Below are 127,259 nucleotides of genomic sequence, written 5' to 3' on the forward strand. Positions count from 1 at the left end.
TGGTTAGTCTGGAGCTGGCTGAGGATGAGGAGTGAAGTGCAGGGGGGGGTCCTGCCTCACTGCCCCCCAGGATGGACCTGGCTGAGGGGTCTGGTTTGCTGTACCTACAAGCTCTGTTTTAGACCCCGTTCCTGTCATCGAATAAACCTCTGTTTTACTGGCTGGCTGAGAGTTACGCCTGACTGCGAAGTGGGGGGGCAGGACCCGGTGGCTTCCCCAGGACCCCGCTGGGGCGGGCTCGCTGTGGGAAGCGCACGGAGGGGCAGAGGATGCTGAATGCTCCAAGGAGAGACCCAGGAGGTGAAGCCGTATGAGCTTCTTGCCCTGGAGACAGTCTGCTCCGAGGGAGAGGAGGCTCCCCAAGGTCCTGCCTGGCTTTGTGGGGAGCAGTTCCAGAGCATCGCCCAGGGACTCCGTGACACCCAGTACCCACCATAGGGGAGGTGAGTGGGCTTTCTGGACCTGAGAGAGTCCCTAGGAGCATGTGCAGTGACTGTGGTGCAGAGTGAGTGTGCTGCAGGGAGGGGGGAGAGGAAGGGGGAGAGGAGGGGTCCCTCCCCTGGAGCTAGCTGCTGCTGGTAACAGGGTGGTGGGGGGAGTCCTCTCTAGCCCTGGGGCAGCCTGTCTGCATCCCAAGTTCCTTATCCCCAGCCCTGTGCCCCCAGCACCCCAACCCTGAGCACCCTCCTGCACTGTGAACCCCTCATCCCCAGCCCCACCCCAGAGCCCTCACCTGAGGGGAAAAACGTGCAACTTAAATTTGGTGGTCAGTTTGGAGTATCATTGTGTTTAGCACAATACTTGATTATTTTACACCCCTTTAAAGTATATAACTAGTCGTATACAGGTGTTACAAAGTGGGAATGTTCTTCTCTGAATACTGTGTGGGTGCTTCAGTTTCCCCTATGCATTTCTCAAGGATCTAGATGGTGGGATAAGGGGGTGTGATTGTTGTAGAGCCCTAGAGGGCCAGTGTGATGCTGTCTGCACAGGGAATGGCCAAAACCCTGTCTCCAGGCAACTGATGGCCTGGGCCATTCTCCTGCAAGCTGCCAACTGAAGGTGTTGGAGAGCAAAGAGATCAGGTGGCCTCCTAATTCCTGGAAAAGAGTCAAAGGCCAGAGGAGGGAGTGTCCGTGCCTGTGCAGACTTCCGGGAAGCTCATGGTGTAGAAGGGGATGCTGGGATGCTTTGGAACTACTCCATACAAAGCCAGTCAGGACTCTGGAGGAGCCTCCTCTCTCTGACCAGATTGTCTTCAGGGCAAGAAGCTTATACCTTCCTGGGTCTGACCTTTGAGCATTCAGCATGCCCTTCCACACCATGCACTTTCCGCAGCGAGTGTGCCCAGGCAGGTCCTGGGGCAACCAGAGGTCCCTGCACCCCAACTCTGCAGTAAACCTGACTCTCAGCCAGCTGGTAAAACAGAAGGTTTATTAGATGACAGGATCACAGTCTAAAACAGAGCTTGTAGGTACAGAAAACAGGACCTCTCAGTCAGGTCCATCTTGGGGGGTGGGGAGCCCAGACCCAAGTTCTGGGCCTCTCCCGATTTCCCCAGCCAGCTCCAAACTGACACTCCCTCATCTGGCCTTTGTGTCTCTTCCGGACAAGGAGGCCACCTGATCTCTTTGTCCCCAACACCGTCAGTTGGCACCTTGCAGGGGAAACTGAGGCACCCACACAGTATTCAGAGAAAACATTAAGAACATTCCCACTTTGTCACAACAGGTGCAACAAAATTTAATACTGTATATTGAAGTAGGCAAGTGCTGCTTCTGACTTTCCACTTTTAATTGACCCTTGTAATCTTGTGGTGCCGATGCATTGTAGCTTCATTTTATATTGGCTTACAGGGTGAGAGCGGGGGGGGGGGGGGGGAGGGAACCACCCCCAAAAATTATACGAACCTGCTGCCTATGCCCCTGTCCCGATTTTTCACACTTGCTATCTGGTCACCCTAGCAGGGTGTACCATGGGGTGGGGAGTGAGCTGGGCCAGTGCTGGGCCACAGGGGTGGGGGAGGAGGGCTGTCTTGATGGTGCAGGAGGGAGAGATGACCTGGCCAGACGGGCTCCTGGCCACAGGGGAGGTGTGTGTGTGGGGGGCTCAGCCTGGGTGCAGGGACTGGGGGGTCAGGGGGGAACCTTGGGCCACAGGGAAGTGCAGGGAGGGGGGTGAGCTGGGCCGTGGGGAGGAGGCTGGGTGCAGGGCACGGGTGGGGGGGTGAGCTGGGCTGGGGGCAGGGCCGGGGCAGGTTTCTCCCAGCAGCCTCTCTGATGGGGGGGGGGGGGGGCTCAGTCCCTGGGTGCAGCCCCGCCCCCATCAGGGCCGAGCGGGGGTCGCGTTCTCTGGGACAGTCGAGCAGACTCTGGCCTCCGTCACCATGGCAACCTGAGAGTCCTCGCGGAGGGAGGGGAGGGCCTTGGGGCGGGGAGTAAGTTCACGGGGGCGAGGTTAAGGGCGGAGCTGTAAGTGTGATAGCCAGTCAAGGCACAGGGTTGACTATATTATCGGCTGACGACACCGTACCGGAATCCAATCAGCACTTGTGGGCGGGGTGCACGGGGTGGTGGGCGTGGGCCGGGATCCAATGGGGGCATAGAGGGCGGGGCCTCACCTGGTGAAAGGGCGGGGCCTCACCTACGTGCGGTTGAGCAGGGCCGGGTAGGGATCAGTCATTCACTCACTCAGTCGGTGGCGGGTATCGCTTCTCGCAGCTCCGTGGGCAGCTGGGTGCGCGGCGATGGCTGGGCCCGGGGCGTGGGGCCGGATCCACTTACTGCTCCTCAGTGTCAGCTCCTGTGAGTGCCGCGCCGGGGCGGGGAGTGGGGGCAATAGTAGGAGGGGGCTGGGCGGTAAGAGACCGAGGAGGGAGGGGACGTGAGGCGGCGGGCGGGATAGAAGAGGAGGGGTAGGGGCAGGGAGGCGGGCGGGCGGGGGAGGCTAGAGGAGGGGGTAGGGGCAGGGAGGCGGGCGGGCGGGGAGGCTAGAGGAGGGGTAGGGGCAGGGAGGCGGGCGGGCGGGGAGGCTAGAGGAGGGGGTAGGGGCAGGGAGGCGGGCGGGGAGGCTAGAGGAGGGGTAGGGGCAGGGAGGCGGGCGGGCGGGGAGGCTAGAGGAGGGGTAGGGGCAGGGAGGCGGGCGGGCGGGGAGGCTAGAGGAGGGGCAGGGAGGCGGGCGGGCGGGGAGGGAGGCTAGAGGAGGGGTAGGGGCAGTGAGGCGGGCGCGGGGAGGCTAGAGGAGGGGTAGGGGCAGTGAGGGAGGCGGGCGGGGGGGGAGGCTAGAGGAGGGGGTAGGGGCAGTGAGGGAGGCGGGCGGGGGGGAGGCTAGAGGAGGGGGTAGGGGCAGTGAGGCGGGCGGGCGGGCGGGCGGGGGAGGCTAGAGGAGGGGTTGGGGCAGTGGGGCGGGCGGGCGGGGAGGCTAGAGGAGGGGGTAGGGGCAGTGAGGCGGGCGGGCGGGGAGGCTAGAGGAGGGGTAGGGGCAGTGAGGCGGGGAGGCGGGCTAGAGGAGGGGTAGGGGCAGTGAGGGAGTCGGTCGGGGGGGGAGGGTAGAGGAGGGGGGGCAGTGAGGTGGCGGGGGGGAGGCTCGAGGAGGGGGTAGGGGTAGTGAGGCGCCGGGCGGGGGGGGGGCGGGATAGAAGAGGAGGGGGTAGGGGCATTACGGCGGGGGTGGGGAGGCTAGAGGAGGGGGTAGGGGCAGTGAGGTGGCGGGGGGAGGAGGTAGTTCAGGAGCTTCACTTTTCACCCCGCTGGGGGTGTCTGCATGGCCTGATCCTGCTGATGCTGTTACATGGGGCTCGCTGTCTGTGGGTGTCTCTCTCTGAGGTGTTGGGACCCCAGTACCCTGGGGCTGCCCAGGGCTCCTTTGCTCCCGGGTCTCGCTCTTTGCTTCGCAGATCGATCGTTTTGTTGCTGAGCCTCCTTTTCTCAGCGGAGTCCCCACTCTGCGTTGGCCCGTGTTGCCTTTGGGGTTTGAGGATTGTGTTAAACATTTGGTGCTTTGAGTTTGAACCTCTGTAAAGCCCTCGCCAGGGCCCTTCTGGGCAGATTAAAGGCCTGGGAGGGTGGAGGTGGGTTGTAGCGGTGCCTCATTCTGAATTTTCGCTTGGTCTGAATGGGGGAAGAAGTTTTTTTCCTTAAACACCGTTTGTCAGAAGCATGCAGAGCCGCTTGTGCAGACATACTGATTGCAGGAGGCTCTGTTTTCACCGTACTCACAGTTGGAGACCCAGTTAAATCACAAATTGTAGATGCTGCTAAACAAATCTCATTTCCTGTATTAACAAGAAAACTCAGGAAAATGGAAGCACTCTAGAAATCCAGTTCGGTTTTCACCATTGAGGTTATTCACCTCTTGTATTTAAACAATGAAAATTAGTTGTATTTTTTGGGTAGCCTTTCTGTCATTGTTCCAGTGTTTTCATGGACTTTGTATGTTTGGATTGCAAATAGTGCTGGGAAAGCTTTCTTTATTTAAAGCTGTTGTTCCCTTTGTGCTGCTTTTATGATGTATAAGAGCAGCCCGAATGTTGTAAAGTTTCATTTGCTTTCTGTAACTTTACAATTAGGCATATCAAGTCTTGTGGTCCCTGTGCTTGCTGGGGGATGAGAGAACTGGAGTCTTCTCAACCCAAAAGGGTGTCTGAATCTGGCACTGGCTGCTTGCAGCTAGCAGGAGCTGCCTGGGTATGGGGCCAGCAGAGCCCCCAGGAGCAGTGATTGTGGGGGGCAGGGTCCAGGAGCCCAGGCCAAAGTGAGTCAGTCCAGGCCGCTGTGGAGAGCTCCAGCCCTTCACCTACCCTGGGCATTATGTCCCAGCTAGTGGGGACACAGGCTGGGGGCTACTCTCAGGCCCTGCACTTGGCCTTAATTCTCCAATGCTGCTGGAGCTGGATGCCTGGCCAGCAGCCTCTGCTTTACCTTCAGAGCTGAGTGGCCGGAGAAGGGCAGCTGCGGGGGGTGGGCTGGGGTGGGGGAGAGGGTTAAGGCAAATTCTGGGGTGGCTATAGGCCCTGCAAGACACCTCCCCCCCTTCCTCTCCCTTCCCCCAAAGTGCTCCTCCTGGTCTAGGATGGAATTGGCAGAGAGGAATTCCAGCCAGGGATTGTAGATCATGTATTCAATGAGATTAGAGATAAAAGGGGGAGGGGTGGGCATTTTTAAGATGGGAGAGATGTTTGTATTGAGAGGAAAGAGCTGGAGAAGAGTAAGGAGGGAATGAGAGTGGGTGTGAGGCATGTGGGATGGAGTCAGTGTGGCAAGTGGAGGGGCTGGAGAAGGAAAGAAGAAACTTCTGTCTGTGATCAGGGAGAAGGAGGAGAGAGTTGTGAGGTGGAGGGGTAGGTAAAGAAAGGGCAAGCAGATGGGAGAGGGATGCAGGAGGAGAAGAATCTTTGGGGATTGAGTCAAAGGATAGGGCTACACTGCTGGGGGCGGGGGGAAGTGTATTCTTAATTCAGGTTCACTAATTTGGGTTTAAATAATTGAAGACACAGTAACCTGTCTTTTAGCTTGGGTTAGCAGTGCAAGCTCATCTTGCCCTATAGACTTTAACTCCAAATGCTAACACATGCTGTGTAGCTGTGTTTTCACTGCTATTTTATCCTGAGTTAGTTAACCTGAGTTAAGAATACACCTCTAGTTTGCAGTGTAGACATAACCAAAAGTGGTAAAGGCAGCTGGGATTGGAGGCATGGGATTCATTTAAGATGGAGTAGCAGCGTGGTTCATGTAGGAAGATGGTAGAAAAGGAGAGAATGAATTTGCAGGGCATGCAGTTAGCCTGGTCATAGCGGTTTTGCCAGGAAGATGGCACAATGCAAGAACAGGAGTGGAGGAAGCAGATGTTGGGGGTGAGCATGGGTGGGGGAGTGGGCTGGGAGAACCTTCAGATGGAAGGGGTGAAAAATGTCAAGGGTGGATAAGTGAAGAATGGAGGGAATCAACAACCATTCCAGAGAAGAGGGATGAGAAGTCACCAAGTTAATGAAAGGAAATGATTGTTTTCCATGACTTCCAGTTCAATAGCTCTGGTTGATGTCAAAATCCGGTTAATTCTCTAGTGAATCAGTGAGTTTGTTCAGCAAAAGCTCTAATCTCTCTCATGTAAAAAACAAGCAAAAATATAAAACCCATTATTAAAACACACATCAATTCAGGCCTTTTTTGTGCATTGTTTCTTCTTTACAATCAAACAAATATTTTCCCCTTTTGCTAGTCACTTAAACATTAAACCCTGCCCGTTTTCATTGAATTTCTAAAAATCAATGGAAATTTGTGATTTTTAGTTTCTAAAACTTAATTTTTAAAGAAAAACAAACCATTTGTGCTTGTTTAATTTCTGGATCAAAGCTGACCTGCCAGCATCCTTTTTAAGGTAGCCTCTGTCAAAGTTAGACTCAGGACTCAGTTTGTCAAGACCACTCTGTTTTATTAGCACAGCGCTCTGCTAATACATTCAGATAATGTGAGCACCATGCAAGACACAAACTGTCTATTTATACAGATAAAAGGGCGCGAACTTAACAAGGTAATTAACAAAGGAAGCAGAATCTGATAAGATATGCATGTGTAGCCCAGGTAAACTTATTTCCTTACTAACTATTACCCATCTTCTGTTAATGTTTCCCCATTAGCTTAAGTGGACTCATTGTTTATGCCTAATGTTTCTTTTCCTGACACCTGTATTTCAACATTCCTTATTTCTGCTTAAAGGTACCAACGTTTCTGTAATCCATTCTTATTTTTACAATATAATTCATTCTACTTTCACACCTCTTTCCATTAAAAAAAACCTTGCTTTTCAGTCTTATATAATGCATGTTACATGTATATAAATTTGACTTTGAATGCATGTGCAGCTCCTGCAATCAGGGTTTGGCTTTTGCCCCTGTTTTTTTACTTCCAGGTGGTATTCTTGATGAAGTCAGACAAATTGACCACTTCTGTGTTCCAAAACCTCTCAGTTCCTTTTAACCATCCATTTTGATTAAATCATGGGGGTTTGCTATCTCCTTTGCTCACGATGCTGGTTTAATGACATTCTTATGATGTATGAGCACTGGCTCCTCCTCTGCATTAATTACATGCTAGTGATAATGGGTTATTAATAAACCTGCATGTCTGCTTTTCCCATCGAGCTTTCTCCCATGTTTGCCCTTTACTTGTGAGAAGAAATCCTCATCAGAATTTGCAAAGACATCACCTTATTTCTTTTAAATCCATCCTTAGTCTTAGGCCTTGGCTACATTTGAGTTACAGCGCTGGTGGTGGCTTTACAGCGCTGTAACTCACTCCCCGTCCACATTGCAAGGCACATACAGCGCTGTATCTCCCTGGCTACAGTGCTGCTTGTACTCCACCTCCCCGAGAGGGATAGAGTGTAGCGCTGCTGCTGCAGTGCTGGGGTGCCAGTGTAAACAGGGAATAATCTTACTATGTTACTGACCTCTGGAACCTTCCCATAATCCTTTTAAGTAAAGATAACTCTTTTTTATGATGCCTCTGGTTGTTTTGTTGTGAACTCTGGGACCAGCTTATCAAAAAAACAAACACAGCTCCTGTTTGCTGTGAACAAGCAGAGGCAGGGAGCTCCCTTTGGAATGCCAACAGCTAGTGTTTGCTTGAAGAATCTGGTCTGTGAGAAAAAAACAAAGAGGGCTATTTGCTTTCAGTGAGTGAGAGAGGGGTGGGGGTGGGGGTCAGAACTTGCAAGGCAGCTGCTGACAGTGTTGGCTCTAAAAATCCACACTCTCCCCCACGCTCCCTGTCACACTCCACCCCATCCCCTCCCTTTGAAAAGCACGTTGCAGCCACTTGAGCACTGGGATAGCTGCCCATAATGTACCGCTCCCAGTGCTGCTGCAAATGTGGCCACGACAGTGCGCTTGTAGCTGTCAGTGTGGCCAGACTGCAGCGCTTTCCCTACTCAGCTGTACGAAGACAGGTTTAACTTCCAGTGCTGTACAGCTGCAAGTGTAGCCATACCCTTATCTTTGTGAAACTTGTCCATCACTACCATGTGATGATGGCTAGATTAGTGATCACTGGTGAGTACTAAGATCATTGTTACAACTAACCTAACATCCCTTCTTCCTCCTGTCTGTTCACAAGTCAAATCTTTTGTCTTAGACTGTGAGGATTCTCTGCAGCTTGAGGTCCTCAAACCACAATTTGAGGACTTCAGTAACTCAGACATAGGTTAGGGGTTTGTTACAGGAGTGGGTGAGTGAGATTCTGTGGCCTGCATTGTGCAGGAGGTCAGACTAGATGATCATATTGGTCCCTTCTGACCTTAGAGTCTGAGTCTTGAGTGAGTGTTTGTATCTTGCCTAGGACAATGGGTCCCTAATTCCTGATAGCGGTGCTTATAACAAATGGGGACTGCAGAAGGCTCCAGTCTGTCCCCACAAAGAATCAATACTAATGTAAAGTTGCCAGTGTGGACGCATCATGAGTTAGGGTGCCCGGGGCTGCTTTAATGCCCTCTAACTTGCAAGTCTAGCCAAGCCCTTAGTAAACAGCACCTCTTTACAAAGCAAGCAGGCTTGGCTGAAATGGCTGGGCAATTCTTTCTTGTGCACTGAGTGACTGGTACAAATGCTCCTGCACTAATTCATTGCAAAAAGATAGGTAATCAGTACCACTGGACAAGACTTGGAAGTTTTAAAACAGTGGGGGAGAAGCTTTCCCTTGTACTCCTATTGTAAGAGAAACTGGTTTCCCCGGCAGGTATGTATTTTGAAGAAGTAGTTATTTAAACTGTTGCTCTGACCATTTGTCCTCCATTTACTTCAATTGCTGCAATATGCATTTCCTTGTCACTCAATCACACTAGTTTCCCCACATCCCCAGAGTGCCAACCGTGCCCCATTTCTGCAGGGATGCAGGAAATGGCAGGGAGTGCTGAGACACTTAATAGGACGGAGACTGGGTCATGGATTTTTTTCTCCCCCACCAAGAAATTTTGGGAAATTTGGCTGGGATGTCTGGTCCTGATTTTGCACTTCAGAGATTGAGATCTTGAGCTGAAGTTACAAAGCCATCCCCTGCCATGTTGCTCCTAAGGAGAAGCTTTCCCTGCCCCATGGCAGAGGGAAGAGTGTATATTGAAGAATTAACAGCAGTGGAAAGGTAAAGCCTGCAAGGAAGGCTGACCAAAGAGGACATCTGTACAGGTGGGAGGGTCTTACTGGAAGTATCTAAAGCTGACACCATACCTCACAAAGTTGCTGGCTCATGGGCGATGCCTGAGCATTGCCACATAGACTAGGGTAAGGCTGTGGCAGCCTGCTGATCATGTTGTAGGATCCAGCTGCAGGAAGCTCAGCATCCTCCCCTGCTTCCTGTCCCCATAGCTCCTCAGCTGCGGGGGGAGGAGTCACTGTATGGGGAGCTGCTCCCCCATCTGCCCAACCCCTATGCATCTGGACCTCCCATACCCAGACACCACCACCATGTCTCACCCCGTACACCCCTAGCCCTCCATATCTGAACCCCACTGAACCTCAACCCCTGCATCTGGAGCCCCCTGTCTCCAGACCCCCATCCCTGCACCCAGACCACCTCCCACTGAGCTCCCTACACTCAGCCCCCCAACCCTGACAAATCTCACCCCCTGCACCACCCTAAGACCCTACATCCAGACCCCCATGCCACTGACCCCCAACTAGCTGCAGCCAGACCCCCACCCCACCAAGCCCCACTCACCCAGACCCCTCCACTGATACCCAACCACTTTCACCTGGAAGCCCCTGCAGAGTCCCATTGCACCTGGAAACCCCTCCCAATGAGCCTCTGTGCCTGGGCCCCCCCACACACACTGAGCAGCCTGCACCTTGATTGTCCCACCAGAATCCTCTCTTCCACCCCCACACCTGGATCCCCCCACACTGAGCCCCTCAACACATGGATACTGCCTGGTTGAGCCTGCCTGCCCCACACCCTGTGCAGATGGGCAGAGCCCCAGGGTGTGTCTGCAGTAGGCCCAGGCCTTGTGCTGGGTCAGGGTCAGGTGCAGCTAGGGTGACCAGATAGCAAATGTGAAAAATTGGGATGGGGTGGAGGATAATAGGAGCCTGTTTAAAAAAGCTCCAAATATCGGAACTGTCCCTATAAAATCGGGACATCTGGTCACCCTAGGTGTAGCCTCACCACTGAGTCTGTGTCCTGGGGGTGGCCGGTGGGGAGGCTGCAGGGTGATCTCCCACCTTTGTACAACCAGTGGCCTGTGCTCCCCACTGCCATGCTGGAGCCTTTGCATTTATTTATTGACAGATAAAGCTGGCAGAGCTTTAAAATATTGTGCACAGAATTTTTTATTTTTTTGGGTGCAGAATTTTTTATTTTGCCCTCAGGAGTAACAGGCAGATGCTCTTTAATGTAGCAGGCAAAGGCAGAATGCCAGATCTGAGGACTAGCAAGTGAAACTTGAAAAATTCAAACTGGAAACAAGGGGCACATTTTTAACAGTGAGGGGGCGTATCGCCCACTGGGACAGTGAACTGAGAAGTTTGGTGGGTTCTCCATCATGTGAAATCTTTAAATCATGATTGAGTGTCTTAAAATATATGCTCTAGCTCAGTTACAGGTTATTGGGCTTGAGGCAGGAATTGCTGGGTGACATTCTAAGGCCTGTGCTCTGCAGGAGAGCAGACTAGATGGCCACGGTGGTCCTTCCAGCACTTAAAAATCTGTGGTCCTGTGTCTTGTCTTTCAAAGAATAGAGTCCCTTATGCCAGATGGGTTGCTATTAATGTAGTAAGATATCTGCTTTTGTGATACTGGTCCTGGTTACAACATAGCTTTCTTGCATGGTTTACATTTGGTGGTATAGGCCAGATTTTGGCTGTTCCTGATGGGCTGTGTAAGAGCATTTCCCAGACAGGGCTGAATCCTCCCAAGACCTGTCTCTACGACAAAGCAGAGCCATGATTTAGCTTTCACCCCGGGGTGGTTGTGGAATCAGTGGGGGCTTTAGATGAACTTCTTGAGGAGGAACAGTGTCTTGTAAACCTCCCCCATGCTTATGACACTGTAGAAAGCCACCCCTTGTGAGAAGGGATTAAGTCTTAAGAATACTTACAGATGGGGGAAACTGAGGCACTTGTGTGAGCTGCCCAAGGCAGAGCCAAGACTAGCTCTTAGCAATCAGGCATCCAAGATGACTGCCACTATAGAAGTAGCCCATCCAGTTGAAGCACATGCTAAATGTGTCAAGCTCCAGACGCAGGCAAGATCACTAGCAAGTCTTTAATACTCATGCTGGTGTGGGGGTGGTAACTTGCCTGCCAGACATAGGCATCTGGAGGAAACAACCCCACAAGGAAATGTCAAACAAATGAGGCAGCAGGTACCATTTAAAAACCTGCCACACCTCTGGGGAGCCAGGACACCTGGCAAAGCAGCATGAGAAAGGAACTAAGAGTTCTTCTTCGAGTGATTGCTCATGTGCATTCCAATAGGTGTGCGTGCACACGCATGCCGCATGCACAGTCATCGGAAGGTATTTTCCCTAGCGATATCCATTGGGTCAGCTGTGGAGACCCCTGGAGTGGCACCTTTATGGCAGTGTATATAGGTCCCTGCCGACCCGCCGCCTGCTCAATTCCTTCTTACCGCCAGTGACGGTTGTTGGAGCAGCTCAGTCTCTTGCATTCGCAAGTGCCTACCTAGTGGTTCCCTTTCTTAGTTGTATATAGTTTGTAGTTTAGTTGGACTTACTTCGGGGGGGCTTCCCCCACTGCGGGCACCAGGGCATGCCTTGGTCGCAGGGATTTAAGGCGTGTAAGAGGTATGTGAAACCTATGCCCACAGGCAAATCTGCATGCTGCCTGCCTCAAGTGTTTAGGAGAAGGCCATCAGACAGATAAGTGCCCAATTTGCAGGAGCTTCAGACCCAGGACTAAGAGCGTGTTTGAAGCTCCTCCTGACAGTCAGCCCTCCGCCCATAGCTGGCACCGGAAGCGGCACTGGCATCATCAGTGCACAGTGCCCTAGCGCGGGATGTCCCGGCACTGAGGAAGGACTCCTCCAAGGAGCACCGGCGCTGCTCCCCAACCCATAAGGCCAGTGCCACCAGGCGGCACTAATCACAGTCCCTGGTGCCGCATAAGAAGGTGGACAGGGGGTCATTCCCCCGTCAAGAAACCTTGAGGGAACTCCAGTGTGGTGCGTCCTCCGCTGGGACACCCATGGTCTGGGCCTCAAGACCTGGCACCGTTGACTCTGGCCCCAACAGGAGGCCCCTTAAGTCCGGTGCTGATGGACTCACTGACTAAAGAGGAGGAAGAGATTGACCATCCCCTCCATGCCAGACACCTACGAAGGAGCACAAGACCTCATTGCCATGACGGCACAGTCCCCAGCCCTGCAAGCCTAGGCACCAGCAGCGGCACCGGCTACAACGTCTAGCCCGGCACCACATGTGGCTCTGGCACCAATGGTGGCACTGCCTCTGGTTCATCATCGTGGCAAGCCTATGATGTCACGGCACCACTCACCATCTCCCTGGTACCGCTCCCCAGCACCATCCGGCTCCGTGCCTCCCCGTCTCTCGTAGTCGGGCACAGACTCCTCATCCGAGTCAGATGCTGAGTCTTCTGTCTCTTGACGCAGCCACTACTGCTCCTGGTCCTGGCACCGCAGACCAGTGGAATCATCGGCACCAGCGGTCACCTGGCCACCCCAGTGGCAGGGCCTAGTCCAGTGGCCCTTTTGGACCCCTTGGGCCTACCACCAGGGTCAGGGCTCCAGGCCGGCATCGATGGCATCTGCACTCCGTGGGCCCCCCAGCAACGTTGCTGGCTTGCTACACCCCCAGGGCTCTTGAGGACCCCATATGAGACAGGGACCTTGGGCTGTCATGCTCAGGTGCAGCACCCGATCCAGCGCCATCAGTGACACTAGAGCCATCTCCAGTCACAGGAGGCTCCGAGGTACCTGACCTGACCTCCAGAGAGTCAGAAAGGCAGGAAGACTCTGTCCCTATGGGCCACCGCCTCCTCACCCAACAAGGCAGGGGTGGGCACCACCACCCTACCAGCGATGGACACCAAGAGTCACCAGGACCTCCTTAGGAGGGTGGCCCTAAACTTAATCTCCAGGCAGAGGTGGTCATGGAGGGAGCCTGACCCAATGGTGGACATCCTTGCCCCTGAGGGTCCTTCTAGGGTGGCCTTGCCCCTCATAAGAACAATCCAAAATACCACAAAGGTGCTTTGGCAGACTCCGGCCTCTCTATCACCCACCCCTAAAGGGGTGGAAAGACAATATTTTGTGCTGCAGAAAGGGTACGAACACCTTTTCAGCCACCCCATCCAGGGACCCTGGTGGTCAATGCGGCAAACCACAAAGAGCGGCAAGGACAGCTGGGTCCTGTGCCTAAATCATGGGACACTAAGAAGCTGGACCTTTCTGGCCGGAAAGTCTAGTTGACTGTGGGGTCTCCAGCTTCAAGTGGCCAACCAGCAAGTGGTACTCAGTCGCTATGCTTTCAACTCCTGGAGTTTGTTGGCAAAATTCCAGGCATTATTCCTGGCTGATTCGCACAAGGAGTTTAGCGCGCTCCTTGAGGAGTGCAGGGTTGTCTCCAGAACCTCCCTCCAGGCCGCATTAATGCGGTGGACTCGGCGGCTTGGACCATCGCCACCACTATCACAATGAGGCGCAGTGCGTGGCTCCAGGTCTCAGGGATACCATCTGAGGTCCAGAACACAATACAGGACCTCCCCTTTGACTGTGCAGACCTCTTTGCCCAAAATACGGACTCACCTGCACAGCCTTAAGGACTCGCATGCAACTTTGAAGTATTTGGGGAGCCACATCCCTGCACCTCAAAGAAAGCCTTTTAAGCCTCAGCCCCCGTCCCGCTTCTACTCTGGGCCTCGTAGATGAGACTCGTCAAGGAGACGGGGCAGAAATAATAGGAGGCACACGCCACAGTCCTCCTGAGGCTAAGGCCAGGGTTCAGCCAAACAGCCCCCTGGCCTGAAGCCAAACTTTTGAAGATGTGCCCAAGGACGGAGCATCAGTTTCAGTCTCTTTGATCCTCTTTCTCCCCACCCCCCCCTTGTGAATCGACTCTCCCGCTTTTACTGCGCTTGGTCCCAGATCACATCAGATCATTGGGGTCCTCAGCATGGTAGGGGTGGGATATTCTGTCCAATTCTGTTCCCTCCCATCCCTGTCCCTTTTCAGGGACCCTTCTCACGAGCACTCCTCTTGCAGGAGGTGCAGTCACTCCTTGATCTTGGGGCAGTAGAGGAGGTTCCTCAGGAGTTCAGGGGCAAGGGGTTCTACTCCCGCTATTTCCTCATCTTCTCCCCCCCGCCCCCCCGCCAAGGCCAAGGGTGGGCTCTGGCCTATCCTGGACCTGTGAGATCTCAACACATTCATAAGGAAGGTGAAGTTTCGCATGATCTCTCTGGCCACCATCATTTCTTCCCTGGATCCGGGGGACTGGTACGCCGCCCTCAACTTGAAAGATGCGTACTTCCATATATCTATTATCCCGGCCCACAGACGATTCATGGTCAGTGGCCACTGCTAGCAGTTCAGGGTGCTCCCGTTCGGGCTCTCGGCAGCCCCCCGGGTATTCACCAAGTGAATGGCAGCCATGGCAGCCTTCCTCTGCAAATGTCAGGTGCAGGTATTCTGTACCTAGACGACTGGTTCCTCAAGGCAGAGTCCCAAACACAGGCCGCAGAGCATGTGTCCCTGCCCCAAGCCACATTCCACAGGCTGGGCCTCATATTGAATGTGCCCAAATCCACACTGGCCCCGACTTGGAGAATAGAATTCATAGGGGCTCTCTTGGACTCCATGCAGGTAAGGGCATTCCTGCCGGAGCTACGCTTCCAAGCATTCATGGACATCATCGAAAACCTTCACCGTTTGCCTACAACCACAGCCAGAAATTGCATGAAACTATTGGGGCATATGGCAGCCTGCACATACGTGGTCCAGCACTCCAGGTTACGCCTTTGGCCTCTCCAGGCATGGTTGGCGCAGGTGCACAGGCCAGGCAGAGACCCACTGGACATGATAGTTACCCTCCCCCCTCTCATCCTTGAATCTCTCCACTCGTGGCTGCGACCACACGTTGCTTGTGCGGGAGTACCCTTTGCCAAACCCCATCCTATGCTATCCCTAGTCACGGACGCCTCAGCGCTCGGTTGGGGAGTGCATCTGGGCAATATCGGAACCCAAGACCTATGGTCCCACACAGAATTATCGCTGCATATCAATGTAAGGGAGCCGAAGGCGGTTCGTCTGGCATGCCAAGCATTCTAGGCCCACCTGCAGGGCGCATGTGTGTTGGTGCTGACGGACAACACTGCAGCGATATTTCTATAGAAACAAACAGGGTGGTGCTTGCGCCTCTCCCCTATGCCAGGAAGCCCTCAACTATGGGAGTTTTGCATCGCCTATTCGATACACCTAGAGGCATCACACCTTCCAGGAGCACAAAACAAGCTAGCCAACCACCTCAGCCACTGGTTTCACGGTCATGAATGGTCCCTCAGACTGGACATTGCATACTTGATTTTCCAGAGGGGGGGGCGGCTCTCCCCACATAGAGACGTGGAGCAACAGGAAGTGCCAGCGGTTCTGCTAGGAATAACGTAGCTGAAGTCGACGTACTTAGATCTACTCACCATGGTGTCTTCACTGCGGTGAGTCGACTGCTGCCACTCCCCCGTCGACTCTGCATGTGCCTCTCATGCTGGTGGAGTACAGGAGTTGATGGGAGAGCGCTCGAGGGTCGATTTTATCGCATCTGTGCCCTTGGCCTCTCCAGGCTGGAGGGCTGGAAGGAGCTCAGTGTAGGACTGCTCTTGAATTTCACCCAAAACTTCAGTTGGGGAACACGCTGCTGCCCAGAACTACGTTCAGAGCAGTGCACCAAGTTCCTTTTGGGGCACAGGTACAATTCAGGGTATTGGTGAGAATCTTTAAACTTCTGAATTGTCAGGGACCCAGCTCCCGGAAAGATTCCCCTGTCATAGCCATGTGCAATCACTTGTGTTCTGGCCTAGAACCAGCATGGAGTTTTTCCAGTGGAGGTCCCCATCCCATTTGGAACTTGCTGGTCATCGGCGCCAGAACCTCAGGGCTCTCGGAGTGTAATATAAAATTATCTGTGTTTGGTGATGGTCCTGGCAAGACTAGGGCATTGTGGCTTCCAGCTCCGGTGGCAATTTATAGATCTAAGTTTGCACTCATGTCAAGGGCAATAGGTGCTATAAAAGTTCTGTAACAGTGCTAGAAACTGTGATTGCATAAGCAAAAATGACTGATATGATGCCAGAGTGCAAGGCTGTCTGGGGAAGAGGGAACCAGCCTGTGCACACTTCAGTCAGTTTGGGGTCTTTCTCGGTGGGTCAGACATAAGCTGAGTGGTTTTGTGTGGGGAGGAGGAGTGCTGCTGAGACTGAGGAGGTGGTGTTGTGGGGGGCAATTGTTTAAAGAGGAAGCGGGGAAGAAATCTGTATTTGTCTTTAGATTGTAAGCGCTTTGGGGCAGGGACTGTTCTGTGCATGTGCAGTGTGTAGCCTAGTGATCCTTGTTCAGTGTCGTAAGGCCTTACTGACTACAAACATTTAACTTTGTCTTAACAAAAAACAACCAGAAAGCAAAGCTTGAAGCAGTCTGACTAGAACCCCTTTCCCATAATGGGGTGCAGACCCTTGGAGAACTCGTGGACTTACAGAAGACCAAGAAAATGAGGTAGAAAAGAATGTTCTTAGGTGTTGATCTTTCATAGGAGAGCTGCATCTCTGTGGGGTTGAGCTTGGCTGTTCTGCTGGCTCCGGGATCACTTGGGTTCTGTGGTTTGTAAACAAACATCTATCCTAATCATATTTGTTTTTTCTCCTTCCCTTAGGGTCCTTGATATCAGCCCAGGTGGTGGACACACAAACCATTCAAGTGCCTGAGAATGACCGTAAGTGCAGAGTGCTAAATTATATATTCAAAGGCCGGAAGGGCCACTGTGATCTAGTCAGACCTCCTTGATAACACAGGCCATAGGTCTTCCCTGAATTAATTCCTGTTTGAACTAGATCAGATCTTCTGAAAAAACAAGTTGAGTTTTAAAAGTGCCAGTGATGGAGAAGTTGTTGATTGCTGTCCTGTGCAGTCAAGGTGTAGTTTCACCCACTTGCCTTTCCCAGCTGGGGAATGATCTCTGGCTGAGGGCTGGTCTACACTGTAAACTTACATCGGCATAGCAACATCTCTCAGGGGTATGAAAAATCCACCCCCCTGAGAGACAGCTGTGCCAACCTAAGCCCCGGTGTAGAGAGCACTAAATGAATGAACAATTATTCCGTTGACCTAGCTACTGCCTCTCAAGGAGGTGGGTTAACTACAGTGACACAAGAATCCCTCCCTTGCTGTAGTGTCTGCGCTTAAGCACTCACCCTGACAAACTGCTACTGTGGCCCTGCTTCCTTCCAACAGGGGGTTGGTTCCTGCCAGCTGGTTTGATTCAGTTGTTTTCAGCTTTGTGAAATGGGCCGTTGTAAAGCGTGTGTGTGTACACACACACACACACACACACACACACACACACACACACAAATTTTACTGGTTTAGATTCTGTGTGCACGTATTGAATGTGATCTAGTCATGACCACTTGTTCCTAAGATGCTGTAAGGTCAGCTCTTCTTCGACTTGGTGTCCTTGTGGATTCCACTGCAGCTGCATGTGCGTCTCATGGGCATGAGGTCGGTTTCTTTTGAATAGCTGAGCTTGTTGGAGCCGCTTATCTTCTCCCCGCCCCCTTCGTGCCCCTGTTTGAGGGCATAAAAGGCAGAGCAGATGCAATCCTTCCTCACTTCCCTTTGATGTCCATGGCAGCAAGACGGGACCGAGCGAGCGTCTGACTCACTGTTCCCCTAACTGAACACATTGGTTTTTTTTTTAAATCAGATTTGTGGAAAACAATCTTCATCTTCACACTCCTTTCATGTGGACATTTAAAAAAAAAAAAGTGAGGGAGTGTCGTCCTCTTCCCACCCCCACCCCCCAAACACACACACACAATGCAAGCTGCCACATCTCAAGACAGACTTGCAAATCTGCCTATCTTGTGATGGATTCATGCCTCTCAAGGATGGACGCAGTCAAGGCAGCTTCTGCCTGTGGGAGAGCATCTCCCGGATTGGTGCTCTGTTGGCAAATCCTTTTCATCCAGGACCTGCAAATCCAGGGACACACTGCTCACGCTGCATATTTTGGAGCAATCCACCTGGGTCACTTAAGACACAAGTGACAGCCATTACCAATGTCAGGCTAGTTAAGCTGGTATCTGCCAGTGCTCTCTTGCGCATAGGTCATGCTCTAGTATTGAGTGCTGGACAAAAGGTGAAGAGAATATTGGCAGAGCTGGCACAAGTGACTGATGCCAACCATTTCAATATTGGCGAAAGCCTCTGCACCGAAAGCCGCAGTACTGACGCTGTTGGCACAGACGACCCTGGTGTCCGCATCGGTCACTCTGGCGCTGGCTTCCCAGGCAGTAAAGCTGGCATCCGTGCTCGTACATAAAGATGAGATGCACTCATGGGACTGGACAGAGCCCATATCTAGCACCAAACATGAAGGAAGGTCCCAGAAGGAGGAAACAAAACATCTGTTCAAAAGACAGAGCATCTGAATTCTCTACATAGGCTGTGAATGGCACAGGGAATGAGGGACCCAGCACCAGTCTTGGCACAGGTGTCTGCCCTGGAATAATCTGGATCACCTCCAGACATGTTCCCTGTGCTGAAGAGACTAATGGAAGTGGCCCCAATGGCACATCACCTGACGACATTGCTGTTCGAAGAGATACTCCTCCTCACCTAACCCATGTACTCCTCCTTGCTCAAATTGAGTAGAGATTTCCCCCTCCTCTTCCTTTGGAGTGAGACGCTGTGACCAGAGTCCCAGGGGAGCCAGCTGAGGTCACTCAATTAGGGTGAACTGCAGAGAATGGGACAGCCAACCCCCAAAGCTGGTGGATATTCCAATACCTAGATTTACCAAAACAGCACAAAACAGCTTCTATAACACACTGGTTACCCAGAAGCCAGCAACACCATTCCCTTAAAGCAACCCAGCCTTAGGCCTCCCCCCAGACACGCAAGTCAAATATGATGAGGATTACTGAAAATCTTATTCATCATACCAATTCTACCAATCCCAAAAGATTGGACACACTACCTCCCAGGTTAATGAATATTTCAGATCTTACCCAAATACATGCTTACAGCCAATTCTTTTTAAAAAAAGAAGAGTGTATTGGTTAAAAGATCAGTAGCCATACAGTCATGAGTACAGTTCTTGAGATTCAGATTCATAGCAGAGATGGTGAGCTTTGTAGTTGCAAAGAGTTTTCAGAATTTGTGCATAGGTTACAGTCCAGTGTTTATATTCAGGGTGGTCCAGTCAGGACTGGGGTCTCGGTCTTGGGCTTAAGCTTCCCCTGCATGAAGCATCAAGCAGATCTGAGATAAAGGATTGGGACCCAAGGCATCCTTAGGTGAACAATAGGCACCTAACAGTGGACCATTTCCTAAGCATTACAGGTAATTAGCTACACAGATTTACATAAGGCAGTTTATCCATTATGCAGTCTATCACAAACTTTAAAGTGACATTATTTCACCCAAGACTCATCTAAATGTTAATATCCCCTTTTGATCTCTGAATCAATAGCTATAGCAGGGGTTGACAACCTTTCAGAAGTGCTGTGCTGAGTCTTCATTTATTCACTCTCCTTTAAGGTTTCGCGTGCCAGTAATACATTTTAACATTTTTAGAAGGTCTCTTTCTGTAAGTCTAATACATAACTAAACCATTGTTATGTAAAGTAAATGTTTTTAAAATGTTTAAGAAGCTTCATTTAAAATTAAATTAAAATGCAGAGCCCCCCAGACCAGTGACCAGGAGCCGAGCAGTGTGAGTGCCACTGAAAATCAGCACACAAGCCATAGGTTGCCTACCCCGAGCTATAGTGACAGATAGCAACTGACTTGTTTAATGTTAGCCATGTAAACAGATATAAGTAAACATAAAATTAGTATCACCTTTAATTTCTAACAACATAGATAGGCTAGAACTTTGAAATGCAAATCTACCATGGAATGGCCCTAATTGCCATTCACATACTCTAACGTCTCTAAAGGTTGGCTTTGGGTTATATAGCCTGCAAGCTGCTTAACCCTTTCTGGCCATGTGTCATACTTTGTATAAGATTTGCTGCAGTTATATAACACTGGTAGCAACAATGGTTTGCATGGTCCTATTTTAATCAGATAATGTCACAGACCCCAAGGAGGTTGCTGGGGAGCTTAATACCCATATGATGTCACCTTATCCTTACTGGGGACCATGAGCTTTTGTATCTGGGAGCAAGATCCCTCTCTCATGTTTCCAGAAAGGAGGCGATCCCGTTCCCCAGTGGCATCATTAACCAGGCCACCCACACCAGAACCAGACATGGGCCCACAAGAGCAGGAAAGCAAGGGAGGGATCACAATGACCCCCATCTCCACTCAAGGACAAGGCAGTGACACCAGCCCTGGCCCCAGCAATTGGTTTTAAAGCTTTTCAAGACCTCCTTTTCTGCATGCAGAGATCTTGGATACTGGGACTACATTTATACAAGAGAAGTCTTTATTTTGAGCACCATGATGCTGGCCAGAATCGCCCTTCCTATTAACAAGAGGCTCCTGGAACAAAGGACTGTGGCAAATGCCAGGCCCTTTTCCTCCCTCTTTGAAAAGGGTGGAGAACACACTTATGTCCATCCAAATGCAGAGTTCTTGGCTGTTGCGGCAGCACAAGAGAAATCAGTCCACGAAAGGCATGCCTAATGACAAAGACCCCAAAAGTTGGATCTCCATGAACACAAGGCATACTCATCAGCCTCCCTCCATCTGGGAAATTACCAGGCCCTGTTCACCAAATACATTTGGGAGAGGGTCACTCCCTTCCTACCAAGATCCTCAAGATAACAAGGAAGAGTTGAAAGAACTACTCAAGGAGGGCCAGACGGTCATGAGAGCATCCCTACAGGCGGCCAAGAACGCATCTGGTATGGCCACGGTAGTCACTGAGACAGCCTCCTGGGTACAGGCCACAATAGACGGCCTGCTCTTTAATGGGATTGAGCTCTTCAGCCAGAAAACAAGCAAAGTATTCCAGTCCCTCAAGGAAAACTCTGATTCTTAGGGATTTACACACCTAAAGGAACCCTTACAAGTAGCAGCCTAAGCAGAGGCAGAGGACACCATCCTCCTAGTGGGATTGACAGCCAGAGTACCCACAAGGAGAATCCCATATATTCTTGGGGGCACCCATCTTCCATCACCTCAGCGCACCAGACTCCCTCTGAGGCAGCAGATTTGACAGGAGCATTGGGAGTTGCATTGGAGTCAGTGTGGAGCCTGCATCCACCTTCAGGAACTGCCTTTCCACTGGGCCTGGGCAGCCATCAGAGCCAATAAATGGACAGTAGAAATTGCCCGTGGTTCCCCTATCCATTTCCATGCATTATCCCCTTTCCTGTCCTTCAGGGATCCTCATCATGAGAACCTGTTACAAACAGAAGTGTACTAATTTCTTCATCTCTTCTATGGCATGTAGGTACCTATGGAGTACTGGGGAAGAGGATTATATTCCTGTTGTATCTTCTGAAGAAAAGAGTTTTAATCCTATCCAGGCTTCATCCTAGACCTGAGAAGATTGGACATATACATACACTGCATCCGATTCAGGATGGTGACGTTTGCCTCCATCTCATCTCTTCAGGCTCAAGGCTGGTTGGTGGCTTTCTGCTGACATGACACGTCCTTCCACATCGCCATCCATCCGGCTCACAGGAAGCACGTAGGGCTCACAGTGGGGGCCCCATCATTATCAGTGCAACGTTCTGCCCTTTGGACTCTGTGGCACTGAGTCTTCACAAAGTGCCTCGCGGTAGCAACAGCCCATTCACGTGTACCCTCAGCTCGACGGCTGGGTGATCGGGGGCAGATCCCAGGAGGAAATGGCAGAAAGCCTGGACTACACACTATCCCTATTCACTCAGGAGGGCCCCCTGGTGAGCTAGGAAAATAAATCTCTTATCACACCACAGGCAATAGTTCCCAGGAGCCTCGACTGACTCTGGATCGGTCAGAGCGAGCCTTCCTGGAGACAGGTGTAGTCTTTAGTACTTGGGATAGAATCAAACCAGACTGTGACAATGCAGATGTGCCTGGGGCTATGGGGCCGTATGTTGATGTACACATACATGACATCGCTTGCCAGGTTTCACCTGCGGCTGCTCCAGCTCAGGCTCAAGTTGGTCTTTCTTGCCCAGTAAAACACCTGATAAACAAGAAGGCTGTGGTTCCACCACAAGACATAACAGAACTGAGACGATGATAGGAACCCAAGTGCTCTTCTCTGCTCCCTCTCTGGTATCAGGAACATGTTGGGGAGCCACCTAAACCATCTACAGATGCAAGGAACTTGGTACCGAGGAAACTCGGGGCTCCACATCAGTGCCATGGAGCTCAGGGCCATCAGGCTACCCTGCACAACCTTCTTACGTGTTCTCCCGAATTCCACAGTGCACATCCCGACTGACAACACCTGCGACACGCTACATCAACAAGCAAAGAGGTGCACATGTGTCTCCCCTATTGGGATGCCTTGAAGCTCTGGACACTGCCGCTGACACAGGATTATCCCAATGGCTCTCCATCTCCCAGGAGTTGGCAATGACCTGTTGGACTTGCTGAGCAGACAATCCATGGCTAATCGGGAGTGGTCCCTGGAGAGATCCATGAAAGCGTCAAGATTCCACCATTGGGGAGCTCCTGTGGTAGACCTGTTTGTCACCCAGGATAACACCAGGAGTCAGCATTTCTGTTCCAAAGGGGGTGGGTAGCTTGGCATTATTTCCCAGCACTGTACTTCTGCAATGGAGTCCAGGTATTCTGTTTGCCTTTCCTCTGATATCCCTGGTCCCAGCATGATTTCCAAAATCAAGAGACAAAGCCACAATCATTCATGTAGCTCCCAACTGGCCCAGGCAGTTTTGGCCAATGGACCTTTTTGCCAGTGTCCATTCAGCCACCAATCCTGTCCGGACCTGATCTCCCAGCATCCAGGCCAGATACTCTATCCAGACCTGAAGTTCTGCACCTGACTGCCTGGATGTTGGCTGAGTGACACAGAAGGACTGTCTTAGACAAGTCTAGGCGAGCCTTATACAGAACACTGGCTTTTGTCAAGAATTACGCATTGGACTTAGCTCCCAGGGCAGATGTAAAGTTTGGGAGAGCAGTATTGCAATCCCTATTCGACTGATGCAGTTGGCTCTTCGTTTCCAGAGGGGACACTGATGGCCAGTCACCTACAGTGGAATCGACAGATACTTTTAGAAAACAGACTGATTCTTTACCCTGCAGTAACTGTGGTTCTTTGAGATGTTGCAGTCAGGGCGGATCCCATGAGCCACCTTCCATCACCAGTTTCGGAGTCATCAGCTGATGCGGGTTGTGAGGGAGCTGAAGGACATGTGTGGCCCTTGTTAAATGATGTCGAAGGCTGAAATGTCGTTGCCTTGGTAACGTTCTTCAGGCTGCTCAGTGCTTCTGTCCTTGGAGCTTCAGTGTTATCAGTACTAACAGCAGATAATGCAGCCTGCTCATTCAGTGGACCTCGATGTTCTAAAGAATGTCACCATACCATGTCAGTGGTCAAAGGCACTCGGCCAGGTTTATTGCCTTCAGGGCACAGTCCTAGTGCCCTAGCTCTGTGGTTACAGGTACACTAACACATGAGTGCCTGGTCAGCAGCAGGAGTCTCTGCTGTCCCTGAGGCCACGCAAAGGGTTAAGGCAAAGTACCCTGACACTTGTAGGCTGAGATAAATAACTTACATACCACCTTATATGCTCCATGACGTCTGTTTTTTTTACCTCCTCTTGTTCCTGATGTTTTGGACAAAACATCCCTATTCATTTTTCTGTCAAACCATCTGACGTTGTACTAGATTGGGGTGTATCTGTACTAGCTGGAATATACTTGCATAAATATCTAGTGCCTAGTGCACTAGCAACAACTTTGACAAATTCATGTACTGAATAGTGAACTTACAAGCATCTGCTTTAATACACAGCCTGACTTTGGCTCACAGCCTCTGGTTCAGGACACAGCTCTTGCACCAGGCTGAGTGCTGCAGGCTCTCTGTCTACTACAGCCCTGAACAGATACTGCTATTCAAAATATCTGAACTCGTGCACATGAGACATGTGCATCTTCTGTGGGATCCACACTGACTACGTCTCGAAGAATCACAGCTACTGTAGGGTAAGAAACTGTTCTCTCAAGTAAATACACTTAGAGTCTTTCTGCACTCAAAGCAATACTATGGTAGTTTTGGTGAGTACTGAATCTTTGAAATTCAAGTACTTCTTGTTCTAGAGATTCCAGTGTCCATGTCTCAGATGAAATGTAGATGGAAGTTTGGGGCTTAATAGCTGTTGTACTGGAGCATAATGACGTTCAAGGTGGAGATATTGACTGAGCCCTAACAAGATGATGGAATTAGTACAGACTCTGGAATGGCCTCTGGCAAGTTGAGCTACTAAATCTAGGGTAAAACTTCCAAAAAGTTTGTGGCCAGATTGCCAAATGTATTTAGGTGGTTATTGATGCAGGTCAGTGCCTAGTGGGTGTTCAAAAGCACCTAGGTGGGCTAGAAATATAACTCCCATCGGTTTCACTTTTACAAATCCCAATAGATGCCTCCCTGCATCTTTAGGTACCTAAATACCTTTGAAAATCTGGCCCCAAGTGACTTGAAAATGTTACCCCTAGTGTTTGTGGGTTGTTTTTTTTTTTTTTTTTTTTTTTTTGAAATGTCAGTTGCCAGTGAACTCAATCTCTAGTTTCCCAGGCATTCAAGAAGGAGCGGAACGTAGCTCCACTCTGCTTCGGGCTGTCAATATGATGTCCGTTTTCTAACTTATTGTTAATTTTGGATTCACACTTGCTGATTTGTAATCTAGTAAATCTGAGTTCCCAGTAGATTCAGATACAATACTTGTCCCTGCTAGTTTCTGCAGCTTCACAATCAATTTCCTGTTTAGTTTTCATAAGTGAATTTCTGCCCTTTTGCTGATTGAAAGACCCACATAAACTGACCAGACAAGGCAGCATTGAAACAGACTATACCCAAAGTGCTGCCAAATGCACAAAGTGAACAGAAAAGCTCGTTAATGTTTTTGTTCCAGTGATTTTAGTATTGCATGTCAGCAGTAGGCTGCATTTTCAGACCCATGTGACTTTAAGATGGTGGCCCTCAAGAAATGATAGATTTTTAAGGCTGGAAGGGACCATTAGATGACCTCCTGTATCACACAGACCAGAAAATATCACCCACTTACCCCTATATTGAGCCCAATCACTTGTTTGGCTAAAGCATCTCTTCCAGCAAGGCAGCCAGGCCGGATTTGAAGGCATCAAGAGTTGAAGAATCCATCGCTTCCCTGGATGGTTCCAATGGTTAATCGCTCTTTTAAAAAAAAAAACAACAATATTGTGAATGGGTCTGGCTTTTTCCAGCTACTGGTGGTTCTTCTGCCTTTCTGTACCCAAGAGCCCTTTAGTATCTGGTATTTTCCCCCCTGAGAATGTACTTGTACACCATAATCCTTTTTTTTCAATGAACTAAACAGTTCTTTAAGCCTATCACTGTTAAGCATTTATTCCATTCTACGCTGTAATTGGTCCTGGGTATAAATGAAAATCTGGCTCCCAGTCCATTTTAAAACCAATATGTTCGTGGCTTAGCTCTGCCAAGTGTTTACAAATAGGATCTTATTACATGACATTACCTCTGGGGTGCAGTGCAAATGCTGACTTATTGCTGTTTCGTTCCAGCAATTGAAATACCCTGTGCTGCGTACACATCGCAAAGCGGAACAGCCAGGGTCGAGTGGAAGTTTGAAAAGGGCTTTTCAATAGCACTGGTCTATTATGATGCGAAAGTCACAGGTACGTGAGTCCATTGTACAGAATGTCTGAGAGCCCCTTTACGGTCTCTGGGCCAGGTGTTGGATAAGCACAGGTTATACCAGCTGGTTGCAGCATCTGAGGCAGGGTGGATTGCTTTAAATCAGAGCGCTTTAAATGATCCATTTTTATCTTGTTTTGCATTTGTGGTGGCTTTAACATGGGTTGATGGGTTCACTTGCACCCACAGATATCATGAAACCAAGGGCGCAAAAACAGAAATACATTGTTTCCCAGCCCGATGTGAATGGGACTCCCCAGTGAAGGGAAGGGAGAAATATGTTTCAGAGTGAGCCCGCCCTGCACCCTTCTGCCTCCTTGCTCTGGGTGTTGCGACCTGGTGCATGGGGTAGCTTTACCACTCACGTTTTGCCTTGTCTAATGGAGGGGCCAAACCTGAGTAGTGCTACAGCCCCATGCACCAGGTCACAATGCCTGGAGCAGGAAGCCAGGCCCAGCCTTGCAAGACATGAGCCAGTGACTTCCACCAGTTCAGTGATTTGACCTTCTTTAAAACTTCTGTAGTGAACATACTGTTCTCTTACAAATGTAATTTAAATGATTTTAATAGACTGCAGTAAATTTGGCCTTAATACAGGTTGTAATTTGAAATTTATTTTTAAATAGGTTTATTTTTGAAAATAATTCTATATCCAATTTAAATTAAATTCTTTTTTTAAAATCATTGATTTTATCCGCCCTGATCTGAAGTGAGGTCTTTAGCTTGAGTCCTTCTGAACCAGTTCAGTCTGTAAACTTCCCAGTACGGGCAGGAGGCCCCAGGCATGGGCAGCAGTTACCTCGATTCAGCTACTTTCCCACAATGCAGTGCTTCACATCTGGAAACTAGCCAGAAATGCCTTCCCCTAGTAACAGAGCTGGCCCCTATGGGATAGGTGTTTCAGGAATCCCAGCATGCACTGGTGCTACCATGGCTGAGCTGTGGTGTACAGATGTGCTGAGGTGTTACGAAGACAGGCGAGAACCAACCAGCCATTTTGTATCCTCTGTCCTAGTGATGGCTTCCTCGCCTTCTGCAGACCCCTTTTTGTCGCTCAGCCATGTCAGCTGAACAGTTTGAGAACAATTTTTTAATGTGATTGGTGTAACCACACGTGGCGTTGTTGTAGATTGCTTTGTCTGGAATCAGCTTTACCACTGCTAACTAATTTCTTAAAAAGCACCGAGCACTCGTGGGAAGAGCTGTGAGGAAAGAAATGGGGTGGAATGACCTCCTCACTAACTAGTTCATATCTGCCAGCAGCATAGCATAACAGAACCCATCCCTTAGACCCTGCAACAAACCTCTCCGTCCCCCAGCCAGCTGTGATTGGGCTGGGTTGACTATTGGACATAAGGGCATGTAGCTTCCTTCTGCAACGGGGAGACCTCTTGTTGTATTTGAACTGAACTTAATCAGCTCTTCTTACCCTGCCCTCTGCTCTCAGGCTGGTTCTTGGGGCTGCCCTTCCTCCCCTTCTCCACACCAGCAGCCTGTTCTGGCTCTCACTAGTATTTCTCCACCTCTGAGTGCTCTCAGCCTCTCGCTGTCTCCCCTTTCTCTGCAGACCCCTACAAAGACCGTGTTCAGTACACACCCACGGGACTTCGTTTCAGTTCGGTGACTCAGAAGGATACAGGGAAGTACGTCTGCGAGGTCCTCCTCTGGACTGGGAGCGGGGACACTAGCCAACTAAGCAAGTCAGAAGTTGACCTCATTGTCCAAGGTATTAATGCCGTTCTGTAATTACAGCTTGGGACCGGTTGCCATGGCTAAAAGTTCCATGGTTTCTAGTCTTGGAGAGAGGGGGCCCCTGGGGGCATGTTGCCAACTGTGGGCAAGGAGTGTGTTTTCATAGAGTTGAAGATCAGAAGGGAGCACTATGAACTCGTAACCTGCGTGGCACAGACTGGAGAACCTCACCACTGACTCCTGCTGCAAGGAGGGTGGTATTTTTCCCTACTAAGAGCCCAATGGCTTATTTGAACAATGTTGCTCTCCCACTGATGATGCCATTGTGTGCGATCGCAAACTAGCCTGAGGTCCCTGAAACAAGACTCTTTCCACATTGGACTTAGACTCTAGGGAAGCCTCAATCGTCTGAACCTGGTTATCTGAAATTCTCCCCCATGTCCCTTCACCATGGACCTGCAGGGCCACAGCGGTGCATGAATGGAGCTTTAGGGTCTTCCTGAGAGCAGCGTCAGTCCTGCTGGAATAGAGCCATGGAATAAGGCTGCTTTGGGCAGTGGCAATTATCCTGTAATCTAATCAAATCAGGCTAGCCAGGTTTGAAGGGGTGCCCTGGGGAAAGCCTAGTGCCCGGATTATCCAATGGTTTCAAAAGACTCCAGTTCTGTTGGCTCCGCATCTTCAGAACTGTTGAACACAACTGGTTCTCGAGGAATGCCTCGCACGGGTCAATGCTGTGGCAATGAAGAAACAATCCTAGCTACACGGGGGCACCGTTATTTCTGTTACACATGCTCAGGAAGTCTGACACTGTAACTGTTCCCCCTGCTGACGTGGGCACGTCCATGCTTATGTTGCATTACATGCTAATGCCATTTAAGCAGAGATCCCCTTCATACAGATGTGCTGTCAGTCCACTTCTTCACACGTTGAAGACTCACTTTCAGCACCAATCTGAACCCTGGGTGTATTGTCTGTAGAGATCAATGGAGGCTGACCAGTCCTCACCCCAGAAATGGTCCTTTCATGGCTGGGCTGAGGTCCCTGGGAAAAGCTTAGGGGGGAAGATTGCATTACTTTTACAGTGCCTGCTCTGTGGCCGTACCCAGAGCCTCACTCACAAATGCTGTCAGTCTAGCACCTTTCACCACCGCTGTGAAATCAGTCACCGAATGGGAGCCCAGTGTTGGACTAAACCGTTTCCTTCCTTCAGTATCGCAGCAGTTTTGGTCAAACATTTTGTATTGACAAGTTGCTCTATCAAAGTGGGATGGACACTGGCTTCACCCACACAGCGTCACACCTTTCACCTGTCAGCAGGGTGGCTACTGCCAGTGGCCGGGCTCGTAGTCAAAGCGTTAATTTCTGGTCAGTGACATTTCTCCCCACGCGCACTTGCCGTTTTATGTTGAACGCCGGGCACCTGATTCTGTCTCCCTGCTCCTCGTACAGTCGTTTGCACCAGAACCCCGAGAGCTGCTCTGGTTTAGTTGCATTCCACACCCATTTTGCAGTGGTGTAAATGGCTTCCCAGGGAGCAGGGCAATGGAAGATCCAGCCCAGTGAGTGCCATTAATCCGCTATTGAATTAAAGTGCAGCTAGTTCAGAACCCACCCAAGGAACTGCTGCTCTCAGTGGAATGTGTCCCAGGAGATCCAGACAATAGTGTGGCTGGATTTTAAAGAAAAGTCCACTTCTACTTGAAGTTGTGCTGACATGAGTATAATCAAGCTTCAGGGCAGCACAGGATCTCTGCGTGGGTCAGGAAGGAATCGCTTTTCACTCCTTCCCCATCGCAATTAAAGGTGCGTTATCGGGGAATGACAGTTACACTGGCCTGAGCTCTGGAATGTCACTGATCAGCCCTGGAGCAGTGCTGAGAAAGCCCTGCCAATGGAAGAGGGCCCAGCCACTGACTTAGTTCACGAATCAACCGACTATCAAGCTAGACATGGATGTTGCTCACCATTTACTTCCCTTAAAATGAGCTGGACATTTGTTTGCCTTAATGTCACTTAGCCAGTCCTCTATTAACCCATGACTGACTGGATTAGACTAAATGCAACTTAACAAATGCAAATGACTGCATCTTGGGTGTGTTTGGGGCAGGGGGTCACAGCGGTGGGTTCAGAGGTCCTCTGTAACATGTGCCTCTTTGCCTTGTGCTGACGTGCACAGAACCAGATGGCTCTCCACCTCCCACCTGCCAATGCTACAGGGACAACGTCCTTATGACCTCCAACGCCAAGATCAACAAGAAATTCAGGAACTCCTGCTCCACGATTGACACCAAGACAGGCGTGCTGGTATGCACGGGGCAGAGGGCTGCTTGACTCGTGGGGAGTTTACACCTCTGTCCATTCCTCTGTCTCTGCCTCCCTCACGCCTTCTTTCCCACTCCAGATGAATGAGCCCGTAACCAGCGTTGACATGCGGGATTATTTTTGTGAGGCTCAGAACAACGTTGGGACCTCTCAGAAATCTGAAGCCATCCACTTGGAAGCCAGTAAGGAAATTGGGACTTGCAGAGCCTGCATGTGGGTGGGTGGTTGTGTGCGCACATCTGCACTGGGCTCTTTGGAAGTCACTTGCAAGCTTACAATAGCCAGTGCTGTCACTGCCCCTTCCCCGGCCTCCTGCAGCTACTCCCTGTACCGGCTGAGATAAAGCAAAGGTTGGACAGTGCCCAAGCGTCTTGATGGGAAAACAGGCATGTGCTTTGCTGCAAGGGCTGGGGAGAGCCTGGAACCAGAAGCCCAGTGCGCGGCTCTGCTAAAAGAGCAACCTTCCCGGAGAACGGAGTCTCCTGAGAGCCGACAAGTGGTTCTTGGCATGTCCAGTCTCCTACATGATCTCCGGAGCTGGGCCTCGGTACAGACAGACCCAGAGGAGGTGCACCCTGGGATTGGGAGTCACTGAGGTTGGGGATAGGTGTTTGCTGGGCCCAGCTCCGGTGACAAGCATTCCAACCGTCCCCTCATCTGAAAAGCTACTGTGCCATCAGCCCCCTTACATTTGCACTCAGCTCCTCCCGTGACCTTAGATACTGAACTGGTTGGGTTAAAGCTGAAGCTGTAACTCAACATATTGAAACTGAGCTGAAGGCTTTAGACTGTCTACATTGGTGCTAAATGGGGTTTTCGGTTGGGTTAAACTCAGGGGGAAAAAATGTTTTCCCTAGTATCTACACAGTGTCCGTCCTGGTATAACTGCTGTGAGGCAGTGGGGGTGTGGTGATTATTTTTACAGATGTGGATGCAGTTATACTTGTATGAGGGTGCCTCATACTGGGATGACTTATTCCCTTTCCTGTACTGACGTCGTTAAGCTGGGACAACTCGTGGGTGTAGACCGAGCCCCTTGGCTAGACAAGGTCTGCACTACAGCCCGACCTGCTGATGTGACTGTGGAGGTGGTAAGCTGCATCCACACTGGGTGGGGTTTCACATGGGTTGAGCTACCCCTGTGCCTTTTTTAAACCTTCCCCCTCGTCTAGAGAAAGCTGCAGGTGCTGGAGCAATACTGGGAGATCTCCCCGCAATAACCCTCGGTGCTGGACGAGGCCATGTCTACAGGCCCATGGCCAGCTGTGGGGAAAATTCACCCCCACGCTCTGTATCCAGGCCCATCTCTAGCACCTCTCTCTGCCCTTGGATACAGCCCGCAGCACTCAGAGGGGTTGCACCCAACTTTACGGTGTGTGAACAAGAGCAGAATTTGGTGCACCCCCCACCCCTCCGGTGACTTGCACAGCTCCAGCATGTCAGGAGCAAATGAATCCTGTGTCTGGAAAATCAATGGTTAAAGGAACAACCTGGCTCTGCTGTTGCCTTGTAGGGGCCAGATTTTGCCCACGAGTGACTCCTACTAAAGCCTGATTCTTGTCACAGGTCAGGGCACCGGCACCTCACTAGCCTGGCAAGGGCGCCTGCTCCGACTTCCAGCTCCCCCGGTTATCATCTCCCTTGGGTGGAGACATGAGTGTCTCTCCTTGCTGGCTGGGGTCTCTCCAGGCTGCTGCAGCTCCCTCCCTTCCCTGTGTTAGTCTGCCGAAGCAGGCCTGCTGGCTTTCCCCTTGGAGACTAATAACAGTGGAATTGCTACAATTATAAGTTACCGCATGGTTCTTCAGTGCTTAATTGGTAATGAAAGCAGTGCTGGGGCTCATAGACGCTGATTCAGTGGGTGAGCATCCATGGTAGAAAAACTAGCGGGTGGTTAGCACCCACCGGCAGCCAAGCTCTCCTTACCTCCTCCCCTGAGTGCGCTGTGTCCCTGTTCCTCCACCTACCTCCCAACGCTTCCTGCTGCCTAACAGCTGTTTGGCAGTGCTTTGGACTTTCCAGGAGGGAGTGGGAGGAGCGGGGATGGTTGGTGCTCAGGGGAGGAAGTGGAGAAAAGGTGGGGTGGGGACTTGGGGGAAGGGGGTGGGGTGAAAGTGGTGTAGAGGTGGGAAGGGGCGGGGCCAGGACAGGGAGGGGTCAAACACCCACCTGGCAAAGGGGAAGTCAGCTCAAGCAATTTTTTATTTTCATAACTAATGTGCCAGGCCCGGAGGTGCCGGGGCTCTGAACTGCTAAGCCCTGGCACTAATTAGGCACTGCAGTTCTTCCTACATGAGCCTATTAATTTTTAAGGCAAAAGCATTGCAGAGAACATATGAAAAAAATAATTAAATCTAAACGCCTGCTAATAAGCTTCCCAGAGATCACCCCCTCCAATGTAGGCTCTGATAGGAGCAGCCCTTCCCAGCCCCGCCCAGGGGTTTCCCTGCGGTGTCAAGTTAATCCTGCTCTTTGCTCAGAAGAGAACACTGAGAGTCACTCCTTTATCCAGTTGGGTTCTTTGAAATGACCTTGGACAGATAATCCACCAGACAACATGATCTCTGCTCCAAGTGCAGCTTCTAAAGCAGTGGTTCCCAAACTGGGGTTTGCAAACCCCTGGGGCTTCGTGAAATGTTATAGGGAGTTCTTGGGGGGGGGGAGGAGAATTCCCTAATGGCAGACAGAGCTGTCCCTAGGGATCCTGGGCAGCACAGGGCCAGTAGCCTGGAGCCTCTGGACTTCCAAGAGCTAAGCAGCTCAAAGCAAGCATCTCTCACACTGAGGAGATTTAAATGTCAAGACTCCTTATAAGAAATGGAAAGGAAGGCAATGTTTTTTGCTTTTTTTAAATTAAATAGGCAGCTAGTATTTTTTTTAAATTATGAGGAACAAGTTTAAGCTTTGTTGTAACGTACATTGTTTGCCTGGACTGCTCAAGCCCTGAATGCTTGTGTAGGAGGAACTCTTTGAGTTGGCTTAAATACCTTCCTGCTGTTTCACATCTGATACTCCTTGATGAAACATAGGAGCCTTGTCTTACAACAGGCTTATTCAAAGTGATACAAGCTTTGAGAGTGAGATCTTGGAAGAGTGTTGCTGTTTTCATAATGTAATAAACATACTGTAATGATAAATAATAGTGTGTAATAAGCATGTCATAAAAACAAATTTTATATTTCCAGGATCACTGCTTTTATAATTTATACTCTGGTAAAGGAGACAATCCCTCAAAATAATTGATTTTTAGGAGGGGGTTTGCGAGACTTGACATTTTAGTGAAAGGGGTTCACAGGTTGTTAAAGTTTGGGAATCACCGTTCTAAAGGGTAGATGGAGGTGGGTCGTTTGCATTTCCCTCAGCCTCAAAGTATCCCCTGGGAAATCCACTTCCCATGTATTGCCCCAAAATGTCCCCATAAGTTTCTAATATTGTCCAGAAATTGTATTAGTCAAGGCCATCCTCCCAGAGAAGTGCTGTACAATCCCTGGACTCCCAAAATACTCACTCTAAACTGACCAATTTAAGTTTAATTCCAGTTTTGCCCAAGAGATTGTGTAAATCAGAATTCTGACAGATATGACACAGGCCCTTTTATACGGCACTGGCCCTGGTGGTGTAAAGGGGTGTAAAGTTGAGTTTCTCAGTGAGAGCCGTGTACAGGGCCTCAGTGCAGCTAGGAATCATCTCGCACGGGGAGTAGACTAAACCATCAGAGGAGCTGCAAGGGCTGATCTGCAGCCTGTGCATGATCCCCCCCCAACTCTCTGTCCCTGTGATGCGGGGAGCAGAGGGGTTTGCCCCAGGCTGATTGGGGAGGAGGCTTGCGAGGGGAGCGGAAGAAATAACGGCTGGTTTTTGCTTTCCACAAAGAAAACGTCATTTCCTACAAGGACATGAAAGTGCTGGTCGACAGCGGGAATGCTCGGATTATCGACGTGCGGTTGCCGGAGGAGGTGGCGAACGGCCGTATCGCCAACTCGGTCAATATTCCAGGTGAGGGGTTGCTGTGGGTGCCAGCAACCAGGGCTTCGATTGCATGTAGACCAGGGCATGAGCGGTCAGGCCTAGCGATCAGAGTCAGCCAAGGGTCAAAGCTGGAGTCAGGAACCGAGCAGGGCTGGAAACAAGGTGGGTACAGGAGTGATCACTGCTGCAGGCAGAAGCATGGAGGAGTCAGCGACCTGTTGCTGAATTGGAATGCAGATCCGTAGTCTCCTTGCAGCCAGTGGAAGAGCCTCAGGTCAGCAGCAAGGACTCATGTATCAGGAATGATGGGCCTAGCACTAGAGCCCTGGAGAAAATGGAGTCAGTAACTCAGCAGGGGGCGCTCTTTCCTCCCTGCTCTCCAGTGTGCCGGAGGTGCTGTGCTGGGGAAGTGACATGAGACCAAAGCTGGATCATTAGAGACCCTACGTGTGCACAAGCAGATGGGTGTGCAGAGGGCTTTCCCTTCACCCCTTCCCGTGGTTCTTGTCACACAGACAGAAAGCAGGAGACCACAAGTCCGACGTGCAGGCAATGCCGTGTTTGTTTGGGGTTAGTTTTAAGGCAGCATGTCAGTAACTGACACTGCAGAGCCTTGTTTCCCAGTGTTCCGTGCTCTCCCTGCTTCAGCAGGCAGAATTATCCCTGAAATGCAGGTGTGGGGCCCCACCCCTTACAGTTGAGGGTCATGTTCCGTTTTGGGGGTCAGGAGTCTGGGGGTTTTGTCCCACCTCTTTTGTATCCCATGGGAGGGGTGAGGAGTGAGGTTGTGCTATGGTCAGGAACAGGGGCTGCTTTTTTTTGGCCTTTTTGTTTTTTATATCTCCCCCTCCTCCCCCCCCCCCCCCCCCGCAATCCCCTCTTGCCCCTCCCGACCGGTTGTTTGATTTTCCTTTAAGATGGAGGTTGAGGCAGTGTTAACATGTGCGCTCCTATATTATACTCTCATTACCCCCAGTAACACTTGAACTGTTCTTATCTGTTCCCGTTACATTTATTAGTATATCTGGCTATGCAGAAGCAACATGCCCAGTGTCCTTTGTTTACACATATTAGTAAGAATATAAATGTATCAAAAAATTAAATGAGCAAACAAACCTAAAATTCTATCTCAGGCAAAAATACAGGCCTGAATTGTGCATTATTACTAGCACTCCTAACAGGGTGTAACCTGGCCAAATTCCAGCTCAGCAAATTCTCTTCTTCCTTAAACTACCTTGGTGGTTTTAAATGGATGCAGGTGTCTACTTTACTTCCTGTCCTAAATGGACGTGCAGAGTTTCCATGTCTTGCTCATTTGCTGTGTTTCACCACAGAGGGTGCTGCATTTCAGGAGTGGGAAAAGCAGTGGCTTGTGTCCCTTTGTAAAGCACGTGGGACTTGCATACATAAATACAGGCGAGGATGCTCTTATGTTTATGGAGCAGTGTAGCAATCACCCACAATCAGCAGCAGCAGCAGGGTTTAGCACCGCAACTTCAGCATCAAGATACAGACCTTTACCACTTGAGCTAAAGGAGTAACTTCATTAGCTAGTAGCAGCAGTAGGCTTTTATCCTCTAGTGGACTAGCTAGTGTCACATCCCCATCTAGTGGAGAGGTGACACACCCTTTCCCAGGGTGATACACCAGCACTGCTGATTGTGATCATCTCTCTCTTTCCCCCAACCAGTGGCAGAAGTCGAGGAAGCGCTGAAGATGGACCCTGAGACGTTTAAGATGAAATATGGCATTGACAAGCCACGGATGGATGACGAGAACTTGATCTTCTACTGCCAGAGGGGCAGAAGAGCGGCTGAGGCCACAAAGATCGCCATAACCCTTGGCTACACCAAGTGAGCCTGCTCCTCCCCCCGGGCTCTTGTACCATGGGGCACCAGACCCTCAGGGAGATTGTGAACATACCACGGGCTCTGTGGGTTTGGAGGCAAGGGATGTAGGTGCTTAATGCCCTGGGTCCTATGGACTTCAGCCCTTCTGAGCACCCCCCTAAGCTCTCATGTATAGGGTTATTAATGGAGAAATCTTTGGGTCTGGTGCAGGAGAGGGCTCAGATATCCCTCAGCACCGATCTTGCTTATAGCGGTGTATTTTGGAGTAAACCCATTGGAGGAGATGGTGGTACTCCAGATTCTCACCAGGGCCACAGAGACAAAGTCTTGGTTAGCTACTGAGAGAGAGGACAGAGCAATTCCTAGCTAACCCCAGAGGGGACGTTCCCGCAGCTACCTTGATTCCTTAGCAACCCTTTGAATTCATCCGTATGACCCTGTGCTGGGGGCAGGTTATTTCTCAAAGTTCTGGGCATAGCTCCGCCTCTGATGTTTTGGTCCCACTTGGGTTTCTGGCCCCTGGGCAGTCACAGCTGGGCTGGGTCGTCTCTTCCACTCCACAGCTGGACAGACCCACTGCCTCTGGATAGTCCCTCCCATTTCCCATTCTGAAGCCACATGTCACTTCCTGTCTCTGCAGGGCCCGTAACTATGCAGGCAGCTACAAGGAATGGTCTGAGAAGGAGGGGAACTGAAGTGGGAACGACTCTGCGAGGGCTGTTGTCTGTCCCTCCACGCCCAGCAGCTGGCTTGGCCCTGAGGACTTTCTTCGCTTCCTTGCTGCAACATCGTCCCGTTGCTGCTGACGCCCGGTGCTGGGATGGCAACGCACTGGGCCCTGATGGGCTCTTGGCTAATGCACCTCTGCTTTCTGCCTCACTTTCTAGCCCAGTGTCTCACCTGCTCCATATGTAGTCACCCCCCCCTGCCCCCGACAGCAGCTGGGAGGGTTCAGATATCTACATCCCCCCCCCCCCCATGGAATCTGGGACCCAATCCATATGCTTCCCATGGGGTAAGTCCTTTGCTCTTAAGGAGGTAGATTTGATGGTCATTTTCCTACCCCACCTCATTCTCCAGCTGAATCTGCTGCTTCCAGCTGTAGCCTGTTTCTAGAACATGCTGGGTGCCCCTCAGCCACCTCTGCCCAGGGGATTTTCTCTGCAGCCACGCCTGGAAAAGAGAGCTCTCTAGCATTTCCTCTGATGTAGTACCTGGCTCTGGTAAGGGGTGGGACATGTGTGAAGGAAGGAAGAATCCCAGGCACTGCTACAGGCTGGGGACTGACTGGCTAAGCAACAGTTGCCCAGAAAAGGACCTGGGGATTACAGTGGACCAGAAGCTGGATATGAGTCAGCAGTGTGCCCTTGTTGCCAAGAAGGCTAATGGCATAGTGGGCTGCATTAGTAGAAGCATTGCCAGCAGATCGAGGGAAGTGATTATTCAGCACAGGTGAGGCCATATCTACATAAGAATGGCCGTACTGGGTCAGACCAAAGGTCCATCTAGCCCAGTATCTGTCTACTGACAGTGGCCAATGCCAGGTGCCCCAGAGGGAGTGAACCTAACAGGCAATGATCAAGTGATCTCTCTCCTGCCATCCATCTCCATGCTCTGACAGAGTCTAGGGACACCATTCCTTACCCATCCTGGCTAATAGCCATTTATGGACTTAGCCACCATGAATTTATCCAGTTCCCCTTTAAACATTGTTATAGTCCTAGCCTTCACAACCTGCTCAGGTAAGGAGTTCCACAAGTTGACTGTGCGCTGCGTGAAGAAGAACTTCCTTTTATTTGTTTTAAAGCTGCTGCCCATTTCATTTGGTGACCCTTAGTTCTTGTATTATGGGAATAAGTAAATAACTTTTCCTTATCCACTTTCTCAACATCGCTCATGATTTTATATACCTCTATCATGTCCCCCCTTAGTCCTCTCTTTTCCAAGCTGAAGAGTCCTAGCCTCTTTAATCTTTCCTCGTATCGGATCCTCTCCAAACCCCTAATAATTTTAGTTGCCCTTTTCTGAACCTTTTCTAGTGTTATATCTTTTTTTGAGGTGAGGAGACCACATCTGTACACAGTATTCGAGATGTGGGCATATTATAGATTTATATAAGGGCAATACTATATTCTCAGTCTTATTCTCTATCCCCTTTTTAATGATTTCTAACATCCTGTTTGCTTTTTTGACCGCCTCTGCACACTGCGTGGACGTCTTCAGAGAACTATCCATGATGACACCAAGATATTTTTCCTGACTCGTTGTAGCTAAAGTAGCCCCCATCATATTGTATGTATAGTTGGAGTTATTTTTTCCAATGTGCATTACTTTACATTTATCTACATTAAATTTAATTTGCCATTTTGTTGCCCAATCACTTAGTTTTGTGAGATCTTTTTGAAGTTCTTCACAATCTGCTTTGGTCTTAACTATCTTGAGCTAAAGTAAATAATTGGAGATATACCAATCTCCTAGAAGTGGAAGGGACCTTGAAAGGTCATCGAGTCCAGCCCCCTGCCTTCACTAGCAGGACCAAGTACTGATTTTGCCCCAGATCCCTAAGTGGCCTCCTCAAGGATTGAACTCACAACCCTGGGTTTAGCCGGCCAATGCTCAAACCCTCCCCAGTTTAGTATCATCTGCAAACTTTGCCACCTCACTGTTTACCCCTTTCTCCAGATCATTTATGAATAAGTTGAATAGGATTGGTCCTAGGACTGACCTTTGGGGAACACCACTAGTTACCCCTCTCCATTCTGAAAATTTACAATTAATTCCTATCCTTTGTTCCTTGTTTTTTAACCAGTTCTCAGTCCATGAAAGGACCTTCCCTTTTATCCCGACAGCTTAATTTACGTAAGAGCCTGTGGTGAGGGACCTTGTCAAAGGCTTTCTGGAAATCTAAGTACACTATGTCCACCAGATCCTCCTTGTCCACATGTTTGTTGACCCCTTTAAAGAACTCTAATAGTTAAATCACTGCAGCCCTCTCTGTGGACGCTTCTATTTCAGTTTAAGTTCAACTTATTTTGCTTTAGCTTAAGTCAGGTTTAAGTTAAGTGCAAAAAGACACTTAAACAGAACTAAGGCCTAGTCTACACAGTAAAGTTATAATGGCAGGGGTGTGACACCCCCCCAGCAACATAGTGACGTTGACAAAAACCCTGGTGTAACACCCTAGCCTGGTCTACACTAGAAAGTGAGGTTGATGTAAGCCACCATGCACCAACCTCGCTGTGTGTGTCTAGGCTCGAATTGTCTCCTGCTTACATGAAGTGCCCCATTAAGGCAATACTGGAAAACCACCTCCCCTACTGGCATTGCACCCTGGGTGACCTCCAGCAGTCAATGCAGTAGGAGAGCTGACCCTTCCAGTCCTCCAGCAGCTCTCCCACAATGCCCAACAGTGGCTGCTCTGGTCACAACTGTGAACTCTGTTACCCAGCCCACAGAGACTGGGAACAACTTCCCCTCCCCCCATATTTTTGAAATGGCTTTTCCTGATTGCCCAGCCGAGCATGCTGGCTACATGCTCCAAACACACTCTGGGCTAGAGCAGCCTGGAGCTGTTGGAGCTCCTGGGCCTGGGGGGAGAAGCGGCTGTGGATCTCTATGAACATTGCCGGGGGGATGCATCCAGAGGGGTACAATGGGGATCGGTAGCAGTGCCGGAGGGAAGGGAAGAACCGCAGTGGGCAGGCCCTGCAGCCAGGGAGCCCAACAATCGACCTGGTGCTGAGCCGCAGACCTGCAGCTCTTACAGTGAGCTGCCTGCTCTATGTGCAACCACCATAAATACCTCAGAGGAGCCCGAGACAGACCCCTGCTGTGGGAGGAAGACGGGGAGACCCAGCGGCCAGGCACCTTTGTGTGAGCCGGCACCTGTTTGAGATGCTGCCACAGTCTAGCCCAGGGGTTTTCAATTGGGGTTGGGACCTTTCCGGTGGTCGTGAGGTTATTACACGGGGGGTCGCAAGCTGTCAGGCTCCAGCCCAAACCCTGCTTTGCCTCCAGCATTTATAATGGTGTTAAATATTTTTTTTAATGTTTTTAATTTATAAGGGGGGTCGCATTCAGAGGCTTGCCATGTGAAAGGGGGTAGCAGTACAAAGGTTTGAGAACCACTGGTCTAGCCGGTCCCACCAGGCAAGCACGGACGAGCCTGCTGAAGGGGAAGGACATGGCGTAAGTGCACGCAGGCATTTTCCCTGGCAATGTGTCCACCCGCAGGTATCAACTTTTCATCATTTTACGTCTAGGAGAAGAGGAAGAGGTACAAGACCCAGAGAGAGCTGGCATCAGCCTTTCCTTCTGCTGGGTAAGGGGAGGCAGGGGAGGGGTTGTTAATGTACACGGGGACGTCCCATGTAGCCTCCTGAGAGATCTCGATGAAGCTTTCACGGAGATACTCTGTGATCCTCTCCCACAGGTTTCTAGGGCAGCAGCCTTATTTCATCCTCCGCAGCAGAACACTTTCCCATGCCACTTGGCCATGAATTCAGCCGGCACCATTGCAGTAACAGGCTAGTGACACGCAAACCTGGGCAGTTTTGGGACACCAGCAACAACTGTGCTCTGCACCTTTGTTACCCTTGTGAGCGAGCTGGCAGCTAAAATTACCACTGCCTGTGGAAACCTGTGCCAGCATTCAGCGCAGAAATAGGGACCAAAATGATATTGTTTCATACAGCCAAAAATCTTACTCCCCTCTTCCTTTTCCCTGCAGCCCGGCCCCCGGCAGGCTGCACTCGCCATGGCAGGGACTGGAGCGAGGCACTCCAAAGCTAATCATCACAATCAGGGTAATGTCTTAGTACAACATTTTGTGGGAATAAGGGAGGGGAGTTTTGAAACTTGCACTTTCTGCTGTGATTGTAACTACCGTAGCAGAAAGAGAGCCTGAAGCACGGGCCTAGTGCAAGACCTGAGGCCTGAACCAAAATCAGCAAATGTTACGCTATGAGCAAAAGTCAGGCCCCGTCAAAAGCAGATTCTTGTCTGCAAATCAGTGTCTGACAGCACAGAGAGAGGACACCTGTGCAGCCAACAACCGACAATAACTACAATGGTACTTCTGTCTGTTTTATCTGTAGCTGCTGCTGTTGCAGCCTTGAGGGGTGTCTCCTCCACACCTGCAACATGCTGCAGCCTGATGCAGAGGAGAAAAAAAGAGGACTAGGGAGAACATGCTGAGCGGGATCCTGCAAGCTAGTGCTGCATTGGACCATGAACAAAGGGCCTGGTGGGAGCAGGATAGAAAGGACAGAAGAAAATGGAGAAAGAGGCATGAATCCCAGCAGGAGAAGCAGATGCACCAGGACAGAATGGGGCATCTCAGGGCAGCAAACACAAATGCTGTGGTCTCTAGCTGACCTAGTGCAGCAGTCACAGGTTCACCTCCCTTTGCAGTCCTGCACCTGCCCCCTCCCAACAATCCAGTTTTCACCAGGGCCACATCCCTACCCCTACCGCTCCAGGCCAGCGCACAGGAAGGACAACCACAGCTTCGCATATGCCAGCCGTGCCTCTCATAGGTTCGTATATGTGTAGCCAAAATGGACTTCAGTTGTGCCCTGAAATGGACAGAATTGTTTGCTGCCTTTCTAAATTTTAAGTTCCATTTGGTTAATTTATATTAGGGGTGTGTATTGTACAGTAGAACCTCAGAGATACAAACACCCCGAGAAGGGAGGTTGTTCGTAACTCTGAAATATTTGTAACTGAACAAAACGTCAGGGCGCTATAACCTGCATTATGACGTGATCCCACCAGTCAGGGCTTGTTTCTCGGGCCCAGAAGCAGTGTTCCACCATTGCAGCTGCGCCATAAATGCCACCAACAACCTTGAAATGTTTTTCGCTATGTCCCTCAACAAACTGTCTTTGAAGAAACTGTTTGGTTCTTCTTGCAGCTCTGATAGTTCCGGAGGATTGTGTGTCCTGTATTTGCGACGTTCATGAGACTAGTGCATAGCTGTGCAGGCTCCAAGTTTCCCCCCAGAGATGGCGGACACAAAAGAGGGCGGGCTGGGCTTGTAGGATTTAAAAAAAAAAACGATGCAACAATTAAGGGATAAGAATGGCATTATGGGATGGAGGAAGGTGCATGCTGGGAACTTGAACCCTAGTTCCCAGAGATCCCTGGGTGAGTTATTTCTATGCAACAACAACTAGTGAAATCTTCCCAGAAGACATTGTGCCAGATGATGGCGCGTGGCCTACTGGGATACCTACCCGTGGTGCACCACACTGTGCATGGACACAAGCACTACTGGTGAGTACGCTGAGCACCGATGGAAGCAGGCAAGTATGCGTATGCCTGAGTGATACACTAATGGCAACGGCTATACAACAATGTAACTTGCATTGACCAAAGTTTGTAATGTAGACATGACCCTACAGAAAATGCCTAGTGTAGGCTGTGTCTACGTTAGCAGACAATGCTGGCATAACTATGCTGGTATAGCCTCCGTAGTGTAGACACACTCCAAGGCCTTGTCTCCGCTACACAGTTTTGTCGATGAGTCTGCTTTTGTCAACAAAACAGTGGAAGTGAACATACTGAAATGCTCCTCCCGCTGATGTAACTCCCCTGCTATGCTGACATCATAAACCCACCACAACAAGAGACAGAGCTAATGTTGGTGTAGTCAGGGTGATGCCTAAGGCCTGGTCTACACTTAAAGATTAAAATCGACCTAGCTATGTTGCTCAGGGCTTTGAAAAATGTCACCCCCTGACCACCGTAGTTAGACGTGTAGATGTGGGTAGGTCAACGAAAGAATACTTGTCTCTTGGAGAGAGGGATTAACTACGTCAACGGAGGAAGTGTCCTCACTACAGAAACACAGCTGTGGCGCTGTAGTGTGGACACAGCCTTCTACGGACCCTATGCCAACATAGCCCCCTAGTGTAGACACAGCATATGTGGAGAGAAGGAGGAGTTTTGCCAGTGTAAGAATACCCCCTTCCCAAATGACATTGGCTGGGCCGACAGAAGCTTGACTCTTCTGTCACATAGCTGTGGTTAAACTGGGGGTTTTGTGGACAGAGCTAGGTTGCTAAAGGGTATGTTTTTTCATAGCCCTGACCAACATAGCTATTTTAGTATACGTTATAAGTGTAGACTAAACCAAAGCTTTAAACACCAGCTCGTGGCTTTAACATTTTTCATTTGTGGGGCAGAGTGGAGGCTCCGGCTTTGTCTACACTAGAAAATTACATCAGTATGGGGTGTGAAAAATCCACACTCCTGAGCGGTATTGTTAAGCCAACCTAAGTCTCCATGTAGACAGTGCTAGGTTGACAGAAGAATTTTTTCCTGCCTCTCGGGGAGGTGGATTCACTATGCTGACGAGAGAACCCCTCACAGCCCTGATCTTGGCTGGAAACTTCAGGTGCTAATGATAATGTGTGGTTTTGCCACATACTTTGAGTGATCTTGGGTAAATTAACTAATCTGTCTGTGCCTCCTGTAAAATGGGGGTGATAGTAATAATTATCTACCCCACGGGAGAGTTGTGAAGATCAGAGATCCATGGATACAAGTCTCTATCGAAGGGGAAAGTATTCAGAATTTTTTAACTTGTCTGTCTAGCCGTGGCCATCAGAGGTCAGCATGCCCTCAAGGATCAATTTGCTGTACGTCCATAATCCCCTTCATTTTCAGTTTAAACTCATTTTTACTGAAAATTTCCCAGGTTTTACAAAAAGCATGATTCTTTTTTTTTATTTTCACCCTACTTTTGTATCATTCAAATATATAAAAAAATAACTTGTTTTATTAGGAAAATACAATATACGGCATGAGATACATGCATGACACTAGTATATTGGTCTTCATGTATATGCAAAGCTGCCTCGTGAAGTAAGGCTATGTATTAGTCTAGAACAGGGGTTCTCAGACTGGGGGTTGGGACCCCTCAAGGGGTCACAAGGTTATTACATGGGGGGGGTTGCGAGCTCCCAGCCTCCACCCCAAACCCCGCTTTGCCTCCAGCATTTATAATGGTGTTAAATATATAAAGAAGTATTTTTAATGTATATGGAGGAGTCACACTCAGAGGCTTGCTGTGTGAAAGGTGTCACCAGTACAAAAGTTTGAGAACCACTGGTCTAGAAGATACATACAATAAACAAACAGGCACGCACGCAAACTCTGAAGTGTGTGCGCATCTGAATGTACTGATGACTCTCACGCCCACCACGTACACATTTCTAAACCGTTATCTGCTAACAGCTTAAGATTTGACACACTAAAATGGGAAGAAGATGAACATCTGTATGAGAATACGTTTCAGAACACAAGGAAGTATTTGAAAGTTTAAAAAAAAAAAACAGGAGAAAAGGATGAAGTTTAGTGAATGTGCTGTGAATTATGTGGCCCAATTATTGAATGTACAGTAAAAACGGTGTTATCTGGCCCTGTACTAACTGGAAAGCTCTATAAACTGGCATTTCTAATTTTCATAGAAAGTCTGGTTTATGCTTTAGTTGATAAAGAGCCAGCAGGCTCCCTACCTCGCTCCGCACGGCTCCCTGGAAGCAGCCACCTGTCCCTGCTGCTCCTAGGCAGAGGCGTGGCTAGGCGGCTCTGCGCGCTGCCTCTGCCCGCAGGCACCGCCCCTGCAACTCCCATTGGCTGGGAACTGCAGCCAATGGGAGCTGCGGAGCCAGCGCTCAAGCTGTGGCTGGGGCAGCGTGCAGACCTGCTTGCCGCATGTCCGCCTAGGAGCAGCAAGGACAGGTCACCGCTTGCAGGGAGCCACCCAAGGTGCTCGCCCCCCAGATCCGGCACCCCAAAACCCCTCCCATGCCCCTAGCCCCCTCCTGCACCCAAACTCCCTCCCAGATCCCGCATCCTGCACCCCCCACATCCCAACCCGCAGCCCTGTGCCCCCTCCCACACCCAAACTCCCTCCCAGAGCCCGCATCTTGCACCCCCTCCTGCATCACAACCCCCAGCTGTGCCCCCCTGCACCCAAACTCCCTCCCAGAGTCTGCGTCCCACACCTCCCGTGCCCCAACCCCCAGCCCCGCACTCCCCTTCTGCACCCAAACTCCCTCCCTCTTAATTAACCAGAATTTTTCACTTACCGGCACCCCCCTATATCCCCAACATGCCAGATAAAAAAGCTTTTACTGTAAATATTTATAGGCTAATAGTTCTAAGTCTACAACAGTAAACTCTTTATTCAAATGATACCTTTTATTTGGGGTAGAGATATATTATTTTCTTAAACTCAGAGGTGGCCTTGTGCTTTAGTTCTGCAGCAAACCACATTGATTAATGGACTTCAAAGAATCAGTTTACTGAATACTTTCCCCCCTGTCTTTCAGACCACCAAAATAAACTCTGATATTTAGCCATAAAATTATTAGAAGTTTTTGCGCTGAGTTTCACTTGTTGTTGTGGTAATAAACACTGATCAATTCCCAGGAAAAAGTAAATAAAATAAAAACTGAAAACAAAGGGCCCTTAACCACCAGTGATAACAATGACCACAGTACCCGAGAGGTGAGCTCCACTGTTCCCCTCACTACAAGTAATATTGTAGCAATCACCACACCTTGTAGGGATACACAGAGTAACAGGGAAGAAAAACAGTGTCTGATTTTTTTGCAACCACCGACTCCCTCCACCTTTCTCTGAATCAGGCTGACTGGAGCTGGCTAATGGAAACCAATGGGCCCAGTCCTATTTAACATATTCACAAACGATCTGGAAAAAGGGGTAAACAGTGAGGTGGCAAAATTTGCAAATGATACAAGGTAGTTAAGTCCCAGGCAGACTGCGAAGAGCTACAAAAGGATCTAAAAAAACTTGGTGACTGGGCAACAAAATGGCAGATGACATTTAATGTTGATAAATGCAAAGTAATGCACATTGGCGAAAACAATCCTAACTATACATATACAATGGTGGAGTCTAAATTAGCTGTTACCACTCAAGAAAAAGATCTTGGAGTCATTGGGGATAGTTCTCTGAAATCATCCACTCGTGCAGCGGTAGTCAAAAAAGCAAACAGAATGTTGGGAATCAAGAAAGAGATAGATGATAAGACAGGAAATATCATATTGCCTCTATATAAATCCATGGTATGCCCAGAGGTTGAATACTGCGTGCAGATGTGGTTGCCCCATCTCAAAAAAGATATATTGGAATTGGAAAAGATTCAGAAAACGGCCACAAAAATGATTAGGGGTACAGAACGTCTTCTGAATGAGGAGAGATTAATAAGAATAGGACTTTTCAGCTTGGAAAAGAGGCGACTAAGGAGGGATATGATAGAGGTCTATAAAATCATGAGTGGTATAGAGAAAGTAAATAAGGAAGTGTTATTTACTCCTCATAATACAACAAGAAGGGGCCACCAAATGAAATTAATAGGTGGCAAACAAACACAAGAAAGGTTTCAGAGTAGCAGCTGTGTTAGTCTGTATCCGCAAAAAGAACAGGAGTCCTTGTGTCTTCAAGATGCCACAAACACAAGAAAGTATTTTTTCATGCAACGCACTGTCAACCTCTGGAACTCCTTGTCAGAGGGTGTTGTGAAGGCCAATACTATAACAGGGTTCAAAAGGGAGCTTGATAGATTCATGGAAGATAGCCATTGATGGACCTAATAGCCAGGATGGGCAGGGATGGTAGAGCCGGCCCTGCAAAGAATGCGACCCCCGCTCGGCGCTAAGGGGTGCGGGGCTGCACCCGGGGACTGAGGCCCCCCCAAATCAGAGGGGCTGCTGGGAGAAACCCCCCCCGCACTACCCCCAGCCCAGCTCACCCCCCCACCACCCCAAGTTTTCGCCACCCCAAGCAGCGCGCCGAATAGCCGCAGCGGGGGCCGTCCGTGTGCCCTAGGGCGGCAGGCGCGTTTCCGCGGCGGGGGCAATTCGGCGGCAGCTTCTAGGTTTAGCTGAAGCCCTGGACAGCCAAACCGAGAAGCTGCCGCCGCGGAAACGCGCCTGCTGCCCTAGGGCACAGGGACGGCCCCCGCCGTCCGCAGGGGCAATTCGGCGCTGCGGGGGGCAAAACACCAGGGCCTGCCGCCCCAAGCACCAGCTTGGAACGCTGGGGCCTGCAGCCCGCCCTGGTTCTTTGGGACAGTCGAGCAGTGCGGCCTCCGTCACCATGGCAACCTGAGAGTCCCGGCGGGGGGAGGAGAGGGCCTTGGGGCGGGGAGTAAGTTCACGGGGGCGAGTTTAAGGGCCCCCACCGATAGCCAATCAGGGCGGAGCTGTAAGTGTGATAGCCAGTCAGGGCACAGGGTTGACTATATTATCGGCTGACGACACACCGTACCGGAATCCAATCAGCACTTGTGGGCGGGGTGCACGGGGCGGTGGGCGTGGGCCGGGATCCAATGGGGCACAGAGGGCGGGGCCTCACCTGGCGAAAGGGCGGGGCCTCACCTGCGTGCGGTGGGCAGGGCCGGGTGGGGCTCAGTCAGACAGAAGCGGGCGTCGCCTCTCGCAGCTCCGTAGCCAGCTGGGTGTGCGGCGATGGCTGGGCCCGGGGCGTGGGGCCGGATCCACTTATTGCTCCTCAGCGTCAGCTCCTGTGAGTGCCGCGCCGGGGCGGGGGGCAGGAGTAGGCGTGGGGGGGGGGGGCAAGGGTAGGAGGGGGCTGGGTGGGAAGACTGAGGGGTGGGGGCAGTGGGGCGGGGGCGGGTAGAGGAGGGGTGGGGGCAGTGAGGCGCCGGGCGGGGGTGGGAGGGTAGAGGAGGGGTGGGGGCGGGAGGGTAGAGGAGGGGGTGGGGGCAGTGAGGCGCCGGGCGGGGGCGGGAGGGTAGAGAGGAGGGGTAGGGGCAGTGAGGCGCCGGGCGGGGGCGGGAGGCTAGAGGAGGGGGTGGGGGCAGTGAGGCGCCGGGCGGGGGGGCTTGAGGCTAGAGGAGGGGGTGGGGGCAGTGAGGCGCCGGGCGGGGGGGCGGGAGGCGAGATGAGCGGGTAGGGGCAGTGAGGCGGGGAGGCTAGAGGAGGGGTAGGGGCAGTGAGGCGCCGGGCGGGGGCGGGATAGAAGAGGAGGGGGTAGGGGCAGTGCGCCGGGCGGGGGGAGGCTAGAGGAGGGGGTAGGGGCAGTGAGGCTGGGGCAGGAGGTAGTTCAGGAGCTTCACTTTTCACCCCGCTGGGGGTGTCTGCATGGCCTGATCCTGGTGGTGGTGATACATGGGACTCGCTGTCTGTGGGTGTGGGTCTCTCTCTGAGATGTTGGGACCCCAGTACCCTGGGGCTGCCCAGGGCTCCTTTGCTCCCGGGTCTCGCTCCTTCGCAGATCGATCGTTTTGTTGCAGAGCCTCCTTTTCTCAGCGGAGTCCCCACTCTGCGTTGGCCCGTGTTGCCTTTGGGGTTTGAGGATTGTGTTAAACATTTGGTGCTTTGAGTTTGAACCTCTGTAAAGCCCTCGCCAGGGCCCTTCTGGGCAGATTAAAGGCCTGGGAGGGTGGAGGTGGATTTTAGCGATGCTTCATTCTGAAGTTTTGCTTGGTCTGAAACGGGGGACGAAGTTTCTTGTGAGTTAAACACCGTTTGTAAAGGCTGTTGATTCCTTATCAGAAGCACGCAGAGGGGCCTGTGCAGACATACTGATTGCAGGAGGCTCTGTTTTCACAGTGCTCACAGTTGGAGACCCAGTTAAAAGTCACAAATCGTAGATGGTGCCAAACAAATCTTGTTTCCTGTATGAGCAAGAGCACCTCAAACTCAGGAAAATGGAAACACTCTAGAAATCCAGTTCGGATTTCACTGTTGAGGTTATTCACCTCTTGCACTTAAACAATGAACATTAGTTTTTTTTGGGTAGCCTTTCTGTCATTGTTCCAGTGTGTTCATGCACTTCATATGTTTGGATTGCAAATAGTGCTGGGAAAGCTTTGTTTATTTAAAGCTGTTGTTCCCTTTGTGCTGCTTTTATGATGTATAAGAGCAGCCTGAATGTTGTAAAGTTTCATTTGCTTTCTGTAACTTTACAATTAGGCACCTCAAGTCTTGTGGTCCCTGTGCTTGCTGGGGGATGAGAGAACTGGAGTCTTCTCAACCCAAAAGGGTGTCTGAATCTTCTAGAAAGAGCTATTCACTCAAATCTATCAGGATTTGTTTTAAATAGGTGTTAACTAATTTTGAAAGTTCTCAAGCTATTAGAGGTGGGATAGACAGAAAATTGGGGAGCTGTACCTCCCCCTCGCTGTGAGGCCCAGCCTCCAGCGAGGTCTGAAACTGGAGCTGGGCAGTGTGGGCCACTGGCGGCTTGCAGGAGCTGCCTGGGTGTGGGGACCTGGCTCCAGGGCCAGCAGAGCCCCCAGGAGCAGTGATTGTGGGGGGCAGGGTCCAGGAGCCTAGGCCAGAGTGGGTCATTCCAGGCTTCTGTGGAGAGCTCTAGCCCTTCACCTACCCTGGGCATCATGTCCCAGCTAGCGGGGACACAGGCTGGGGACTACTCTCAGGCCCTGCGCTTGGCCTTAATTCTCCAATGCTGCTGGAGCTGGATGCCTGGCCAGCAGCCTCTGCTTTACCTTCAGAGCTGGGTGACCAGAGAATGGCAGCTGCTGGGGTGGGGGAGAGGGCTAAGGCAAATTTTGGGGTGGTATAGGCCCTGCAAGGCGCCACCTCCTCCCCCCTCCCCCGAAGTGCTGCTCCTGGTCTAGGATGGAATTGGCAGAGAGGAATTCCAGCCAGGGATTGTAGATCATGTATTCAATGAGATTAGAGATAAAAGGGGGAGAGGGGATATGGTCATGAAGGGAGGAGGGTGGGCATTTTTAAGATGGGAGAGACTCACTAAGGCAGGTTTGTATTGTGAGAGGAAACAGTGGGAGGAAGAGTAAAGGGAGGGGATGAGTGGGTGTGAGGCATGTGGGATGGAGTCAGTGAGGCAAGTGGAGGGGCTGGAGAAGGAAAGAAGAAACTTCTGTCTGTGATCAGGGAGAAGAGGAGAGTTGTGAGGTGGAGGGGTAGATGGGAGAAGGAAGGTCATGTCAGGTTTGTTTTTTCCTGGGAAGAAATCGATAAGATCCTATGTCAAGAGAGAAGCAGAGATACAGGAGGAGAGGAAGGTTTAAGGAGTAAGTCAAAGGGTAGGGCTACACAGCTGGGGAAGAAAAAGTGTATTAATTCAGGTTCACTAATTCGGGGTTAAATAATGAAGGCCCAGTAACCTGGCTTTTAACTTGGGTTAGCAGTGAAAGTTCATCTTGCCCTATAGACTTTAACTCCAGATGCTAACACATGCTGTGTAGCTGTGTCTTCACTGCTATTCTATCCTAAATTAGCTAACCGGAGTTAAGAATACACCTCTAGTTTGCAGTGTAGACATAACCAAAAGTGGTGAAAAGGCAGCTGGGATTGGAGGCATGGGATTCATTTAAGATGGAGTAGTAGAGTGGTTCATGTAGGAAGATGGTAGAACAGGAGAGAATGAATTTGTAGTGCACGCAGTTAGCCTGTCATAGCGGTTTTGCCAGGAACATGCCACAATGCAAGAACAGGAGTGGAGGAAGCAGATGTTGGGGGTGAGCATTGCGGGTGGGGGAGGAGAAGTGGGCTGGGAGGACCTTCAGATGGGGTGTGTGTGTGTGTGAAAAAGTCAAGGGTGGATAAGTGTAGAATGGAGGGAATTGACAACCATTCCAGAGGAGAGGGATGAGAGAGACATCACCAAGTTAATGAACTGGATGGAAGTAATGGAAAACAGCCGTTTCCTTTCAATAGCTCTGGTTGATGTCAAAATCCGGTTAATTCTCTAGTGAGTGTGTGCAGCAAAAGCTGTAATCTCTGTCACTAAAAAAACAAGCAAAAATACAAAACCCATTATTAAAACACAAATCATTTTAGGCCTTTTTTGTGCATATATTTTCCCCTTTTGCAGGTCACTTAAACATAAACCCTGCCCATTTTCATTGACTTTCTAAAAATCAATGGACATTAGTGATTTTTAGTTTTTGATACTTTTTAAAGGAAAACCAACCATTTGTGCTTGTTTAATTTCTGGGTCAAAGCTGACCTGCCAGCATCCTTTTTAAGGTAGCCTCTCTTTCCATTAAAAAAAATCTTGCTTTTCAGTCTTATGTAATGCATGTTGCATGTATGTAAATTTGACTTTGAATGCATGTGTAGCTCCTGCAATCAGGGTTGGGCTTTTGACCCCTCCCCCTTTTTTTTACTTCCAGTGGTGGTATTAATGAAGTCAGACAAATTGACCACTTCTGTGTTCCAAAACCTCCCAGTTCATTTTAACCATCCATTTTGATTAAATCATGGGGGTTTGCTGTTTGTTTTGCACGTGATGCTGGTTTAATGACATTCTTATGATGTATGAGCACTGGTTCCTCCTCTGCATTAATTACATGCTAGTGATAATGGGTTAATAAACCTGCGTGTCTGCTTTTCCCATCAAGCTTTCTCCCATGTTTGCCCTTTACTTGTGAGGAGAAATCAAAATTTGCAGTCACCGTCTTATGTCTTTTAAATCCATCCTTAGTCTATCTTTGTGAAACCTATTTATCACTACCATGTGACGATGGCTAGACTAGTGATCACTCTCACAACTTACCTAACATCCCTTCTTCCTCCCTCCTGTCTGTTCCCAAGTCAAATCTTTTGTCTTAGACTGAGTGTGTTCTGGGTAAGGGACTGTCTGATTTGTTTAAACGCCGAGTCCGGTGGCACCTTAAAGACTAACAGATTTGTTTGTACCTTGCCTAGGACAATGAGGCCCTAATTCCTGATAGCAGTGCTTATAACAAATGGGGACTTCAGAAGGCTCCAGTCTGTCTCCACAAAGAATCAATACTAATATAAAGTTGTCTTCAAATTAAGATGTTTCCTTAAGTGGGTTAAAAAGCACTTAAAGTAATTTTTCCTGTTTTCCTATAAAATGTATTTACAGTTTTAATCCCTTTAAAACATTACTAATAAGGGCAATATGCTTGACTGTTAGTGGTAGAGGTATCAAAAAGGGTTGTCTCAATAGTGAAGACAGAGGGCAGGAGTTTCAAAAGGATGCAAGAACCTCTGGAGAAACTAGTGGTCTAGTAGACTAAACAAGTCTTGATGGGGTCCTGTTAGGACCGAGATCTTGCCTTTTGCTCCCTGCGCCTTTAAAATCCCCAGTGGGAGAGTGCCTCTTTCATAAACTTACTCTGCCACAGGCTTCTGGTGTGATCTTGGCAAATCACTTAATCTACCCTGATTCTCATTTTATGGATGGTGAATGAGGCAAATACTTATGTGCCTTCATAGCAGTGTGAGGTTAAAATCCATTGGTGGTTGTGAGGAGCTCAGAGAACTACCTAGATCAGCTTTTGCTCTGAGATGTTGGTGTTCCCAGGTTTGGATTAGTGAAAATCTTTTTATAGTGAATCATCCATTAAAAACCTTTGTAGCTCAGATTGGAGAAATCAGCACCACACTGCTGATGTGTCTGAGAGGCAATCCTAAATCCCAGTTAGTCTTTGGAAACTGTAAACTCAGTTATCTCACTTACACCCTGGTGCAACCGAGTTGGTAATGATCTATGAATGGATTTTAACCTGCTGCTGAAGGCGGCCCGAGGGGTGGTACAGACACAGGTTGGTGCTGGAAAAGAGGTGATCAGTCCCAGGGGCTATTCCTGTGGGATTTTCCTTTTTCAGTGTAAGGGGAGTGAGAGATGCTGACATGGCAAAGCAAATTGAGTCCCCTGTTGCAGTGCTGACAGCTCTTAAATTTCATCATTCAAGATGACCTGAGCCCCCTTGAGTTCCATCAGTAGGTCCATTTCAGCTGAATGTTCTTAGCTCAGATCAAGTGTAGTATTTGAACTGTTAATTTTGGATCCAGCATTCCACACTGGATGCTGGAACAGCATGGTGATGTCAAGCAATTTGGGACCCACATGGCAGAGGAACAGTGTTCCTTTTTGTAAGGAGATCTTGACAATTAGCTTGTTGAAAGGAACCCCTTTCAAAGCTCTAGGAGCTAGAAGATACCATTAGTGATTAGACCGTTGTTCACTCTAGTCCTGTGGCCAATACCCAGTCCAGGGGGCTCAGTTTGTAGGCTGGTGAACGCATGATGATATGTTTGGGGGACAGGTGTTCAAGGGCTTTGAGTTGACAATCTGGTCACCCAAATAAGGGTTTGGCAGGGAGTTGAAGAGTGTGTGGTCTTGTCTACACTAGCCTTCTTTGTGAAATCTACCTGGGGGCAGGGCCAGATTAACCTTTTGTGGGCCCCCCATGGAGGCAATTGAGCATGGCCTGGGCTAGGTAGGTCAGTCCCCAGAGTAAGGGGCCAGCCAGGGGCAATGGGGGTGTGCCATGGTGGGGGTGGCCCTGCTCCCCCAGCCCAGTGCGAGGGCACTATTTACAAACCAGGAGTTGCCAGATGCACAGTGGCCTGCTGGCCGTGTGCTTCCAGCATGCTCCATCCTGTTGGGGGCAGGCCCCCGCTGTGCCACACAGCTCCCGCACCCAACACCCCCATGACTCCCTTTGCCCAGTGCCCCCCCAGACCCCTGCCACAAATGCACAGCATGCTGCACAAACCCACCCCTGCCCAGCGCCCCACCACAACTGCCCAGAACCCCCACTCCCTAGTGCCCCAACACACACGCCTAGCCTGATCCACTCCCCCCTGTCCTGCCTCCTGGCCACACTCACAGAGCCTGTTGGGAGGAAACTGTATGAGCCAGCAGTGCAGCCAGGGCTGGTCCTAGGGCGGGGAATTGCTTCTCTGGCCCAGCCCTTTGGGAGTGACACAATCAGCCTGGCCAGGGCTTACCCCAGCCAGGCTCCCTCAGGACCCACTTGCCTGGAGGGGCCCAACCAAGCCCCTCACACTGTCCTCTTCCTCCGCCAAAACTGGCCAGCCTTCTGCACCAGTCCCAGGCGGAGGGGAGACAGGCAGGGCCCCACAGGTGGTGAGAAGCAGAGACTGCCTGGAGCTGGAGGTGTACTGGGGTCTGGTCAGGGGGCAGAGAGGAGCCAGCTGGGGGCAGCAAGGAGCAAGTAGTGGGTGGGGGTGGGTGGGAGGGAGCCAGCAGGCTGGTGTGGTCTTGGGGCACAGTGCAAGCTGAGTAGGCCAGGGCCTTTCTGAGCATGGGCCTGGCTCCATGGCACCACTGGCACTATTGCAAACCCGGTGCTGTGAGCTGGTTCCAGGGGATCTGCCAAGCATGGCTGGCATTAGACTCACTAGGCCCCTGTCATGCAGGACTGCAGCCTGGGGTCCTGAGCTCCAGCATCTGTGGCTGAAGCCAGAGCAACTTAGCTTCTCAATGCCCCTTGTAGTGTGGGGTTCTGGGCAGTTGCCCTGCTTCCTATCCCTTAGTGCTGGCCCTGGCTTTTATATGGAGAGCAACAGTTGTAGTACGAGTGAGCTGTGGAGTTTTTATAGCATGGGGGGGCATGGCTCAGAAAGAAAAAGGTTGAGAACTGCTGAACTAGACCTGTACTGAGGAGAGAGAGAGACACAACTAACTGTTTAAAAGCACCAGTGCCCTATCTATGCTGATGCTGCTCTGATGTTTCTAATGGCATCGGTTCAGCAAACAAGGGTCTCAGCTGGTCTATCAGAACTTAAATTTTCTGAAGATGGTTTTGCAGCCAGTGGTAAGTTATAAACGTGTGTGTGTGTGTGTGTATGTATTTGGGGGGGGGAGATCTGTTGAAGCTATGACAATGGGGCAGATATTTCCCCACCTGTCCCACACCAACCAAATGGTCACTACCAACATCAGCAGGATGCTGTGATATTTGTTGCACTGTCCAGGAAGCCCTGGCTGTATTTGTCTCCTCTTATCAGTATTTTCCTTCCTGCCCTCCTGAGGACAGAACTTTGCATTATCACCTACCTCGTCTTCATTAAAATAAATATGGCTTAGCACTCAATCCTGTAAGCTGGTCCTTCCCCTCATCTGTGGCTCTTCTCTGAGCACCCTGCAATTTGAAAATGTAAGTTACTATGGAGAGGCCTCCTGTGTGAAGGGCTTCTTGCCCCAGTAGAGCAAAGAACAGCCTGGCTTGTTTACTCAGGTTCCCAAATGACTCTCTCATCTGCCAAACAAATTCAGAAACCATTCAAGCTGCTTTGCAACTCCTGAGCTATTCTGAGCTCTGCCTATTGCTGTCTAGAGGAGGTATCACCCCGTGCTACTTTCCAGCCGGGTCTGGATATTGTAATGATCATTGGCATCTCGTTAGAATCCAGCAGTGTCAGGCACTCCCTGGCCCTGCTTGATTTGTGCTCTGGCCCTGTGCTGTGGCTGTACCCCACCCTTGCTTAGGAGTTCTCCGTATGCGTGACCCATGCCAGCATAGACAGTAGCAGGGTGGCTTCCCCCAGAGCAGTGGGTGCCTGGGCTGCACTAGCGGTGAGTATGGGGCCAATGACTCACTCCCTAGCTCTAATAGCTGCTGCTCCTGCTGAAGGCTGTCTGCAGACGCAAGCAGAAGTTGCAGCGTTGCTTACGCTTGGGTCATATTTTCGGGCTCTTCTCAAGGGCTAGCACCATTAAATAGAAGCTGAGGTACTAATTGCATCACGTGGCTGGCTGCCAGAGCCCATGGCATGTAACTTCGGGGTGTGTGCCTCAATTCCTTCTCTCGTGAATAGAAACCACAGGAACTGTCTTGCAAGTGGAGTGCACTGTGGGCTGTGACAGATTCAGCAAACATGGCACTGCTCTGAGGGGAGAGGTGGGGTAGAGGCGACCCCTGACGAATCAGCCAGCCATAGCCAGATAAGGTGTCCTGCTAGCTGCTGGTGCTTGCCGTGCGGGTGGATGGGTTTTGGGTGGGTGCAGAAGGAGGCTCTAAACTTCTTGGAAGTGCCTGACATGTCAGTTTTGAAGAGTGTCAGAGTTACTGCTCCATCGCTATGGTTGGGAGAGGATCTGAGCTCCTCTTATTCCAGGCTCTGTTAGCTGTAGGAGGAAGGCAGCACAGTGTCAGGGTCCTTTTGGAAAGTTTAGTTTGCAGCTGTGAGGGTTAGAAACCTAATTCTAACAAGTAGCTTCTGCAGACATGACTGGACTGACCCTTCCCATAGTGGGGATGATGCCTACTCATTGTAGGTGAGAGCATTTTTCTAAAGTGGACACATTGGCAAATGGGGAAGGACCCATTCTGTTAGCCTCTCACGTGTCCCAAGCTATCATCTGCTCTGCTTTGGCCAGGTCTACGCATAGAAGGCTTTGCCAGTGTAGCTATGTCGGTGTACTCTGCTGGCAAAGCGCACCTTGTGTTCATACAGCTTATATTGGCACAACTGTGCTCTTGCTGGCATAGCTGCTTCCAGCCTCCCGGAGTGAAATAAGCTGTACCAGTAAAGGGCACTTTTACCAGTATAGCTGCTTTTGCTGTCCCACCTCTGTTGGTCACAAATCACACCTATTCATGTCCCTGCCTGACAGCTTGTTGTGTAGATCTGGCCTGGGTCTGGTACATGGTTCCAGGACATGACTCTGAAAAGGGAGGAAAAAGCTTCTTAATGCATCTCACTAGTTATGCAACGCTGTTCAGCTACATGGGAGGGGAGAACAGGAGAGCTTCCTTATTCAATCCCATATGCAGGGTAACATCCCTGCTGTGCTGGGCAGGAGTTAGCTCAATACCCTTCTACTTAACCCTGGTGGGACTACTTAATTCTTGATTGAACCAGTGCAAACCCCAGTGTAGCTGCGCTAATTTTAGTTTGAGTGGCTTGTATCAATTTAGCTGAAGGAGATTCCTTCCTAACTTCAGCTAAATTGAATCAAAGCAATTCTTAAACCAGAATAAGTGTCTACATGAGGCTTTGCACTGGTTTAATTACATCTGTCTGTAAACCAGTGCGGCTATCTCATACAGGCAAGCCCTTAGTCTGGAGCTGAGCTGAAGACCCATAGCTGAAGCAGCAATGATATGGGATTTTAAAATGCCTTTTTGCTAATACATACCAGACATCTATTTCATGTGGACAGGGTGAGCATGGAGTAAGGGCTGTTCGGGGTACCTTAACGTTTTGCAACACAGAAATTAAGCACTGTTTAAAAACAGAACTTCCTGGCATTTAAATCTGCATCAGCAGCATCTTGCCCAGCTTTTCTTTCCTAGAGTTGCTGCTGTTTTTACAGACTGAGGGCTCTGCACTGCCACATTCAACACACTGTCCTTATGCAGAACACACAAGGCAAAAAGACTGTCTAGATTAGGGGTTAGGACCCCTCAAGGGGTTGCTAGGTTATTACATGGGGGGTCACGAGCTGTCAGCCTTCACCCCAACCCCCACTTTGCCCCAGCATTTATAATGGTGCTAAATGTGTTTTTAATTCATAAGGGGGGGAGGGTCACCAGTACCAAAGTTTGAAAACCACTGGTCTAGTTGTCCCTGCCCTACCCACAAAGAGCTGCAGGGAACAGTGACATTTAGTAAGCTGCTTATCCCAGCATCTCGGGTTAATATGTAGCTGCCCCTTACCTCACTAGGCCAAAGTTAAATTGTCCCTCTGAGGCCTTTAAACGTGCTTCATCATCAGGCTCTGGAGAATGAAGTAGAGCTGTTGTGACCCAGAATTTGACAAGCCAGTTTTAATAGGGTCACCAGGGCCCATGTTAGATGCTGAAACCTGAGCCCTGCCACCTGGGCTGAAGCCAGAACCCAAGGGCTTCAGCCCTAGTCAGTGGGGCTCGGGCTACTGTTTCAGCCTTGCATGGGGGGGCTGTGTTTTTGTTGTTAGGAAGGGGTTGTGGTGCAGTGAAGTTGAGAATCCCTGAGCTAGAGCAAAGGACGGATGGGCCCTGTCTACACTAGTTAAAAACATTTTGAAACATTTTCCACTGCTGGTAGTGGCACTGGGAGTTTTAATGTAGACGGGTTGCTGAGGCTTTTAATACCATGTTGGTTAGACTTGTTCTGAGTGGATTTGTTCTCAGTGTTAGCAATGAGAAGCAATCTGATGGTTTAAAAAAAAAAAAATCCCCAATGTTGACAGGGCCCCAGGACAAGCAGAGCAGCTGCTGCTGAGCAGAGCGAAACTGAGGACTCTAGTGGGCAGAGGTAGCTTGGCTGTATCTTGAAATCCTGGTTGTTGGCAAAGGTAGGAGTGGGAAGGGATTAGTGACCCTTCCCCCAATACAGTGATGCTACCCATAAAGGTCCTGGGGGATGGGGGATTTCCTGCAGAAGGGGAGGAGGGTTTGTAAATTTCCTCTGGTTACTGATCAAGGGAGCCTAGGTTATTAGGTATTTTTTGGGCTACTAAATTCCCTTAAACTCATGAAAGTCCTGGGCTCTGATTGAAAACTGAAGGCTGTCTTTGAAAGGGTTAATCATTCCAGGTGGGCACCTCTCACTCTGGCACCTTTCACTCACCTTCAGTAATGAAGGGATCTTCTGCCGAGTTTCAGTTGTTTTGTGGCTGGTTTTTGTCCAACACAATGTTAGCCAGGGTAGTAACCCACCTCCAGCCACCTGGATAAGCAATAGACAGAGTGGCTGCCATGATCTGTTATCAGGTCCATGAATTAATGATGTGGGTGTTGGCTGCTGCGTTCAGGGATTGGACCAGGGGCCTGCAGAGCGAAAGTCACAAGGCTGCTGTAACAGATGACGGGTAACCATAGGATTGGGCACAGATGGGACCTGTGACGCACTCCCTAGTAGGCTGTGTGAGCACAGGAGCCTTGGACACCTGAATTCCAGTTCTGGCTCTGACAGACTCCTTGAGCTGACCCTGTTCCCCCATTTCCGTAATCTGTAGCATTGGGATATTTATTACCTCCCAGCAGTTTGTCTGGGGTTAGCTGTGTGGGGATTAGATTCCCCTACTCAGAAACTGCCAGGAGATGTAGCTTTAAGGAATAAGGGTTTTATTTACAGTGAGATTCTGAATATATTGCACAAGAGGTGAGGATAGCAAACAGGTGGCCAGGTTACAAGCGACTTTATTTTGAGAGATTTTTTTAAAATTAAATGACTTTAAGAAGGGCAAACAAACTTCTTTTCAATTAGATGGGGAAAGCAGTGTTTGTGGCTCCCATCAGCAGGCTCATTGTCCAAATGCCTAGAAGGGAGATTCAGATAAAACACAATTTGAAACCATTAGTGTGCACACTTGGCTGTGATCTTAAACAAAACCCTCACCAGTTAGGCCTGGTCTACACTAGTCTGTTTTGGAATTAGCTGAGTTAATTCGGGGGAAAAAAAAGATTCTGTCCACATGACCAAACCGGCTTTTTCGATTTTAAAGGGCTCTTTAAATCGATTTCTGTCCTCCACCTCGGCAAGTGGAGTAGCACTTAAATCAAGATCACAATCCCTGGTTAAAGGTATTGTGGACGCAATTCAACATTATTGGCCTCCAGGAGCTATCCCAGAACGCACGCTCGTGACCACTCTGGATGACACTCTCAACTCTGATGCACTAGCCGGGTGGGCAGGAAAAGCCCCGGGAACTTTTGAATTTCATTTCCTGTTTGGTCACAGTCAGCACAGTCCACCATCACAGGTGACCATGCAGAGTCCACCATCACAAGAGATCACACAGTCCCGGATTCGCAGACGAGCTCCAGGATGGTCCAAACGGGAGGTACTGCATCTCATCGCATGTTGGGGAGACGAGTCTGTTATGGCAGGAATACGTTCCAAAAAAGGAATGCAAATACGTACACTGAAGTCTCCAGGGCCATGATGGAAAGAGGCTACTCCAGGGACACAGAGCAGTGTCGTACAAAAATCAAGGAGCTCAGGCAAGCATACCAAAAAACCAGGGAGGCAAACAGGCGCTCTGGGTCACAGCCCCATACATTCTGCTTCTATTGTGAGCTCCATGGAATTATGGGGGGTGGCGCCATCACTACCCCACCACTGTCTGTGGACACCTGCAAGGGGGGAGTTTCACGGAGCGAGGAGGAAGTCATTGGAGGACGACAACAACAGTGCACAGGCGGCAAGTGGGAAATCCATTTTCCACCCCCAGCCAGGAACTATGCTTAACGCTGGAGCCAATAGCCTTCCCCCACTCCCAGTGTGGGCTTCTGGACCATGACCCTGGAGAAGGTACTTCTGGTGAGTGAGAGCCTGATCGGAGCCGGGTGGGAGGGAAACCCAGCTGCCCTGGGCTGTTAACATATAGTTCACCCTGCTCAGAGCTGCATTGGAGCTGGGGGGAGGGGAGTGGGAATGTTGGGTGAAGTGATCATCCCAGAGAGCCTGCAGGCCCTCCTTTATGGCAAACCCCCCAGGCATTGCTTGCTGTGGGAAAGGGGTCCCAGCAGTTTGAAAACATTGAAATGAATGTAGAAGAAGCAGAACCCCGCGTGCCCCTAGGCTGCCTGCAAGCTGAATTCTGTTGCTGGGCTGTGTGTGACGGCTTCCTCATACCAAAGTGTCCCCTTTGTTCTCTGAAATGTATATTTTAAAATACTACCCTCCCTCTTTCTCCTCCCGCAAATGCAAATGTTTCAACACGGCCCCTATCTACTCAGTGCCAGAGGCTGGTCCAGATTAGAAGGTGGAAGAACCGAACTCGGGAAGACATGTTTGCTGAGCTCATGCAGTCCTCACGCTTTCAGCTGGGCCCTATCAGTGCGTGGAGGCAAACAATTGCGGAGTCCCGCAAAGCATTACAGGAACACAGAGGAGGGAGGCGTGTGATGAGAGCAGACAGGACGCTATGGTCAAGCTCATGGGGGAGCAAACTGACATACTCTGCAGTATGGTGGATCTAATGCAGGAAAGGCAGCAAGACCACAGACTGCTGCTGCAGCCCCTGTATAACAGCCCTCCCTCCTCCCCCAAATTGCATAGCCTCCTCACCCAGACTCCCAGGAACATGAGGTGGGAGGCTACGGGGACCTGCACACTCAACCCCAGAGGCTCACCCACGCTTCAGAAAGCTGGCACGTGCAAACTTTTGATTTGCTTTCTTGACTTGTCCTTCCCTCCTCCTCTACCCCCCTAACCCAATCCCCTCCTCCCCCAGTCTGCCTTCGGATTTCTCTCAATGTGTTGTGCAACAAATAAAGAACAGTTTTAAAACAATTTTGACTTTATTTCCTTTCATATATATATAGGGTGCAGGTAACTTCAAGAGAAACAAACACAACTGTCACACCGTACCCTGGCCAGTCATGAAACTGGCTTTCAAAGCTGCTCTGATGCGCAGCTCGCCCTGCCGTGCTCTAATTGCCCTGTTGTCTGGCTGTGTGAAATCAGCTGCCAGGTGAGTTGCTTCAACCTCCCACCTGCCATAAATGTTCCACCCCCCCTTTACTCTCAGAAATTGTGGAGCACACAACAAGCAGCAGTTACAATTGGGAATATTGTAACTAACCGAGTCAGTAAACTGCACCAGTGCGCTTTCTAATGTCCAAAAGCACATTCTACCACCATTCTGCACTTGCTCAGCCTGTAGTTGAACTGCTCCTTACTACTGTCCAGGGTGCCTGTGTACGGCTTCATGAGCCATGGCATTAAGGGTAGGCTGGGTCCCTGAGGATAACTATAGGCATTTCAACATCCCCAACAGTAATGTTCTAGTCTGGGAAGTAAGTCCCTTCCTGCAGCTGTGCAAACAGACCAGAGTTCCTGAAGATGTGAGCGTCATGCACCTTTCCCAGACATCCCATGTTGATGTCGGTGAAATGTCCCTTGTGATCCACCACTGCTTGCAGCACCATGGAAAAGTACCCCTTGTGGTTTACATACTGGCTGCCCTGGTGTGCTGGGGCTAAGATTGGGATATGCTTTCTGTCTGTTGCCCCGCCGCAGTTAGGGAACCCCAGCATATTAAAGCCATTTCCCAAAGTCACTACCCTTGATAGCAGCTGGTCAATGATTGCGTTGGCTACTTGCAGCACAACAGCCCCCACAGTAGATTTGCCCACTCCAAACTGATTCCTGACTGATAGGTAGCTGTCGGTTGGCCACTCGCTTCTCAACTGTGAGGGCTACTCTCATTCTGGTGTCTTTGCACTTCAGGGCAGGGGACAGCAAGTCACAAAGTTCCATGAATGTGGCCCTATGCATATGAAAGTTTTGCAGCCACTGGGAATCATTGCAGACCTGCAACACTATGTGGTCCCACCAGTCTGTGCTTGTTCCCCAGGCCCAGAATCGGTGTTTCGTGGTATGAACCAGGCCCAGTGCCACCATGATCTCCCAATTGCCACAGGCTGTGGTTCTAGGAACATCTGTGTCCATGTCCTCATTATATTAATTGTGTTGTCATCGCTTCCTTGCCTGGTTTTGCAGGTACTGCACATAGTGCTGGATAATGCACAAGGTATTTACAATGGTCAAAACTGCAGCGGAGATCTGAGTGGGCTCCATGCTTGCCACGCTATGGCACCTGCCTGGGTAATCCTGGAAAAAGGGCACGAAACGAGCTGTTCGGTTCAAGATGGCTGATAAAAGTGGTAAATGGTTGTCTTCTGTAGCTTTCATGGAATCAGGAAGCTCGTTAAAGCCACAAGAGCAGGAGAGCAGAGTTTGTGGCAGAAGCTGTGTGGCTCTGTTCACGATGGCCGAAAAACCACAGGGACTTGTTGCCTTCTGTAGCTTCCACGGGAGCCCAGGACAGACAACATGGAAGAAGCGGCAGAAGGCTGAAAAACGGCAGGAAAGGGTTAGATGAAAGAGTAAATAGAAAGACAAGAGGACATGTGAGGTGGATTCATAGTACCAGGAGACAGGCGGTGCACTGTGCTGCACCATCTGGTGGTATAGTGTCTGCTGTAGCTTTCACGGAGGGAGGAGCGAGTGAGCGCACACCCAGAAACGTCTGTGAGAATGTTTTTGCCCCATCATGCACTGGGAGCTTAACTCACAATTCCAATGGGGGGCGGGGACTGTGGGATAGCTTCTCACAGTGCACCGCTCTGACATTCGATGCTAGCCTCAGTACTGTGGATGCACTCTGCCGAATTCACGCGCTTTAGTGGGGACACAACACCAAATGTATAAAATGGCTTCAGAAAATTTGAATAAAATAAGTTCAAATTAATTTCGTACTGTAGACATACCCTTAGAGCAATAGGCAGTGGGAATGGGTGGGGGGGAGGGTTGTGATACAAGAGAACAAATGAGAAAAACAGGACAGAAGAGGTTTTACCCAAAAACGTAGGTGTTTCTTGCAGTGGTCATCCATGCTGTGTTCTGATGGAAAACCTGGTACCCGTGCGAGACTGCAGGCTCTGTAAGGAACTTTCTCTGTTTGTGGAGACTCTTTCAACACTTCAGTCACTTGCATAATGGCACATGGCTTCCTGATTGAAGTTGACTTACCTGCAGTTGGGGCGAGGCGGGGGTGGGGGGAGAGTAGCTTGCAGATTTGCTCAACACATTCTTCCGAATGCTCATCGCCCTGCGTTTGGAGATGTACCCATGCCTCCAGGGGCACAGGGAGGGAGAAGAGGAATGGGGACAGAACCTAAGGGGTGTGGGAAAGGAGGCAACACACTGGAGACCAAAAATAGAAGGGGAAAAATCTGATCTTCACTTACATGTGGTAAACTAGTGGATTTTTGGGGTGGTAGCTGGGAAGAAATGTGGGATAAACATGGTGGGGGTGGGAGCTGGGGACTAGGCAATTGACAGGTAATATGGAACCTTTCATTTTGATGTGTTCAGAACAAAAGCAATTAAAAGCCTACAAGTGCCTATAACAATGGCCTTTCAGCTAGGTTCTATTGCAAGCACCTGAACAAAGCACTAGTTCTAGTTGCATGGGAACTCCATCCCCCACTTGGGGTCTAAAGGCCCAAGCATGACATTATCAGAGAGAGCTCAGGGGTTTGAGCGTTGGCCTGCTAAACCCATGGTTGTAAATTCAATCCTTGAGGGCGCCACATAGGGATCTGGGGCAAAATCAGTACTTGGTCTTGCTAGTGAAGGCAGGGGGCTGGACTCAATGACCTTTCGGGGTCCCTTCCAGTTCTCGGAGATAGTTAATCTCCATATATTAGAATAAGCTCTCATTGGGTGAAGCTGTCCTGAGGGCAAGACACTGTTACCTGGCAACTTCTAAAACCAGCTGGTACTTCGTAACGTGTTCATGGCATCCGCTTTGGAACACCACACGCATACCCCAGATCTGTATCAACTGTAAATGCCCTTTGGTGACTTATGGCGAAATGATTTTGGTGCCCTGGCCCAGTTTCTAAAGGACAAGTATCCCCCTCAGGAAAATCCAGCACATCAAGCGGTGCAAGTTGTAACCCTTTATGGAAGACCCGGTAGAGACACAATTGGCCATGAAACCTGAACTTCTCTCTCATTCTTCCAGATGAGGGGGAGGCCCTATTGGTTGGATAGTGGAGGAGGTCATGCACTGTCACTGCCCTTCCTTGCTGGGAATGCCAGCCCAATATAGCTGCCATCTTTTAGAGTTATTTACACATTACATTTCCACTTCTTAGCTGAAGTCCACCTCACACCCCTTACCTTTGGTGTCTTTGGCCTGTCCTCCCGCTACTCTTTTATTTGAGTGCCTCCTTGAGAGACAGCCAGTTCCCTCCCATCCTAGGATCTTCAGGGGGTCACAGATAACTGCGTTCCACTTGGGGGCTGCCTAGGACAGGGTTTCTCAAACTGGGGGGGGTCGTGACTCTGCAGGGGGTTGCGAGCTGTCAGCCTCCACCCCAAACCCCGTTTTGCCTCCAGCATTTATAATGGTTTTAAATATATAAAAATGTTTTTTAATTTATAGGGGGTGTCGCACTCAGAGGCTTGCTATTTGAAAGGGTTCACCAGTACAATACTTTGAGAACCACTGGCCTAGGAGATTCTCTGCCCCTGACGAGCTTACAAGGAATCGTTTAGGATGGCCAAAACCAGGGGTGCCCACCCTTCTGTTCAACCTGCAAGTTCAATGTATTCATAAATGATCTGGGAAAACAGGTACACTGTGAAGTGGCAAAGTTTGCAAACAATACTAAATTACTCCAGATAGTTGAGTCCAAAGCTGACTGCCAAGAGTTACAAAAGGCTCTCACTAAAGTGGGTGGCTGGAGAAAAAATGGCAGATGAAATTCAGTTCATAAATGCAAAGTAATGGGTGCTGGAAAACCATAATCTTATTTATGAACACAAAATGATGGGGTGTAAATTAGCTATTATCTCTCAAGAAAGCGCTCTCGAAGTCATTGTGGCTAGTTCTCTGAAAACATCTGCTCAGTGTGCAGTGGCCATCAAAAAAGGTAACTGTTAGGAACCATTAGGAAAGGGACAGATAGTAATACAGAAAATATCATAATGCCGCTATATACATTTGTGATATACCCCCACCTCGAATAGTGAATGCAGTTCTGGTTGCCCATCTTTATTTAAAAAAAGACTTGAGAAAAATACAGACAAGTACACATATGAGTAGGGGTATGGAACATCTATAGAAGGAGAGATTGAGACTGTTTAAAAAGCCAGTCTGGAGTCTCAAAGAATGGGAATAAAAGGGAAATAAGAGACAGTTTCCGTCATACACATTTAGGACTGGATTTTAATGGTTGTTTGCCTGACATCCTGCCCCTCCCAGGCTGGCCAGCTGACCTGGACAGATGATGACAGCCTGGCTTGAGTACACCATGTGCCCCAGGGAATTTTCCATCAGGCCTGTGGCATATTGGCTCTGTCCACCTTCTGCCCCTGCCCTCTGAGGCCTCCCTTTGAGCCTCGCTGCAATCCACACCCGAGAGGGGTATGAGTTCCCTTTTCGATCCCCCCTCTCCTCTGGCATGTACTTCTGGGCCCCACGGAAATGTTCCCTGTGGCGCCCCTCCATTGTTTTGTTTCCTCTCTTTGACAATCTGGCCACCCAGAGCAAGGCCTGCTAAGAGCATTGCTCCTCTACTGTCCAGCAGCCATGTCTTAGAATGGTCTGCAGGCAGGGCAGCGTGAGAGGCAGTCACCCGGGTTCAGGTCTGTTGAAAATGGCTTGGTTTAAATGGTTACATCTCACACTGTGGACAAGACTTAAACCTGCTCTGGAAACTGAGTAATGTTGCATATAGAACAAGAGTATTAGGAGATCAGCTGAGAGGAAGTTGCTCTCTGGGAGTAAAGTACAGTCCTTGTGACTAACTCACCCCACCCTTGCATGTTAAACAATGTGCATTAGTTATGAAAAATCACATGCTCCTCCTCGTTGTTGCTGCTCTAGAGGAGGTGGCTGGGAAATGAACATGGCTTAGTATTGTGTGTGTGAGCAGAAGAAATGCACTGGTGTCTTCTAGGACTCCAGCATAATCCCAGAACGTGCTGCTTCTGTCTGCAAAGACACAACACAACCATGGTGCAACATGCTCTGGCCACAAACACATTTAATCAGGGTCACTGGTGCCAGAGAATCCTGAGCCCAGTCACAGCCTATACCTGAGGAGTATAGGCTGTGACTTGGCAAAAAGGAGCCTTGTAATTCACCCGTGGTGGTAACAGTAGCAGGAATCATAGTGTAGGTATGTTACTTACAATAGAGCTGCCACCACTTCTCCAACTTGTGAACTAGGAGATCCCAGGGCTCAATTGTGCCTCTGACAATTTATTTTGTCCACTCCTTTGCTAACATTAGCATTTAACTGGGCCATCTGCCCATTCAGCTGAACACCTTACTGAGGGAGGGAAAGGTGGGTTCACACCTTGGCTGCTATTTGGCTGGAGGCAGGGCAGGGCTAGATAGCAGTGTGCATTGTGCTGCTTTTCTGTTGCTAAGATGCAACCTTCACACTCCCTTTTGAATGCACGTGAAGTTAGTTGCAGAAAACCCCTAAAATCACAGGAGCTGACTTGTTCCACTAGTGGGATGTTGTTCTAGACTTGCTTAGCTAAGGGTATATCTGGAAACTTCTCCCTCTTCCTCCCACAATTCTCCGGTGGAGAGCGTGAGAGAGAATTCTCTTCCTGGTAGAAACGGCTCATCTCTTTCCTGCTGAGAGCTTTCTCAAAGGAAAACCCACTATTTTCCTTTTAGAAAACAGGTAGGAAGACGGGAGGCAGCTTTTTCTAGCCCTAAAGAAGAGCTCTGTGTAACCTGGGAAGCTTGTCTCGCTCACCAACAGAAGTTGGCCCAATAAAAGATACTACCTCCCTCACCTTGTGTCTCACTTCTAAAAGGAAGCATTTCTCGAACCTGTTGCCCTTTGTTCCATTATGCTTAAGCACAAGCCTTAGAGCAGAGTGATTTGAACAGAATTGCTAAGCTCCTTGGGGTTTGTCTCCTCACTGTTGTGATTGGAGTAGTGAGTCATTCACACTCTGCTGGCTCCATGGCTTCAAGCCAGGAGTTATCAGCGAGCTGTATCTGTGCCATGCCCCACCCATCTCACCTGACTGGTAAATTCAATCGAACACTGGGCAGGATGAGTCATTACCAGTGATGAGCAAAACAGCCCAGGGACCAGGCCCCTCTGTGACATGGAAGCAGAAATGCCTCCTCTCTGAATTAACCACATGCATATTCCTTCAGACTCTGCACATGTGACTCATTGTGGGACAGATGAGGGGGTCCCTTGTCGGTAGATCCGCAAAAGAGAGTGTGAAGAGCTGTAGCTCTTCAGCTACTATTAGGGCACTGGACAAACCTGCCTCCCTTATCTTCTGGACTGGAAGTCAACAGTCCTGGGTTCTAATCCTGGTTCTGCTACTGGCCCACTGTATAACCTTGGGCAAATCTTTTCCTGTGTCTGTAAATGGGGATGATACTGACCTCCTCACCCCATCTTTATAAAGAGTCTTAATGTCTACAGATAAAGAGGTGTGTAAGTGCTAAATTGCTGGTCCCCACTGAGGTTGTGTGAAGGAAGGGGAGTCCCTAATTCAGATCTGAATTGTACACCAGTGCACCAACGCTCTTCAGAATCCTTTGGTTAGTGTCCTGAATGAAATGTGGCTATTGAACGACAGATGTTGATGCTCTAAATATGCCAAATCCACACGCTCAAGCCCCGGGAATGTGCAGCCTGACGGGTTTTGGTAGGGAAGGCTTCCAGTTTGACTCTGTACTGGGAACAGAATGAGTGACCAGTGCAGGAGGGTTGTGGAGTCTTTCCATGGGGTGCTGTTAATCCAGCCCAAGGTGAGTGGAGACTGCGCGGTCACGATCTCTCGAGGTCACGCGATAATGGACTATTCCAGTGGTGCTGTTCAGAGGCACCCACTGGAGCGATCATGATCTTCCAAACACTTTCAAGCAAACGGTAACTGAGTCCATTTTAAAAAGACCCTCCTCTGGCACTTGGGTTCTCAGCATTGCCAGCCCCAGCCATTCAAAAGCCATGGACCAGGCCCCTCATACCAGAAGATTGTTTGTTTTAAAATTAGTGAGATTTTAAATGATTTGAGTGGGTCTTTATTGGCCTTCTGGTTTTTGAGGATTGAGCTCGTCTCAGTGACCACTGTTAAGAACTGAAAGTGGAGGTTCTCTTGTACCACCTGGCTGCAGGACTTGGGGCTTTAAGAAAAATACTTATTTTTCCACTCTTGCATCCGATGAAGTGGGTATTCACCCATGAAATCTCATGCTGCAAAACGTCTGTTAGTCTATAAGGTGCCACAGGATTCTTTGCTGCTTTTACAGAACCAGACTATACCAAATATCATGAGACTTGTAAACTTGCAAGAGTTAGAAATACAGACCCTGTAATCCAAGGGCAGCTCCCACACTTCAGTCCATGGGGAGTCGATTCTGTTTCAGACTGTTGTCCTTTGTACAGGGAAACAAACTGAGCTGTGATATCACTGGCTGGTTCAGAGCATTCACAGGAACCCCTTGTGCCATGCAGTCCAGGTCTGGGTTTGGCAAGAACCCCATTTTCAAATGTCTAGAAGTTGTCCAATAGTTTGCTCTTTCCTTCCAGGCAGGGGTATCTCTAGGATGGTGCCAGAGCAGCAGTGGTGTGGCTTGAGTGTAAACATGTTGGATGCTGGTGTTTGTTATGCTGCAGTGATTGATGGGAAGGCTGGCACACTCAGCTGGGAGTTATCTACTATCCCTGGTACACTCATTAGCACCTCAGTGCCTAGGAGTGGTGCTGTGATGACATACAGGTGAACACAACGGCTGTTTAGGTAGCACTCCCCATGCTGTCCTGAGTGCTGGCTGTACCTCTGCAGTGGTATACTCCCCCCTCTTACCAGCCTAATTAATACTCGGTTTGAGGTTCTGTTATATTGAGGGAGATTAGGAGCTTAAATGTATTTGGATGGAATAAACATGCCATCTGTTGAATCAGATTTTATGTAAAGAGCTTTGGAGTCCTTGGATGGAAGGTACCTAAGGTACGAAGTGCTGTATTGGTGGTTATCCAGCACCTCATCTGAAGGGGAATTTCACTCAGAATTCCTTTGTGCTTGGAGCCCTTCCCAGTTTTTCTCCAGCATTTCATAAAGCAGGATGGCAATGGATCTGGTGCTCTGGATACCCACCTCTGCCTGCCTAGTAATGGATTGGACATGGATCTGCAAAGGTCCCAGGAATGTCATTGACCTGCCCGTGCGGGGAAAGCGAAGCTGCATTAGGCAGGTCTTTATCCTTGCTTCTGCTTGGCAACCGTTCGGGGTGAAAAGTTAAATGACTGTGTGACCTGAACCACGGCAACTTTAATTTTTTCGGCATGCCTGTTCCCTTATGTGCTCTTTGTAGTTTTAGAGCAGAATGACTCATTTGACCCTTCTTGGCATAAATATGTGTGGTTGGCTGTCAGTCCCTGCCCTAATTCTATTGGCACTGCCTGTGAACTAGTAAGTACCTGCCAACTCCCAGGAACCAGCTTGTAAGGATTGTCATTTACTGTGTGTCCATACAGTCCCTATCACAGTGGAGCCTATCCTGGTTGTTACCATAATATAAACAGTAAATAATAATAGGTGGCTGTGTGGGAAGGGGCAGCTGGCAACTTACTTTTTAAGTGTGCTGTGGCAGCACCCACACATTCTAAGCAGGAGTGGAGACTCTGTGTGCTGGGTGCTGCACAAACAGCATAAGAATGGCATCCCTACTAGTGCAAGAGCTTAGAAGCGTCTCTAGTGAGTTGAAATGGCACTGTGGTGCCAGATTTAAATGTACTGGATCAGGGTTAGGCAAGTCTGGGAGCAGCCAGACATTTAACATACAGAGATTAAATGATGTCTTAGTCACTGGTGCTGAGTTATGCTAGCTATTGTGCTGTATTACAAACACGCCCAGAAGGCTTCAGAGGTTATTTCCCAGCAGCTGTGTGTAAACTCTGGGGAATAGGCTCAATATTTGCCTTTCAGAAACTCTAAACCATCTTATCCTGTTGGGTCAAATGAAACTCAGGGCCGGCACATAACCTGCACTTACAGACTAGATTGTGACTGCCTGGTATTTAAAGGTCAGTCGGCTCAAGGTCAATCTGCTCAAGGGCACTTCCGCTCTTCAGGAGCAGCTCTGACTTTCTAGTCCCGAGAAGTGGGACTGGGAACAGGGCAGTGGTTTATGATGCAATATGAAGGGACGGGTCTCTGGGAGCTGGCCACTAGGAACCCTTTCAAGTTCAGTTACATTGATTTTCTTGCCTGTAGAGTTGAACTCTCTATGGATCTAACATTGGAATGTGGTGAGGAAACTGCATGGAAAAAACAGTAACTTCTTGTCTATTTTTTGTACTGCTGAAATGCCTAAAGGTCCCAACGAAAACTGGGGCCCTGTTGTGCTAGGCAGTGTACATACACACAGTCTCTGCCTTGGAAAAGTTAAAATCTAGATAGGACAGAGGGGTGGGAAGGGAAATAGAGGCACTGAAGGAAGATGATTTGCTCGAGGTTAGAGCAGGTCAGTAGCACAGCCTGGTATAACCCAGGAGTTCTGATGTCCAGTTTAGCCCCAGTCTGCTAGACCATGCTGCCTCTCAGAACTAGTGCATCAACATATGCTGTTGTGCAGACATGCTGAAACCAGAACAGACTGGGTACCTTGAACCCCTTCCTTCCCGAACCTATTTATGTCTCTGCTGATGAGCTGTAAGCCATCGGGTTAGTTTGGCATTTCCTGGTTCAGCCAGCCTGTTTGTGTTGAAAAGAAAAAAAACAAAGACTCCCAGTTTGCTGAGCAGAGAAACAATAAGACTTCCAGGGCTCCTTCCTTTACACTTCCAAACAGTGGCCTCTTGCATTGTGCTGTCTCAGCAGGAGGCCTCTAATACACTGGGTTGCCCTCGATTGCTGAAAGATGTCTATCTGTGGGATGGAGAGGTCTGGATCTTCCTGAGAAGTGCCCGGAGGGGAGACAGATTAATTGCAAAACAGGGCTTTGCTCTCCACCTTTGTCTCAGCTGGAATCTGGATGCAGGAACTCTGAAGAATACCAAGTTAAATCTCAACTCCTTTGTCCTCCCTCTCAGCTTGCAGCAGGATTCTCCCTCCACCCTTTACTGATTACAGTCAGTTCATGGTAACATCTTACTTTTAATTAACGGCCTCTTGTTTGACATCCACAATCGATTCCTGGCACAGCTGAGATGGCAGCTGCCTGGGTGGAAATATGTCTGCCTGCATGTTGAGAGCGTTAAACCATCTCAATCCTGTTTCTTACAGGGCCGATTGGTGGAGGCCCCTTTGAAAGTTTGCTCCCCAAGATCTTCCTACCTGATGGGTTATAAAGCACAGGGACGGACTTTCTTTCTTTCTTTCTTTCTTTCTTTCTTTTTAGATGCCTCTTAGTTCTTTTGTGCCAGAGGGGCTGCCTTAGTGGGCTGCACCTTGGGGATTTAAAATACTTTCTCCCTGGAGCCCCATCTTCAAATCTTCATGAGGGTCAATGCAGCCCCTTGTCCTTCCAAGATCCTCACTTGGACCTGGTATTTCTTTCCTCTTAGTGCAAGAGGAGAGACGGAAGCTGCCCAGGCTATGGGCTGGTGTGCCATCACTATTCAGGTCTTCCGGAGCCTTGATCTGTTAGATGGCTTTGTGAGACCTGTGGTCTTTGGTATTTCAATAATAAAAAAAAAAACCCAAACTGCTATTCTGAAAAGCTGTTACCTCTTTTTGCATGGGAGCAGCAAGCGCCAAAAGCAAATCTCTTGTTCCGTTTCACAGCCCACCTTTAAAGATGAGTTGTAGGTATACTGGGGGCGGGAGGTAGAGCGGAAGCTGCAGGAGGTGATCGAAGTAATTTGTCATGGTACCTTACTCAGTATGGTCATTTTCTGTCCCAGAGAGAAAGTTGCTGCATCTCCTAGCTCACTAGGAATTGCACCACCAGCCTGTGCTACCAGGATAGTTCTCACCCCCCCAGGAATGCATCCAGCTCTGTTGCCTTTGCTTAGAGCAAGGGTGCTGCCATATATATTTTGCATTAGGTCACTCTGCACTGGCAGCAGTGCTAGTGTAAATGGAAAATGCTGGCAGATCAGCTGTGTCCTTACGGTTGGTCCCCCCAGCGCATTCGTGCAATGCTCTTGTATGCCCTTTCAGTGACCACTCTGTGCATTGTCACCTGTACTCCTGATTCCACATGATTTGAGCTTCTGCAGCTCCTGTAATCTTAGGTTCAATAGGTTGTCTACTTAGCTTGTCAAAGAGAAGGTTAAGCGGTGGTTGGATCGTGGTGTATATGTGCCTACTGTTAATACAACACCACACAGGTTATTCCAGGGGGAATTCTGTGCCACTGCGCGTACGCAAAATTCATGTCTCCCGCAGATTTCTTTGCTTCCCTGCAGAAAAATGACTTTCTGACAGGGAAGCAAAGAGAAGCTGCAAAAGCAGTTACGCACCACTCCTTAGCTGAGCAGATACATTGTTTCAGGCACCCAGAGCAGCCGGAAGAGAGGTAAATTTCTTCATTCACAGTGCACAGTCAACTTGTGGAACTCCTTGCCTGAGGAAGTTGTGAAGGCTGGGACTATAACAGGGTTTAAAAGAGAACTAGATAAATTCATGGAGGTTAAGTCCATTAATGGCTATTAGCCAGGATGGGTAAGGAATGGTGTCCCTAGTCTCTGTTTGTCAGAGGATGGAGATGGATGGCACATTTTTAACAGTGAGGGGGCGTATCGCCCGCTGGGACAGTGAACCGAGAAGTTTGGTGGGTTCTCCATCACGTGAAATCTTTAAATCATGACTGAGTGTCTTAAAATATATGCTCTAGCTCAGTTACAGGTTATTGGGCTTGAGGCAGGAATTGCTGGGTGACATTCTAAGGCCTGTGCTCTGCAGGAGGGCAGACTAGATGGCCACACTGGTCCTTCCAGCACTTAAAAATCTGTGGTCCTGTGTCTTGTCTTCCAAAGAATAAAGAGTCTCTTATGCCAGATGGGTTGCTATTGATGTAGTAAGATACCAGCTTTTGTGTACACTGAAAAATGCCACATCTGTGGTTCACACTCTGAAAGATTGGTGCAGGACCAGCCAGCGATGGATTTACTCCTACAAACGTTTCTCTCAGGGAACTGTGGGGCAAGGCCACTGGGTACAGCTGGTTTTGGAGGGTGTGCTGTGTGTTATAATTTGGACCTAGCCATGGTGGCGCATCTTTCCGTGTTATAGCTGTTTAATTGTGAAATGGTGTTGGGTTGTCAGTATAGACTTCAGACTACTGCTCAGGCTGAAACTCTGACTCAAAGAACCGCTACTTTGTGTGTTAATTCCGTTGATTGTCATGTAGCTGATTTAGTTTTCCATGTGATTAGTGCTGCATATTACTGGTTTTCACTCTCTAGTTACTTAACTGACTTTAATCAATGACTGCAATTTGATTTGCCCCATTCTCAGCCGGTTGCAGCCACTTAGCAGCCATGTTTATCAGACTGCTGCTTAGGCTTTTTCTGCCTGGTTCAATTTACAGCCATAATGTCCATTAACACTTCATCTTACACCTCTGTGTCTTTTCTCTCTTGACTTGCAAAGTATCAGCCTAGCTTAGCCTCTCTCTCCATCCTGCTCTTTGTCCCTGGTGGACCTGCAATACTGATACAGTTAAAATCATTTAACTCAGTGGCTCCCAAACTTTTTTTTACTGGTGACCCCTTTCACATAGCAAGTCTGAGTGCAACCCCCCCTTATAAATTAAAACCACTTTTTAATATATTTAACACCATTATAAACGCTGGAGGCAAAGCGGGGTTTGGGGTGGAGGTTGACAGCTCGTGACCCCCTGAAGGGTCCTGACCCCCAGTTTGAGAACCCCTGATTTAACAAAGAACCAAGATGTAGTGAAACCTGATCATGGGACCTTAAACTGTATTAACCGTTGTCTTCTGCTTACCCTAATCGTCATGGTATCACAGGCCTGAACACTGCAAGAACCGTATTTTAGAGGCAGCTGTGAAATATATAGTTTATCATTGTGGTCAGGAAAAATAACAGGATACAACTGTTAGGGAACTGTTTTAAGCCTGGTAGATACTAGGCTAAGTCATAGTTTCTTAGCATGGCTGTGACAGAGAAGGAAATGTCAGAAATGTGGGTGGCTCATGCCAGATTTTATGACCATTTAAATTGTTTATAAGGCCCCATCTACAGAACAGCCCTGTCGCTGGTCCCGGTTACAACATAGCTTTCCCTCAGAATAATCAACACATGGTTTACATTGGGGGTGTAGACCGGATCTTGGCTGTTCCTGATGGGCTGTGTAAGAGCATTTCCCAGACAGGGCTGAATCCTCCCAAGACCTGTCTCTACTACAAAGCGGAGCCATGATTTAGCTTTCACCCCGGTGTGGCTGTGAAATCAGGGGGCTCTAGATTGTGAACTTCTTGGGGAGGAACCATGTCTTGTAAACCTCCCCCACGCTTTTGACACTGTAGAAAGCCACCCCTTGTGAGAAGGGATTAAGTCTAAGAATGCTTACAGATGGGGAAATTGAGGCACTTGAGTGAGTTGCCCAAGGCAGAGCGAAGACTAGCTCTTAGCAATCAGGCATCCAAGACGACTGCCACTATAGAAGCAACCCATCCACTTGAAGCACATGCTAAATGTGTCAAGCTCCAGAAGGACACAAGATGACTAGCAAGTCTCGAATACTCATGCTGGTGCGGGGTGGTAACTTGCCTGCCAGTCGTAGGCATCTGGAGGAAACAACCCCACAAGGAAATGTCAAACAAATGGGGCAGCAGGTACCATTAAAAACCTGCCATGCTGCTGGGGAGCCAGGACACCTGGCAAAGCAGCATGAGAAAGGAACTGAGTTCCCAGATATGGGGCCCTGTATAAAGTCCTGTCTTGTGTAATCTGTTCCAAACAGAGCAGGAAATGCAGAGCCTGATGACTAAAGACCAGGCGGGGGGAGGTGTTTGAAAACCGCCAAGCAACGTTTCATTGGACAAATATGGGCTAGGTTTCCTGTGAAACTCCTGAACAAAGTGGGAGCCGCATGGGAGGAGACAATACCCAACAGGTGGAACAGGAAATTCCACCAGGCAGAAGCTAACTGAGAGCTTCTCTCTCCCTTGTTCCGCTCCACCCCCTCCCTGTTTACTGTATAGCTGTCTCCTTGCTGATAACTGGTTTGGGTTCTGATACACGATTCGTGCCCTTTAGCTGGAGACACAGTCTCTTTCGTGTCACTTTATTGCCCCACTCCCTTCCTCCATTTTGGTAACAGCTTTGCTTGATTGTTTTCTTGTGACAGAGCAGCCGTTGGGGAATGAAGATGTCACACTTGGATTTTAAAACTTGATTAGCCTGTGTCAATCTTCTGCTGCAGTTAATTCTGATTCACTTGTCTGTGCTCCTTGTGCTATGGATTGAAAACTGTCAGGACAATGTGGTGGGGCCGACTCCTGGGTAATAGTGACACGGCCAGATAGATACCTAGATAACTGTCTAGTTGGGTGCCACAGGGTTGGGTCCTCTCTCCAGAGAATTGTGTAGTTCAGCACAGGACTTGTGGCTTACGCTTTGGGTTGTGTCCCTGGCTTTGTCACAGTCTTGTTGTGTAAGCCTCGGTAAATCTCGTATTGGTCTGGGGAATTGGGGGGGTTGTGTTTCAGTAGCATCTGGGAGCCCCAAGGTGCTAAGCACTGTACAGACGTGGAACAAAGACTATTCCTGCCCCAAACACCTGACAGTTGAAGTACCTCTGCGCTTCCATTGCCGCTTTATAAAACAGGATCACTTGCTTTACCCCATCCCATGGGGTTTGGAGAGACTCAAAGGCAGAGACTTGCCAAGCTGTGTCTAGGGGATTTCGGCTGCCCGGTGCCCATTACAATTAATCCCTTAGGCAGCTTTGGGCATTTTAGTCTAAACTCTCATGTTTGTAAAGCAGAAAATGCTGTAGCGCTTACAAATTAAAGCTCTGCAATTGTCTCCTGTATGCGAGAAAAAGTATGTTAACGACATTGAAATGATGATAAATTAAGAGGAGTAGCAAACAGCAGCAAGGGCAGAGAAATAGCATAGAGGGACCTAAAGAGATTTAAAAACAAAGGGAGAATAATCTTGTATAACTGCAGTCTAATCTGGGGTTAAACATATTCCCTAGGAGCTAGAAACCCAGAGAGCAGTAATGCTGAGAGACCCAAAGTTCCTAGCAAACAGTGAAATAGACATGCAGCTAAAAAGGCCGATGTTTTAAGCTGTATGTGTGGAAGCATCTAGTCTCAGGCGGTGTCTACACTACAAGCACTTCAGCGGCACAGCTGCGATGCTGAAGCTGTGCTGTTGTAGCGTAGGCACTTGCAACAGTGACACAGTTTTTCTGTTGCTGTAGTTAATCCACGCTCTCATGAGGCAGTGTCTGGGTCTAAAGTGTCTGTACCGGGGTATAGGTTGACTTAACTATGGGTATGTCTACACTGCGAAGTTGTTGACAAATCTTTTTTTGTCTTTTATGGGTACTTTAAAAAGCCTCCTGTGAAAGACAAAAGTTTTGCCGACGCAAGTGGCAGCGTGAACGTGGCTTTGTGACAAAGCTAACGCCGCTCGCAGGGCTGGAAGTATTTTCTCCGCAAAAATGCCGAAAAAGAGTGTTTACACACACTGACTTTTAGCGACTATTTTCTGTGTAATATAAAATTGTTTGTCTGTTTGGTGGTGGTCCTGGCGAGACTAGGGCATTGTGGCTTCCAGCCCGATGGCAATCACACTGTATTTATAGAGCTAAGATTGCGCTCATGTCAAGGGCAACAGGTGCTATAAACGTTCTGTAACAGTGCTAGAAACTGTGATTGCATAAGCAAAAATGACTGGTAGGATGGCAAAGTGCAAAGCTGTCTGGGTGGAGCTATGGACATAGAACAAACCTCTGTCCTACCACTCTGTTCCTCAGGATATTTTAAATAGGCCACCTCCTGCCTTCTCTGTTAGGCTTCCCGTGTCTGCCTGCTTATAGAATAGGTCACTTCCAGAGATGGATTTCCTGTTAGCTGATGGTGCTTAGGCGGAAAAGGGCTCTGTTCCCTTCCACAGAGGCAAAGAGGAGTGAGCGGGGGGGCTTCAGGGGGAAGCTAGATGACAGCAGGCTCTCTGATACTTGGCCGAAGCCGGGTCAGATGCCGGGGATGTTAATCTGCAGCAAGAGTGGAAAACGCTGTGTGTTTCAGTCTTCATTGAGAAGTCTCATAGCTGAACTATTCTAAAAATAATTGAGAGTGGTCAGTGCTGTCTCAGACCTGCCCATGTCTTCACGACCAGGAACTCTCAGCCCAACACACATTGTCACCTCAGAGTGATCTCTGGAAAAATGAGTGTCGGGGTTCTTGCTGCTTAAATATGCCTCCAAAGCATTTGAGAAATGTGGGCTTGTGATTTTCTTTTCTTTCTGATATATGAAGGAGGCCTGGAAAGACCTTTTTCACCCTAAAAAAAAATTGCTTTGTGCTTTTACCTTAACATCAGGGATGTCAAGTCGGGACACCCCTGTGTTTGCTGCTGGACTTCTAGGTCATCTCAGGTGTTTTTGCTGTGAGTTTTGTGTTCACTGCAGGAGTGAGGGTGTGGAACCTTTAACAGAGGCTTCCTTTGTCCAAAATATTAGTCATAGATGCTGTGGGCTGTGTGATCTGCCTGCCCCAACCCTTTGGGAATTTGCCTCCCCCCTTTCTGGGAAGAGGAACCAACCTGTGCACACTTCAGTCAGTTTGGGCTCTTTCTCGGTGGATCAGAGATAAGCTGAGTGGTTTTGTGTGGGGAGGAGGAGTGCTGCTGAGACTGGGGAAGCGATGTGCGGGGCAATTGTTTAAAGAGGAAGCGGGGAAGAAATCTGTATCTGTCTTGTCTTTAGATTGTAAGCGCTTTGGGGCAGGGACTGTTCTGTGCACGTGCAGTGTGTAGCCTAGTGGTCCTAGTGATCCTTGTTCAGGGCCGTAAGGCCTTACTGAATACAAACATTTAACTTTTTGTCTTAACAAAAACCAACCAGAAAGCAAAGCTTGAAGCAGTCTGACTAGAACCCCTTTCCCATAATGGGGTGCAGACCCTTGGCGTCTTCTGTAAGGCTAAGAGTTCTCCAAGAAAATGAGGTAGAAAAGAATGTTCTTAGGTGTTGATCCTTCTTAGAGCTGCATCTCTGTGGGGTTGAGTTTGGCAGCTGTTCTGCTGGCTCTGGGATCAGTTGGGTTCTGTGACTTGTAAATAAACATCTATCCTAATCGTATTTTTTTCTCCTTCCCATAGGGTCCTTGATATCAGCCCAGGACACAAAAACCATTCAAGTGCCTGAGAACGACCGTAAGTGTGGACTGGCTAAATTAATAGATTCATAGATTCAAAGGCCGGAAGGGCCACTGTGATCTAGTCAGACCTCCTTGATAACACAGGCCATAAGTCTTCCCTGAATTCATTCCTGTTTGAACTAGATCAGATCTTCTGAAAAAACAAGTGATTTTAAAATTGCCAATGATGGAGAAGTTGTGTTGATTGCCTCCCTATGCAGTCAAGGTGTAGTTCCACCCACTGGCCTTTCCCAGATGGGGAATGATCTCTGGCTGAGGGCTGGTCTACGCTGAAAACTTACATCGGCATAGCAACATCTCTCAGGGGTATGAAATCCACCCCCCGAGACAGCTGTGCCAACCTAAGAGCACTAGGTGAAAATGGGTGCTCTGTGGGCAAGTTCTTTTCATCCAGGACCCTCAAATGCAGGGACACTCTGCTCAGGCCGCATATGCTGGAGCAGCCCACATGGGTCACTTAAGACACAGAAGTGACGGCCACTACCAGTGTGAGGCTAGTTAAGCCAGTATCAGTCAACACTCTCTTGAGCATAGGTCATGCTCCAGGTTCGAGCGCTGGACAGAAGGTGAAGAGAATATCGGCAGAGCTGGCTGTGATGGGTTGGATCACAGAAACCCCCTTGGGAGCTGCCACCTGATGTGCCAAGACTACTTCTGCTCCTGCTTTCCCTACCAGCTCGGGGCCCCAGCACCCTGTCTTGCTGAGCCAGACACTCCCATCTGCTCCAGCAAAGACCCAGGGTCTGAATTACTTGCCCCAAAGCCGCAGGTTTACCTGAAAGCAGCTCACCGAAGTGTGCTTGTCTTTAACACTCAGATGCCCAACTCCCAGTGGGGTCTAAACCCAAATAAATCCGTTTTAGCCTGTATAAATCCTATGCAGGGTAAACTCATAAATTGTTTGCCCTCTGTAACACTGATAGAGAGAGATGCATGGCTGTTTGCTCCCCCAGGTACCACGCTGCCACCCTCCCTGGGTCACTTCCCACCAGAGTCTGTGTTGGGGTTTCCCATGAGACGTTGGGTCCTCTGTGTTCAGCAGGTTCAGTCGTTTCCAGGGTCTCCTCCAGTTGCCGGGGTGCAGGCAGGCCGTGAACAGCTTCACTGCCCAGCATAGTCAGAGGCTGGCCCTCCACAGGAGCTTCCCAGGCAGGTCCTTCCCCTGCGGCTTCCAGCCCAGAATGAGCTGGTCTCTCTCCCTTTATACTATTAGAGCACTTGGAGCATGCCCGGTCTTGCCAGGGAGGCGGGACTTCCGCTGTCAATACCTGGGGCTTTACCCTGTCTGGGCTAGTGTGGGGTAAGTGGACTCTATACAAAGTGTCAGAATTTCTGTTCCAAAGGGGGCAGGAGACTGGCATTATTGCCCAACACTGTCCTCCTGCAATGGAGTCCAGGTATCCTGTTTGCCTTTCCTCTGATTCCCCTGGTCCCCAGCATGATTTCCAAAATCAAGAGACAAAGCCACAATCATTTGTGTAGCTCCCAACTGGCCCAGGCAGTTTTGGCCAATGTCCAGTGTCCAGACCTTCTGCCAGTGTCCATCAGACACCAATCCTCTCGAGACCTGATCTCCCAGCATCCTGGCCGGATACTCTATCCAGACCTGAAGTCCCTGCACCTGACTGCCCGGATGTTGGCTGGGTGAACGACACAGATGCACTGCCTTAGACAAGTCTAGGAGATCCTTATACAGAACACTGGCTTTTGTCAAGAACTACACATTGGACTTAGCTGCCAGGGCAGATGTAAAGTTTGGGAGAGCAGTATTACAATCCCTAGTTGACTGATGCAGTTGACTCTCTTCATTCCCACTCTCCAGAGGGGACACTGATGCCCAGTCACCTACAGTGGAAATGACACCGACCTCGATGTTATTCATAAAGAATGACCACTGGCACGGTATGGTGACAAAGGCACTCGGCCAGGTTTATTGCCCTCAGGACACAGTCCTAGTGCCCTAGCTCTGCGGTTACAGGTGCACTAACACGAGTGCCCAGTCAGCAGCAGGAGTCTCTGCTGGCCCCGAGGTCACACAAAGGGTTAAGGCAAAGTACCCTGACATTTGTAGGCTGAGATAAATAACTTACGTACCACCTTAGGTGCTCCATGACATCTGTTTACCTCCCCTTGTTCCTGATATCTTGGACAAAACATCCCTATTCATTATTCTGTCAAACCATATCATCTTGTACTAGATTAGGGTGTATCTGTACTAGCTGGAATACATTTACATAAATATCTAGTGCCTAGTGCACTAGCAACAACTTTGACAAGTTCGTGTACTGAATAGTGAGCTTACAAGCATCTGCTTTAATACACGGCCTCTGAAGTCTTTCTGCACTCAAAGCAAGACTATAGTAGTTTTGGTGAGTATTGAATCTTTGAAATTCAAGTACTTCTTGTTCTAGAGATTCCAGTGTCCATGTCTCAGATGAAATGTAGATGAAAGTTTGGGGCTTAATAGCTGTTGTATCGGAGCATAATGATGAGGTTCAGGGTGGAGATTATGACTGAGCCCAAACAAGATGACTGAATTAGTACAGAATCTGGAATGGCCTCTGGCAAGTTGAACTACTAAATCTTGGGTAAAACTTTCAAAAAGTACCTAAGCGGCCAGATTGTCAAATGTATCTAGGTGTTTATTGATGCAGATCAGTGCCTAGTGGGAGTTCAAAAGTACCTAGGTGGGCTTGAAATGTAACTCCCATTGGTTTCACTTTTACAAATCCCAATAGGTGCCTCCCTGCATCTTTAGGAACGTAAATACCTTTGAAAATCTGGCCTTAAGCGATTTAAAAGCTCCTAAGTCATTTAGGCATGTTTTGAAAATTTTACCCCTATTTAGTTTTTTTAAAATGTCAGTTGCCAGTGATAACTCCATCTCTAGTTTCCCAGGCATTCAAGAAGGAGCGGAACGTAGCTCCACTCTGCTTCGGGCTGTCAGATTATGTCCATTTTCTAATTTATTGTTAATTTTGGATTGACACCTACAGGAACACTGATTTGTAATCTAGTAAATCTCAGAGTTCCCAGTAGATTTAAATACAATACTTGTCCCTGCTAGTTTCTGCAGCTTCACAATCAATTTCCTGTTTTAAGTTTTCATAAGTGAATTTCTGCCCTTTTGCTGATTGAAAGACCCACATAAACTGACCAGACAAGGCAGCATTGAAACAGACTATACCCAAAGTGCTGCCAAATGCACAAAGTGAACAAAAAAGCTCGTTAATGTTTTTGTTCCATTGATTTTAGTATTGCATGTCAGCAGTAGGCTGCATTTTCAGACCCATGTGACTTTAAGATGGTGGCCCCCAAGAAATGGTAGATTTTTAAGGCCAGAAGGGACCATTAGATCATCTATTCTGACCTCTTGCATCACGCAGACCAGAGAATATCACCCACTTACCCCTATATTGAACCCAATCACTTGTTTGGCTAAAGCTTCTCTTCCAGCAAGGCAGCCAGGCCGGATTTGAAGGCATCAAGAGTTGAGGAATTCATCGCTTCCCTGGATGGTTCCAATGGTTAATCACTCTTTTAAAAAACAATACAGTATTGTGAGCAGGTCTGGCTTTTTCCTGCCATTGGTGGTTCTTCTGCCTTTCTATACCCAAGAGCCCTTTAGTACCTGGTATTTTTCCCCCCTGAGAACGTACTTGTACGCCATAATTATGTTATCTTGCAATCTTCTTTTCAATGAACTAAACAGTTCTTTAAGCCTCTCACTGTTAGGCATTTTTTCCAACCCTCAGGATTCAGGAAAGATGATCCCTTCACACTACATTGTAATTGGTCCTGGGTATAAATGAAAATCTGGCTCCCAGTCCATTTTAAAACAAATATGTTCGTGGCTTAGCTCTGCCAAGTGTTTACAAATAGGATCTTATTACATGACATTACCTCTGGGGTGCAGTACAAATGCTGACTTATTGCTGTTTCTTTCCAGCAATTGAAATACCCTGTGCTGCGTACGCATCGCAAAGCGGAACAGCCAGGGTTGAGTGGAAGTTTGAAAAGGGCTCTTCAATAGCGCTGATCTATTATGATGCGAAAGTCACAGGTACGTGAGTCCATTGTACAGAATGTCTGAGGGCCCCTTTATGGTCTCTGGGCCAGGTGTTGGATAAGCACAGGTTATACCAGCTGTTGCAGCATCTGAGGCAGGGTGGATTGCTTTATATCAGAGCGCTTTAAATGATCCATTTTTTTTTATCTTGTTTTGCATTTGTACTTTTCAGTTATTTTCAGTGGTGGCTTCTGCATCGGTTGATGGGTTCACTTGCGCCCACAGATATCGTGAAACCAAGGGTGCAAAAACAGAAATACATTGTTTCCCAGCCCAGTGTGAATGGGAGGGCCCCAGCGGGCGTGGATGGGGGGGAGGGGGAATGGGGGAAAATATGTTGCAGAGTGAGCCTGCCCTCCACCTATCCTGCAACATCAGCTTCTGCCTTCCTGCCCCGGGTGTTGCAACCTGGTGCATGGGGTAGCGGCACTACTCAGGTTTTGCCTTGTCTAATCAAGGTGCCAAACCTGAGTGATGCTACAAGCACATGCACCAGGTCACAATGCCTGGAGTAGGAAGCCGGGCCCAGCCTTGCAAGACAAGAGCCAACGCTGTAGGTAGGGTTTCCAGGTGTCCGGTTTTCGACTGGAACATCCAGTCGAAAAGAGACACTGGCGGCTCCGGTCAGCACCACTGACCGGGGCATTAAAAGTCCAGTTGGCAGTGCAGCGGGGCTAGCAGTCTCCGCAGCGCAGCTCCCGGGAAGTGGCTGGCATGTCCCTCTAGCTCGGAGACGGCCACAGGGACTCCGCGCACTGTCCCCTCCACAAGTGCTGGTTCTGCAGCTCCCATCGGGCAGGAACCACAGCCAATGGGAGCTGCGGGGGTGGCACACAGAGACACCTGGCCACCCCCAAGCTGGAGGGACATGCTGCCACTTCCCAGGAGCTGCCTGAAGTAAGCACCGTCCGGAACGCGCACCCTGAACCTCCTCCCGGAGCTCCCTTCAGCACCCCAAATCCTTCATCGCTGGCCCCACCCCAGAGCACGCACCCCATCCTGCACGCCAACCCCCTGCCCCAGCCTGGTGAAAATGAGCAAGGGTTGGGGAGAACGAGGGAGGGAGAGAGGGGGGATGTAGTGACCAGGGGAATGGCCCCCTCAGTAGCTTAATATAGTTCACCCATTGAATCGGGAGGCTGCCTCCACCCCCTGGTTATTTTTCTAAAGAAGTGTTGATTTTTAGTAATTGGTATTCATTTAAAATATGTTCATTTGCAACTAAATAGAGTTTTACCCTAAGTTTGCTGGTGCTCTTTGCTAACCAGGTGGATCCACATTTAGTTAAGCAATTATATAACTTAACATACATTTCTTCAAATTCTTAAAGATTACATTTTTTATTGTTTGAAAATGGGGAATTATGCATTTATTTACTTGATTAACATTTTTTGTGATTGATTTGTGTTAAGCTCTGATCAGATGGAGATTGGAATTCAAATAAAAAGGCATAAAATCAGCATTTAAACATTTTTAAGCAGTTAAATAAAACTACCTTCCATGCACTAGATAAATAAGAAAAGTTTGGCAGTATGTTTAGCATTTAAAACTGATTTATTAAACAAAGAAAGTATTATCTGTAGTTTAGCGAATTGAACTGATTGTTTCTGGTCACCAAGGCAAGATTTTAGAGCTAGTAGATCTCATTCTCTTACAGCTACTTTTTATTCATAGACTGCAAGAAGAAAACAAGCTTTTCTCCCTTTTCAGCTCCCAATTGGTTTAATGAATGAACTAGTCATTCAGATGAATTAGTTAATAAACTGAAATGGGAAAAAAAAATTCTCTCTTCATGTGCAGAAGACGCTACTGCTGTCCAAAGCTGGTTCAGCATGTCAGTAAACTCTGGTTTCAAGACTTTAGCATGTGACTTCCGCCACTTCAGTGATCTGACTTTCTTTAAAACTTCAGTAGTGAACATACTGTTCATTTTTTTTTTAAATTTAATTTAAATTATTTTAATAGACGTTAGTAAGTTTGGCCTTAATACAGGTTGTAATAATTTGACATTTATTTTTGAAAATAATTCTGTATCCAATTTAAATTAAAAACCTTTTTTAAAATAATGGATTTTATCCGCTCTGATCCGAAGTGAGGTCTTTAGCTTGAGTCCTTCTGAACCAGGTCAGTCTGTAACTTCCCAGTATGGGCAGGAAGGCACAGACATGAGCAGCAGTTACCCCGATTCAGCTACTTTCCTACAATGCAGTGCTTCACATCTGGAAACTAGCCAGAAGCGCCTTCTCTTAGTAACAGAGCTGGCCCCTATGGGATAGGTGTTTCAGGAATCCCAGCATGCACTGGTGCTATCATGGCTGAGCTGTGGTGTACAGATGTGCTGAGGTGTTACAAAGACAGGCGAGAACCAACCAGCCATTTTGTGTCCTCTGTCCGAGCGATGGCTTCCTCGCCTTCTGCAGACCCCTTTTGTCACTCAGCCATGTCAGCTGAACAGTTTGAGAACAATCTTTTAATGTGACTGGTGTAGCCACACGTGGCGTTGTTGTAGATTGCTTTGCCTGGAATCAGCTTTACCACTGCTAACTAATTTCTTAAAAAGCACCAAGCACTCATGGGAAGAGCTGTGAGGAAAGAAATGGGGTGGAATGACCTCCTCACTAACTAGTTCATATCTGCCAGCAGCATAGCATAACAGAACCCATCCCTTAAACCCTGCAACAAACCTCTCCGTCCCCCAGCCAGCTGTGATTGGGCTGGGTTGAGTATTGGACATCGGGGCGTGTCGCTTCCTTCTGCAATGGGGAGACTTCTTGTTGTATTTGAACTGAACTGAACCCCATTTAATCAGCTCTTCTTACCCTGCTCTCTGTTCTCAGGCTGGTTCTTGGGGCTGCCCCCTCCCGTTCTCTACACCAGCAGCCTGTTCTGGCTCTCACTAGTATTTCTCCACCTCTGAGTGCTCTCAGCCTCTCACTGTCTCCCCTTTCTCTGCAGACCCCTACAAAGACCGTGTTACGTACACACCCACGGGGATTCGTTTCAGTTCGGTGACTCGGAAGGACACGGGGAAGTACATCTGCGAGGTCCTCTGGGGCACTGGCCAACTAAGAAAGTCAGAAGTTGACCTCATCGTCCAAGGTACTAATGCCGTTCTGTAATTACAGCTTGGGACCGGTTGCCATGGCTAAAAGTTCCATGGTTTCTAGTCTTGGAGAGAGGGGGCCCCGGGGGCATGTTGCCAACTGTGGGCAAGGAGTGTGTTTTTCATAGAGTTGAAGCTCAGAAGGGAGCACTATGAACTTGTAACCTGCGTGGCACAGACCGGGGAGCCTCACCACTGACTCCTGCCGCAAGGAGGGTGGTATTTTTCCCTACTAAGAGCCCAATGGCTTATTTGAACAATGTTGCTCTCCGCACACAATGGCATCATCAGTGGCTCGCAAACTAGCCTGAGGTCTCTGAAACAAGACTCTTTCCACATTGGACTTAGACTCTAGGGAAGCCTCAATCGTCTGAACCTGGTTATCTGAAATTCTCCCCCATCTCCCTTGACCATGGACCTGCAGGGCCACAGTGGTGCATGAGTGGAGCTTTAGGGCCTTCCTGAGAGCAGCGTCAGTCCTGCTGGAATAGAGCCGTGGAATAAGGCTGCTTTGGGCAGTGGCAAGTATCCTGTAATCAAATCAGGCTAGCCAGGTTTGAAGGGGTGCCCTGGGGAAAGCCTAGTGCCCGGATTATCCAATGGTTTCAAAAGACTCCAGTTCTGTTGGCTCCGCATCTTCAGAACCGTTGAACACAACTGGTTCTCGAGGAATGCCTCGCACGGGTCAATGCATAGCCCATTGTGGCAATGAAGAAACAATCCTAGCTACACGGGGGCACCGTTATTTCTGTAACACACGCTCAGGAAGTCTGACACTGTAACTGTTCCCCCTGCTGACGTGGGCACGTCCATGCTTCCTCTTGCATTACGTGCTAATGGCATTTAAGCAGAGATCTCCCTTCATACAGATGTGCTGTCAGTCCACTTCTTCACACCTTGAAGACTCACTGTCAGCACCAATCTGAACCCTGGGTGTATTGTCTGTAGAGATCAATGGAGACTGACCAGTCCTCACCCCAGAAATGGCCCTTCATGGCTGGGCTGAGGTCCCTGGGAAAAGCTTAGGGGGGAAGATTGCATTACTTTTACAGTGCCTGCTCTGTGGCCGTACCCAGAGCCTCACTCACAAATGCTGTCAGTGTAGCACCTTTCACCAGCGCTGCGAAATCAGTCACCGAATGGGAGCCCAGTGTTGGACTAAACTGTTTCCTTCCTTCAGTATCGCAGCAGTTTTGGTCAAACATTTTGTATTGACAAGTTGTTCTATGAAAGTGGGATGGACACTGGCTTCACCCACACAGTGTCACACCTCTCACCTGTCAGCAGGGTGGCTACTGCCAGCGGCTGGGCTCGTAGTCAAAGCGTTAATTCCTGGTCAGTGACACTTCTCCCCACATGCACTTGCCATTTATGTTGAACGCCAGGCACCTGATTCTGTCTCCCTGCTCTTCGTACAGTCGTTTGCACCAGAATCCCGAGAGTTGCTCTGGTTTAGTTGCATTCCGCACCCATTTTACTGTGGTGTAAATGGCTGCCCAGGGAGCAGGGCAATGGAAGATCCAGCCCAGTGAGTGCCATTAATCCGCTATTGAATTAAAGTGCAGCTAGTTCAGAACCCACCCAAGGAACTGCTGCTCTCTGTGGAATGTGTCCCAGGAGATCCAGACAATAGTGCGGCTGGAGTTTAAAGAAAAGTCCACTTCTACTTGTAGTTGTGCTGACATGAGTATAATCAAGCTTCAGGGCAGCACAGGATCTCTGCATGGGTCAGGAAGGAATCGCTTTTCACTCCTTCTCCATCACAATTAAAGGTGCGTTATCGGGGAATGACAGTTACACTGGCCTGAGCTCTGGAATGTCACTGATCAGCCCTGGAGCAGTGCCGAGAAAGCCCTGCCAATGGAAGAGGGCCCAGCCACTGACTTAGTTAATGAGTCAGCAGACTATCAAGCTAGACATGGATGCTGCTCACCATTTACTTCCCTTAAAATGAGCTGGACATTTGTTTGCCTTCGTGTCTCTGAGCAGGTCCTCTAGTCTAATCCAGTCAGTCATGGGTTAATAAGCACAACTTAACAAATGCAAATGACTGTGTCTTGGGTGTGCTTAGGGCAGGGGGTCACAGCGATGGGTTCAAAGCTCTGTAAGGTCATTTATAACATGTGCCTCTTTGCCTTCTCCACTGGCAGTGCCACCCTCCAAGCCCGTTGCCAAGGTGCCCACCTCGGTGACCATCGGCAACAAAGCTGTGCTGACGTGCACGGAAACAGATGGCTCTCCACCCTCTACCTTCCAGTGGTACAGGGACAACATCCTGATGCCCTCCAATCCCAAGACCAGTGAGAAATTCAGGAACTCCTCCTACACGATCGACACCAAGACAGGAGTGCTGGTACGTGCTGGGGAGGGGGCTGCCTGACTCGCGGGGAGGTCACGCCTCTGTCCATGCCTCTCTCACACCTTCTTTCCCACTCCAGACGATTGAGCCCGTAACCAGCTTCGACACGGGGGATTATTTTTGCGAGGCTCAGAACAACGTTGGGACTGCTCAGAAATCTGAAGTCATCCACTTGGAAGCCAGTAAGGAAATGGGGACTTGCAGAGCCTGCGTGTGGGTGCGTGGTTGCGTGTGCATGTCCGTGCTGGGCTCTTTGTAAGCTTGCAAGTGACTTCCAATAGCCAGTGCTGTCACTGCCCCTTCCCCGGCCTCCTGCAGCTACTCCCTGTTCTGGCTGCGATAGATTAAAGGTTGGACAGTGCCCAAGTGTCTTGATGGGAAAACAGGCATGTGCTTTGCTGGAAGGGGTGGGGAGAGCCTGGAACCAGAAGCCCATTGGGCTGCCCTGCTAAAAGAGCAGAGAACGGAGTCTCCTGAGAGCCGACAAGTGGTTCTTGGCGTGTCCTGCCTCCTACATGATCTCCGGAGCTGGGCCCCGGTACAAACAGACCCAGAGGAGGTTCCCGCTTTAGCCTAGTGCACCCTGGGATTGGGAGTGACTGAGGTTGGGAATAGGTGTGTTTGCTGGGCCAAGCGCCGGTGAGAAGCATTCCAACCGTCCCCTCTGAAAAGCTACCGTGCCGTCAGCCCCCATTCCCTGGAGCTGCCCAAGCCATCCTGTTTTCCACCCTTGGTCTGGTTTTAGCCCTTTGCAACATTAGACCCATACAGTGGAGCTCAGAAGACTGCAGATCTTCGGGTGCCAGGTCCATGCCGGTGCTCCCTTCCCAAGCCACGGCCAGTTCCCCTCTGAAAGCCTGTCGACTTCGTGTCAGGGCAGGGCTGAGCTCACTGGAACCAAACAGCAAAGCAGCAGAACGGGGAGAGGTGAGGCCTGGCAGCCCTTGGCGTGGCTCGCAGGCTCGTCCCAGGCTAGGCTGGCCGTGGAGTGTTGCCGTTCTCAGCCGCTGCCGTTCCTGCTGCGGCTTCCCAATGAGTGGAAGCAGCTAGCACCAAGCGCTGACCCCAGCGGTGTGGCGAGGGGCTGGTGACTGCGAGGCAGGAAGAAATGGGAGGTGGAGCAGGCTGGGAGCTGTCTTAGCATGAAGGGAGCCATGAATGGGACAGCAGCAGGGTTATAATGACAGAACATCCCCCCCACCCTGCCCGAGCTTCCCAATCTGTGCCCCGCACAGTGCCGGCTGGGTTCCCTGGGGCAGGCTCCTCACCCCTAGCTGCTTAAATCCATTAAAGGCAACGGAGACAGCGTGATTGCCCTTGAAGGAAGGTGGGGTCCAGTCTCCCCTGGTGATTGCAACTAGACAGGTTAAATCCTTTGCTGGTGTCACTCTCCCACGGGGGCAGTTGCAGATGTGAAAGTGTTTGGGATCCTGTGGCATGCAGGGGGATCTGTCCACGTAAGATCTCCGCAAGCCGCGCTGATGTCATTCTCTCACCCAGCTGAAGTCAACGTGGGCGGTATTGTGGCAGCTGTGGTCGTGCTGCTAATCGTGCTGGCACTGGTTGCCTTCGGCATCTGGTTCGCCTACAGTCGTGGCTTTTTCAGCAGTAAGTATTAAGCTACCCACTTGGGCTGCGAACATACCTCTCCCCGCCCCCTTCCACTTGCGCTCAGCCACCCCCGTGACCCTAGGTAGTTCCTTGGCTGCTGCTGAAGCTATTGGGAGAAGCCATTGCCTGGCAAGGGGGTCTCTGCTCCCTGCACCTTCTCTGTGAAGGGGCAACTGCGCAGTGGGCTCAGGCTACCTGTGATGCAGCAAACTTCGGCTGCCTTACCCCTTTCAATGCCGAGGTGCTGCCTGTGGAGTTCTTGACCCTGTTGGGCAGCTCTCCATCAAGCCGCCTTTGACTCAAGATGGAGCATTGCAGGCTGTGGTGCAGAGCTTGCTTGGCTGCGTCGTGGTCAGGCCTGTGCTCCCCCCTTCCGTGAATCTATCTCGCGTCCCCGTGCGCGTGTGACCCGTCTGCTCTTGGCCCAGCCAATTGAGTGCACTCTGAAAGCGGCGTGGCCCCCGGAAGCCTGTGTTGCTGCCCACTGTCGCAGTGCCAGGATGCCACCCCTTGGAAATGGGACGTGTTGCTCGGCTGCCAACATTTAACCATCCTCTTTCTTCTTTTTCCCTTCCAGAGAGAAGAGAGTAAGTGGAACTTTGTACTCTGTTCAAGTGTGTGCCTTGTTTTCTGTCCGTCCTCCAAGCCTCTTCCACCCCTCTTGTGCTCCTGGCCTGCGGAGGTCCTTCCAGCGTTGTGGAGTGGGTAGAGTTCCCCTGGGGCACCAGGACTAGCCAGACTCCGCCACCTTCTCCGTGGCAGTTTAAGTGCAGCCTGGAATCTCTTCCTTGCAGCGGGTAGAGTGCCAGGTGCCAGCGCGTTCGCCAAGCTCTTCCCCGCACCCACTGTGCCCCAGCGTAGCTGCTGTGAGACACATTGCTGGCCCCCCCGCCAGGTGGGATCTCTGGGTCAGGAACAGTGGGGAGACTTTGACCTTTCCTCTTGGACTAGGGCACATGTTTCCGCTGTCCCCACCATGGATCGCACCTACCCTCTAAGGTCCACACTGTCCTGGCTCTATTCCAGCAGCATCTTCCAGCCGAAGACAAGGACTAAGCCTCCATCAGTGCAGTTTTCCCCACCCGAAAGGGTCAGCAGTGGCATCTGGGTGGAGCACTGTCTTCCCCTGTTCCCAGGATGGCAGTGCTGTCTTGTGTCCCCACCTCTCGCTGGCTGCAGAAGAGGCTGAGCAGGGCAGTATGCTGCCTCTAGGCCAGGCCAGGCCAGGCACAGGCTCCTTCCCCTTATCCAAAAGAAGTCAACAGCACAGGAGCGAATAGCACCTGCATGAGCTTGCAAATTCCCCGCTCCACAGCTCTGCTCGTGTACCTGATCCACAGCCCCCCACTTAGACTCATAGACTTTAAGGTCAGAAGGGACCATTATGATCATCTATTCTGACCTCCTGCACAACGCAGGCCCCAGAATCTCACCCACCCACTCCTGTAACAAACCCCTAACCTGTGTCTGAGTTACTGAAGTTCTCAAATCATGGTTTAAAGACCTCAAGATGCAGAGAATCCTCCAGCAAGTGCCCCGTGCCCCACTTCCAGTGCCTCTGCCAATCTGCCCTGGAGGAAACTTCCTTCCGGACCCCAAATATGGCGATGCCCCAGCTCCTCCTCGCTCTTCCGTCTCACAAGGGTGTCGAGAGGCACTCGGATATTACACAACAGGGGACAAAAGCCCACAGATAGATGGGTGACCTGCATTCTAGCTGATTTCTAACCCCATTCCTTAGACAAAAGATCACCTTTCCTTCCTAATACGCAAAGCACTCAGACAGAAAAAGCATTTACAAACCATGTTTGGACTCCTCTTCCAGCTCTGCCAATACCCCCTGTCCTGACCCTCCTCAGCCCTCACTTCTGTGCCACGTGGCCTGATTATACCAAGTTACAAGCTGGTTCTAACACGGGGACTGAAGAGATCCCAAAATCTACTTGGCACCCAAAGCAGGCTGGGTATCAGGACTAGGCCCCTTAGCTGCTCTCCTCCCAATCCCGTCCTTGCGGCATGCTGGGTATCGGATGAGGAAATAGGGATGGAAGGAAGAGGCCAGTCTGTCAAGCATCCCCCCTGCCAGAGCTGGGGAGGCTGTGCCTTGCCTGGTGGGGGTTGGGAAAGAAGGGGCAAATCGGGCATCTCCCGTCTATCTTTTGGTGTGAAGTTTGATGTAGCCAGGTGGTTAACCTCAGCTGCCTGCTAACTTGCTTCCCCAACATTGCTGTCTGTCTGGCCGACACTGGTGGGGTACAGGGGCACAGCTGGTGCTTGGGGTGTGGTCCGAGGAGCGATCAGCCCTTGTGAAGTGTCTTAGTTTAATTCTTTCTTGTTTTAGCAGCACCAATAAGCAAGTTATCTACAGCCAGCCGTCCAACCGGAGTGACGTAAGTAGAACCGCCAGCCAGGCGGCTTTGCTCTGGCAACCCAGAAAGTCTTTTGTCCCCAAAGAAAGAACTTTGTTCCTGGCTTCTTGAGTGTCAGGGCTGCGATCAAACGGCCTGCAGGCTTTGGCAACCCCTGAGAGAGGCACGGTGTAACCCAGCTACAGAGCCTGGTTACAGCAGTGATCTGCCCACGTCTTGTGGCTTTATGGAGCGTCCGAGACGCACCTCGCCCAAAGCCAGCCACGTCCGTGGAGGGAAGGACAAACTGGTGGATACACACTTCACCTGACGAGCTCGGTTCATTTGCTGGACATCGCTGATGGTTCAAAGCTTGTCCATGTGTTGCCAGCCCAGTGTGTTTCTGGCTAATGACTTGCTCCGAGACTTCCTGACCTTGAGAGGAAGGATGGCTCAGTGATTCGAGCATTAACCAGGCACTCAGCGGACCTGGGTTCAATTCCTCGCTCTGTTACACTCAGCTGTACGACTGTGGGCACGTCTCTGAGGCTGTGGTTACAGTTAAACAGCTAGCTGCTGCTGTTCCATTGACCTAGCGCTTTCTACACCGGGGGTTAGGTCAGCTTAACTACATGGCTCAGGGTGTGGATTTTTCACACCTCCGAGCAACACAGCTGGGTCGACTTAACGTTTTGGTGTAGACTTGGCCTTAGTCTCTCCAGCCCAGACCCATCAAGGTATTGAGGCTCATAACTTCCACTGGAATGGAGCCTAAATACTTCTGTGGATCTGTGCCTCAGGTACCCAGTTCCCTGTGTAATGGGGATAAAAGCCCTGCCCTGCCCCTGGGGGCTGTGAGGATAAATGCATGAAAACCCCTGAGGTGCTCAGATACTGTGATGACTTGCGCCAGATCAGTTACATAGATAATTACTGTAACCGCCGTATAAGTCAGGTAGGTAGATTCCCCAGCGTCCCAGACAGTAATCCTCCTGGGTGTGGTGGGAGTTGGTGTTCCACTGTTCAGAATTGGCCAGGTTTGCTGGAGGAGCCTGTGTATCAGAGCCCATCAGTCACTGTCAGGCCTTTGAGACCTTCTGTTCGGTGTACATTTGATTCTCACCAATGCCTTTCCTCTAAGGCTTGAGCTAAAAATGGGGCCTCTCTAAACTAGAGAAACTCATTTTATATTTTGAGAGTTCACAGGAGTAGAACCTGCCACTCAGCAAGGAGTTCCAAGTGCCCCCTCCCCCCCAGCACTGCCGGTGCGGCTGGCCCCTCAATACAGAGACAGTCCTGACACATTATCTCCAGCGAGGAGGATTTCTCTCTTGCCACGAGACTGTCTATAGAGCCGCCCTGCTCAGTCTAACACTGCAGCGCCACCCCCCCACCCGGCGTTTGTTTTGAGGTGCTAGTCAGTCATGATCTGCCCTGGCGAGAGACGTGTAAACGCATCTCCTTCTAGTGCCTCCACCCACACCCCACCCAGTGAAAACCTGCTGTGCTGGCTCTGTAACTTTCACTCCTTTCGCAACCTCGAGTCGCCCTTCGATACCGAGCCAAATGTGCATGAAGGTCTCCTACGGGGCATCGTTCCCGGCTGTGTTAGGTGATTCTAGAGTCAGAGATTAAGGCCAGAAAAGACCATTCTGATCATCTGCATAATGCAGGCCACGGAGTTCACCTGGTGAACCCTGCGTCAAGCCCATAACTTCTGACTCAGCGAAAGCATCGGGCCGGGGCCTCCTTGATGCCGCTAGCTGAGGAAGAATGGTGAAGGGCAGTTGTTAGTTTTCTTCCCCCCAGTTAGAGAACCAGTCAGTCTGGCAGCTATGGTGCAGCTTACTAGTGTTGCATGAAATTAAAGAGTTAAAGCCCCTGATTTTTAAAATGAAAACCATCCACCCAGACACATAGCGTGGGGTAAGGGAGCTCCAGTGCATTGCTTGGCCATGCAAGGCATTAAATCAAGGACCGTTCAGTAATGCTATGCTATGATCCCAACTAACCTTATTCATGTGCTAAATAGGCAAAGGCCCTCAAAGTGAAACTCCAGTGCAAGAGTGTAAATCGAATGACTAATCAGTGCAGTGAGAAATAAGACTCATTTTTAGTGAATGTAATGTAATTAAACAATCAGCCCGAGGCCATTCTGAGAGTCAGATGGAGACTGGGACGCGCACGCTGAGTCTTTTGTCTGTCGTCAGACAGAGGGAGGGTAACACTTTCAAAAGCACCAAAGTTCTGTTTTCAAAAGTGACGTAGGTACTTAAGAGCTCACAGGCCGGATTTCTAAAGGATGTCGGTGCCTAAAGATGCAGATGTGTGCCTGGGTGTTTTTGGAAATCTCCCTCGGTGCCTATCTGCATGTTCAGGCACCTAAACGCCATTAAAAACCTGGCCCCAAGCACCTCCACCACTCTTGAAAATGGGACTTTGGAGCCACTTAGCCGGGACTTTTTGCACAAAAATGTCAGGAAAATTCTGTCTTTGCTGCGAGCCCAGCGCCATTTGCTGGTCTGGGGTAGGGAAAACAGGAGTTATTGCTAGTGGTAAAAGCCAGAGTCAGGATCTGGGAGTTAAAGGGTTCTGTTCCCAACTTGGTCCCTTACACCTACTGTGCCTCCACTTACGCATTTGTGAAATGGGTGTAATACGTCGTCGTGGTGATTCAGTTGTTTAACAGCTTGGGCTCCTTGGCTCAGGTATTACATACACGCCGCTGGTGTGTTCTGCTCTGTCAAGTGGTGCAGCCACTCGGGCCGCTTCCCCAGAACACAGGTAGATCTCCCATGGGCTCCACACAAGGCACAGAGGGACGTGTACTTGACAAGACCCAAACGCTGCGTGCTAGGCACACGGATTGATGCTGGAGATGGGCTGGCGGAGGAGTTGCGAAGTGGATTCTCACACAGGGCTGGAATAACAGAGGGTGTTGCCAGGCCAAGTTTCTCCTAAGTGAACAGCCAGCTCTTCCCTGACACATGGCGGCTTTGCGATGAGAGAGGTTGAGCCCATAAACATAACTTCGCCTGCAACCTAGTCTGTGCTTCTCCCCAGAAAACCCAGTGCTCTCCTGCTCAGCCGCTTGGTGGTGGCTGCGGCGCTAGACCTGCCCCCAAGAGCTCAGTCTAGGTAGACAGGCGAGACAAACAGGGTGGGAGGGGAAACGGGCACTGAAAGCAGAGGTGACTTGCTCAAGGTGGGAGGCAGAGCGGGGACTGGGACCCGGGTCTCCTGATCCCCAGCCCAGTGTCCTCGTTGCTGGAACTCGCTGTTTCTCCTTGGCCACGCAGCACCATGAGCTTTTCTCTCCGAGGGGCTCGGGGATGGGGGCAGAGGGAGCAGGTTTGTTTTGAAGGACTCGCTGTAATTCGTGTACATGGGAATTCACTGTGTCTTTCTTTCACTCCCCCAGGGAGAATTCAAACAGACCTCGTCCTTCCTGGTGTGACATTGGCTCCGGATCGGCTCCCCCTCTCCTGCCGACGTCCTGCCCCTGGCCCTATGAACTGCTGTAAATGTTCTGTGTGAATTACTGTAACTCACTGCGATTTTAACTATTTTTTTTAAAAGTTTCACCTAGTGCCTTTTTAGTCATGTTCTAGACTCTCCTTGTCCCATCGAGTCGTGGGGCTGGAGTCTTGCCCGCTGCGCTACGGGTGACTTCGCATAAGCCAATCTTATTTTCCTAAGAGCGACAGACCCAGCCGAGGGGCTCCCCTGCCACTTGCTGGCGTTGCAGATTGCTCACCCTGCTTTGGGGATATCCGCTAGCACCGGGCTTCCCCAAGGAGGGTGAAATTCAGCCGGTGCGGCAGGCCAGCGTGAGGCCTTTGCAGCACCGTAGTGCCACTTAAGCCTGTCGGAGGGTTTTATGCTGCCAGAAGTGGCAGGCTGGGGAGCCCTGGTTATGCTAAAGCACTGAATGTAGGGAACGCAAGTATGTTTTTTGTGACTGTAGAAGATTGTTGCGTGGTGTCCCCATCCCTGCCCCCACCGTCACTGCTGTACTAGTGTGTCAGGATGTCAGCTTTGTGGTGTCTGAACAGGTTGAATGCTACATCTCCCTGGAGCAGGAGGTGATTGGTGAGAAGGGATTGGGGCATAGCAACGAGATCTAAGGGGGCTTGACCACCTCTCCCTTGGCCTTTGTTTTGGGTGTGAGGCAGCAGAGAGAAAATCCAGTCCAGAAGAAATTGAGAATTTCTTCCCACTGATTTACGGCCCTGCTTGAGCTCTGTTTCAGCCCAGTTTGGCAGGGCCAGGAGAGCCTTCCAGAACAGCTTGGTTCTGTCTGGCATTTTTGGGCCAAACCTTGATTGAAACCAGATTGGCTGGCACAGCATGGAGACGGAGTTCACACCCTGCCGTGGGCCATATCCGAAAGGTGCAGGGGGCCGCGGTGAGACCTAGCAATGCTCTGCAGGCTCTTGCTGTTCAGAGTTGTGGGGTGGATTTGGCTTTCTCGAGGGAGAAGTTCTGGGCCCTTCCTCAAGGCAGGTGCTTGTAGAGGCTTGCTATTGAGTCGCCTTGTGCTGCTTCACCCTGCACTCCCCAGTGCGACGCCGGTGCACCCAACCCTGGCTGGTGTGGCCAAGCGGCTGCTCCTGCTTGGGAAGGAAGATGCAATCAGCTTTCACATTGTTAGTTCTTGGGTCACGCTTTGCATGGAAGATGCTCTGCGGGGCAAACAGCTGTTCGGCTGGTGACTGGGTGAGACGGCTAAAGGTGTGTAGGTGCCTTGTTATAACCACTTACATTAAGACCCTGTGGTGGGAAGGGGCCTTAGTGCAAATGAGACTCAGACCTGTAGGGCTGAATGGGAAGAAGGTGAGTGGCTAGATCCCTGAGCACTCAGCCTTTAAATGCCTGTTGTAGGTGCCTCCTGAGCACTGAGCTAGGCAGACACACCTACAGAGTTTACATCAGGGTAACAGACGTCCTGACGATATTGGGATTGGCCCGGTATTAGGGGCTTTGTCTTATATACGCAACGACATCCTCTGCTGTCCATCCATTCCTCCTCCTCGGGGGAAAAAAGTGTCCCAATTTTTCCAGTATCTGGTCACCCCAACCTCAGTATGAATGGCAGGAGTTTCGAACCGCCACACATCTGGATCCATTGAGAAATACGTGTAGAGAACGAGGCTGTTGCAGTGACAGAGCTGCCGTCTGGAGGGAGCAGGAAAGGGGCTGCTTCCAGGCTGCGGTAGATGGTGCCTCGTCCGTGGAATCTGTATTGTTCTCTCGCGGGGCTCCAAAGCAGACTGGATTGGTTACCAGGAATAATGGCGGCTGGAATCAAATCCTTCACTTTGTTGGGTCACAGTGCGTAACTACCATGGCAAGAGCTCTCCAGGAGGCCAGACTCCTCTCCCAACAGCTGGACAGATGTAACTGTTGGCTGCTTTTTATTACAGTTCAGCAAGAGAAACCTTACCAGACCTTAACTCCAAAGCCTGAGACACTGTAATAGTCACATTTTAAATCGCTTTAAAATACTTGTGTAATTTTATCTATTTGTAACTGGAAATAAACCCTTTGATTTGAGTTCAGTCTCCCCGAACATTTGGAAGGAGGAAGGTGGGGCTGGCTTACTAGGACGTGGAGTGGACTGCAGCTTTCCTGCCCCCTGCTGGTCAGTGGTGGAACTGGAGGGACTGCACAGTAGTTCTATGCATCTAACACAGTGGTGATACTCAGACCTCAGTAGTTCAGGAGCCAGATTAGCAATCAACAATATTACTCTTCATATTTAAACAGTATGACGGGGGAATATTTAGTTTTCATATGTTCTCACAGCAAAATGACTGACCAAATATTATTATTTATATCAACTACAAATGGTGGTTAACGTAGTAAAAGCATCCCGACTGGTTGTTAATTCATCACACGGCGGTTTAATTTCATGTGCCGCAAAGAGCTGCAGGAGACACATTCAAGAAAGAGCCACTCGTGAACCTCAGTCTGAGTGTCACTGATCTAACAGCTGGGTTGGCATCCGAACTGGGAGCAAATTGGGGGTGGGTGGGAGGAGACCGTTACTCTTGACGGATTCAGGCTGAATTCAGCAAATAGTTTGGGCTGAAAAAAAGGTGTATTTTTTTAAGTCAATGTTTCAGTTTTTTATTTAGAAAGTGTGTTTTGTTTTCTAATTCAGCCAATGTAAAAAACACCAGAACATGGCTGAGTTGAAAAGGAAAACTCAAAATTTCACTTGAGCCAACCAAAATGTTTGTTAATCCAGAGCAAGAATTTTTCACTCGGACAACAGTTCGGGAGAGCTCTCCAGTCGGCATAACGGGCTACACGAGCGATCTTACAGAAGCACAGCTGTATTGGTGCCACGGTGAGCTCGTAAGTGTAGACGTGGCCTTAGTAGCTGGTGAGCTCCAGCATGTTCCCTCAAATTTTTTACATCCATGTATGGAATGAATGTATGTGCACCCATATGGAGGTGATGTGTGGTGGGGGGTGAGGGGTTTGGCGTGTGGGAGGGGGCTCAGGGCTAGGGCAGAGGGTTAAAGGGGGGGGTAAGGGCTTGGGGGGCAGAGATGTGGGCTTCGGAGCGTGGGAGGGGATGCAGTCTCCAGCTGGGGGTGAGGGCTTTGGGGTGGGGCCAGGTGTGAGGAGTTTGGGGTGTGGGAGGAGTCTCGGCTAGAGCAGAGGGTTGGGATGAGGGCTCTGGGTGCGGCCGGGGATGAGGGATGTGGGAGGAGGCTCAGGGCTAGAGGAGAGGGTTGGGGTGTGGGGGGATGAGGGCTCTGGGGGAGGGCTGGGGATGAGGAGTTTGGGGTGTGGGAGGAGGCTCGGCTAGAGCAGAGGATTGGGGTGTGGGAGCAGGCTCGGCTAGAGCAGAGGATTGGGGTGTGGGAGCAGGCTCGGCTAGAGCAGAGGGTTGTGGGGGGATGAGGGGTGTTGGAGGAGGCTCAGGGCTAGAGCAGAGGGTTGGGGTGTGGGGGGATGAGGGGTTTGGGGTGCACAATGGGGCCCTGTTCTCTGCTGGCCCTTAGGCACTACCCTCAGGCACTACCGTCACACACAGCTCTGTGCTGGAGACCATGGCTCGACCTGGGGCTGCGTGTTGCCTTTCCCACTGCCGTAGGCGCTTGAATCAGAGCAAGTCGGCTCCACGTCGATCCAAACGAGGCCGCAGTGAAGCTGGGGGATCCCTGGGCAGGAGCTGAGCGGGTAAGGCCCATGTCCCTGTTGTGCCGTTTGGTCAGGACACCCAGAACCACAAGCCTTGGTGTTACCCTTCTGCCTTAGCAAGAGTGAGCTTTGCTGGGGATTAGACTGTGTGTCAGCTCCCTGCTCCGCCCGGCTCACCAGCAAATGCCTTGAGACTCTGCCAGCCTTTTCCTTGCCTTGCAGGTCACATTCCCTGACCTGCAGTTCCCCAGAGACGACTCTGCATCCAGTCCCTCTCCTGGGACACTCAGAAACTAAGTTCACTGCCTCCAAAGAGATGGGGCACGAGCCTGTCAGGCCAGCTGAGGGCTCACTTTATACTTCAATAGAGCAGCTCAGAGATGGCTGATAGGAAAACTCAGAAGTTTAACAAAGAGCGGAGATTTGAGGAACAGAGACAGCTGGTTACAAACAAAGCTCGCTGTCTACTGCCTAAAACTTAATTTTAGCAGGTTTTAATCTTTGCCTAAGCAGTTTTCTCACTTAGCTCCTGCCTTTCAGGCTAAGAGGAAAAGGATCTGCCCTTCGCAGGCTTTCAGGTGCCATCCCTATGTCCTCTGAGTGAGGGAGAACCAAGCTGGCTTTCTGCCTCCTATCGCTTTTCCAGTCTCTTGTCTTTGTCTCAAGAGCCAGGAAGCCTTTGGGGGAGGGGGCGCAAACTCGGACGTGTAGAGAGCCCGCTAAGTCGTTTTCTCTGCTGCTCGATGGCTTTGTTTATCTTATATGTAAATGTCCTTTCATGGGGCTCTGCCTGTCATCAAGCCGCTCAGAGAGGGGAACCCCCATTCCTTGGTCTGGGGCAGCCTTGCTATAGGCACTGCCTCCCAAACACAGGTGTAAGAGCATATTGCCAGCACTCCTACGTCGTTCTCTATATCCACACACGATGATTTTCAGGACCAGCCTGTCACGTGTTTATGGATGATACTTTCCATGACAACAGTGTATTGGGGACAGTGACCGTCAGGCCTAGGGTGAATTACTGGAGCGTGGGCCCTTTGCCAGTGGGCCCCAAGGATCAGACTGGGGGAGAGCATCAGGCCCCTAGAGGGGATTGCAGTCAGGATCTCGTGGACTCTTATTTTCCCTTTGGAAAGTCTCTAATAAAGTGCCTCATCCCTGGTCCGCTCTGTGGAACAGTCCCAGCCATACAGAGCCAGTGGGGACGGGCCCAGCCCAGAGCAACTGCTTAGCCCCGTCCTGCCTGGGACATTTCTCCACAGCTGTCACCGAGCCCCTGGATGCAAATGAACAATGAACGCAGTGGATCACCACATGGCTGCTGACATCACATAATGCTCAGCCAGCCAATCGGCATGTGGCTACAAGATGTGATCACGTTTCCATGGCAGTCATGGATGGTGCTGCAGACACACCTGGGGAAAAGATGCTGGGAGACCCTGGGGCGGAGGCCAGCCTGGTGTGAATGGGAGTAACCCGCTCTGAGGTGCGGGCAGAAGCTGGTTCCCCGGTGTATTGAATAACCCTAGCCAGAACCATCTCTGCACCCAGAGCTTCCTCGGGAGGGCAGGTGGGTGAGGGAACTGAGGGGCTGGGAGTGAGGACACCTGGGTTCTATATACAGCTCTAGGAGGGGACTGGGCGTCTAGTGGTTAGAGCACAGGGCTCTGGGATGCTGGACTCCTGGGTCTATACCGAGCTCAGGTAGGGGAGTGGGGTCTAGTGGTTAGAGTGGCTGGACTCTTGCCTTCAGCACTGTAACTGTCAGAGTAAGTCAGTCCGACCCTCGGCTTTCATCTTTCAGCACCACTGGGAGTCACCAACTTTTTCCTTGATGACCCTGCCCAGTTCTGTGGAGCTGGTCTTGGTGAAAGATTCCTAGTTGCTCGTTACCTCACACGTAGGAGGCCCTGCCAAATTCACGGTCATAGGATTTTAAAAATCATAAATTCAGTTTCAGATATTTACGCCTGAAATTTCATGGTAGTGTAACCATGGGGGTGCTGACCCCAAAAGGAGGTTGGGGGGGGGGTTGCAAGGCTATTGTAGGAGTGGGGTCATGGTGTTGCCACCCTTCTGCTGCTGACGGCAGCGCTGCCTTCAGAGCTGGGCAGCCGGAGAGCCGTGGCTGCTGGCCGGGCACCCATCTCTGAAGGCAGCGCTGGTGCCAGCAGCGGCGCAGCAGGGTGGCTTGGCACAGTATTGCCCCCTTACGTCTGTGCTGCTGCTGGTGGGGCAATGTCTTCAGAGCTGGGCGCCTTGTCAGCAGCCGCTGCTCTCCAGCCACCCAGCTCTGGCGGCAGTGTAGATGTAAAGGTGGCAGTACTGCGACCCCTCTGCGATAGCCTTGCAACCCCCCTCCCCACAATGCCCTTTTGGGTCGGAACCTCCAGTATGAGAAACACTGGTCTCCCCTGTGAAATCTGAATAGTGTAGGGTACAAGGACACAAAAGGGGGGAGGGATAGCTCAGTGGTTTGAGCATTGGCCTGCTAAACCCAGGGTTGTGAGTTCAATCCTTGAGGGGGCCACCTAGGGATCTGGGGCAAAATCAGTACTTGGTCCTGCTAGTGAAGGCAGGGGGCTGGACTCAATGACCTTTCAAGGTCCCTTCCAGTTCTAGGAGATTGGTATATCTCCAATTATTACCTATTACCTTTTTTTTTTTTTTTTTTTTAAGACCAGATTTCAGAAGGAGGGAGAGCAGGTGTCATGGTCAATGACACATTTTTCATGGCCATGAATTTGATAGGGCCCTACTCCTACTATCTCCCACCCTTCAGCTCCACTTCTGCTCTTGCTTCAAGCCCATGTTCTCCCTCCCAGCCAGCCCACACTGGTGTCTGATGCTCTGGGAGGTCAGAGGGGAGGGAGCTGCCATAGGCCAGGCCAGGGAAGATGCAGGCTGGGGGGGTGGGGAATCCCAGCCGAGGGGAGGTCTGGAAGCGAGGCAGCGGTAGGAGCTGTGATAGCCCAGGCCGGAGGAGATGGAGGCCAGGGTGGGAATCTCAGCTGAGGGGGAACTGGATTTCTGGGAGGTCAGAGGGGTGGGAGCTGCCACAGGCCAGGCCAGAGAAGATGGACGCTGGGATGGGGCTGTGTCTCTGGGAGGAGCTGCCCTGAGAGAAACACCTAGAGGAGGGTTTCAGCGGTTCAGCGTTCCCAGGAACTCACACAAGAACTGGCCTTTCCCTCTGTAAGGCAGGGGCTGCTGCAGCTTGCTGGAGCCGACATGGCCTCACAGAGCAGTGAGGGCATCATCAAGCTGTCGAGGGAGGAGCTGGAGGCCCTGAAAGCTGCCTTTGAGGAGGGGAACCTCGCTGGAGTGGCCTCCAGGCTGCAGGAGATGCTGGAGTCGCTGGAGACCGTCCAGCTGGACGTGGGCATCACGGGCGAGACCGGCTCTGGGAAGTCGTCCTTCGTCAATGCCCTCCGGGGCCTGGGCGATGAAGATGCAGGTGCCGCCCGCACCGGTGTGGTGGAGACCACCAGGGAGCCGACTCCATATCAGCATCCCCGGTACCCCAACGTGACCATCTGGGACCTACCGGGGATCGGCACACCCGATTTCCACCCCGACACCTACCTGGAGCAGGTCAGCTTCTCACGCTATGACATTTTCTTCATCATCGCCTCGCAGCGCTTCACCGCCAACCACGCCGCTCTGGCCCGCCACATCCAGGCCATGGACAAGAGTTTCTACTTCGTCCGCTCCAAGGTGGATGTAGACCTGGATTGCTCCCTCAGGCGCCGGCCATCCAGCTACAGCGAGGTGGGGGTGCTGCAGGAGATCCGGCAGAATTGCCTGGAGGGTCTGCGGGCCCAAGGCATCCACTCGCCCCAGGTCTTCCTCCTCTCGGCCTTTGATCTCAGCAAGTACGACTTCCACCTCCTGGGGGAGACGCTGGAGAGGGAGCTGAGCCACCACAAGCGGCACGCCTTCCTGATGGCCCTGCCCAACATCTCCCTGCACATCCTGGAGAAGAAGAAGGCAGCAATGTTGGAGCACATGTGGCTGGTTTCCACCGTGGCCTGCGGTATCCACGCTGCGCCCATCCCAGGGCTCCTGATCTCCTGCGATGTGGACGTCCTGGCCAGGACCCTGCAAGGTTACTGCAAGGGCTTTGGCCTGGATGACGACTCTCTGGAGAAGCTGGCGGCACAAATGGGGCAGCCAGTGGAGCAGATGAAGGCCGTGATCAAGTCACCGTTGGCCAAGGAGATCTCCAACATCCTGGTGGTACAGCTGTTGATACAGGCAGGCAGCGAGGCACCTAAGCTAGCCAATGAGGTGCTGAGCTCTGTCCCGCTCCTGGGCTCACTTGCATCCGGAGCACTGTCTTTTGCCACCACGTACAAGATGCTGAGGAGCTTTGTGAATGCGGTGGCTGCTGATGCCCAGAAGGTGCTTATTAAAGCCTTCAACTTGGATGCTAAGAAATGAGCCAGAAAGGAGGAGAGAGAGAAAGATTGAAACACCTTCTGTGAGGCAAAGGACCAAAATCCAGTGCCAGGTGCAGACAGGATTCCAGCATCCCGTGGAAATTCCTCAAGCTTCCTACCTGATGTCAGAATTTCATTCCAGAGCTGGATATAAAATCCATGATTGAATTTCTAAAGTTTCTGCTGCATTTGTTACTTTGCTATTTAAATGTCAAATATCTGAGCTGGTTCTGTTGTCACTGACACTGGTGCAAATCAAGGGTGAGTGTGTTGTATACCAGGAGTAACTCTGTTGTAAATACCTCACTGTAAACCAATAGTAAGTCCATCTTAAATAGGTCGTCATAAACTGTGGGTAATTCCATTATAAATAGATACTCCATTGTAAACTGGTCATAACTCTGTTGTAAATACACCACTGTAAACCAGGAGTAACACAGACGTCAATACTCTGTTGTAAACCAAGGGTAAATCTGCTTGATACCAGGAATAATGCTGGTGTGAACCAGGAGTAACTCTTGTACATATATTGTTATAACCTGGGGTTACCCCATTATAACTAAATGGTTTATTGAAAACGGGATGTGATTTTACTGTAAATACTCCATTGTAAATGGGGTGTAACTCTGTTGTAAACCAGAAGCTGTAAATATTCTAGGCCAGAACCTCAGCTGGGGCAAATTGGGATAAAGCTCCACTTAAGTCACTGGGCTGTGTGGCCTAGTGGACTGAAGACCAGAGTTTTATTCCCAGCTCTGCTGTTCCATGACCATGGACAAGTCACTTCCCCTCCACGTACCTCAGTTTCCCCACCTGTAGAATGGGAATAATGACGCTGACCTCCTTTGTAAAGAACTTTGAGATCTATTGATGTAAGAGCTAGTGATGACTAGGGTAGAAAATACAAAGTGAGGATCTGGCCAGGCATTGTAAACCAGGAGTAACCTCTCTGAAATGGCAGTAATGTCAGAATCAAGCCAGTCATTTCTAGTTGGGGGTGGGTGGGGGGTGAAAATGAAGTAAAGTTCTGTGACCCCACAATTAATTTAGCAAAACTTAAATATGTCCTTAGCTTTCATATTGCTGTAATGAACAGTATGGAAGCCGAGTCCAGTCTACAGTGTAGAGACAGGAGTGTGGTCTGAGATTAGGGTAGGTAGACTGATAATCAGGACTCTTGGGTGCTAATCTCAGCCCTAGGGGGCAGTGGGGGTTAGTGGTTAGTGCAGGAAAGTGGGATTCAAGACTCCTGGGTTCGCTTCCTTCCCCACTCTATCACTTCCTCACATAGGAGAGTCACTCCAACTCTTTGTGCCCTGTCTAACCCTTTAGGAGAAATGGGGATATTTTTCATATTTACCAAGCTCTCTAGTGTGTTTTAAGATCATCGGAGGAATGACCTTCAGTCTTGTTAATATGTAGCATGCGATGAAAGTCCTCTTGGTTAGTTCCTGACTAGGGCTTCGGGCCAGCCATCCTCGGAGGATCTGTACGAGTTTAACCCCAGACATTCACTCGGGATCAGAGTTGGTCAAGAAATAGACTTTCCCTCCTGTTGGAAATTCTGAGATTTTGAAACTTGAAGCAGAACAAAAAGCCAAAATCTTGGATTTTTTTCTTGAACAGAAACATTCCAAAATATTTTGTTTCAGCCTTGCAGAAACGTTTTGTTTGTATGTTTGTTTGTCAAACGTTTTGTTTGACAAATTTTATTGTCATGTAAACTTTTGTTAGAAGTTAGAATCATAGGATATTAGGGTTGGAAGGGACCTCAGGAGGTATCTAGTCCAACCCCCTGCTCAAAGCAGGACCAATCCCCAACTAAATCATCCCAGCCAGGGCTTTGTCAAGCCTGTCATAACCTCTAAGGAAGGAGATTCCACCACCTCCCTAGGTAACCCATTCCAGTGCTTCACCACCCTCCTAGTGAAATAGTGTTTCCTAATATCCAACCTAGACCTCCCCCACTACAACTTGAGACCATTACTCCTTGTTCTGTCATCTGCCACCACTGAGAACAGCCGAGCTCCATCCTCTCTGGAACCCCCCTTCAGGTAGTTGATGGCTGCTATCAAATTTCCTCCTCACTCTTCTCTTCTGCAGACTAAATAAGCCCAGTTCCCTCAGCTGTCCCCGTAAGTCCTATGCCCCAGCCCCCTAATCATTTTTGTTGCTCTCTGCTGGACTCTCTCCACTTTGTCCACATCCCTTTTGTAGTGGGGGAACCAAAACTGGATGCAATACTGCAGGTGTGGCCTCACCAGTGCCGAACAGAGGGGAATAATCACTTCCCTGATCTGCTGGCAACGCTCCCACTAATACAGCCCAATATGCCGTTGGCCTTCTTGGCAACAAGGGCACACTGACTATAATAATGACTATAAAAGTCAACTTTTTATTACTAAGTTAGAAGCTATAGTATAGTCTAACAAAATTAAAAATGAAACATTTGGCCCTGATCACAATGAAGCATTTCAATAACTTCCTGTAGAAAATGGGGATGAAATTGCTATGGCCCTGTGAAACGTTTTGATTTTGTCAAATCAGTATTTTCTCCAAAAACAGCCTTCACTATGGCTCCTAGAATCATAGGACTGGCAGGGACCTCGAGAGGTCATCTAGTCCAGTCCCCTGCACTCATGGCAGGACTAAGTATTATCTAGACTGTTCCTCACAGATGTTTGTCTAACCTGCTCTTAAAAATCTCCAATGTTGGAGATTCCACAACCTCCCTCGGCAATTTGTTCCAGTGTTTAACCATCCTGACAGTTAGGAAGTTTGTCCTAATGTCCAACCTAAACCTTCCTTGCTGCATTTTAAGCCCATTGCTTCTTGTCCTAGCCTCAGAGGTTAAGAAAAACAATCCCCCCCCCCCCCCGCGCACACACACTCCTTGTAACAACCTTTTATGTACTTGAAAACTGTGATCATGTCCCCCCTCAGTCTTCTCTTCTCCAGACTAAACAAACCAATTTTTTCAGTCTTCCCTCATAAGTCATCTGTTTGCCATGGAAGGTGCTACAGGGCAGGGGCTGGTTTTTGTTCTGTTTGTACAGCCCCTTGCACAGTGGGATCCTGCTCCATGACTGAAGCTCCTAGGCGCTAGCATAATACAAACTATTAATAATGGTGATGGCGATGGGAGGCAGTGTGACCGTCTTACACTGTAAGCCTACCAGAGGCTGGGCCAGGCCAATCAGGATTGTCCTGTCTACACACATTCCCAAAGCATATACTCAGCAAAACTGTTAGCCATGAATTTCCTCCTGTGAAAACTCTTTGCAGACTCAGTTTGCCAACTCCCCTTCATTTGCTTTCTCAACAATTACAGAGAAGGTTATTGTCACACGTCAGGGCAACTGCACCTGGATTCCCCTTCCATGGTCCCTCGAGGGCACCTGCTCTACCTCCCAGCTCCTCAGCCACCACCTCTCTTGGGCAGAGACCCACATCTCTCTCCCTCCTGACCGAGGTATTTCCAAGCTGCTCTGTGTCCTGCCTATACTGTGATATCCCCAGCGCACTAGACTGTCTAACCAGGCCAGCGTCTGTGCTTTGTTTTCTCTCCAAGGGCTATGAACAGCTGTAAGTGTCAGCAGTCACACGTTACCAGATAGCTCTTTATAAGCAAGTACATTTATTGGTAAGGTGAAAGCATTACAGAGAGACATCAAACCAGCACTAGTTCCTATATGCATGTGTCAGCTGTTCTGTGTACACCCCTTTTTCATAAAACCTTTGGGTTTGTGCCCCTGAAAGGGAGCGGGCAGCAGGGTGCTGGGGCGAGCCCCTGAGGCTGAATCTTTCCAGAGCGGATCTCTGCCCCTCTGGGCGGCGGGGTGTGGCCCTGCCTCTGTGCTTGGCTGGAAGAGGCTTGTGAGCAAACCCGACAAGGCCAGACAAAGGGGACCCAGGCTGGCAGAATAGGCTGCCTCAGTGGCATCCCAGCACATCAGGTGACACCCCAAAGGGCCCAAACCCGTCACAGCGAATGTGTAAGTTATCGCTCCGAGATCACGTACCGCATGAGGAGCTCAGAAGGTGTACGGAGGTGACCGATGTAGTGCAGGCGACGTACGACGCAAAGTGGAGATGGGTGGGTCATGTATTCTGCAGGCAAGACAATAGGTGGACAACCCGCATCAGTGACTGGATCCCCGGAGACCACATGTGACTGCTGGGAAGACTGAAAGCACCCGGGGCCGATCCCATGACAAAACTCGTTGGCCAGAAATGAGAAGAATGTGCTGGCAACGAAACGGAATGGTGAGGCATCGACTTGCGTTCGTGGAGGGACGGACGAGGACGAGCCGGACAAAGGTGACAAAGGTGAGGTGACTAGTAATGAGGCATAAAAGTCAGAAATGGTTACACAAAAAATAAAGATGAATGGCTGACTAATGCCTAACTTAACAAACTATTTCAGATTTGAGCAAAGTGTCTCACCACATGCTTTCAGCAGTGTTACTGACCAAACTCTCAGGTCAGGAATCCTCCCCCAGAGTTCAACATTTGCTTCCTTTTTCTCTTTAGCTGGGGTGGGGTTGGGTTTCTCTTGCGGGTGTTTGTGCATCCTTGCTATAGTTTCAGTCACCCTCTTGAAAAACCTTCCCAGCTGAGCACTAGGAGACCGAGTCTAAGCGGAAGGATGTTCCTGGCTGCCTTCTTCACTTGTTTGATCTTCCTTGGTTTTCCTTTCCTGTTTGATGACTTTGATTACTGCTTAAATGCAAATTAAGTAGAACACGCAGTCCTTTTTTTTTTCCCCCCAACTTCTGCGTGAGCAGGGCTGTGGGGTTTTGAAAACGGATTAATTAATATCATACAGGTGTGACGTTCCCCTCTGGTGTTATCTGGACCGGTGATCTGCTAGGTCACTCCAATCCTTGACTCTGGGAGCCAGCCTTACCCTGCTCTGCTCCTGGGCTGTTCATGCACAGCCTCTGCTCTTTGAATTGTGCAACCGAATGACACTAGCCAATATCTCCAGTCCCAGACACAACCCTAGGAGCCTCCGTCTTGCAGTGTCCAGTTATACCTGCTGGATGCTGCAAGCTTATATGAGTTTGCCAATTTAACAAAGAAATTGATATATATCAGGCTTCTTATCCCAAGGGGAGTCTCTGACATGCTTCAAACCAAATGCACTGCTTTAGGTAGAATAAACAAACAGATTTATTAACTATAAAGACAGATTTTAAGTGATTATAAGTCAAAGCACAAGAAGCCAGATTTGGTCAAATGAAATAAAAGCAAAACGCATTCTAAACTGATCTTAACACTTTCAGTGCCCTTACAAACTTAGATGCTTCTCACCACAAGTTGGCTGGTTGCTCTTCAGCCAGGCTCTCCCCTTTTGATCAGCGCTTCAGTTGCTTGGGGGTGATGTCTGTAGATGGAGGTGGAAGAGAGAGAGAGCATGGCAGACGTCTCTCCCTTTTATCATGTTCGTTCTTCCTTCTTGGCTTTCCCTACCGCCCCTTCAGAGTCAGGTGAGCATTGCCTCATCGCAGTCCCAAACTGATCAAAGGAACAGGGTGACTCCCTTGAGAGTCTAACAGATTATTTTTTGCTGCCTAAGCCGGTGTCCTTTGTCCCAGACATGCCCTGATGAGGTGTGAACTGCCCTTCTGCTCTTGGAGAGTTTTTGCCTGGGCTTATTTTAAGCCACAAGGATACATTTTCAGCCTTATAACTACATATATGAAATTATAACCTATAACATTACAGTAACAACCATGCTCAGTGCATCATGAGCCTTCTGAAGACACCCGCCATGACAAACTTTGCATTGGATGCCACACACACATTTTACAAGGATGAACATGGGGATGCTGGGTGTTTCCCCGAGGTACAGAGCGTCACAACAGGGGAATCCACACGTATTTTACCAGGACAATGCTGATTAGCAAATGATGAGTTTTCAAATTGTTCAAGACATGCCATGTACAAAATGGTTACAATAGCGTGTAGGGTGTGATCACAAGGGTATATTCTGTCACAGTGGGGCACTGACGCACCCCACACATTGAGAAACGCTGGACTAAGGGATGTTGGTGAGTAGCTGGAGGACTAGAGCAGAAAAGGTTTGTGCTGCAAAGAGGGAGGCTGTGTGATCCAATGGGGAGTAGGAACCAGGAGAGCTGGGTTATTCCCAGCTCTGCTGGAGACCACAGGAAAGATTCTTCCCTTCTTAGTGCGTCAGTTTTTCTCTGTAAATTGGGATGATGATGGTGATCCCTTTTGGAAAGCGCAAGGAGATCTGTGGATGATAAATGCTGTGCAAGCGTGAACCATACTTGAGAGACAGAAAAACAATTTAAGGAATTGTTCTGATCCCTTGATTGTTTTTAGTGGTCGGAGTCACTTCTGAATTCCAAGGGCAGAGGTGCTGTTTCACTGAAACCTAAATAACAAAGTTCCTGCTTTAATCTACTTCTTTATTATAGCAGTGAAAGATCTACAGAGCTCCGACGTCCTTTGTGGCTTCATTGGGACAATTCATCTCCACTGCCTGAACCAACATTGAGCGGAAGCATGCAAGTGATCAGTGATAAGCTGATAAGGCCAGGCCAGGCCTGCCATGTGCTCGTGTGTAAATATGGAGTTCCCTGGCTGGACTGGCAGACATAGCACTGGGGCATGAAGATGAAAGATGAACTAGATTTGACCTGGTCTAGTTGTTCATTTGACACCTTCTCCCCAGCCCCAATGTGTATAATGCTGGTGTTTGTTAGTTGTGTTTGCGTTTAAAAAGTCACTTTCGCTATTGGTGCCTTATTTAAGGCAGAGGGGTTGGTGCATCAGAGGAATTGCTCTGTCTCTCTACGTGAAGAAGTTTCTGATACTGAAATCTGCAGCTGAAAGCCTCAGACATTGGAACCACAGACCAGGTGAGTCCTCACCCTCTCTTTGGTGTGTTACATTGTGACTTAACGTGGAAGTTGTAATTTGTTAACTTGGCAAATAATAGCTTTAAAAAGCCCAACATATTGTTGGTTTCTCTACATCTGTAAAATGAGGATAATGCTACTGTGCTGCTCTGGAAAGTGCTTTGAGATCTGCTCTTGAACAGCACTAGGCATTATTATTACACAGCATCAGCATGGGTCCATCTGGCTGCCCAGCACACACAAGCCTCAATGCACTTATCCTCAGAGCACCGGTGAAGTAGGGACAGTTCTCACCCCTGTTTTACAGCTGGGGAGCTGAGCCCAGAGAGAGCCCATCACCTGCCTGAGAAGTGAGTGACAGAGGGGGAGAATTGAACCCACCTCTCCTGAATCTGAGCCTTAACAAGCCCCCTCTGCCTGCCGCTAGCCCTGGTAGCTGTGCTGCAGGGCCCTTTGGCTGGGCTCGTGAAGCTGTGGCTGTGCCATGTGCAGGCAGGTTCCACGGCATGAGTGAAATGTGCTGGCATCAGTTCTGCTGCAAAGCAAAGAGAGAGACTCCTAGAAAAAGGTCTGAGATGGGATTTGGGTACCGATCCCCTCGCTTCCCTTTTCTGGACCTGATCCCAGCGCTGACTGGAGCCAGTGTGAGGCATTCCACTGACTTCAATGGGCTTCAGGTCAGGCACTATCTGCCTCAGTTTCCCCACCTGCAAAATGGGTATAATGAGACCTGGCCACCCTACAGGGGTAATGTGAGGCTCAGTTAGCAGAGGGAGGGCAGGGGGAAGGCTTGCTTTGGGCACATGATGCTACTTGTTTACCTCCTCGCACCTGCTGCAGGCACCATGGTCCCCAGCGCTCCCCTCCCAGCCTGGTTCCCTTGAGCTTCCTGCCACACAAGCCCATCACTGAGCCCTCAGTGGGCTCTGAAGATGAAAACTGCTCTAAGGATGTCACTGCAAGGCCATCCCCACTCTGGCAAACCCCCGCTGAACTCAAGGGCTGCAGGGTCTTGAACTTTCCTCTGGAATGTCAGTGCCATGGGCAGGTTTTGCAGAGAGTCAGCGCTGCCCTGGGAGCAGGAAGATTTGGGGAGGAGCCTCCCACGTCCGAGCCTGGTTATTAACCAGCTGATCTACTGTTTTCTCTGCTGCAAAGTCAACAATGAAACAACTCGCTCTCCTGCTGCTCCCCATCCAAGTGACCGGGGCCACCCTTGCGGTAAGTGGCTTTTTATCCTCCTCTTCCCGGAAATAATTCTCCCAAACCCTAAGGCAGCCTCCTGCCAACCAGAACTCCCCCTGAATTAGCTGCAACGCTTTTCTTCTGTCCATGTTCCAGGGCCAAGGTTTTCAAAGGTGGGTGCCTAAGGGTATTGGTATTAATTAGTGTGTTAGCACCTAGGTGCCCCAGTCCTGGACCAGGACTCCATGGTGCTAGATGCTGTCCACTATCTATTAGGTATATTATGGTAGTGCCTAGGTGCCCCAGTCCTGGACCAGGACTCCATGGTGCTAGATGCTGTCCACTATCTATTAGGTATATTATGGTAGTGCCTAGGTGCCCCAGTCCTGGACCAGGACTCCATGGTGCTAGATGCTGTCCACTATCTATTAGGTATATTATGGTAGTGCCTAGGTGCCCCAGTTCTGGACAAGGGACCCCATAATTCTAGGTGCTGCACAAACCCAGAAGAGAAAGACGAAATAGCCTAATTTTGACAATTAATTAATCTTTGATTATCAGCAGGTAAATATGCCCAGTGGTCTGGGACGGGATGTTAGCTGGGGTGGGATCTGAGTTACTACAGAGAATTCTTTCCTGGGTGTTGGCAGGTGAGTCTTGCCCACATGCTCAGGGTTTAGCTGATCGCCAGATTTGGGGTCAGGAAGGAATTTGCCTCCAGGTCAGATTGGCAGAGGCCCTGGAGGTTTTTCACCTTCCTCTGCAGCATGGGGCATGGGTCACTTGCTGGAGGATTCTCTGCAGCTTGAGAACTTCAGTAACTCAGACATAGGCTAGGGGTTTGTCACAGGAGTGGGTGGGGGAGATTCTGTGGCCTGCGTTGTGCAGGAGGTCAGACTAGATGATCATAATGGTCCCTTCTGACCTTAACATTTATGAGTCCTTGCCCCAAGGAACTTCCAATCTAAATATAAAAAGTTTGACTCCAAGCCCAAGAGTTTCAAAAGTGACGAGCGATTTTGGGTGCCAATCTTGAGACACTTTAAAGGGGCCTCAGATGTCGTGAGTTGGGCACCCAAAATCAGTCTGAAAATCTTGAGCCCAAAAGACTCTTCAATAAGAAACCTGACTTTCAAAAGCCCTGAACCTCCCGCAGCTCCCACTCAAGCCAGTTCTACAACTTAGCCCCTATTGGCGATTCTCAAACTTATAAAGATCTTCTGCTACTGATTCAGGGATGAGAAATAGTTCTTAGACGTACCTCCTATTAAAAGCATCAATTCTACTTTAAATATAGACAGGTGTGTGTGTGTGTCTTAGTGCGATTGTGTGTAGGGAGGAGGGTTTGTGTGTTTGTGTATGTCTGAGTTTGTGCTTCTTTGTGGCTGGTCCAAAAATAACTGCATGCAAAAAAAAAACAGCGTAAAACTTTAGAACCTACAAGTCCACTCAGTCCTACTTCAGCCAATCGCTCAGACAAACAAGTCTGGTTACAATTTGCAAGAGATAATGCTGCCCACGTCTTGTTTACAATGTCACCTGAAAGTGAGAACCAGGCATTCGCATGGCACTGTTGTAGCCGACACTGCAAGATATTTATGTGCCAGATGTGCTAAAGATTCATGTGTCCCTTCATGCTTCAACCACTATTCCAGGGGGCATGTGTTCATGCTGATGACGGGTTCTGCTCGATAACGATCCAAAGCAGAGCGGATCAACGCATGTTCATTTTCATCATCTGAGTCAGACGCCATCAGCAGAAGGTTGGTTTTCTTTTTTGATGGTTCGGGTTCTGTAGTTTCCGCATTGGCGTGTTGCTCTTTTCAGACATCTGAAAGCATTCGCCACACCTCGTCCCTCTCAGATTTTGGAAGGCGCTTCAGATTCTTAAACCTTGGGTCGAGTGCTGTATCTATCCTTAGAAATCTCTCATTGGTACCTTCTTTGCGTTTTGTCAAATCTGCTGTGAAAGTGTTCTTAAAACGCACATGTGCTGGGTCATCATCTGAGACTGCACCCAGGGCTCCGTGCCCGGTGCCCCGGCTGTGGCTCCAGCCCCCTTACCCCTGTCCATGTCCCCCGCTCCCAGAGCTGCAGGCCAAGCTCGCTTTGATCGAGCTAGAGCAAAGGTAGCTGAAGTAACAACACCAGTAAACCCATTGCACCGCGGGCAGTGGTAGGGGTTAACCTTGCCCACCCAGGACCCTGGGTACGTACTGGAACAGCTGCTGCCCATGCTTGCTCAGCAGAACAGCCACTGAGCGTGGCAGTATGGACGGTGAGTCATGAGCTCGCCACCCTTAGGTAACAACAGCAGCTGCTCCACACAATTTTCTTCTAAAGCCTTTCTTCTTTCTGAGCAGTTGCAGACTAGTTTGAACAAATCATTTTCAGCCTCGTGGGGGAGCGGCTTTAAATGTCTATTCAATGCGGCTATTCGCCGTCTCCTATTCATGGTGATTGGCCATCTAAGTCACATGGTATATTTTCCTCCCTATTATTGGTTGACAGAAAACTTTAAGACCAGAGATTAATGAAGTGTGGCTAACGCACTCTCTAGGGTGAACATTCAGATGATAAAATGTTCCTGCTAAAATTAGTGAAACTCTTGGGATTTATCAACCATCATTCAGACACCTCGGGATCATTTCAATATGTGGTCCCTGGAGAGAGGTTCAGCCTTGAATCCCACGGTTGGCACCATCTAATAAGGGTGTGACACAGAAGAGTGCTGGAAAGCGTATAAATTTTATTCTCCATCCCCAGTCACCTGATCTAGTTTAGGGTTATATGGGTCAGAAGGTGGGGGTCCACTAACTCCATTGATCACAGCTGTCCAATAAGTAGAGCTGGGCAAAATGTTTTGCCCAAAAGATCCTGGGTCGGGATTTGAACCCAGGTTTCATACCTTTTAGGGGAGTGCCCTAACCATGGGGCTATTGGGTCTAAAGGACAGGCCCCTCGTCCTAAAATTTTTGGGGGGTTGGTAGCAAATTTCATTTTTCCAAAGTGAAAATTTTTTATTGCCCATTTTTTGTATAAAAACCCAGAAACTTTAATGAAAAAAAATCATTTAGAAAAAAGGCCATTTTTTGTCAATAATAATAATAAAAATAACGAGATGGGAAATTTTTGCCCAGTGCTAATAAAAATGAAAGTCTTAAAATGTGATATCACTTTAAAAACTGTGCGGTGCTCCAGGTTATACGCGCACGGCATCACCACAGCCGCGAGGTTCAGCACTCTGGGGAATAAAGACATTTCTGGAGCAGCCCCAAAGGCCAACCCCAATACAAATGTATAGACAAGCAGAGCAATTTATTTGACCGCCGTTATTTTTTACATCTAACATTTAATTGTGCAAAAAAAAAAAAAAAGGGGGGCGGGGGTAAGAAATGTGTTTTCTGCAGGGAGAATATTTTTCTCACTGGGATTTATTGAACTCCTGCTGCAATGAAGAGTTGCCTGTGTGCAACACAGCTAGCAGAGTCAGTCAGGTGGTGGGGTGAAATACGAGTTGTGATGATCCTTTTAAAGGGAAGTGCCGAGTTCTGTTTGCTGGGACGAGTTATCTGGACAACTGCTGGATGCTCACAAGCATATCCTGGAAGCTCTATGAGTTTTTGCATTGATGATACTTTATCTGAAAATGTATCATGAAATGTATCACTTTTAGAAGTGTCATGGAGCAGAAGCAATGTGATGTAACTCCAGGGACCAATTGTGGCAAGACACCAAGCCACAGCTAGCAACCGTGCTAAAGAGCCAGAATGCAGGAGATGCCGTAAAATGGGTCACCCAGAGTAGCAGAAACAATCCAAGAAAAGATTTTTGCAGTGGGGAGCTTAATAAATGTAGGAACTTCAGGAGTTCTCTAGTTGCTGCTTAATGCAGGGCAATTTGTGTTTATGTCCTTACACACTATACCAGTCACACACCACAAACCGCAAGGAGCGTAAAGTTGAAACAAACACTTTGCCAACACCTCATAGCTTGAAAATTATTTGGGAAATCTATTTATATCATCACCTAGTATGATGATGATCTATCTATCGAATTACAATTTAGCTGTATCCGTGTTGCTCCCAGGATATTAGAGAGACAAGCCGGGGAGGTAATATATTTTATTCGACCAATTTCTGTCTCTGGTCTCTCTCACCAACAGAAGTTGTCCAGTAAAGGATATTACCTCCCCCACCTTGGCTCTCTGATGAATTACATACATTTACAGAAGTCTGGTCAGGTTCAGGAATGATTTAATAACCACTCATGCTGCTAAATTCAGAGGGCCTAGTTTGACCCGCGTTAATCGTTACTCCCTCCCCAGTCTCCATTAAAGAGACAAACTCGTTCTTACCTCCCACAACTTTTATGGCTTCTTCTCTGCACATCCTGGTCTAATCTGTGGGAGTGGAGAGGGTTTTGATGCAGCCATAAAGAAACTGACCCTGGGTAGGCCATGGAAGCAGCTGCTGCTGAGTGGGCTCAAGCAGGATGGTGAGCCTGAGGGAAGCCCTCTCTATCTCTAGTGCTGCTGGTGAGCGGGAATCCTTGGGACAAGGTGATGTCCAGCAGCCCAGGTGGGTGGGGCTTAGAGAGCTGTCAAGGCCAACCTCTATGAAGAGCATAGATCGCCTTTGTAGAGGTGTGACAAACTGGCCAGTGTACGATGTGTGTCCCTCACTCCACCTCGAGCCAGAGCGAATGAGAGCCAGTTACAGCCAGAATCTTTAGCTCAAGCTGGAGAAACACATGCATTTAGCTCTGGAGGGCTGCAGGACAGTCCTTGGCATTGGGTATCTACCACGTGGACTTTCAAGAGATCCCTGGGTCCCCTGAAATGCTGTCTTAGTGACACAAGTGTGGCGTGGGCTAGGCATAAGAACGGCCATATTGGATCAGACCAATGGTCCATCTAGCCCAGCATCCTGTCTTCCAACCGTGGCCAATGCCAGGTGCTTCAGAGGGAATGAACAGAACAGCGCAAATACCAAGTGAGCCATCCCCTGTCATCTGCTCCCAGCTTCTGGCAATCAGAGGGGTCGGGATACCCAGAGCATGGGGTTGTGTCCCTGACCATCTTGGAGAATAGCCATTGATGGACCCGTCCTCCAGGAACTTAGTGACATGGTGTTCCACATGCTGGCCTGGCGCACCCAGGTGCATTGTGACCCCGTGAAGGCCACAGCTCATAGTGCTGGTTCCTTGCTGGGGCAGAGAGCTGGCCAGTGCTTCCTGCAGAGCTGAGCTGCTGCCAGCAGAGAGTGGAGGAAGGAGGAGAAGGAGAAATGGACCTTCCACCTCTACTAAGGCAGAGGAGAACTTCACTTGCCTGGCTGGGAGAAAGAGCCTCTGGCTGCCCGGGGATGGTGCAATGGCAGCTTCCCTGGTGTTTAAATTGACTTTAACCGCTGGACAAGCGAAAAGGGGGTGCCAAGGAGTAATGTGAGTCCTGATGCCTCCATGGCACCCCCAATAAGCCCAGCCTCTGGCCAAGGAGTGTGCAAACACCGGGCTTGGTTTGCCCCCTGCTGGCACTTCCCTTCTCCAGCAGGGGGTGCTGTGCACAGGTGGGGATTCATTGCCTCCTTTCCCAGGTAGCAGCTTTAACATGTTACCAGGGCTTCCTAAGTGCCCTTGCCCGTCTAGAGGTCATGCTAAAGCTGCACACATCCCCCCGCAGTTCCCTGACCAGCACTGCTCTCTTTCGGGGCAGTCCCACCTCTGGGAGGGGGCTCTGCAGAAGGCAGGGCTGGATCGAACCCATTTATGGGCTAGCCTTGTCTGGTGCTCTCTTAGGAATTCGTAGACATGAAGACCAGAAGAGACCTTGATGGCAGATTTCACCCAGGAATTCCTGCCACCCCCTCCCGCTGAGCTAGAGTGAATCTTTCATTCCTGCACTGAACCCCGTGACTGGGGGTAGCTAGAGCAGAGCTCTGCTCTGGCTGTTACGACCCCAAGTAGTGGAGAACGGAGGAACCGACCATGAAGCTAGGTCAATGCTGCTGGCCATGTTAGTTACCTGTCTGCCCCAGTAGCTGAGCACCGCACAGACTGGAATGTAGTTCTCTTCACGACACCCCCTGTGAGGTAGGACAGCACTATGAATCCCACTGTACAATGGGGAAACCGAGGCACGGTGAGGCTAAATGACTTTCCCAAGGTCACACATGGAGTCTGTTGCAGAGCAGGGAATTGACGCCTGGTTTCCCAACTCCCAGGCTTGTGCCCTAAGCCCTGGGCCAGACTTTCTCTTTTCAGCCACTCCCCTACCGAGGCCCCATGTAACAACCTACCCACACTTCCCATCTCGCCTTAAGGAGAAGGCGGGTGGTCACGACACCCTTGAAAGCTGCTTGTGACCCGCAGGCTGAGAAGCCCCAGTAGTTAAACTGCCCCCATCCCCTCGCATCAAAGAAGGCCCCTGGCTCCTCCTCCTCTTCCCGCAGAGCTGGGAGGTTCAGTGTGTCTATGTTGGCTTCCTACGCTGGATGCTGTACTGCCCCCCGTGCTGCTCTCTAGAATTCTTGCCATGGATGTCGCAGTCTGATGCTGAGCTGCCAAAACCACAAGTGCTCGAGAGGGAGGGGAACGGGGGAGTCTCAGTCACTGTAACACGCACAGTCAAGGTACTCATTCAGGGCTTGATTGCATCCACCCCATTCAAGTGGAAGGAGCAAAATCATAGAGTTTAAGGCCAGTAGGGCCCTTTTGGATAATCTAGTCTGCTCACCTGCATAGCACAGGCCAGAGAACCTACCCAGTGATCCCTGTATCCAGCCCATATCTGGTGGTTGAGCTAGGGCACATTTTTTCAGAAAGAGATGTCCAATCTGGGTGGAAGGGCATTGAGTGATGGAGAATCCACCACAGTCCTTGGACTACACAGACCAGGTTCTCATTCTTACTGTCTGTGCTTCAAAGAAAAACCCCTGGTGCTGAGTCTCAGAGCCCGGATCAATTGATTCAAGCTCATGGGACTTGGGCTGCAGGACTAAATAGCAGTGTAGAGGTTCAGGCTCAGGCTGCAGCCTTGGGTCCGAGACCCTCCCCCCTCGCTGGTCTCAGAGCCCGGGCTCCACCCTGAGTCTACACTGCTATTTTTAGCCCTGCGAGCCGGAGTCACTGGACCTAGACTCTGAGACTTGGCACCACGGGTTTTTCTTTGCAGTGTAGACGTACCCTAAGTTACTGACACTGGTCTGAGTCTCATTCATAATCAGATCCCTTTAGCAGGGAAAAGAGGCTTTAAAGGGGGCCTGACTTGGAGAAGCAGTGTGGTCTAGTGGCTAGAGCTCTGGCTTGGCCATCAACAGACCTGGATACTATTCCTGGCTCGGCTACTCTGATGGGTGAAATTTCTAAAAACACCCAGGCAATTTAGGGACCTCAGTCCCATCTTCCAGAGCGACCTAGGAGCCAGGTCTCCACAACGTGGTGGTGGAATAGCTATGTCTGTCAGGGGTGTGAAAAACCCACAGCCCTGAATTGTTGTGCTTTGCTGGCAAAACCCCCAGTGTAGAGGTAGGAAAGGACGGCTGTCAGGATAGATGTTGGTCCTGCTTTGAGCAAGGGGTGGGACTAGATGACCTCCTGAGGTCCCTTCCAACCCTGAGATTCTCTGATTCTATGATAGCTATTTGGGGTGGGGACAGTGATTTCCCTACACCCCCCCTGAATTTTTCCCAACACCCCCAGTTTTGTGAGCTAGTTACACACCAATTTAGTGACTGTTTGGAAATCTGAATTTAAACTGAAACATTAATACACACTTTAAAAGCTTATACAGTGTATGATAAAATATGTGTATCTGAAAAAGTATAATAGCTTTGAAAAGTATGACCATAGACTAGCTTCCTTGCTTCCTTATACAGCTGTTTTTTATGATGTCAGTGCATTCATTTCAGTGATGTTGGCCAACCTAATAATTTCAAATGATGATTTGTAAGCAAAGTCTAAATGAGTTCTCCCTGACAGCTAGTGATGAGCTGGGGGCTAAGGCTTCAGGGCCAGATTATATTTACATTCACACCTAATCTACCTAGGGATCCAGCACACAGAGCTGTGTTGTCCAAGTGATAGATTTTGGCTGGGGTTGGGTTACAAACCACTTGAATGTGGGGGCAAGGGGGGGATGAAATGTTGTTCTTTATTGTATGAGTAAAGGGCAGTAGAACTGTACTTAGCCTGTGATGATTTGAAGGCATCAAGAGAGAGGGAGAGGACCTGTCCCTCTCCACTGTTTAAAGACAGAGCTGATTAGGCTCCATAGAGAGTCTTTTGTTCTGTTAAGTGACCACTGCAGCTGAAATCACTGACAATCAGGTCTAAGTGCTTAGTCCTGTTGTGGGGACAGTGTTCCTGTAGGTACAGTGTTTTTGTGTAAGAGACAACCCAGACTGCACTAGCAGCGAGGTTCCCGCACTGAGGGCTCAGCTGAAATCACTGAGAGCTGGTGGAACCTCAAGAGACCAACTCGCAGAGATCACAGTGGTAGATGACAGCAGAAGGTGACTGTGCAGGGCCATTGGCAACAGAGCGGTGGAGTGAACGGTGGCACAATGAACAGCCATGGCCACAGCAAACTGTGCCTTTTTGTCCCCCACCTGGAAGGTGTACTCACGTGAAAGCCCTTCTGAACTCTGAGTCTCCACTGACCAAGGGCAACACCGGTGAGTGGAGTGCGGTGGAGGGAAAAGTGAGGGGCACGTTAAATAAACATTTGTTTGTTGGACTATATTTTAGTCACTTTGCTCCAGAATGCTAGATTTGTGACTGGGAATGGAAACTTATATAAATATGTTTCCCAGTAGGCCAAGATTTTTAAAATGCATTATTTGCCAAGGTTGTTATCTCATATTGTTGCTATCTTGGGAGGTCATTATGTTGGGGAGTTTCTGTACTAAACATTTTTATTATAATTAATTTTTACATAAGAATGGTCATACTGGGTCAGACCCATGGTCCATATAGCCCAGTATCCTGTCTTACAACAGTGGTCAAGGCCAGGTGCTTCAGAGGGAATGAATAGAACAGGGAATCATCAAGTGATCCATCCCCTGTTGCCCATTCCCAGCTTCTGGCAAACAGGCTAGGGACACTCAGAGCATGGCGTTGCATCCCTCTCATCCTGGCTAATAGCCACAGATAGACCTGTTCTCCAGGAATTTATCTAGTTCTTTTTAAAATCCTGTTATAGTTTTGGTCTTCACAGCATCCCCTGGCAAAGAGTTCCCTGGGTTGACTTTATATTGTGTGAAGAAATACTTCCTTTTGTTTTTTTTAAATCTGCTACCTATTAATTTCATTGGGTGACTGCTAGTTCTTGTGTTATGTGAAGGATTAAATAAAATTTCCTTATTCACTTTCTTCGCACCAGTCAAGATTTTGTAGACCTCTATCATATCCCCATTAGTCATCTCTTTTCTAAGCTGAAAATTCCCAGTCACTTTAATCTTTCCTCCTGTTTCATACCCCTCATCATTTAAGTTGCCCATCTCTGTACCTTTTCCAATTCCAATATATATATTTTTAAGATGGGTGACCAGATCTACACACACTATTCAAGGTGTGGATGTACCATGGATTTATATAGAGGCAATATGATATTTTCTGTCTTATTATCTATCCCTTTCTTAATGATTCCCAACATTGTTTGCTTTTGTGACTGTTGCTGCACATGGAGTGGATGTTTTCAGAGAACTATCCACAATGACTCCAAGATCTCTTCCTTGAGTGTTCAGACTTCAAGGAGCTAATTCAGATGCCATCATTTTGTATGTATAGTTGAGATTGCTTTCCAATGTACATTACTCTGCATTTATCAACATGAAATTTCATCTGCCATTTTTGTTGCCCAGTCACCCAGTTTTATAAGATCCCTTTGTAATTCTTCACAGTCTGCCTGGGACTTAACTATCTTGAATAGTTTTGTATCACCTGCAAATTTTGCCACCTCACTGTTTACCCATTTTTCCAGATCATTTATGAATATGTTGAACAGCACTGGTCCCAGTACCGACCCCTCAGGGATACCACTATTTATCTCTCTCCATTCTGAAAACTGATAATTTATTCCTACCCTTTGTTTCCCATCTTTTAACCAGTTACTGATCCATGAGAGGACTTTCCTCTTACCCCATGATGGCTTACTTTTCAAAAGTCAATTTAAATACTTTTTTTTAAAATGTATATATTTTTAGAAATCTAGACCTGTTATGTGTTTTGGTGTAACTTGCATTATTCTTATGTTAAATTTGCATAATCCTAACAAAACATTTACTTTATTCATATCTTTTTTTATATATCTCATTGGTCCTGACACCCCCCCTGTAAATTCGAACACCCCCCCTAATTTCAATTCCTGGGGAAACCACTGGGTGGGGAGGTGTTATCGTAGTGGCGGCACTCCTGTCATAACTATAAAGGGAAGGGTAACAACCCTCCTGTGTACAATTCTATAAAATCCCTCCTGGCCGGAGGCACCAAAATCCTTTTACCTGTAAAGGGTTAAGAAGCTCAGGTCACCTGGCTGACACCTGACCCAAAGGACCAATAAGGGGACAAGATACTTTCAAATCTTGGTGGGGAGGACGACACAGGCTTTTGTTTGTGATCTTTGTTTTGGGGGTTGTTCGCTCCTGGGACTAAGAGGGACCGGACATCAATCCAGGCTCTCCAAATATTTCTGCACAAGTTTCTTATATTTCAAACTTGTAAGTAACAGCCAGGCAAGGCGCGTTAGGTTTATCTTTGTTTTCTCAACTTGTAAATGTTCCTTTGCTGGAGGGAGGTTTATCCCTGTTTTGCTGTAACTTTGAAACTAAGGCTAGAGGGGGTTCCTCTGGGCTCTTTGAATCTGATTACCCTGTAAAGTTATTTCCATCCTGATTTTACAGAGATAAACTTTACCTTTTCTTTTAATAAAATCCTTCTTTTAAGAACCTGATTGATTTTTCATTGTTTTAAGATCCAAGGGTTTTGGATCTGTGTTCACCTGGACTAACTGGAGAGGGTATATGCTCAAGCCTACCCAGGAAAAGGGGTGTAAGGACTTGGGGGGAGGAATTAGTCTCAAATCTGCCCAGGAAAGGGTGTGTGGGGGGGAGTTAGGGACTTGGGAAATATTTGGGGGAAGGCAGAGTTCCAAGTGGCTCTCCCCTAAGATTTGGAACACGCTTGGTGGTGGCAGCTTACTGTTAACCTAAGCTGGTAAATAAGCTTGGGGGTCTTTCATGCAGGTCCCCACATCTGTACCCTAAAGTTCAGAGTGGGGAAGGAACCCTGACAACTCCTGTCTGCACATGCTGGGTCTGCACTCTGCCAGCCTAGCTACACCCATATAGCTGCATTAGGAGGAAAAGTCAGTTGGGCGCTTGTGGAAATGTTACCCTTTGTGCCCTCCCACCCTTCCCCTGTCTTGTCTATTTAGATCGTGAGGTCTTTGAGGCGAGGGCTGTCTCTAGCTGACTGTGCGTCCGTGTTCTCAGTCAGGCGCACTAGCACCGCCGTACTACAGACAATGAACTGCCAGAGAGGTCCAGGGGCCTGACTGCAAATGAAAACCTGGCTCCATATATTTGCCTTTCATGCACCAGGGCAAATGCAAGACCCGTTCAAAAGCGATTTTCAAATCTGAATATTTTTATTTAGTAACTTTTTTGTTTCCAAACAGAGAAAAAAATAGAAGAACATTCTCTCCCCCCGCAATAAAATCAGACTTTTCATGTGAAGTCTTTCCACTGGATAAGAACACGTCTTCCCTAATTATATATATATTATAGAATTTTTTTTCAGTACAGTACGTAATTAACAGGCAAAAATGAACATCGATTTTTTTTCTTTTTAAACCAAATAGGTTAATATCCAGATGGACTAAATGAGCAGTAGTGGGTTTGCTTTAACGTTAAGCAGGTGTATGTATATCCCTGTGTGTCGGCAGGTCCGTATACAAAGTACAGATATCAGTTTGTCATGCCACTAAATCAGCTTTGTTGCTGCTGCTGGTAATCGTGGATTAAACTCCTTGTTAAAACATCACAGCTCACCCTGACTCCGAGGGGCTACCGACAGCTGAGAACAGTGATAGAAAAAGGTTAGCAGTGTCTTAAGGTTTTATGGTTGATTATCATATAGAACTTAAATGGCAAAGTCCCCCTCTTTGTTTCACCTCCTCAAAGGAACGTGCTCTGTGCCATTCATAATGCAGCTTCCATCAGTGGCTGTGCGGATGGGTTTATCAAGGGACGACTGACACTTCACCCAGAATTCAAGCCAGCTCAAAAGTGGGGGAAATGTTTGTAAACGGAGAGAAATCCATGCTCAGATCTGTATCTCAGGCCCCAGATTGCATGGCCATTAAACATTCTCATTGTAAAATTCTCAACTAGGCGCAGATTTCTTACACCCTCTCATTTTGCTCAGACCTGGGGTTCCTGTTCTCCCTCGTAGTTTTCCTCTCTCACATTTTGTTATGAGCTGCCTCCCAGCTCTCGAGTTGGTCTGAGAACAAGTGAAAAATGCTGTGAAAGTGTTGCATTTTTTCCCTGTTTTCTTTGGTCAAGATTTCAAATTGCAACAACGACTTTTGTCAACATTTCAATTTCTGATGACAGTTTTTGTCACCATTTCGTATTTCAATGAAAATCTCCATCAACATTTCAATGACTTTTTAATTAAAATTTCAACAATTATTTTTGTCAACATTCCAGATTTTAAATTAAAATCTTCATTGAAATGTCAGCGTTTTTATCAACATTTTGAAATGTTAATGAATTATTTGTCAACATTTCAGATATCAATGAAAATGTCCAGCTAAATGGCAACAAATTTTTTCATCAAGAGCTCATAGTTCAACAAAATGCTGTCAGCATTTCAGTGAATGTTTTTGCCAACATTTCAACAGGTTTTTTGTGCATGTTTCAAATTTGGATAACGCTTCTCATTGAAATTTCAAAATTCAAAATTTTCGCCCTGGCTCGCCTGAATTTGTCCCTTGACCTTGATGGAGTCTTGTGCCCACTTCTTAACCCTCCGACAAGAAAGTGCTCAGTAGTTCTGTTAGATCTCCCTAATAAAATAAAGATATATAGATATATATTTCATTTATAGAGATTTATATATTTCAATAGATATTTTATATGGAGAGCAGAGACGTTCTCCATCTTTCTATCTTTACATTACATCACTTTGGACACCGTTTCTGCAAGAAACCAGCCCAGTTCTACAACAATGTAGCTCCGAGAGGGAGCTGAAAGCTACTTCCTGACCCCTGATCTGCCTTAGCATCACCAGCATCATTAGCCGCTTAGAATATGGGCTCCCTCAAGCTTGCACCCATCTATCTCCAAGTGGGGTTGGCTTCTAAGGCATCACAAAGGTAGAAACCATTGGCCTTTAGCCCTTCAGAATCTCAGAGGGGGCCGATTCCATCTGGAAGGGTTACCTAGATAGGCTTGGGCTAAATAGATAACATGGCAACAGCGTCTGATTGTATCACTCAACTCCGCCACCTAGGCACCTCCGATATACAGACAGCAAGTGTCTGTGGCTATTGTGGCTCAAGAAATATGTGCAGCGGAGCGATGGGAAGCACCAAAATATGGGGATCTCCTGGGGCTTCTCAAGAACATCTTCTCCACATGCTTCCTCTGGCCCTCTGGAGTCGTGTGCTTGGAAACCCCCAAACTCGACACCAAAGTGGCTTCCACCACAAACCCCAGGCTAGCTTGAAATTTGGCCCCGGTTCGTGAACCAGGGCTGAGTCCTGGGCTGTCTGAACAAAACCCAAAGCCTCATTGCAATACTTTTACACAGCTCTAATATGCACTAGTGAGGCCGAAGCATTATCTATGGATCTAGCTATATACAAGCTCTCTCCCTCTCTTATATATAACGTATATATTAATAAAGGACACAATATTTATGCAGAGATCTGTAACATTATAAAATCTGCCTAGATACACCTTAGTATATATACAAAGAGAGGTGCTATATCTCTACAGAAGTACTGTGTGCTAGATTAATACGTGCTGTTAATAATAATGGATACAGCACCATTCCTGTATTTGATGGTGATTTACCATAACACAGAAACACTATAGTGTGTGTGTGTGTGTGTGTAGTGTTTCTGTATCATTGTAAAGCACCTTATTACCTCTCTCTTTTTCACTCCTTACATTGTCTCCTCAATCCCTGTTCCTGTAAGAAACCAGTGTAGTTTCTCTGTGTGTGGATATGCATGCATATATGTATGTGCATGCATGTATATGGGTGTGTGCATGCGTGTATATGTGTCAGTGTGAGTGTGGCTGCATGTGCCAATGCTCTCCATTTTGCATCGGAGCAGAGGGGGTTATTTAATTCCCTTTTGTTTATTTGATAGCAGTCTAAACGAAGATAAGAAGCCCCCCCGTCTCTGGAAGCATCTGAACATCCGTGACTGCACGTGGGCGTGCGCATACACACGCGAGTGCCCTGGGAGACGGCGTGCTGTCGGTCTGAGCGCCAGGCTTGTTTCCATGCCACCCCATACGTTACGTCCCCACACACGGATTTTCTCCCTGCACTGTCGCGAGGCTGTTAGGATTAGCAGGACGCTGGCTGACACACAGTACTTGTGGCGAGACATCCATGATTGCAGACGCAGCCGAACACTATCCCAGTCCCCTGTCCCGTGGGCTGGACCCTTGCCTGGCAGAACAGCAGTGGCCTCAGTCTGCTCTGATTCCAAGTGATGGAGACACTGTTCTGCTCCATCCCCCTCCTTCAGCAGATCCAGGCCAGCATGGGGTCCTGAGGGCATGGGAGGCTCTGAGACACTTCCTTAGTCTGTGGAAATGAGAGTAGTGTCACATGGATCAGAAGAATATCGGGTATTCCTGCTTCCCTCTTTCCAAAGGACATAACCACAGGAGTGCCTGATCGATGGACGGGAGCTGCGGACCCAAGCACACCAGAGCAGGTTAAAGGACACTATCCACCCCTGAAAGTCCAGGGCCTGTCCCATGCCAGTTCCCGTCCCATGGGGTGGAACATCCTCTGGATTCTTGCCAGCGCTGGGCTGCAGGCAGCGGTTTGTTGTTATTGTAGGGATGCTCGTGCGTGTCGGGCTGCTTATTTTCATAGGGTTGCTTGTGAATGCTGGGCTGCTCGCTGGGGTTTGCTTGCGAGTGCCGGGGGTGCATGCAAAGGGCTGTTATTGTAGGGCTGCTCTTCACTGCAGAGCGGGTCACCTTGCTTTTCTTTTAGAAGCAAACGGCGCTGAAGCAAAGCGTGCAGAGCAGGGTGGACTTTTGCAAACAGTTCTAAGAAACAGGAAGGTCAGTCCCATTCGAGGCTTAGCAAATTGCCTCTCTTGGCGCTGCAATTCCAGACAGCGAGAAACCCTCGGTTTGAGCAGAATGGGGACTTGATTGTTTCTTTCCCTTTTGTTCCCCGTGACAAGAGTTTGAAAAGAAGAAGCCCTCAGAGCAACTCAACATCTGTGACAAAGCCAGGCAGGAGCTCAGCTCAGGAGGTAGCAAGGCTCTGCCTCTGAGCATCACAGACACGGGCCTGGATTCTCCCTCACCTGGCCCTGGCAGTGTAAAGTGCAACTTGTGGTTACA

At 49.4% G+C, this 127,259-nt stretch overlaps 3 protein-coding genes and 1 long non-coding RNA gene across 8 annotated transcripts; all 4 read left to right on the forward strand.

The window, feature by feature from the left end:
* Positions 1-2,680: 2,680 nt before the first annotated feature.
* LOC120390088 (junctional adhesion molecule A-like) lies at positions 2,681-37,264 on the forward strand. Of its 2 annotated transcripts, XM_039512399.1 has the most exons (9): positions 2,681-2,804; positions 16,885-16,944; positions 25,929-26,042; positions 27,629-27,787; positions 29,933-30,060; positions 30,158-30,260; positions 33,952-34,074; positions 35,738-35,900; positions 36,538-37,264. In XM_039512399.1, the coding sequence occupies exons 1-9, from the start codon at positions 2,747-2,749 to the stop codon at positions 36,590-36,592; spliced, it is 963 nt and encodes a 320-aa protein (XP_039368333.1). In that variant the 5' UTR covers positions 2,681-2,746; the 3' UTR covers positions 36,593-37,264. The 2 variants fall into 2 exon arrangements, with proteins under 2 accessions (XP_039368333.1, XP_039368334.1); XM_039512400.1 differs by lacking the exons at positions 29,933-30,060; positions 30,158-30,260.
* Positions 37,265-38,779: 1,515 nt separating this feature from the next.
* On the forward strand, positions 38,780-43,591 carry LOC120390090. Its single transcript, XR_005591019.1, has 3 exons — positions 38,780-40,218; positions 40,627-40,702; positions 40,994-43,591. It is a non-coding gene; the product is annotated as an uncharacterized LOC120390090 (long non-coding RNA).
* Positions 43,592-47,310: 3,719 nt separating this feature from the next.
* F11R (F11 receptor) lies at positions 47,311-95,569 on the forward strand. Its single transcript, XM_039512401.1, has 10 exons — positions 47,311-47,459; positions 78,422-78,475; positions 82,430-82,543; positions 85,505-85,648; positions 87,803-88,005; positions 88,091-88,193; positions 89,512-89,619; positions 90,200-90,209; positions 91,964-92,012; positions 95,392-95,569. Exons 1-10 carry the CDS (start codon positions 47,402-47,404, stop codon positions 95,425-95,427), a joined length of 879 nt encoding a protein of 292 aa, XP_039368335.1. The 5' UTR covers positions 47,311-47,401; the 3' UTR covers positions 95,428-95,569.
* A 4,910-nt stretch (positions 95,570-100,479) lies between these two features.
* Positions 100,480-103,738, forward strand: LOC120390335 (interferon-inducible GTPase 5-like). Of its 4 annotated transcripts, none has more exons than XM_039512923.1 (2): positions 100,480-100,614; positions 102,329-103,738. In XM_039512923.1, the coding sequence occupies exon 2, from the start codon at positions 102,360-102,362 to the stop codon at positions 103,569-103,571; it is 1,212 nt and encodes a 403-aa protein (XP_039368857.1). In that variant the 5' UTR covers positions 100,480-100,614; positions 102,329-102,359; the 3' UTR covers positions 103,572-103,738. The 4 variants fall into 4 exon arrangements, with proteins under 4 accessions (XP_039368857.1, XP_039368855.1, XP_039368858.1 ...); XM_039512921.1 differs by having other exon boundaries at positions 100,493-100,614; positions 102,333-103,738; XM_039512924.1 differs by having other exon boundaries at positions 100,500-100,698; positions 102,333-103,738.
* Positions 103,739-127,259: the final 23,521 nt, after the last annotated feature.

Source organism: Mauremys reevesii, linkage group 24 (genome assembly GCF_016161935.1).
Source record: "Mauremys reevesii isolate NIE-2019 linkage group 24, ASM1616193v1, whole genome shotgun sequence".
NCBI lineage: Eukaryota > Metazoa > Chordata > Testudines > Geoemydidae > Mauremys > Mauremys reevesii.

Bases quoted from the DNA above. Each gene is read 5' to 3' on its own strand.
- F11R (XM_039512401.1), top strand. From the start codon at position 47,402: ATGGCTGGGCCCGGGGCGTGGGGCCGGATCCACTTATTGCTCCTCAGC. The intron at 88,006-88,090 runs GTACGTGCTGGG...TTCCCACTCCAG, and splicing joins ACACCAAGACAGGAGTGCTG to ACGATTGAGCCCGTAACCAG. The intron at 92,013-95,391 runs GTAAGTAGAACC...TCACTCCCCCAG, and splicing joins AGCCGTCCAACCGGAGTGAC to GGAGAATTCAAACAGACCTC.
- LOC120390088 (XM_039512399.1), top strand. From the start codon at position 2,747: ATGGCTGGGCCCGGGGCGTGGGGCCGGATCCACTTACTGCTCCTCAGT. The intron at 16,945-25,928 runs GTAAGTGCAGAG...GTTTCGTTCCAG, and splicing joins TCAAGTGCCTGAGAATGACC to CAATTGAAATACCCTGTGCT. The intron at 30,061-30,157 runs GTATGCACGGGG...TTCCCACTCCAG, and splicing joins ACACCAAGACAGGCGTGCTG to ATGAATGAGCCCGTAACCAG.
- LOC120390335 (XM_039512921.1), top strand. From the start codon at position 100,594: ATGGGAGTAACCCGCTCTGAG. The intron at 100,615-102,332 runs GTGCGGGCAGAA...TCTGTAAGGCAG, and splicing joins TGGGAGTAACCCGCTCTGAG to GGGCTGCTGCAGCTTGCTGG.